This window comes from Poecilia reticulata, chromosome 13 (assembly GCF_904066995.2).
Source record: "Poecilia reticulata chromosome 13, P_reticulata-male-v2, whole genome shotgun sequence".
In the NCBI taxonomy this organism is placed as follows: domain Eukaryota; kingdom Metazoa; phylum Chordata; class Actinopteri; order Cyprinodontiformes; family Poeciliidae; genus Poecilia; species Poecilia reticulata.
The window spans coordinates 17093131-17225774 of NC_088842.1; the positions used below are offsets into that span (position 1 = coordinate 17093131).

General features: G+C 40.0%; 8 protein-coding genes and 1 long non-coding RNA gene across 14 annotated transcripts in view; 5 read left to right on the top strand and 4 right to left on the bottom strand.

The window, feature by feature from the left end:
* Positions 1 to 15965, top strand: part of cul3b (cullin 3b) — a 16127-nt gene extending 162 nt beyond the window's left edge. Inside the window, exons 1-16 of one of the 2 annotated variants that reach the window (XM_008425454.3) lie at positions 1 to 115; positions 2818 to 3015; positions 6962 to 7075; positions 8425 to 8585; positions 8971 to 9085; positions 9253 to 9481; positions 10080 to 10225; positions 10429 to 10605; positions 10918 to 11088; positions 11390 to 11497; positions 11749 to 11873; positions 12388 to 12484; positions 13366 to 13500; positions 13644 to 13830; positions 14293 to 14438; positions 14768 to 15965. The exon at positions 1 to 115 is cut by the window's left edge and continues 162 nt beyond it. In XM_008425454.3, the coding sequence (XP_008423676.1) occupies positions 53 to 115; positions 2818 to 3015; positions 6962 to 7075; positions 8425 to 8585; positions 8971 to 9085; positions 9253 to 9481; positions 10080 to 10225; positions 10429 to 10605; positions 10918 to 11088; positions 11390 to 11497; positions 11749 to 11873; positions 12388 to 12484; positions 13366 to 13500; positions 13644 to 13830; positions 14293 to 14438; positions 14768 to 14899 (2304 nt within the window). In that variant the 5' untranslated portion in view covers positions 1 to 52 and the 3' untranslated portion in view covers positions 14900 to 15965. Of the gene's footprint in view, positions 116 to 2817; positions 3016 to 4546; positions 4773 to 6961; positions 7076 to 8424; positions 8586 to 8970; positions 9086 to 9252; positions 9482 to 10079; positions 10226 to 10428; positions 10606 to 10917; positions 11089 to 11389; positions 11498 to 11748; positions 11874 to 12387; positions 12485 to 13365; positions 13501 to 13643; positions 13831 to 14292; positions 14439 to 14767 lie in introns of those variants that run through there. The other variant, XM_008425455.3, reaches the window with a different exon arrangement.
* Positions 15966 to 16456: 491 nt separating this feature from the next.
* fam124b (family with sequence similarity 124B) lies at positions 16457 to 23239 on the top strand. The gene is made up of 8 exons (XM_008425442.3): positions 16457 to 16908; positions 17004 to 17164; positions 18854 to 18885; positions 19212 to 19421; positions 19603 to 19998; positions 20143 to 20339; positions 20872 to 21034; positions 21517 to 23239. The coding sequence occupies exons 2-8, from the start codon at positions 17112 to 17114 to the stop codon at positions 22089 to 22091; spliced, it is 1626 nt and encodes a 541-aa protein (XP_008423664.2). The 5' UTR covers positions 16457 to 16908; positions 17004 to 17111; the 3' UTR covers positions 22092 to 23239.
* An 8216-nt stretch (positions 23240 to 31455) lies between these two features.
* Positions 31456 to 50041, bottom strand: mmp28 (matrix metallopeptidase 28). Its single transcript, XM_008425443.3, has 8 exons — positions 49101 to 50041; positions 46125 to 46201; positions 45533 to 45720; positions 37808 to 38029; positions 36647 to 36892; positions 33196 to 33339; positions 32919 to 33086; positions 31456 to 31891 (listed from the first exon to the last, which is right to left on the bottom strand). The coding sequence occupies exons 1-8, from the start codon at positions 49239 to 49241 to the stop codon at positions 31497 to 31499; spliced, it is 1581 nt and encodes a 526-aa protein (XP_008423665.1). The 5' UTR covers positions 49242 to 50041; the 3' UTR covers positions 31456 to 31496.
* On the top strand, positions 37908 to 73739 carry LOC145554510 (uncharacterized). Its single transcript, XR_014090471.1, has 2 exons — positions 37908 to 37997; positions 73547 to 73739. It is a non-coding gene; the product is annotated as an uncharacterized LOC145554510 (long non-coding RNA).
* On the bottom strand, positions 50134 to 56699 carry taf15 (TAF15 RNA polymerase II, TATA box binding protein (TBP)-associated factor). Of its 2 annotated transcripts, XM_008425447.2 has the most exons (16): positions 56541 to 56699; positions 55856 to 55880; positions 55607 to 55640; positions 55428 to 55518; positions 55246 to 55303; positions 54891 to 55159; positions 54607 to 54799; positions 52780 to 52814; positions 52206 to 52238; positions 51992 to 52101; positions 51735 to 51864; positions 51570 to 51662; positions 51417 to 51489; positions 51252 to 51340; positions 50989 to 51127; positions 50134 to 50499 (listed from the first exon to the last, which is right to left on the bottom strand). In XM_008425447.2, exons 1-16 carry the CDS (start codon positions 56548 to 56550, stop codon positions 50460 to 50462), a joined length of 1422 nt encoding a protein of 473 aa, XP_008423669.1. In that variant the 5' UTR covers positions 56551 to 56699; the 3' UTR covers positions 50134 to 50459. The 2 variants fall into 2 exon arrangements, with proteins under 2 accessions (XP_008423669.1, XP_017163714.1); XM_017308225.2 differs by lacking the exons at positions 52780 to 52814; positions 55607 to 55640; positions 55856 to 55880; positions 56541 to 56699 and having other exon boundaries at positions 55428 to 55517.
* porb (P450 (cytochrome) oxidoreductase b) lies at positions 62225 to 82228 on the bottom strand. Of its 3 annotated transcripts, none has more exons than XM_008425450.3 (16): positions 82074 to 82228; positions 78288 to 78471; positions 72103 to 72151; positions 71667 to 71795; positions 71328 to 71480; positions 69185 to 69309; positions 68196 to 68285; positions 67949 to 68047; positions 67611 to 67727; positions 67391 to 67509; positions 65888 to 66069; positions 65622 to 65771; positions 65286 to 65547; positions 64050 to 64195; positions 63657 to 63742; positions 62225 to 63546 (listed from the first exon to the last, which is right to left on the bottom strand). In XM_008425450.3, exons 2-16 carry the CDS (start codon positions 78455 to 78457, stop codon positions 63402 to 63404), a joined length of 2022 nt encoding a protein of 673 aa, XP_008423672.2. In that variant the 5' UTR covers positions 78458 to 78471; positions 82074 to 82228; the 3' UTR covers positions 62225 to 63401. The 3 variants fall into 3 exon arrangements, with proteins under 3 accessions (XP_008423672.2, XP_008423674.2, XP_008423675.2); XM_008425452.3 differs by lacking the exon at positions 82074 to 82228 and adding an exon at positions 81976 to 81995; XM_008425453.3 differs by lacking the exons at positions 78288 to 78471; positions 82074 to 82228 and adding an exon at positions 75085 to 75660.
* Positions 82229 to 84859: 2631 nt separating this feature from the next.
* On the bottom strand, positions 84860 to 88569 carry LOC103474456 (transmembrane protein 120A-A). Of its 2 annotated transcripts, XM_008425439.3 has the most exons (12): positions 88281 to 88569; positions 87950 to 88068; positions 87676 to 87792; positions 87503 to 87562; positions 87257 to 87352; positions 87064 to 87153; positions 86910 to 86975; positions 86752 to 86813; positions 86573 to 86665; positions 86360 to 86424; positions 85715 to 85783; positions 84860 to 85423 (listed from the first exon to the last, which is right to left on the bottom strand). In XM_008425439.3, exons 1-12 carry the CDS (start codon positions 88344 to 88346, stop codon positions 85310 to 85312), a joined length of 1017 nt encoding a protein of 338 aa, XP_008423661.1. In that variant the 5' UTR covers positions 88347 to 88569; the 3' UTR covers positions 84860 to 85309. The 2 variants fall into 2 exon arrangements, with proteins under 2 accessions (XP_008423661.1, XP_081470744.1); XM_081614618.1 differs by lacking the exon at positions 88281 to 88569 and having other exon boundaries at positions 84861 to 85423; positions 87950 to 88182.
* Positions 88570 to 90194: 1625 nt separating this feature from the next.
* gdpd1 (glycerophosphodiester phosphodiesterase domain containing 1) lies at positions 90195 to 100822 on the top strand. Its single transcript, XM_008425438.3, has 11 exons — positions 90195 to 90392; positions 91035 to 91184; positions 91777 to 91819; positions 91995 to 92130; positions 93655 to 93700; positions 93902 to 94023; positions 94310 to 94399; positions 95481 to 95614; positions 96825 to 96884; positions 97949 to 98000; positions 98302 to 100822. The coding sequence occupies exons 2-11, from the start codon at positions 91049 to 91051 to the stop codon at positions 98434 to 98436; spliced, it is 954 nt and encodes a 317-aa protein (XP_008423660.1). The 5' UTR covers positions 90195 to 90392; positions 91035 to 91048; the 3' UTR covers positions 98437 to 100822.
* A 1176-nt stretch (positions 100823 to 101998) lies between these two features.
* ypel2b (yippee-like 2b) lies at positions 101999 to 118916 on the top strand. Its single transcript, XM_008425437.3, has 5 exons — positions 101999 to 102210; positions 110173 to 110404; positions 111513 to 111556; positions 111678 to 111786; positions 115838 to 118916. Exons 2-5 carry the CDS (start codon positions 110288 to 110290, stop codon positions 115925 to 115927), a joined length of 360 nt encoding a protein of 119 aa, XP_008423659.2. The 5' UTR covers positions 101999 to 102210; positions 110173 to 110287; the 3' UTR covers positions 115928 to 118916.
* The last annotated feature ends 13728 nt before the right edge of the window (positions 118917 to 132644 follow it).

Consider the following 132644-nt stretch of genomic DNA (forward strand, 5'->3'; position numbering starts at 1 on the left):
CCTCCCCGGAGAACACTTTCATGTGAATACAGAGTCTACAGACGAGGCAATTATGTCCAATCTCAGCAAAGGCGGCACCAAGAAGGACACCAAAATGAGGATAAGGGCCTTTCCTGTAAGTGCACACCGCAGCAGGTGCTCTGGCTGTCAGTCGGGCGCTCACTCAATCCCCGTGGTCTCAACTGCTGGCTAAGCGATAGTAGGCCAAACAGCTGAGTGGCATATTCGAGTTGGCTGTCCGTAAACAAAGTGCAGTCACCATATGTACCGTCGCCTGTGGTTGTTGTCGCGTAGTTGGGTGCCCAGTTTAGTACAACACCACCACATTTTCAGCGGTTAAGTGTCCGTTTTATTTTTCTAAACGAATAATTAAATGCAACTCCCCCGATGGAAGCTAGCTAATACTGTCTGTCCACGTAGCCGTGGCTAACATTTCCCCCCCGCTCTTCTTGACACTTGTTTTTAACGCCTATTGTTTGCAAAGATACAACATTCATGCATTTAGGCTAAGCGTGCCATAATATTACTATCTAAATGTTTAAAAGAACGATGTGTCGGTCACATGTAAGAACGATTAGCTGCGTTTCTACAGCTACCACTGGATGCTAATGACAACCAAATCCGCTAACCTAAATCCAGTTTCATTGGCATTTTATGTCTTTCTGTTATTTCATGACTGAAATTGTAATATAGGGATTCTGTTCTCGTCCTCCTAACGTTGCCTTTTTCTGCAAATCACCTTAACATCTAATTTTCAAGCTGATCTCATTCTGCATAAGCTTGTCGACAGGCTATGGGAGTATTTAGCTTCTGCATCCATATTGCTGCTGAACTGGTTGTTTATTACTTTAGTTTATTATAGTTCAGTTACTTAAGGTGTTGTGATTGTGACATTGGCTTCATTGTTTGCTTGTGTCAATGCAACCGACTACACACGCTGAGTGTTGCCCTGTCTAGACAGGACCTCGCAAGCTTCATGACATGCATGTGTTTGTGCCTGTTAAGTCAGAAGCACACATTGTTTTTGCTCTTGCATTATTGTTTATTTATTATTAGTTATCTATTTATGCACTGAGTGACCTGGGGGGAAAGTATGCTCTAATCTAATCAGTCACTACATTGCAGCTGACCCACAAAATACCTGTAGGATGAACTTTTGGTTGTAATCTATGTTACCAACCAGAATTTGGCTTGTTGAATTAAACCCACTCACTGTCACTTTGCCTTAATCTTCTTCTACTTTGTACCTGCAAACAAGCTGTTTTTACACAACAACGTACTGTAGCCATGGCATAAATGATTAGTTTTCTTGGAAAAGTATTTTTGATGCAACATCTGACCACAGTTGATTGTGACTTATTGCTATTTTATAATTACCAATGGTGAATGGTTTACGCCCTACCTTTTTTAAAATTATTGTTATAAAAGAACACCATGAAAATGCAGTACATTATATCGATACACATGCATTACAAGAAGAGAAAGAGAGTAGCCCAAGTTTGATCAGGTTTTCACATTCAGCCATAACAGTACCTGCTGGTAGGAAAGAAGATTGCCATTTCTTGGTCTTCACTGCAGACACTTTATATTGACAGACTGAAGGGGAAAAAGTTGGAAGTGCCCTCCACAGCACTTTTTCTAAACGTCTACTGCTGCCTCTACCTGAATCCTTCTCGAAGTCATATCCTCCACTTTAGCCAAGATGCTAATTTTGGTTTTCTTGGTCAAAAACAGTTTACTGTCAATAGTAAAAATCCTTCAGTCAGATTGAAAACAGTTTTGTAATTCCTAAAACAAGATGCTAAAACCTGTTGTTTCCTTAAAAGGTCCTTCCAGTAATGGAGTAATGGAACTTTTTTTTTTTGCAAAATTTGAATTAAAAGACAGCATTGTTAAGAACAACCACCAAATAGTTGTAAGTGACCACTAGTTAAAGCAGCACCGTTAATTACTGTCAATGCAGGTTGAGGGAAATGCTTCATAAAGTCAGTTAGCATGTGTTTAACGTCCAGGGTGTTGTAAAAATGATTCATCACAACAGGTTATAAACTCAGCAGGTCCATTGTGATTCCCCTTCCCATTAAGAAGGCTTGGAATGATTCTGTGGTCTGCAATTTAATTAAGTGTTTGCTAGCTCACTATTAAAGCCAGTAGTGTATAGAAAATAAAGTAGTGCGGAGAAAAAGGAGCTCTGTGGTGATCCAATAGAAGGCAGCGATTGACTGATGAAAAACGGCTCTTGATTCACACACTGGTATCTGTACGTTTAAAAAGGGAAAGGAAGACCAACAACCATCTCTTATCTATTGCAACAGAATGCCAAGCATATCTTAGGATATCCTACAAAACTTTGTGGCATAACTTGACTCAGTGCACGTTCAAAATAGAAAAAAAGCACAGGGCTAGGCTTGTAGTTTAGCTTAATTGTTACTATGGTGTTTTATTGCAATATAAATGTGCAGATTTGGCATAAATTGTAATAATTTAAGTTGAGCTGGGGTCAATTATCAATGAATATCACCCAAATTCCCTTGCTCTAAAAAATGTTTAAGTCCTCTGTCAAAGCAATAATTCAATCTTCTGCTACTTCTGGTTCCTGTTCAGCCTTTGTATACCACAGAATTATCAAATAATTCAAATTAGGGCTTTATACACAAGCAGGAACTGGATGATAACTTAAAAACCTCTTCCTGCCATGTAATCTTTTTTATTTAATACAGAGATGTGTAAATAAATAACCAGAACTGATACAGCAGTGAAGAAGGTAATCTTTACTTGACTCTTTTTTGTTGTTGTTGGCTTGTTTTATTCTTACAGATGACGATGGATGAGAAGTATGTCAACAATATCTGGGACCTACTAAAAAATGCAATCCAGGAAATCCAGAGGAAAAACAACAGCGGCCTGAGCTTTGAGGAACTTTACAGGAATGCCTACACAATGGTGCTCCACAAACATGGAGAGAAACTGTACACAGGCCTGCGGGAAGTTGTCACTGAACATCTCATCAACAAAGTAAGAGCACAGATAACTGCACAAACAGGCCTACACAACTCCAGAAGGAGTCTAAAGGTCAAGTGATGGCAGATTGAATAAAGCATTTCTAAGTGCATCTGGCTGTGTTTTGAAAACAGGATTCATTTTGGGAACGTTTACAGTTTTTTGCTTTACACCCTCAGTAATGGCTTCTGCGTGACAGAAGTCATGAAGCAGCCGTGGTGTTGCTTGGTTGGCCTGAACCTTCTTGGCGGATCTTTCAACACTATTTCCTTCTGATTGGTCAAGTGTTTTTCTGTGTCTTTATTATCCAATATTTAATCTCAAGACCAGTCAACATTTATTTTATTTCAATTTGCTAAATGACATATTGTCTTATCAGTACTTGATGTAGATTTCTGTTTGCTTGAGAATGAGTTGGCTGAGGCTAGAGACCAATTACTACTCAACAATAATATAGCAATACAATATCAGCCTCTGAATATTTCAGAGGTTTTTATACACGTGGCACAAAAATGCACACCAAATCATGTAGAAATATGAATACTTATGTTGGTAACAACACACCAATACAACTGAAATATAGCTTGAAATATAGTGCTTCATGCACTGACACCTCTTTACAACGGGGAAGGACGCAGTTTCACACTTCTAGTTTTCACTTGTTTTCTGCACCCGTTAACTGACAGTTTGGACATTTATTTTGAGGTCTGTGTGATGTTAATTTTGTGACCCTAATCTGGCTTCAGGGGTTCTTACAGCTCAGAGCTTTGTCACTGCATCTTTTAGCTTCTGCTTCATCGTACCGTATTTTCCGCACAATAAGGCTCACCTAAAAACCTTCAATTTCCTCAAAAGCCGGTGCGCCTTATATATGGACCAATATTGAGCCACAACACTACGGTGAGCAGCCGCCGACTTCATTTTCCCCCATAGAAGAAGAAGTGCGCGGTGCATGCTGGGATAGTTGTCAGAACGCTGGTTTGTTAATAAAGTTTGATAATACATTTAAAGCCAGGGGGGCGGAGGGGCGGGGGAAGAGAGACAGAGACTGTGGCGCCAGCGTGTCGGTTGGTCTGTGTTACCCAGAAAGCAGTTGGGCACAATATCGCAACACCAACACCGTGAGTGAAACAACAACTGGGGCAGCCTACTATATAAAGTACTCGGGAACCACTTCTTTACAATGTGGATGTGTAATAATAGAGTACGGAACAAATTGGCAACCCAAACTGTACCGTCTATTCTATGCGCCTTATATATGAAAAAAGTTTTAAAATAGGCCATTCATTGAAGGTGCGCCTTATAATTCGGTGGGCCTTATAGTGTGGAAAATACGGTACTCTTTAAAACTCAGCAGCAGGTCATATTTTGTTTATATAACATGGTTTTACGGCAGATATGCAGTATCACCTGTCAGGGGATTCACTTTAGGACTAAATTTGCTTCTTTAGGTGTACGTTATTGTCACAGAACAAAGATGGCGGTAGCTCTCAGTAGCATCTTTTAAACATTTCAAAAGTAAATTTTACAGTTTGTTACGCAAACCTTGTTCAAATGCAGGACATGCACAACAGTTTCCTCTTTCCTATGACTGATTAGGCAGTTTCCATGTTTTTGAGGGTGGGATGCAGAGAAATCTTCAGTTGTGTTTTAAGCCATGTAATCTGTAGGATACTTGGAGGCCCAGTTATAATTTTGTTAACAGTACATTTTACAGATTTGAGTTTAGGGATGGCCCATCAAGATTCTTTAAGATGCAGAGCAGCTTTCAGGTACGATGTCTTTAAGTTTAGAAAACAAACACCATGCATTTACTAGAAAATAGCCCTTCATTTCAGCAAGACTACTTGATCTACATTAATCTGATTGTGCCCTGTTTACTCAGTCGTGAATGATCTATGACTCTGCAGCCTCCCTGACCAGCATTTCTGCAGTACAGCTTTAATATGTTGCTCCAACTTGTGGTCAATTGGCACAAGAAAACTACTATGGTGTTCAGACAGTATGTCACCTTAAACAAATGGCTTTATTACTTTTTTGAAAGATGCATGCTTCAGTAAACTTGCATCTCTTCAGGATGATTTTATAATCCTTTCCTAAAATGCTTCTTTGCTTATAGTTGCACATTCCCTACGGTTTTCATATGACCCCTTAATAATTTGACATGAACATGTATTTGTGTAGTTGTCAATAATCATGAGGACGAAAGTAGCAGAAAAGTTATTTTCCTCCTTTACAATCTTAGCACTCTGCTTTGAAACTGCATGACTAGTGTCTTTACTGTGCTCAATGCAGATTTCAACACTGACGGCTGTCTGTGAACACAGAGAAGGTGATGGCACAGCGATCAGTACAGTCTCTTTCACAGTGACTGCCATCGTACGTGATGGAAAAACAATAAAATAATGTGCACAGCCTGTTTTGCAGTTTTAAATAAAAAACTGGCCTTGCAAAATGTGCCTGCATGGCTCACTTGTAGTGCATCTGACAGAGTTACAGACAGTATTCGTATCAAGCATGTAAAGGAGTTGAGTTCATTTCAGGAACTTTTAGAAATAAGAATTTAGAAAATTCTTGCAATTGGGATATCCCTAGCTGGAGTATAATTAAGGCTCTTGTTAAATAGCAGTGTAAGTTAAACTTTTCCAGCTGTGTATTAATGATTACATTTCAGCTTGAGAGTTATTTAATCAGACTGTAGTGTGGAATCAACTGAAGATTTTTATAAGAAGTTTCAAATCTGGAAAATAATGTAAAACTTTTTTTGGTGCAATAGTATCTAGGAATTGTAGGTGACAACTTACAGCTCCTTTTTTTGTTGCTGTATTAGCAACACATTTGATCTTGTTTTGCCACTTCACTAGGACTCCTCAGCACACCATTATTCCAACAGCAGCATGTGTAATATCAATATTTCAAAAGGCTGTTTGGAAGACTGTGTCTGTCTGCTATTATATTTAAAGCTTTGCATGCCTGTTGAAACATAATTTCTTTCTATGATAGTGTTTTGATCAGATTCAGGAATACCTCTCTGCCTGTTGGGTGCAGTCTGACTGCAGGAGATGCCCAGATCTCACACAGATGATGATACTAAACTAACTTAAAGTCAGTCTGTTGGAAGCATCACAACGATACAAGACTCTGGAAAATCTGGATTTATTATTGCTGATGTTGCAGTATTTTACAATAGTACAAGCTTCTGACAATTCTCCAATAATTTGAAACCTTACACTTAACATAATCCATATTTTTCTTTAAAGCACATCTTCTACTGATATTTTTACTCTTTGAAAGTTATGTGACCTCAGGGACTGAAAAACAGATTTACTGCTCATTAATATCTGTACAGACCCCAGTAGACTCCGTTGCTTATTAATTACCAATGGAGATGCATCACATCCTTGTAGTTATTCATTTTTAATAAATTAATTGAATTAAAGCTTGGACAAATTATAACTTGTAAGACAAACTCCCTATAACCTCAGCCTTTTTAGCCTGCAAAATAACAAATTTCTCTGTCTCCCTCCAAGATCTGATTAAAATCCATACAAAGAAAAATGTTGATCATTTATGTGCTGAAATTGATGTGACAGTGGGTAGCAGAGGTGATAATTCATCATCTCTGGCCTAAAGGGGAGGAAAAAAGGGAAGGTCAGTGTGCCCTGAAGTTTTTTCTCTTCGGAGGCCCTGAGTTTCCATTTGCTGAGTCACGCTGCAGTGTCACCAGTATCAGCCTGCCATCTACCTGACTGCAAGAAAAGCGGTTGTCTGTAAACGGCCAGGAAGGGGGGCAATAACAGACTGCCCTGCAAACAAATCACAGCCGTCAGACTGTTTCAGGTCTTTTTTTCACTCTTAGATATTACATGTGAAAGGGTTATTTTGTTCTCCTGTCACAGAGACAACAGAAACATTCTTTAGTACAAACTATGTGAACATTTGTTTTGTTTTTTTCTCTAAGGTACGAGAAGATGTCCTAAACTCTCTAAACAATAACTTCCTCCAGACGCTAAATCAAGCGTGGAACGACCACCAGACTGCGATGGTGATGATCAGAGACATCCTGATGTACATGGTGGGTTGACATGTTGAATAGTTCTTGTTTTTAATCAACACAACAGTTGAACTGTGTAAAGAACATCTTAGGGCAGTGGTATCCAAAGTCAGTTCTTAGGGGCCAGGACTCTCTCCCTGGTTCAACACCCCTGGATCAGATAATGGCTCGTTGGCAGCAGGAGGTAGCAACTACCATATGACCATATAAAATGGGTCACCATATGACCCATTTTATATGGTCATATGGTGACCCATGCCTAAAATAAGGTACGACAGCCTACATTTTAGGTCATATTTCTTTCATGTGTATGCATTTACATATACACTTTTGTATATATATTGACATTTTCATATATTTCTTGTTTAGCTTGTATGTTGTTTTTATTCTGTCCACTATCTGCCATGACAGCTTAAATTTCACACTTGTGCGACTAATATAGGATCAGCTTATCTTCATTTTTCTCTTAAATATGAACAGGATCACATAACTTGCCAGATCTACTGGCTGTGTTGAAGACAGTCATGGGGGTGTCCTTGATGTCAGACCCACTAACCTGATGCTGTGAAATGTTTACTGTCTGTATATAATGATGATGTTGAAATGTCCTTCTGAAATCCTTTACAGTTTCTTTGGTTCTACTGAATGTCGCACTCTGGTAAACTAAGCCAGCAGTAGCATCATTAAGGTGGACTGATTGCTCAAACTCACTGAAGACACACAAAATGTTGCTGTAGTTAAACTAGAACCACTATATTGCAGAAATGGCAGCAGAATTGTTAATGAAATAAAAAAAAACTAATGTACCAAGTTCAGTAATCTTTGCACAATTGGAAGCAGTTCTTATTGACTGTATTCAAAGTAATATTGTTGTTAAGTTTGGATACAATGGTAGACCTTACTGCTGGCTCATTGAGACCAACACACAATGACAATGTAATGCACATCAGGTTTAAAAGTCTAAAGTTATAGTTTGGATTTTCTTAATTTAATAATAAACAAGCAACTTCATTAAACAAAAGTCAGATTGGCATCAAAATAATAACACTTCATCACAAAGGTACTCAGGGGTCAGTGCTCCACTTGGCAACTACTATTAGCAGTTTGTAAATGTTCAATTCAAATCTGTTGATACAAATAGTGACAGTTTTAATTTAGCCAAGTTGTATAACAAATCATAACCCTAACCCTTCCCTACAGGCATTTAAAATGTAACAGAAGAACTGTCAGACATTTACTGTATATTAGAGACATTTAATGTCAGGTTGCAGATTTTTCCAGGAGAAAATTGTTGTTGCAACATGACCATCTTCAGTAAACTGCAAAATTCCCACAAGTCCAAGACTTTCTGTTTTGTTTTTGTGCCAAAGGATCGAGTTTATGTGCAGCAAAACAATGTAGAAAACGTCTACAACCTGGGGCTCATCATCTTTAGGGACCAGGTGGTTCGATATGGCTGCATCAGAGACCACCTTCGACAAACCCTGCTGGACATGATCGCGCGGGAGAGGAAGGGGGAAGTGGTGGACAGGTAGACGAGCAACACACATTAAAGATTGCTACCAAATTAATAATTCAGCATGTAGATAATGGCATAAAGGTGCGTCTAATTAAGGGTGGCATAATTGTGATCAAAGAGGGATTATGTTCATTTGGAGGAAGAAATAAAAGGAGCTGTTAAAACATCCATGGCCTTTCTGCCTTTTGGGGGAAAATCTTTAAAGCTTCTGACATTTTCAAATATTTATCTTCCTGAACCTCCTGCTGTGCGACTACATGGATTTTTCAAAGTAAAGGATGAATATTGAAAAATTGACTAGGGGCTGTTGGTGAAATGAACACTCTCACCCTCTTTAAAATATTTTAGTTTTTTTCTTTCATGTTGCTTCATTTGGCTTGCTTCTCCTCTTCTTCAGGGGGGCCATTAGAAATGCCTGCCAAATGTTAATGATCCTCGGCCTTGAAGGAAGATCTGTTTATGAAGAAGACTTTGAAGCACCGTTCTTGGAAATGTCTGCAGAATTTTTCCAGGTTTGGATGAAAACTCACTCTTCATAACTTATTGATTGTTTGAATTTAGATCAGCTTTTACCTTTGCTGCATCTTCTCCTTTGGGGAGTCACTTTGTACAGATGACTCTCGGCGCATTTGTGAACCACTGCTGATATATACTCTATAAATCGCTTGTTTTCACTTAGCTGGAGAGCCAAAAGTTCCTTTCAGAAAACAGTGCGAGTGTGTACATAAAGAAGGTAGAGGCCAGAATTAATGAGGAGATTGAGCGGGTAATGCACTGCCTGGACAAGTCGACAGAGGAGCCCATCGTCAAGGTGGTGGAACGGGAGCTCATCTCCAAGCACATGAAGACCATCGTAGAGATGGAGAACTCGGGCCTGGTCCATATGCTGAAGAATGGCAAGACAGACGGTATGGTTTCACGCATGTAGTATACTTATTATTTGTGAGATTAAAATCCACTCAAGATTTTCTTTTACCCAGATCTCATTTCACAAAGCAAATAAATAGGAAACCTTCTTCACTCAGTGTTCGTCTCAGTGGTTCTAAAGTTATGTTATTTAGGAAAAATATGGCCTCTTCACTTCCTGTCAGCACCAGCCAAAAGTCCACTTTAACTCATGAACATGAATATTATAATATTAGAACTTTTCAAGATGCATGTGAACCATCTTTTTCAATTTGTCTACAAGTTGCTGATGAACATTAAAGCAAATATTCATAGGTGTGTTTATATTTTAACCCGTATTTATTATGTTGACTCGGTCTGGGTTAGAAGAAAAAAACTTGCATTAATTTCAAACTTCCCTCAGTTCTTTTTTTTATTTTTTTATTTTTAAGTTACTGAACTTGTGTCTTCTTATCATTATTCAATCTTGAATGCCAAAATTTGATATCCATGCTGATGAATATTACATGTTAACACCAGACTGACACTGAAACACCTCAGGAAAGTTGCTGATTCAATCTCAGTCAGTAAAAATATTTTGTTCTTGCAATCTGTCCACAGATTTAGCATGTATGTACAAGCTGTTCAGTCGGGTTCCCAACGGGCTGAAGACCATGTGTGAATGTATGAGCTCATACCTGCGGGAGCAAGGCAAGGCGCTCGTTTCAGAGGAGGGAGAAGGAAAAAATCCAGTAGATTATATTCAGGTATGAATTTAAGTGAGTTGGTTTTAGTTTGCCGAAACAAGAAGCTGTTTAAGATGGGAGAAGGAAAACACACTGCATCTAAGCCATAAATGGATTTTAATTAGCTTTCCTGTTAGTCTCATTCTGTAGTAAGTTTATTAGTCTTTGGTTACTGTGGACTGCTAGTTTATTTCCCTCTGTTTATTACCGCCTTCTCCTTGCAGGGTTTGTTAGACCTGAAGTCGCGTTTTGACCGTTTCCTCCAAGAATCTTTCAATAATGACCGACTCTTCAAGCAAACTATTGCTGGTGACTTCGAGTACTTCCTTAACCTCAACTCCCGCTCACCTGAATACCTCTCGCTCTTCATTGATGACAAACTGAAGAAGGGGGTGAAAGGGGTGAGTTTCTTTGGAAAGCTCCACTTTAACTTTGTCAGAATGTCCCTCAAGCGTTACTGCTAGCCTGGTGTGGCATGGGAACTACACTGAAAAGTCATCACCTCACTTCAGTTTGTCCTTTTTGGTATCGTTCTAAATCGAATTACATAAAAAATTTCCTAGAGTTTTTGTGGGTTTGCTCTGCTTATTTACTTTATTTTTTTATTTTATTTTATTTTTTTTAAATAAAACCAATGCTTGAAGGATTAATATAGGAGATAATTAAATTGTGGTTGTGTAGCGGGTTGCTGACCCTGTTCTGCTTGTATTCAGCTAACGGAGCAGGAGGTGGAGTCCATACTGGACAAGGCCATGGTGTTGTTCCGCTTCATGCAGGAGAAGGACGTGTTTGAACGGTATTACAAGCAGCACCTGGCTCGAAGGTTGCTCACCAACAAGAGCGTCTCAGATGATTCAGAAAAAAACATGATCTCCAAGCTAAAGGTGAGCAGCACCTTTAATGTTCTTAGAAATTGTTTTAAGAGCAATGACGAGAAAAATGAATGACTGACTACCTAAAAGGATCTCGCAAAGAATAATTACTGCTGTGTACAATATATATTCTCAAGATTTGTCTTCAATTAACCAGCTGCTTGAACTAAAAACATTAAGTGCTTCTTTAAGTGAGTAGATGCACACAGTATAATAAATGCAAAATATCTGACTCTTTGTATTTCTGTAGGTATTGACTTGAAATATGCATCTTTATATTTTACTGTAATGTCTGCTTTGTTCTGTCATTCAGACTGAGTGTGGCTGTCAGTTCACCTCTAAACTAGAGGGAATGTTCCGGGACATGAGCATCTCCAACACCACCATGGATGAGTTCAGGCAACATCTCCAGACCACTGGGGTGAGGATGCACCACATGCTGCAGATTAACTGGATTATTTTCTCTCTGCAGTCAGTACTCTGCGGCTTGCAGCTCTGTTGCACTCTTCCGTATTTATCACAGTATCAAACTGATGATTAAAAATTGTAATCTTGCTAGTTTTGCTACAACTTTTGTACCTAGTTTGTGTCAATCTAGTTTTCTCAAAGGCCTGTTTTCAGAGTTTTTTTCTAAAACTGATTGTGTGCAATTTCTGTTTTGTCAAACCTCAGGTTTCTCTTGGAGGGGTTGATCTCACTGTGAGGGTCCTGACCACAGGATACTGGCCTACACAATCAGCAACACCAAAGTGCAATATCCCCCCTTCACCACGTCATGCATTTGAAGTTTTCAGAAGGTTTGTCATTTGTACACTTAACACAATTTAGCTAGACTGTTTTTTTGTGTTTTTTAAGCTATAACTGTTTTATTTGTTGTGCTAGGTTTACCACATGGTTTATCAAACCATCTGGCTTTCTTCTAACTCTACTAAATAGTTTTGTTTGCCTTTTGTTTAATGTCCTCCTTTTAATCAATGTTTGTTTGGTAAACATTTAAGTTTTTGCTGTATTCCATCAAGCAATAATCACGTTTTTCCTGGACGTTCAGAGAAATTACTTTCATCATCAGTTTAATTTGAGAGGAAAAGCTTTATTCCAGTTCTTTGCAGTCTAATCCAGATAACTGCTGAACTGGCATTTTGTTTACTGCTGTTTACTGCCTTGACATCAGGCCAATATCAATGAGTCTCCATTTCACTGTGTGCAGCATTCTCACTTGTGTGCCTCCAATACTGTGCTAGCTCTTTGCTGGTGGCAACCTCTTGACTTGGTATTGGAAGTTAACTAAAGCCTGATTTCCTCTGGTTGCAGGTTTTATCTCGGTAAGCACAGCGGTAGACAACTCACCTTACAGCACCATATGGGTTCTGCAGATTTAAATGCCACCTTCTATGGTCCCATCAAGAAGGTATGTAGGGAGAATCTGTCTGACTTAAAAGATCTTCAAACAGAAAATTTTATCAAAGTATCAAAGGAACGTAAACTCGAAACATTTGTTGGATTTGTTGAATTGTGTTATGTTAAATGTTCTGTCATTTCTTTAGTAGGAGTAATGATATTACAATTCTATGTAAAAATTGTTTGGCTCTTGCAGATTTTTTTGCTCTTTTTTTGCCACAGTTGGATGCTTCATATAATCAAATTTTAATGTTGGAGAAAACACCAAGTCAATACTAAGATAGTTTTCAAATTATCTTATTTATCAAGAAGAAAAAAACTATTCAAATCATTCTGACACTGCATGAAATCATTAATTGTGATTAACTGCATTTTTAGTAACCAAAGTTCAATTTCCCTTGCATGGATCAAGAATGAAAAACGTCACTTAAACAAAACTTGTCTGACAACACAAAGCAGTATGCCAAAAAGCAGCACATTGGTTTAGGGAAGAATTGGTTTGGAAAGTTTTATCTCTTAATACATTAAACAAATCATCACTTGAAATCAATTTTTTTGTGTTGCTGAGCTTAACAGTGTGACATTATCATTTGTTGATCTAAAACATTTAGGTGTGAGAAGAAGCAAAAAGGGGTCAAATGCTACTTTTGTGGAACTGTAATTGTTTATATAAGATTTCATTCTAAAATTTAACGAATACAAATAATAATGGGCAGCTCAATTTTTGCAAATCAAATGTTAAACTGAACGACACTTTCAAGTATTCTCTCATTTCACACATTTGAAGTAGAAAACGTCTTTCCGGTCATAGTTTAGTGGGTTCTTGCTTTTTTTTCTTGTTGATATTTCTGAGTAGTTCTTTTCTATAATGAGCCTGTAATGTATCGACAGGAGGACGGGTCAGAAGTCGGAGTGGGCGGGGCCCAGGTGACAGGCTCCAACACCAGAAAACACATCCTGCAAGTGTCCACCTTTCAGATGACCATTCTAATGCTTTTCAACAACAGGGAGAAGTCCACTTTTGAGGTACGTCACACCCTGCTGTCCTCATCACTTCAACATGCGTCACGCTTACATTTTCATATAATACGCAGAAATACAGTTGTAAAAGTTTCAGGTTCTTCTCCCTGTCGTAGTAGTTTTTTGTAATGAAACTGTTTTCAAAACAGGAAATCCAGCAGGAGACGGATATCCCTGAGAGGGAGCTGGTGCGAGCGCTGCAGTCTCTGGCCTGTGGGAAGCCCACACAGAGAGTTCTCACCAAAGAGCCCAAATCTAAGGAGATTGAAAATGGCCATGTGTTTACAGTCAATGACCAGTTTACCTCTAAACTGCACCGGGTCAAAATTCAGACAGGTACGCAGAGTACCATCTTGCAAACCGTGCTGTTTGCTGTACTTAAAACTAATGCTCAGTGTTGATTTGTTTTTTTTTATTTAACAATTTAACTGAAATTCACCGTTTGTGTTGAGCTGTATCTTGTAGTAATAAAGTGAATTGTCACACTTGCTGGGGTATCGTCATCTTAGCTTTAGGATCGTCTGTTTTTTTGTTTTGTTTTAGATTGCAGTATAAATTTATATTGTCTATTTACTTTTAGGATCTAGGAGAAATATTTTCAACTAGATTCTGTTCTGTAGACACTCTTTGAGGCAGTGATGAACATAAAACCAGTCGCAGATGGTGCAGGAAAAAATGCATTAAGCATAAATCTTTCCTGTAATGTTCTCCAGGCTTTATTAAACATGTAAACATGCAGTAAAGCAGCTGTTCTTTTAGAAGCATTTCATTCAATAACTGTTGTGCTTCTTCTTGTAGTGGCTGCTAAACAGGGAGAGTCTGATCCGGAGAGGAAGGAGACGCGACAGAAAGTTGACGATGACAGAAAGCATGAGATTGAAGCAGCCATTGTTCGCATCATGAAATCTAGAAAGAAGATGCAGCACAATGTCCTAGTAGCAGAGGTAAGTCAGTGGCTTTGAGTCCAAAGAGCAGTGACTGTTCATGTAGAGGCAGAAATATGAAAATACATTGAGTTCACATTCCCTTCAGAAGGTTTAGTAATTGTTGCTGCTTATATTCAAATACTTAAGCAGATCAGCTACCTGATTAGCTTATTAAAGCATTTACATGCCTTTTATTGTAACAATAACAATCTGTTTACATTTTTTCTTTTTTATTTACTTCTTGAAAGTTAACCAACTAATATTACATGTTACAGACTGGAGAATGACGACAGCATAATACGAAATGTAGCTTCTGGTTCTGATTTCTACTTTCCGTGTCTCCACAGGTCACACAGCAGTTGCGAGCGCGATTCCTTCCTAGTCCAGTAGTCATCAAGAAGCGAATTGAAGGACTCATTGAGAGGGAATATTTGGCAAGAACACCGGAGGACCGCAAAGTGTACACTTATGTAGCATAACCAGTAAATCCACTGAAAGCTAGCTTCAAATTGAAACTGAGGGCCTTGTTTTTGTGGACTAAGTGTTTGATGAACTTTGGAAATGCTCTCATCATTCGGGACACACTGGGAAGCTTAACCTTTCTTCCATAAATGTGTTTTAAAAAAAAAAGAGAAAAAAAGAGGGAAAATCATGCAAAAGATGGCGAAGTTTTCTAGCAATATTAGATTTCTTCTGCTGAAAGAAATGAAAAGAGGGGAATATAGTTTTGTAACAAACACACAAAAAAAATCCTGTTTCTTGTGGCCTTTGGAGAGACCTGTCTGTTTGCCAATTAACTACACACAGTGAAGAATAGCAAACACTGGGCTACATGGAGATGGAGAAAACATCTGAACTCACTCCCCTGTTTTAAATGTTGATGTCAATGTGTTATGTTTGTGTTTCGTGGCACAATAATGGCTGTACAGGTTGGACAGTCTTGGCCTTTTCCTCACAGAGGAGTTTTAGATTTAAATAAAAAGATGAACTGTGGTAACTGGTGCAGACCTGCTTTACAACCGCGGCAAAACACATACATTTTGAATATTTCAGAAACTGTGATAGTTGTATAATTTATTTTTGAAAGTTTGACTGTTTTGGGGTTTATTTTACATCCTTAGTAGAGTGCACCTCTCTCGCAGCTGACAAATATTCAATGCCATTTTCAGTAACGTGGCCAAGTCTGTACTGGTGAGTGGAGCGATCAACAACAGCTGGTGCTTTAAAGCATACGTTTACATTGTGGCTCCATCGTTGGAATAAAAGGCCTAAAAGTCAACGAATGCATTGCTTCTCATGGCACTTTTTTTTTTTTTTTTTTTACTTTAGGCCTGTGGTGTGATGAGCCAAAAATTATCTATTCTAATGGAAGGCTTGTTGTGTTGCAGGTTTCCAAGATTTTATTTCCAAATGCATTTTGAACAGGTGGAACTGGTCACGCACCATGCTCCAAATGTGTACAAATTGTAAAATATTAATTGTACTCTGCGAAGGTGGATTGTACAGGGCCTTGTTTTCATCATAATAAATGTAGAGATAAATATATTTTTGTTTGGTTTGATTGCATGAGATTTCTAAAAAAAATAAAAAGTGTATTCGATTTCAGGGAGGATTTGAAATACTTCCCTCATTACCTGTGTAGTTAGTGTAACAAAACACCCATAACTTAAATGCATAAACTTAGAAATGTAATTAGATTTTTGGATTAATTGTACTTTGTGTTCATTTGAGTTTATGATATTGCCACCAGCACAGAACTGAACTGATCAACTGGAACTGGTAGATATGGTGGGCAAAGTGCATTGGCGTTAATGCTTTCAGTATATGGTTTATTGGTATCAGAATTGTACCAGTATGCCATATAAGTGTTACAAATTTACACAATAAGTTATACCGGTTATCTGTATACATTTATACATTGGAATTATTGGAACAAAACTCGTAAAACTGCATGTCAATTTAGAAGCAAAGTTTTTAGATGAGTATTTTTTTTCTCCCGTTTTTTTTTTTTTTTTTTTTATTCCTACAAAGGACTAAATTACTGGAATATATTTCCACCATTCACCAAACAGTGCTGATCTTTTATTTCATGAGGTTATTTACAAATTGACCACTCTCCCAAGATTGCAGATTTAAAGCGCCTTAATATTTCTGGGTGTACATCTAACTTGTCTTTCACAGGTTTTAATGCTCTTAGCAAACAAGTTCTTACATTTCCAGGGTTAAGAGCCTCCCGTCAACACGTCCCCTACTCATTTAAATCTGTCCAGGCCGTCTGCTGTCTCCTTTGTCCTCCCATATTGTGGGACTCATGCCATCTGCTCTCTGTTATCATTATTATAGGCGGCTTTGGATTTAAAGTCGCCCTTCTCCTTGTGCTCCCTTTCGCACAGAATCGACTCCCCAAGCAAACTCCAGACTATTTTCTCTCAACGCTGTAACGAAGGTTCATCCCGGGGTTTCTTCTTCTGTTTTTGTACGGTCTGGAGTAAGTACATTTCTTTTTATTCTAACGGTGTGCGGTTGCCTAGTGACGTCAGTGTCCCAGTAAGATCCCAGTCTCCCTTGTTTCCCCCACTTTAGAAGGCTGTGGAAACTAATCAGGATGTTTTACACTCCTGAGTGGGCTTACTGGAAACACTGCTCAAACTTTAAGCTCGGAGCCCAAATGTAAGGAGAGTGGACCTGACGATGTGGCGAAGAGCCGGGGATGAAAACGTGGACTCCGGAGCTGACACAGCCGAGTGAGTATCAGCTTTAGCTTGCGGCTAAACGCTTAGCCGAACAAATTCGCTTTCTAGCACACAATGGACCTTAATTTGCCCGGAAATCCACATAACTGGCTTCAACTGTAAAAGCCCCAACTATTTAGAGGTTTTTAAGAACTTCTTAGGGCTTTGAGTAAAATTTTTTTTTCTTTGTGTCGTCTTTTCCTATAATTACACTTTTTTCAGGTCCTGCAAGCTAACAACAGATAAAATGTTGTCATGGTGACCGCAGGAGCGGGCTGGGTTCCAAACAGACATAACCACAAGATGGCGATAGATCTTCGTGTTTTGAATAGCTTCGACAGACTTGCAGATGTTTTGGTGTTTCATAAGACATCATTGAGCCATTGATAGACTTTCTGTTAGACTTTATTTGTTATAACAATAACAATAGTTGTAGAAAAAATCTAATGAAGTCATTTTGTTAAAACTTTTTTATTTTATTTTAAGCTTTAGTGAGCTATTCAAAATATGAAAATATTTTCTTCATTACAAAGGGAAACTAAATGTGGTTGCAGAGAGTTATTGTATATTGGGAAGGAAAGTTCTTCTGTAGCAGTCTGTATTACTGGGGCTTTGTTTTTCTAATGCCGTCTCATAAAAAGGAAGGTCACGGGTGTCCATAATTTTACTTGATTTTATGTATAATCTTTCTTTGTGTCATCATCTCCAGAAATTCCACAGTCGTCCCCAAAACAGAACCAGACTTCTTTATCAGATTGTTGAGCCTTTTCAGGTCCCTGATGCTGCAACCCCAACAGACGGTGGCAGCAGCATCTTATAGAAGATATGCAGCATCTTGCTGCAAACCTTGATGGATCTTAGTTTACTCAAGAAGTACAGTACATCCTCTACTTCTTTGCCCATGAAGCATATAAATTATGATCTAACAAGGTTTCTCCTGAAATCTGCCATCATCTCTTTTATTTTGTTCACATTCAAGATGAGAGGATTGCTGCCCACCATGACACAAAGGGGCCCATCAGCTCTCTGTAATCAGCTTCTAGTCCATCTCTGAGATGGACTAGTGGCTTTGATTAATGCAAGTATTTAGAAATCACGAGATACTACACTTACTTTGTATGGTTTTTTATGTTTTGTTTGCAGGTATTAAATATTTATTAGTAATCAAAGTAATGATTTTACTATCCATCCCTCTACCAAACCAAATAATTTCTAATTTTGTGAAATCATTTTTGAGTTCATTTTCAATATCACTTCATTATGCCAAATTATCAAATTTGTCTTATTTTTATTTCATTAGTATTTATTTTAGATGTACTGTAATAAAAAAAAATGCTCATTGTGATATATTGTGCATTAAATGTTTTGTGTTTATTCTTTAACACATAAGATGTGGTCGTCTTATGTGTTTTTTCAAAACTTTCATAGCTCAATAGGCAATATTTAAAACGTATGCAGCCAACAAGGCTTGGGTTGCCAGCGTAGATGTTTTCACTTGCAGGTTTTTAACTTTTTTATTTCCAATATTATCCATTCGTACATAATTCAATGTATTTATTTTACTTAAACCTTATTTAATTTATGTTAATTGTGTTAATATTTTTCCCTTCAAGCTTTGCATTTGTTTTTAACCAATAATATGACGATCCGTCTTTTCTTTCTTCCGCCCAGTAACTCTTCTCATTATTTCACTTGTTTCAGATCTGTCAGCAGCAGAATGTCGTCGTCTGCTAGTAAGTATTCCTTTACTCACATAGGAATAAAAGCATTTCTTAAAGAACATTTTTACTCTTGTAAAGCTGTAAAACATATGTATGTTTGCAGTTTGTCTTTACATAACTTACATTTCTGAATTTTTATTAAAACGACAGGAGATGTGAAAGTATATTTCTTCAGAGTTTATGCTGTTCTCCTAACCCACAGGAAGTTTATTCTTGTCAAAAGCAATACTAAACACATGGTGTTCCGCTGAATCCATGCAAACTCGCAGTATACTGAGATGTGCATTTCTTTTTTTTTTTTTTTTATTCGTGCCTTTCGGGTTTTGTTTTCATCCCAGGTGACCTCATGAGCGGCCGGGTCGGGCGGCAGCGCCAACAGCAACTCTTGCCGATAAACCTGCATCTGCTGGCCAACCCTGGAGATTCGTTGCTTCTGCAGCAGACGCTGGACCGCCTGCTGCGCTGGCTGTGCCCAAGCCTCCGGATCTTCCATGTATCAGAGAGGGCTTCCCCCTTCAGAGCTCACACTTGCCTTCGTCCTGTGGCCGGTGAGTATTTCTGCTGCCCCTCATCTTTTATCGCAAAGGATTCAAATAATTGTTCAGTAGCAAGGAGAAATTAAGGAAATTGAGAATTTGATGGCTGCAACGGACAACCGATATAAAGAAAATTAAGTGGCACATTCTCTAATCTTCTGTTGAAGATCCAGCCTTTGCCTAATTTTTTCAGACTACCCTTCTCTGGCCATCACCTTCTTCCTCCACGAAGCCTACGGAGAGGAGCGGATCCTCAAAGTGCTGGACTTCTTCCAGCGCCCACCCTGGCAGTACCACCACACCGAGAGCTGCGGCAGCCGAACCAGAGGGATCCACATCACTTCCAGCAGTTCCCCCTCCAACGCCCTGCTGCGGCCCTACCTCCTGCCAAGCAGAGACTTTTACAGTCTGGGCCCCGGCATGCCTGTGTGGGGGGTGCGACCCGTGCACTGTGGAGGAGAAATCCTGCGCATAACGCTGTACAGCAGCTACGACAACTACGAGGACGCTGTGAGGTTCTACGAGACGGTTCTGCAGCGGCAAGCCGAGGAGCAGAAGGCTGGTTTCTGCTGGTTCACCCTCCATGCAGGTTGGATTTATGTCCTTTTAACCTTCGTTTAAGTAAGAAATCAAGCTACGGATTTTAAATGGTGTCCCACAACATATACCTCCTCTGTTTTGCTTTGCTTCGTCACATGTGTGCCTGCTGCTCCCTATTGTCCTTGCTGCATAGAGCCCGGTCTCTGCCTCCAGCTGGCCTTGAAACAGCTGTCTCCAGGGGTTGGAGTGGAAGCGTGCAGCTCTGCTGTGCTGCAGTTCAGTGTGGAAGAAGTGGGACAGCTGGTCCCCCTGCTGCCCAACCCCTGCACCCCCATCAGCAATATACGCTGGCAGACTGAAGACCTGGACGGTAACAAAGTTCTCTTTCAAGTGAGTTTAAGAGATTATGTGTTTAAAAGTGTGATGTTTTATAAATTTCATTGTTGTGAGCAGTGCATACACGAGTGTGACTGATGTCGCTAAGACCCTACTGCTCCTGGCTCTGATTGGTTGTCTGATTGGTTGTTTGTGACCAAGCTGTGTATTTCTGCAGATGGCAGTAGAGCCACACTGAGGATATCTGTTTCATATAATATTGTCAGTACATAGACAGTTTTAAGAAATATTTAAAAAGCTTTTTTGGTCCTGTGATTATTCAACTGGATCTGGTTTAGATGTCAAATATGACAATGACACTCCTGTTTTTTTTTACAAAGTAAATCTACCACACATCACAAACTGTGATAGAGAGATTATATTGGATTAAATCAACATGGGCAAATATCATGTTTATTTGATTGTTTCCTAAATAAATCGGACTGAATGAATCTCTTTAAAAATTGGGGAAAAAAAACACATTTAATTACTATGTTACATTTAAAGTCCTGGGGTAAACTACAATCCTTCTCCTCCTGTGCTGCAGGTGAAGGCTCCAGCTCAACCTCATCGACCTCTGACCTGTGCATTCCCTCTCACCTGCCTCAGTTTGCCACCTCAAGGAGTGCAGCTCCGGAGCAGCGGACACGGAAACAGTTTCCTGCCATGCGGCCTCACCGCTTCTCTGACGATGCAAACTCACAGGCAAGGTAGGAAGCTACAGATTGGACTCATTTTGGTTTCCTTCCCACCGTTTATAACAAAGTCAGGTTGATGTGGACCAGCAGGCCACATGCGGCCCCCGGTCAGAGTACTTTCAGCCCTGATTGTGGAAAATTGAGGTCGGGAGGGCCATAAAAAAATCTTTCAGAGGGCCGAAAATGGCCCCTGGGCTGCACTGTGGAAGCTCTAGATCTAAGCCGCTCATTGTAACTCTGAACTGATCATTTTTCTGTATCCTAACGCTGCTTTAAACTTCACAACTTTCTCCCTGACCTCTCTACTGTGATTCTGTTTCACTAATGTTTAACAAACTTCGGAGGCCTTAACAGAACAGCTGCTTACGCATTAAGATTAATTGACTATTGGATTTCGAAGTATCAATGTAAAGGAGGCTGAACACAAATTCATCCCGCATTTTCTCCTGTTATTTGCGACATTTTATGTGGCCCTGCTGATGTGTGTTTGCCAGGAATCAGACCGCGCAGCGAGCCGGTTCTTGAGAAGCTGCTTGGAGGATGTGGAGGAGCAGAAAGTCTGGGGTCAGGCAGCTGCTGCAGCACCCCTCCTGGAAGCTCCTGTTACTCATCCCAACGCAGCAGCCCCGCTCAGCTCTCCACCTCCAACCACCCCGACTCTCCCCTGCGCCCCTCCGTCACCCGCTCTCTCTCCCATCTCCTCCTGGAAGAGGAAGAAGAGGAGACCAACGTCGACACTGGAGTTGCCGTCTCTCCCCTGTTGGACACCGCCATCGCAACCATCACTCGCTCCTCCTCTTGTGACCTCTTGAGGACTTGTAACTCTGAGAGACTGTCAGTGGTTGGGGCTTCACCTGTGGGGCAGCAGGCAAAGGAGTTGACTAAATGTTTGCCACAGACTAACCATCAGGCGCCCTCTGGTGGCTCTAAAGGTGCAAAAGAGGAGAGCAGGACCACTGCAAGTGGACAAAGACCTTCACAGAAGCTGCTGGCAGAGAACAGCACATCGACAGAGCTGTTGTCAGCATACATAAACCATGAGGAGCCGGTCGATGAGTTCTTTATCTGATTTCCCGTCACATAATCTGTCCACAGGGCACAGTGATGCAGTCTGATAAACGAGGGCCTGTTCTGGAGAACAAAACGCAGCAAAGTACCTCGGCAGGCGACCTGCTTCACCCAGAGGTGTCTGAACCCCATTAAGTGGCTTTACTGGTCTTACTGGTTCATGTTTTACAATAACGACACTCTCCAGAGACCCAGCAACTTCGAGATTATGTTAGCAGAAAAGTGTTGACAGTGTTGAGCTTTTACACAGTACTTTACAATAATGTTCGCCTTAAAGTTTTCCTCATCTTCTAATGTTGCTACCATGAACACCAATGCATTTTATTTTAATTTTAAGTGACAGACCAGTATAAAGTAGAGGATAATTGGGAAATGGAAGACAAATTATGATTGGTTTACAATTTTTTTCTTGTCATAAATTTTTTTTAAAAAAGCATCAGCTTTGACCATCATCCCTGTTACTGCTGAATGAAAGAAGTTCCACAGCATGATGCTGCCACCACTGTTTCAAAATAAGAGTTTTCCTCCAGTGTTTCGCATGTGATCAAACCTTCTTCCAGATGTTCACTCTCTTCTTACAGCTTTTGTCTTCCCGCTCTTCCTGTATGGGTTTGTTGCAGTTGTGCCATATTCTTTCCATTTCAGATGATGGAACTCTGTGAGACTTTCAAAGCTTGGAATATCACCAAACCCTTCCTGCATCTCATTTATTTTTGCTGATTTTTTTATGTTTACTAGCAACTCCTAGAGTTTTTACCCAATATCCGTATTTCACTTTTCAGATTTGAATTTGTAAAAAGTAATTAGTGATCCATGTATCCTTTTCCTTCCATTTGATGATTATTCTTTACTTTGTGTTGGTCTTTCACATACAATCCCACTAAAATACATTTTAAGTTTATGGTTGTAGTCAGAAATGTGACAAAATCCAAGTGGGATTCATTCATATTTTTGCAAAGTACTGTATTTAGATTTTCAGACGATGTATGCAATTAACAGATTTCTCTCTAAAATCCAAGTCGGACCGAAGATTTCTTGCTGCATAGGAAGGTTTGTACCTGAATAAAATGATACTTATATAGAATACAAGAACGTTTGTGCTTAATTTTTACCTCTCTGTCAGGCATTACTGGGGCATCATTACTAAAAGGAAGAAAACTTTGTGCCTGCAGCTTATGTGATGATACAGCCTGACTTATAAAGATTCACGGAAATTAAACAAAGCGATGGCTGTGAGTCCACAAGACAGCGGTCAGCTTGAAAAAGCCAGTGATTGGAGTCTGTGGACTTTCAGCTTATTGTTTTGTCTGGTCTGTAAATGCACCAACATCTAACCACTACCAAGCTTAGCTAACAACACTCTTCAGTGTGGTGGTTGTTACTAAAAGAAGACTCAGTGATGGGTATTTAATTTGACAGAGGAAGTATAAAATCTGTAACAAGCTGTTCAAAAGGAAACCATTTTCTATGGAAATGTTTATTCAATATATATGTTGTTACGTCCACCAGGCTCGTTTGATGGGGCAACATTAATGGAGACCACACAAGGATTTAATGTGTAAATGAAAGTAGAATTTATTAAGTTATATGAAAGAAATAACCCTGAAGAAAAAAGAAATGCCTGAAATAAGAAACCAAAATAGATTAGAGCAAAACCTATAAATAACCAGAAATGAGCGAATGCAAAACCTAACAAAACTCAACCAAAAGATACAAACCAAACCAAGTGGGGATCTGAGGAGAGGGAAGGGAAAAGCCTTCCCTCTGCTGTACGCCTAGCAGCTTTAAAGCTGCAGGACGCCAATCAGAGGAACACCCAACACCTGCAGGGCCTGACTGCAGGACCCTGCAAGGAAAAAGAGGGCAGGGCCCACTGATGCCGTAACACCTTCCCCCTTAAAACAGAGGTTCCCACTAGGACCTCTGTAGACATTTTTTCCTGCTAGTCTGGTCCATTAATGGCACGAGACAATGCATCAGCCAGCACATTTTCAGTGCCTCGAATGTGCCGAATTTCAAGGTTGTAAGGCTGTAGAAATAAGGCCCATCGCATCAACCGCTGATTGGGGCTCTGTAAAGAGTGCAGAAAGGTCAAAGGGTTATGATCTGAATATACCACAACAGGAAATGCACCCCCACCCACATACACATCAAAGTGCTGCAGGGCCCAAATAAGGGCCAAGGCCTCTTTCTCAATGGTCGAATAATTAAGTTGATGTTGATTGAACTTCCTAGAAAAGAAACACACTGGATGGTCAATTCCTCCTTCGTCAGTCTGCAACAAAATGGCTCCTGCACCCACTTGACTTGCGTCAACCTGTACCTGGAATGGCCGGTCTAATCTTGGAGCAGACAAGACTGGTGCAGTGCTCAAGAGAAACTTGACATTTTCAAATGCCTTCTGACAAGCTGAGGACCACCTAAACTGGACTTTAGCCTTCAATAGGTCTGTTAATGGAGCCACTACAGTAGAAAAGTTCTCACAAAAGTTTCTATAGTAACCCACCATCCCCAGAAATCTCATCAACTCCTTTTTTGAGGAAGGAGGTGGGAAACCATCAATGGCTTGGACTTTTGCCCATACTGGTTTCACTTGTCCTTGCCCAACAACTTTTCCCAGATAAGTCACTGTAGCTCTTGCAAACTCACATTTAGCTAAGTTCACAGTTAGGCGAGCATCCTGAAGACACTGAAACAACTTCTGGATACGCAGCACGTGTTCATTCCAGGTGTCACTGAAGACCACTACATCATCCAAGTAGACAGCACAACCTTCCAAACCAGCCACTACTTTATTCATCAGCCGTTGGAAAGTGGCAGGTGCATTCCTAAGGCCAAAACTCATTACAGTGCAAGAGTATAATCCTGATGGTACAATAAAGGAAGACACCTCTTGGGCTCGAGCAGACAAGGGTACTTGATAATAACCTTTGAGCAAATCAAATTTACTCACATACTTTGCAGTTCCAACCTGATCGACACAATCTTCCATCCGAGGAAGCGGGTAAGAGTCAGGCTTTGTAATGCTGTTCAGTTTCCTATAATCAGTACAGAATCTAAAAGTACCGTCAGGTTTTTTAACCAACAAACATGGCGAAGACCAACTAGAACAAGATGGTTTAGCCAGGCCATTGTCCAGCAAATACTGAATTTCTGACTCCAAAAACTTACTTTTTTCAGGAGGCACACGATAAAAATGTTGACGGATGGGTTGCGCATCTCCCACATCTATGTCATGCTCAATTAAATTGGTACATGTTGGAATGTCACTGAACAAGGCTTGAAAATCCATAATGGACTGCTTCAACTGCTCACTTCTTTCTGCAGACAAATGACTCAATAATGTCTGTATGTTAGACAACATCTCAGAGTTTTTAAGTCTGGGCTGGAACACTGTGTCATCTGGAGTCTGCACATCCTCATCCAAACCTGTGTTGCAGCTCGAGTCTGCCTTCACAGAAGCAGCAACTGCCTTCACATCTTTTTCTTCCAAAGTAGAACCAAAGTAAGGCTTCAATAAGTTCACATGGCAAAGCTGAGTTGGTCGTTTACGGTCTGGGGTAGAAACCACATAGTCCTGTGGTGACACCCATCTCAACACAGAATACGGACCATAAAACTTTGCTTGGAAAGGTGAACTCTGAATGGGAAGTAAGGCAAGCACCTTATCTCCTGGATGAAACACTCTATTTTCAGCTTTCTGGTCAAACCATCGCTTCATTTTCCTCTGAGCCTTTTTAAGATTCTCAGAAGCTAGTTTGCCAGCCAAGAAAAGTCTGCGACGAAAACCATTGATGTAGTCAAACAGGTTTGATGGTGGCTCAGACCTCTCCAAGTTGGTTTTTAAAATAGCAAGAGGACCACGCACATGATGTCCAAACACTAGTTCATTTGGACTGAACCCTGTGCTCTCTTGTACAACTTCCCGAGCTGCCAGAAGTAGCCAAGGCAGACCTTCTTCCCAGTCTCTACTCAACTCTGTGCAGTATGCCCTCAACAAAGCCTTCAGGGTTTGGTGAAAACGCTCTAGTGCCCCCTGGCTTTGAGCATGATAAGCACTGCTTTGTTGATGGACTACACCTAGTTGTTTCAAAATCTCACCAAACATGCGTGAGGTGAAATTGGTACCTCTGTCAGTCTGAATGGTCTTTGGGATTCCAAACACTGAAATAAAGTTAGACAAAGCTTTGACCACCGACTTTGTTGTAATGGTTTTCAGAGCATATGCTGCAGGATAACGAGTGCTTTTACACATAACCGTCAGTAAATACACTGATCCGGACTTTGAAGGACTCAGTGGGCCAACACAGTCAATGATCAAGTGTTCAAAAGGCTTATCAGCAGCAGGTATTGGAAAAAGTGGAGCTGGTTTCAACGTCTGATTAGATTTTCCAGTTAGTTGACAAGTGTGACAGGTTTTCACAAACGCAGCAACATCTTTTTTCAGTCGCGGCCAATAAAAATGATGTAAAACTCTATTATAAGTTTTATTGACTCCAAAATGACCAGACAATTCTCCATGAGCAGTTTTCAAAACAAGGTTTCTGAACTTGACTGGAACAACAACTTGATAAATTGGACCAACAATATCCCTGTCACTGTAGGGTAACCATTTACGTACCAACAGATCTGCTTGTAGAAAATACCCACATGATGTTTTTGTGTCCTGTTCAGCTGTCTGGACTTGGTCAAACAGAACAGCTAAGGTTGTGTCCTCCTGCTGGGCTGCAATCAACTCACTGAGTGACAAAGGAACAGGAAGAGTTGGCAAACAAGCAGTCTTCTCAACAGAACTAGGCTTACCAGACTCAACCTCCTTATCAGCCAAAGCACGAGTGATGGCACGAGTTACTGCACAAGCTGGAAACGCCTCAGGGAAGTCTTGAGCACATTTGTCTGACACGGAAACAGATGGAGACGCTCGGACCACTAGAGGAGGTGCAACATCTCGCCACACACGTCCACCTGCCAGATTGTTTCCTAAAATGAGAGACACCCCTTCCACAGGCAAAGAAGGACGAACACCTATCGTCACTTCTCCTTGTACCAGTTCTGACTGCAAATAGATCCTATGGAGAGGCACAGAGAAAGTTTCCATCCCAATACCTCTAATTAAGACACTACGACCAGTATCAGAACATGAAGAAAATGGCAAAATAGAATCCAAGATGAAAGATTCAGATGCTCCGGTGTCACGCAGAATCTTTACAGCCACTTTATTAGAACTTCCATTCAGAGTAACAAACCCATGTGTGATGAAAGGAGAGTAATCTTGTCCGACATCCTTCACAAAGTTCTGGGGATCTGAATCGGTCAGCTCTGAAAAAGATTGAAAGTCAAGAGGTGCAGCTAAGACAGTTGGTCTTACACTTTCAACTTTAGGTAGCAGTGTAGACTCCACTGAATGCAACTGTGTAACACTGGCTAAAGCCACAGGTTTTCGATGATCCTGTTTGCCCCTATTTGATTTAGTTTTGATATTCAGAGGACACTCATTTTTCCAGTGTCCCTTCTGGCGACAATAGTTACAAACCAAGTCTGCGTTAGATCTCAGTGTATGATCCAATCCATTTTTACCAGGAAACCGGTCATAATGAAATTCCTTAAGGCTGTGGTCACCTTTCAAATTAGAATCCCTCAAAGCTTTATGGGTCAGAACATACTCGTCTGCTAAGACAGCAGCTTTAGCAGCAGTTTTTACTTTATGTTCATTGATATATATAGCCACCCGTTCTGGAATAATGTTCTTGAACTGTTCCAACACCATCAAGTCACAAAGTGATTCAAAATCATCCACACCTTCAGCTGATAACCAACGAGAAAACTGGGTGTTTAGTTCTCTGACCAGATCCGTGTTTGACTGTTTTTCAGCTTTCCTGCAGCTCCTAAATTGTTGCCTGTAATGCTCAGGAACCAATTCATAAGCTTTCAACACAGCTTTTTTAACAGATGTGTATACCTTTCTTTCAGCTGAAGTTAATGAAACGTATGCTTCTTGGGCCTTACCCACAAGCACACTTTGCAGCAGCATGGAGCAATCTAGATCACTCCAGTCATTGTCCTCTGCCATGTCCTCAAACAAAGAGAAAAACACATCAGGATCTCTTTCATTAAACTTAGGCAACAGCTTCAACATGTTAACCAAGTTATGTCCAGAAAACCCATCACCACCTTGAGACAGATTAACAGATCCACCACTTAACCTGCCCTCAGACCTCAACTTCAGGCGCTCAGCTTCCAAAGATAATTTCTTCACCTCCAACTCATGTGCTAACCTCTTCTCTTCTTGTTCCTGTGCTAGCTGCTTTTCCTGTAAAGCTAGTTTTTTCTCAAGCTCATATGCTAGCCGCTTTTCCTGTAACTCTAATTTTCTCTCCTCAAGCTCATGTGCTAGTCGTAATTTTTCTAACTCCAACTGCATTTCCATCTCAGTTTTATTCGACTGAAACTTTAATTGAGAAGCTTGAGACACTGTTGAGCTCGACAATTCATTTGGAGCACCAGTTAAAGAAACTGAACCGAGGGAAGTTTCATCTGTCACATCAGCATCTGAAAGAGAGACAGGAAAGACATTCAGTTTTACAAGTTCGTCTTTTAAAAAACTTCTTAGCGGAGGTAACCTTAATCCTTTTACATCTTCAAGATCAACTTTAAAGTGTTCAGCTACTTGACGAATCTGCTCCTTTGTAAGCTTTTCCAAGAGTTCTAATGTTGGAGAAGACAAGAACGAACTCACAACGTCCATCCTCAAACCAAACTAACCCAACAACCCCACTTTCAAAAAAAAAAAAACAATACAGGTCAAAATATACCAAATTGTTTAAACAACCACAAGGAAGTGCATGACTGGTACAAACAAATGGCAAACCTCCATTTTCCTACCACTAACTAAGTGCCAAAAACCCTGACTAACCTTAGCCTAGTCTTCAGGCCTTCCTCCAAGAGCCAAGTCACTTTAAGCACCAAGATACCGCTGGCAGCAAATCCCTCCAGGCCAAGACCTCTCAGGCAGCAAACCACGGCGGTGCCCTCAGCCCAGAGTCCAACCCAAAAATAACCAAAAACAACAAACAGGGTAATCTAAAATGAAGTTGCCACAAACAAATACCAGACAGCACTTACCTTTTTTCAAAACACAACCCTCTCTCCCCACCAACAAAAATCCTCATGGACCTCCAGCAACAAACATGAAACATCAAAAATGTCCAAAATCTAGTAAGGTAAAATTCCTTAAACTAGCCAAATAACCTGCAGTACAGGAAAACCAAAGTCAGGGGCATGTAACTGCAACCTGAACTCACCAATGAGGCCAATCAAGCATAATTAGCTCCCACAATGGCAACCATGAAGGGACGAGCCCCCACAATGTTACGTCCACCAGGCTCGTTTGATGGGGCAACATTAATGGAGACCACACAAGGATTTAATGTGTAAATGAAAGTAGAATTTATTAAGTTATATGAAAGAAATAACCCTGAAGAAAAAAGAAATGCCTGAAATAAGAAACCAAAATAGATTAGAGCAAAACCTATAAATAACCAGAAATGAGCGAATGCAAAACCTAACAAAACTCAACCAAAAGATACAAACCAAACCAAGTGGGGATCTGAGGAGAGGGAAGGGAAAAGCCTTCCCTCTGCTGTACGCCTAGCAGCTTTAAAGCTGCAGGACGCCAATCAGAGGAACACCCAACACCTGCAGGGCCTGACTGCAGGACCCTGCAAGGAAAAAGAGGGCAGGGCCCACTGATGCCGTAACAATGTTTAATGCTAATTCAAACACTTTTTTTGTCTTGAGCTCAACTTTTCCAGGTACAAAGAGGAGCATTCTGCTTTAAGACACAGAGCAGGGGTTGTAAACGATAAGCCACTGGTTACAGGACAAACTCTGACCACTGTCGCCTTTGTATTCCCAATATGAATATGATAATATATATAATATAATATATAATGATGCAGGAAAACTAGAAAGAAATATTTGGTTTTGAAAGAGAAATCTAAATCAACGGGGGAAAGCTTTCTTGCTTCTTCAGTGTGAAGTACTTTGAAGTCTTCTGGACTAAATGCTGTACAAGTAGAAGTCATTTACAAAAAACGAAAACTGGCCACACAGCCCTGATTAGTGCATCTCTTAACTCTGTAAATGCTTTTTTTTTTTTTTTTATCTTTTTTTGTTTTGGTTGTCAGAAAAAACCCACAGGAATCCCACTGCTCAAGTGGAATATGAAACATGAGGGGTATGTATACGGATTTCTCAGATCTCTGTTATTTTTTTGCGGGCTGTTTTGTTTTTACTGAAAAAGCTAGTCGAGACACTCCTTTGAGGCAATGCTAAAAAGTTCATATAGCAAAGCTGTACATTTAACAATACAACCTTTATTTAAAAGGAATTTGCTATAACTTAACACATTTATAAATGTTTCAAAGCCTGAAAATAAAGGGTTTTTTTCAGTAAGCAAAAAAAAAAAAAATCTGTTAAGTCTCTAGATATTTCAAAATAACACCCATTGGAACTGTTATTACAAACATATCTGGTTTTGTTTTAAGCTCAGAGTTTCAATAGTTCATCTAGAGAAAGTCGTCAGGTATATCTGAGCGCTCTGTTGTTTAAAGAACATGTATCTTTTATCACGATGTTGGTCCGGTGTTGATGTTCCCGCCTGGTTTATAGAAAGCACCACCCTAGCTTACTGCTCTGTAATACGGTAGCTTGTCAGAGATGATCGGTAGCTTTGTGATCAGGTTGTCAAACTGATTATTTAAAGCGGAATGTACTACAACAAAACATTTGATTTTTTTTTAATGCATCTAAATTCATATTGTTGTATATAATAACCTTATGCCTGCCTACATATATATGTATATATATAAATAAAAATAACCACTTCACTACGCCCTCTCTTATTGCACACAGGCCTATCACATGAAAATAATTAAATCCACCAAGTGTCTACTCTTGTATGTCTGCTGCTTTAAAAAAGAAATCAGGTTCAAACATTTGTTTGCCTACTATTTGTTCCCACACAGTGTAGAAAGCTTTAGGCTTTCTGTTATATATGGGAACATAGAGAACAGTCACAGGTCAAAGTTCACACACATAGCCTGCCACAGGTACTGGTGATTGAAGAGGCTATGACTAAAATATATAGTTTCTCTTAAAAATATACACCAAATAGACTGTTGCACTATCTGTTTGAATTTGGCAGATCAAATCAAATCTGCATTAGTTAGACAATTACACATACCTCGTATTAGTAGCGTTCAGTAGTATAAATACTGTGTATGCTGATGGAGCGCTGTCACTGTCAGGATCTAGTGCCAACATAAGGGCTATTGTTCAAAAAAGTGCAGGACCCTTCCTCTATGTGAATAAATTGCACTTTTAATTTTGCAGCTCCCCCTGGTGGTCAAAAAATATTATTACTCCGAGGTATATTGCTGCAGCCAGTCCAGTTTAAATCCTTAGCCCACAGGCCCTCTCTGGTGACCCGCACCTTCACGGGGTCGAACCTCCAGAACCGCTGATTTTTGAACAGGTAAAGTCGGCCGTCTGGACGGGTCAGCGCCCCGTTGGTGCCCTGCGGCAGGCCGGTCCAGTCTGTCAGCCGGCGGGGATAGTAGGGCTCCTGGCGAAGAGTTTTAAGGTTGAGCACAAAGTAGCGGGAGCCCTTGAAGAGCACCATGTGACCCAGAGGGGTGTAGTAAAAAGCACAGTCCAGGCGGCGAGGCAGACCCAGAACCTTGTTCTGCATGGGGAACCCCGGGTCCAGCACAGTGCCTGTGTAACGCCACATCCGCTTCCCTGCAGGAGAAAACACACTAAGTTCATGATGGTGAGATGTTTTGTTTTTTTTTTGTCATTATGTCACAAAAGAAAATCTTAAAAGTGTGGTGTGCATTTTTTTATTTGTCCCATGTTCTCTGATACACCTAAATAAAATGTAATACAACGACCTGGCCTCAGAAGTCAACTAATTAGTTAGCAGGTCTACTCACGCAGACTGTGTAATGTTTGCTTACATTAGTGAACCAAAAAATGTGGAGCTCAAATGCGCACAGCAGAAAGGTCAGGGAGAAAATGTAAAAACAGGTTAAGGTTAGTAAGCAATAGACCAAACTTTGAATAGCTCAGTGCAATGTTCGATTCACCATCTGAAAACAGAGCCGTCCACCTAAACATGACGTGCTGAGAGAGGAGATTATTAATAAAAGAAGCAAATATCAGGAGGAAGATTCTGCTGACCAAATCTCTCAAATTAATTGTTAGCTACAAGTCTTAGGGGGATACAGAAAACATTTTAATAAAAATGCTCTTCAGATTTTTATTTCTGAAAAGATTTTGTGCTTCTTAGTTTTGGCCCCTCACCCAAAATCCCAATGAAATATCCTGATACTCAAAGGTTGGTGGAGTATGACCGCTTTTACAAGGCACCAACTAGACTTCTGGCCACGGAGGCTGCTTGGCGTACGGTATTAAACAGAAATACAATGTACCACATACGAGCTTGAATTAGACTTTAAGAGAGCTTTAGTTGCTAATAGAAAACCTATTTGCATGCAGCAGATGAGAAGACACTGATGAGACACGTGTTTGGCACGCTGCGGGACACTTATGGAGCTTCAAACGATTCATTAGCCTTCAGCACAAAGAAGACGCTAATTAAAATCCGCGGCTGAAGCTCCAGAGCAGCATGCTCTTTAAATAGCGTTTCACTACATAAATGACCCCATCGGAGTCTATTTTTGGGACGTGTGTCACTACATATGTGGTGGCAGTCAGCGGGTTAGGTGAAGCCTGGGTCCAATTAATGAGCTCAGTGAAGCGGCACCTTTGAAAAAATACCACTTGGAGTCCAGAGGGGAAAAGGCAGCAGCTTCTATCGCCCGAGGGAGGCCAGGCCAGCGCTGGCGGAGGAGGAGCGGGTCGCTCACGCTGCCTTCGGGCGACACCGTCCAGAACCGGCTGCCCCGGAACACCAGCACCGTCTGCTTCTCATCTAGACGCACATAACGGCAAGAAATAAAGCATTTTACATTAAAACAGACACAAAAAAATAAATAAATAAATCCAGTACCGTTTTGCACAATATGTCATCTGGACCTCACCCACAGTGATGGCATCAAAGATCCCCTGGCAGTACAGAGGCAGTCCTGGGTTCTGGTTCTGGAGCTCGGTGAACTCCCACTCCTGCAACGCGGCGTGTAATACCTGTCCGGGCAACCTGACCGGGCGATTACCCAACGGTTTCCCTGAAAGCAGAAGCAAAGCCACCCGTCGGTCAAAGTGAAGGCGTCAGACAGGACCGGAGGAATCCGCCTGATGCCACTTTAATGACTGCGCTGAAATAAATTCTCAGGACTCCTTGGGTTTGTCTCATTTCCCCTCTGTGTTGGACGCAATTAAAAGGGTTTTTATAAATCAGACGCTATGGGAGATTAAACATGCAGTAAATCCAAGTGGGAGACTAGGAGAATGCTAACATTTAAATTGTCCCTTACAGGATGTGGTGAAGTCGATGTAAACCGATGGATCACGTCGGTGCAGCGCAGGAAACAAACACAAGACTTTAGATAACGCACCCAGTGGAATCCTGAACAAACACTGAAAGGTCGTCCATCCACGGATCTTTAGGCTTTAGCACTTTATAATAGACGCATGCCTGCAAATGAAGGCATTAGGAACAAAACGAACAGAACAAGACCACAAGTAAGCAATGGCTGCTTGAGCTTGATTATAGTCATTTTGTCGGCAAAGAGCTGGGCAAATATTTGCGTGAGACTCGGATAAGATCAGCATCCCAATGAGCTGGAGGAAGACTACAGGAAAAATAGATAAATACACACCACAATGGATGGCAGGATAAGGGCTGGAACGCTCTCGTAGACCAAATGTTTTAAAAAACTTTCCCGGTGAAATCATTTTCCAAACAGTTTATTATCCTCCCCCAAAAATGTACTCTTTGTTTTAGATGTTTGGATGTCAAGATGTATATCAAATTGTTGAGGAAGTTTCCGAACTCTTGAAGAATGTTGCGCCATGAGAAGACACAGCCAGCGTTTACAGTTAACTGGATACAGTTGCATGATGTGTTCACTGACCATGGGTTATCTTACTGTTTCTGAGCCCCGAACAGAATCATTTCAAATCTGAACAGACAAGAGACTGAATAACTTTACAATTATGGGCACCTGTAAGAACTAGATGAGTCTTTTATTAACTACGAACATAAGTTATTTCTAATGAGAGGCCCCATCAACATTTTTATAGTCCTATTTTAACAAAATATGTTCAAAGCAACAATTTATTCATCGTATTCCAGGTTAAGGAGACCTTATCAATGCTGACTGATTCATTCTGCCATAAACATGCTTCTCCTGGATCTGCAGGACAGCAGCGAGTCAGAGCAGCAGGAAAGGTTATCTCGCAAACACGATTACATCTGGCTGAAGGTTTTTCTGCAGCGCCAGCAGTCCTGCCTGTATCCGTGTGAGAAGCTGCTTGACATTTACGTGGGAGCAGCTGCAGAAATTACAGCCACAGGGTAGAAATTACGCACAGACGAGTGTGTGCGTGTGTGTGTGGGGTGGAGGGAAATCCAGCTGCAGTTTGCTAAGCTACACCTGAGTGGCAAACAATAAAACTTATTAGGAAGCAAAGAGACAGCAAAATTGTAAGGACTAGTCACTGTATTTTGCTGATTTTTGAATAAGATTGGGCGAGGGACGCTTCTGAATCTAATTCGAGAAGCTGAGAACAAAATGTGTCCAGAGGCCAAGCAGATGGGACTTCTCAGATAAGTAGGAAGGGAGGCATCCAGAGACGGCTGGCCTGCCTGCCTGCCTGCCTGCCTGCCTGCGAGCTTCTCCTGAGCCCAGTCTCAAGTTCAGAGCTGCATTACACAAATGATTGTGAGACTTGTCCTGCAGGCACGAAGGCATTCCTGCAGAGTGCAGCTGCTGTGCACCTGAGGCTCAAAGCAGAGAAAGATCTCACGGATTCAAGAGCAGCGCCTGATCACGGAAGCGACCAAGGAACTGTGTTTGGTGCGAAAAGACGCGATGATGTGTTCTTGTTTTTTTCCCCCCCAAATGTTGCAGCGAATCCATTTTCCAAGAAGGTGGAAAAGAAACAACAATGCAGAACGACGCATGTGGAAACCTGCCGTTGCGCATGCCAGGAGTTACAGCACACTCCCTGGAAACAAAAAAAAAAAAAAAGAAACTGTTGTACAGACACACGCACAGTCATGAGGAGATGCTCCTACAGCCGCCGTCTATCACAACAGAGCTGACAGAAACTCCCAGAGACACAAACAGGCCTCTGAGTGTGTTACATGAAGCTCGCAGCATTAAATCTGTGTAAGAGAGGTCAGAGAGCGAACCCCATCCTGCTACGAAGATAAACTCAGCACAGAGAGGGGATGTTGTGGTTTGGATTAGAAGCTGTTCCCATGTTTGCCAGGAATTCAGAGAAACTTGCAGACTGCAGAAAGTCCTCTGCTCTTCGCATCAGGCCTCTCGGTTGAAGCATCGAAGCTGTGAGGTTGATTACACAAAGGCTCTGAATGTGTACACTTAATCACCATGAGCCAAACAAAAGTCAAATTTCGACCATTTCTCATTTTCAACCCGTTTGCAAAAACAAGCCCAAAGTGAAGTGCCGTAAATATGCCGCTTCGGCTCACACCTGATTGGCTCCTCACTGTATCCACATTACGGAGTCACAATACAACGTGCGGCTTCGATAATATCTGAAAACACAAAAGAGTGCGCCCAAAGTTGAACTTTAAGTCTAACTTAAGCTCAAGTATATTGCTGTGCGTAAAGTTGGGATCGTTGTCACTGGGATCGTTGATGATGAAACACCAAGTTGTGTCCAAGTTTCAACCATCCAGTTTAAGTAGAAGAAGAAGAAGCTTTATTTATATAGCACTTTTTCAGCAACAATGCAGCTTAAAGTGCTTCAAGGTTTTTACATTAAGGTTTTAAAGGAGCTCCTTTAAGATCCCTTTAAAACCAAACAACTTTATAATAAATTCCAGCAATTTGTCTGCAAAAAGTGGACCCTTTCTGTATCCATGGATACACAAAGAGCTTGTTTTTATTGCTAGGAGACATTTGTCATATATTATTTATCTACTTATTTTGGAATATATGTATGTGTGTATAAATGTAGTGAAAACACACACTAAATTCAAACTTTTGTACCATTACTGTACAGCATACAGTCATTGTAAGGATTTATAGTGTACAGTCATTCCTCTCTGAACAAAAAACCCCAAAAAAGGACATTTACATCTAGAATGAATGTACGTAAACCTCTGACTTCTGTATGCAGCCAGTCGCTGTCTGACCTTTTCTTGCCCGGTCTGATCCTGATGTAATGAGTGGCATTACAAAAGGATTATTTTACACCAGGGTCTTCTCAAAGACAGTCTGCTTTCATAACATATGGGTTCCATCCTTTGTTATGTCCTTGAAGCCAGACAGATTTGTCATTCGGACATTAAATCCGCGCCCAGCCCACCGTCGCGTCACAGAGCGAACATGTTCTCACCGTACAGCTGCTGCACTGCAAGGATGTCGTCCCAGCTGAGGACCAGGCGACGGCCCAGCTTCCTGTAGTACGGCGACATCAGAGCGTGCCGCACGGGGGAGTGCTCCAGGCCCAGAGTGTGTCCGATCTCATGGGCGGTCACCATGAACAAGTTGTGGCCCTTGTGTCCATTCAGCGTCCATCTCTCCGCCATGTCGAAGTGGGCTTCCCCTCTGCGAGGCAGGAAGGCGTGAGCCAACGTCCCACCTGAATGTCAGACATGAGACGGTTGCATATTTACCACGTTACAGCTGACTGCTGCACCGGCACAGACCGGTTCGTGTCTGACCGGTGCTGCAAACTGTTATCGTACAATTAGCTTAAGATAAACAAGGGAACAATAGGCTTGATATTTTAATTTATTTTTAATTTGCAGCTTCTTCTGTGTTTGCTGTTCTAATAAATGGAAACTTAATTTTCTTCAAAGTGAGATTTTTCACACACAGACACACAAACACACACGCATGCAAACACACACATATCAACGTATGATTTAGAGAGACCAATTAACCTGCACTGGACTTCCTTGGATTATCCTGAGCATAACGACATAGTTTCCTTACTCTGGTACTTTTTCCTACTACTCTCCAATCATGCATCGTCTGCAGATACTGCTGACATTAACTGTAATCCTCCCAGCAGCTGTTAGACTCTATAACCATCCCTACTCCCACCGAACTCAATAAGTGTTTACATCACGGATATCATCTACTGTTCATGTAACGTAAATAGTCTGTCTTCTTTAATGCATAGGCACACATGCAGATTATTTACAGCTTTAAAAAATTATTCTACTCAGATAGATAGATAGATAGATAGATAGATAGATAGATAGATAGATAGATAGATAGATAGATAGATAGATAGATAGATAGATAGATAGATAGATAGATAGATAGATAGATAGATAGATAGATAGATAGATAGATAGATAGATAGATAGATAGATAGATAGATAGATAGATAGATAGATAGATAGATAGATAGATAGATAGATAGATAGATAGATAGATAGATAGATAGATAGATAGATAGATAGATAGATAGATAGATAGATAACATAATAACAGTAAATTTGAAATCAAAGTGCCATATTTGTTTTGTTCAGGCTGTGACTCCGACCTGGTCCGTCAAAGGCATTACTGGCCCCGTCGTTGTGGTCCCCCTCATAAAAAGCCAGCCGAATGTCTGCGGGGCCCTTGGGGGCCTCCCGGAACACCAGGTCAGACACGTTACTCCAAAGCTGGAAAGCAGTTCGCACGGCCAGCCGGACGGAGCCCAGAGACAGGTGGCGCGGCCAGTTCACTATCTGGTAGGTCAGCTGTCGTTTGTACCACTTCTCAGCTGAAAAACAAGCAACAGACAGATGCAAATGATGGATTGATGCAGGCAGTCATGTTAAACATAATTTGGCAAAATGATGTCAATGTCATTATTATTGAAAATGCAATTGAAAATACATCAACCAGCTCTAGTGGTATGCGTACGTTACCGTGGTGATGGAGATGAATAGTCTGAAAGGAGTTAAATGCTAAGTGAGACCTAGCACTTGTATTACTATTCCACCAGCTGGCTTTCCAGTTTACTGTGCCAAAATATTTTCTCTCCTGAGAGGAAATTACTGTAATATCATTGTGACTGGACGATGAGTGGGATTCAGTAGTTTGGAAATAGCCTTACAACTCTTTCCAGATTCATGTGAAATTGCCTTTTAAAGCTCAATCCTGGTGTATTTCCCTCTTGACACATGCAGGCTTTAGAACAGCAGACAGCCAAAAGGTTCACAGAGCCAGTCAAATTTGCTGATGATCATCTAATCAGATGCCTTTGATTAACAGTGCGTGGCTGCTTCATTTTCTCTTAAATGCAGTTTAGGCAGGTATGGTGTACTTATTTTCCCCCAGGACTGTTTTGACATTAATGGAAATATCACTTTCTTCTGGCTCTATGCCAAATTATTGTAGGTTTAGTCCTTTTTAATGGAAAGGACTTTCTGGAATATGTCAATTGGTAAAAAAATAAAAGTAAAAAAAAAAAAATCTGCATCTAACTGCGCTTACTGTTTCACTTAGTAAGTGATCTACTGAGTGAAACAAACATGTTATAATATAGAAAAATCACCAGAATACAAAACAAATATTATACAAATAATCACTGACTTAAACTAATACAGATAATTTCCTAGGGAAAATGTTCATTTATTTTAGTTTACCTTCTTTTATGCAAACTGATTGAATTCCTTTATTTATCTGGACTTTGTCTCACTCTCTACAACACAATTAACAGAATTTGGAAAGCGACTCTTTATACATGTTTTCTTATTCTTATAAAGTTATATTAGCCATGTTCTATTGAAGCCTTAATACATTCACAGGTTTTAACATATTTATAATAATGTTACGGACATATTCAAGGATTGTGAAAGTTCTTTTCCTTAAGGGCTTTCCTCCCCTCCCAAAGTTTCTCTGTCGTACAACAATCCAGTGTGAATTTTCAGGAAACGTTTCCTGGAGGTTCCCTGACGGTGGCCGCCTGCTGTAGTTCATGTCTTCAATTAAACATTCATTTGTCAGGCTCCTACTTGAAGATAAACAGGCTGTGTGAAAATCACAGGACGTGTCGCCCATGTCAGCTTCCAGCTGAGCCAACGATCAAAGTCCTGGCTCGACCGAACGTTTGACCTCAACGCGAGTCTGCGGTTTCTGCGCTTGGACTTAATTACACGTGTCGCTGGCTTCTCGCATTTGTTCAGTGACAGAAAAATACGGGGTGAAACGAAACCAATCTTTAATTTGCTTGTCGTCTAATCTGTTGCGTCCACACAATTACACGACGTAGCCGTGCGGAGTCAGAGCCGATACAAGAGCAAACACTCATTAGGTAACATGAGTGTTTCAGGAGATGCAGCTGCTGGTTTACTCAGCGGAAGGAGGGAAGCATCTTCACAGACTGGTTAACAAGCCGTTGCACCTGTTCAACGGCTTGTTAACCAGAAATAGGAGATCAGTCAAACAGGTGGCGGCAACTCGCCGCGTTGCGGCATCTGGATGTGGAGGAGTCAGCTTGCTAAGGTTTGAGCCAAGCATCAGAATGAGGAATTTAAGAATGAGATCAATCTGCACCAAAACTGCAAACAATGTTTCTGACGCTTTGTTGAATCTCTGCCTCGAAGACCTAAGGCAGCTCTGAAGGTCGAAGAAGGCCCAACACAGTACGGTTAACCCTTTAATACCTGCATCATGCATTTCACCCCACAGTCCCAAGATTATCCTATTGGGAGTTTTTTTTTTGTTAAATCCAATCAACACTGTAACAAAGCTTTCAGCGGAAAGTCAGAGAGTGAGACATCACCTGAATGTAACAGCATGTAAACCCTGCAGCAAGGCGAACTGAACAAAAGGCAGTTTCAATTAAATATGCTGCAAATTTGCACTTCTGATCGTAGCAGGCATTAAGGATTCGCACACACTTCCTGAAGCGGTAGTTTGTCTATGAATTGGCATCCTGAATCACGCATGTTTACGCTTGTCAAAATATGTTTAAATGCAGGTGGGAAACTATGGCTTATGCAAACAGAGTCCTAAGCCCTGCAGAAAGCTTTGTTTGAGCCACATTTAATGTCATTTGCACATTTTCTGAAACAATGCGCAGCAGAAAGGGGATGCAGGTGACCAGCAAGAGTTAAATGAGTATTGCACTCTGCAAATTACAGAGAGGCCCAAACAACACCCCGGAGACTGGAAAATATCTGGATATCTAGAGCCATTAAGGCATGGGTTTGGCAGTGACATCAGTTTGTGTTTCCTTGTGAGTAAACACACAAACAGAGGCTTGAGTCTTAGCAGCAACATGACTGCAACATGTTTTGGATTGCAGATATTTTGAGTCTTAAAACTATTCAATAGGAGAACTGGGAAGTACCCAGGGACAGGTCTGTAAAAGTGATGCTAGATGTTAAAAGAAGGGAATTGTTTCTTTAGAGGTGCTATTGTGGCCCACGTGTTCTCCAGTAAAAGACGTTCAAAGAGGAAAAACTCCACATTTTCAGTCTCTTTTCTAAGCTCTCAAAAGAGCGACTTGCATTCAGGCTGCAGCCAGGCGGCATGTGCCGGCCTGCATCCTGAGCTTGGACTCCTCACCATCCCAGACCTCCACAGCACAACGGGTCCCCCGAGAACTTTGGACGAGCCAGGAAGTCCGACACACAAAACATTCCAAGACTTCCCTTATGGAAGCAATTACCACGGTGCCCCCTATGGCTGAGGTGCAGAAGGGAGCGAGATCGTCCGATAGCTGAAGTTATTGTTGTTATTGTGATGGAGCAGAGGGAGTTTGGCTTGCAAGCAGCGTTAAGAAACAAGATTTCTCTGACTGCAAGGCCAAACTGTTACGACTCCGAGGTCACATCAGGAGGGTGTTTTGTCTGGGCACCGAGAGTTGATCAAATGTGAGAACTCCAGCAACACTTCAGTAAGAGACCGTTGCGTATTTAGGCAAAAAAATGACAAAAAGTTGTTTCTAAAGTGTAGCTGGAGTCTTCATGTTACCCGATTTTTATCCCTTTTTGTGCACATTTGACGGTTGTGCTGAAAACATTTGCTTTTTAATGCAACATTTGATAAACCAAGTTTCTTGTCGTTAATAGATTTGTCCAGTTAGATGGAGTCCTGCTGCAGGAGACGCTCACAAGTGCTGGAGGGGTCATCTTAACAGACGAGAAAACAGAATGATCAAAATATGCATTTATTACCGCTGATATAATCAACGCAAAACACGATACCTATTTGATAGTGAAATATAAAGGGATGACCCGGGACTTTTGCACAGGACTACATATCGTTCAGTCCACATCGTTAAGGACACACCTCTGAATAACATACACACACCTACTGTGCTTTCATCGCTCGTAAGCCAGGTGGAATGTGAGTTCTGTAAATATTCAACATTCCTCAGGCTGAGGTTGGCTCTTTAATTTCCTGGAAGCTCGGAGCCAGCAGCCATGTTCCTTCTTGACAAGATCACACCAGCAGAGAGGATCCGCCTCATCTTAGTGTTAATGCAGCGGTCAGCTTCATCTGACAGTGTCTGCAGCAGAAGACACATCCTTCTTGTTCAAATATCGACTTCAAATACCAAAAGCAAATGTATTTTCTTGGTATTTTTGTCATCAACAGTATATATGTGATTATTTCCCATAGTTGTACATGTTTGCAGACATATCGTGCAGACAAAGTGAGAGTGTGAAAAGGCACCATGTTCAGAGGCTTATAAAAAACCTTAAATCAGAAAGTTTAATTTTCTAAGATTAGGATCAAGTGTTCTCCAAAAAAATTGCTCTTTGATAACATATATTATAGTATTTTTGAGTCACAAACAAGCAGTACACAGACTTATCTTTCTGGCTCAAGCTGTGAAAAATGGTGTCTTCAAAAACTCCATTATTTAAACAAATTTTTTGCAAAAAGTGAGACTTTTAGCTGCTTCCATTCACTTTTTTTTTTTACCATCAAATCAGTTACTGAGATGAATAGGATTTAAATATACATCAGAGTGAAACTGTCATAACGACCAGAGCATAAATTTCATCCGAGTAAGAATACAAATCTTGAATGCTGTCAGAACTGATTTTTATAATAATTTAGTCATAAGTGCCATGGACTTCCTTATTCTCAATGGACAAATCAACATAGGAATTTTCACCCTATGCCCTCATATTTGAACTGCAGACTCTGTTATCAGTTCTCTAATGATACACATTTATTACATATTGAATCTCATAATTCAGGGCTTTAATTGTAACCATATCACTCTGCGGAAACGCTGGCCTGTTTTTTTATATACATTTCTCACCGTGCAATATGACATTTCTATTGTGATACTGCATGATGATGATCTTGACTCTTAGCGTAAGCCAAGATCAGTGAATAAAAACGCTGTCTCTGAGAGGTTTAACCTGAAGGTGTGAAGGAATCTGCGATGCATTATGTCTCAGGCTAAAACAGAAACACTTTGATGGCGTCCAAAACAGCGCGAGATACGAGCCTATTCCACCTGTATGATGTGGGCCCTCTGATGGGCGACCAGTTTAGCAAACAACACAATCCAGTCTCTGAGTTATGGACGTGTTTACCAGAGGGAACACTTCAGGTACTGACATGAAGAAGCAGCAGCAAACATCGGCTGCCACTGCAGCGACTGCATTCCCCAAACATTAACTAACGCTACCAGGGACACGGAGGTATGCAGAGGCTTTGCACCTCATCGGGACGGAGGCGCGAGCAGCCAGAGAGGGACGTAGGTTAGAAAGTGACGTTTTGCTTCTGGGATGCTGAAAATTTGAATTCACAGACAGACCTTCTCCAGCTACAGATTGAGCCAGATAGTGAGTGGGGGAGCCTGAGAATAAAACTGCAGCAGTTATTTCTTGAGTTTGTGTTCAGCTATCGCATTTTGCATCAGCTGGAAATAAATTACACCCTTTACTACCACATGGAGATTTTCTCTAAATCACCCCAAACTGAGAGAGTGGGAGAGCCTGAGCTCAATTACTAAAAAAAAAAAAAAAAAGAAGAAGTTTGGCAGAGCTCGGCTGCACTCTTTAGACATCGATAAACACAGCAGCAGGAAATTGTGATAATCTGTCATTGGTCACAGAGAGAGAAGGCAGTTAGAGAGCGCAGCTTACAATATCAGTGAGGAGCGTTCATCCACTCATCATACAGAATAATGTACAATTAACCTGGGGCTTTTAAAGACACATTTGAAATGCTCTCTGCAGCGCGGAACCACTGTGAAACGGAAAAAACCTTCAGTCATTCCTAAAATAATGTGTGCAGAAGTTTATATTTATTGTGGATTTTGTGTATTCCAAACAAGGCAGGGATTACTGTCAGCAGTTATGGCTCAGGTATTCATATTCACTCCCAGTAATTAGTGGATAAATGCCCCGTTCAAAGGTGCAATTTAACCAAAACACACAATGTGGACAACAACAAGCTTCTGGGATCATTTAGCGACTCCTCTTGTCATTACTGGTGGAGGTTATTTAAATTAGGTGGTTTCTTGACAGACTTTTAATCGCAGCCCAACATTTGAGTTGAGGTTGGTGCCGACCTTGAAGCAAAATGTTAGTCTTTCATTATATCCACCTCAAAGCCGGCTTAACGTGTGTTTGGAATTGTTTTCCAGTTGCGGTTCATTCGAGGTGAAGTTATAGGTAGTCCTCCATCTTTATTCTCCCATCTGTTCAAGCAATGCAGCAGTCCCACTGCTAGCGTTGCAGCATGATACTGCCACTACCATGCAGTATCATGCAAGGCAGTGCATGATACTGCACCACTTTGGACTGAAAGTCTCAGCTTGACTCATCCAAACACACATTTTTTTTGTATTTTAGCTGCATATTTATCTCGTCTGCCCATAAAATCTTCCTTCAGAAAACATTTTTTTCTCATCCGTGTGGAAGGCTGCGAACTTGCATGGAACTTGAAAGCGTCAATTTCAGAGGAAGTGAACCTTTATGTAAGTGAACCTGACATAATGGTTCACTGATATCAGCCTTTATGTCAGTGATGAAGAAAATGTTGATAGTGGTCTGGTGTTTTAGTTGTTTTCAGGTTATTGGTCTCCCCCGTTAACATTATCATTCATTTTCCTTTCATCTGTAGATGCAACAAAATGAACATTTAGATGTCTAAATGGATGAATTCAGCTTTTGGAATAACTTTCCCAAAGTATCCCCTTTGACCCTGCTTAAAGCAAATAAAATACTGAAAGTCCGGTCTTTGCCAGAAAGCAACTGTTTCAAATTAACTTCACCCTTACTGAAAAGAAGAGAGATCCCACACACAAGCAGACTTTTACCAGAACGGCTCTGAAGGTAAAAACGTGTAAGTTGTCGATGTGCAACTTGCTAAGGAAAATTAAGCAAAGATATTACTGGAGGTATTTCACCCTGGAACTAAGAATGTACTGCTGCTGTTTGAAAAACCTTGCATTTCTCAAAAATCACAGAAACACTGATCAAACAGGGTTAATGACTCCTTGAAGGAAGCAATCTTTAGACTTTCCCAGGATAGAGAAAATGGCTGAACAACTCTGTTTCCAAAACAAGGTGAGACAGCAGATTAAATGTAAATAAAAGCAGGGTTTCACTTTTTTTTTCTGAAGAGTTCCATGTTGCAGATTTGAAGTTAAGAACAAGCTTTGATGGTTGTGACAGAATCAGATCTGTTGTCTTAACAAATCTGTGAAAATTACTTATGTGTAATATTTGATGAAACATTCAAATTCTATTTAAAAAAAAGTTGCTAAACTCTATGCACAATCTTCACTGCTAAACACTTTTTTTTTAATCAAATCAGTTATCATGAGAGTCAGGAGATGTTGCAGCACTTTCAACAGCATGAAACAATTTTTCAGGTCCTTTCTTGTCCCGGTCTTATCTTGTTTTGAGACCTCAATTGAGCATATAGTTTAAAAGAAAAGTTTGACAGATTAAGATGAATATTAGCATTAAGTGAATAACTGCTGTGTTTTGCTGAAAATATTTTACAAACAACAAATCATCTGAAGTGGCATGATCGCTGCTAAACGCCAGAAGCTTTTCAGTCGGTATCAGACATTCCAGCACAATGTCTTTATTTACAACCCTCAGCTCTGCTTGGTGCTTTATTAAGGTGGGACCTCCCAGTTAACTGTTGGTCTGTTTAAGACCAAAAAAGGACACACACACTCACACAACACCTCCAGAAAACAGCTCTTTATCTTCTCAGATATTCTACATAAACATGCGTCTAATTCTTCACCAGCGTCACATCTCGAAGGTCTGAAGGTTTCACGAATTACCTTGGTTTGCAGAGCGCCTCCTGCGGTGCTGCAGTTGTCTTTTCCCAGTAAAGATGACATTCACCCTCTGGGCCCAGACCTGCTGGCTGCCCTCGTCTGACACCCCACAGCGGGGCTCTGACATCTGCCTCAGGGTGGCGCTGTCAAGTTGCCCTGTGATGGGGAGACGGGAGAGCCACTGGTACTCTCTGCAGAGAGAGGAAACCACTTCTCAGTGTTGGAAATGCAATCAGGAGGCCCATCAGTGTGCAAGTCACAAAGCAAATCTATCTTAGCTGTCGTGGTGGGCAAAGCTTTCTACTCTGCTCTCGGTTAGCAGCACAGAGAGGTTTGTAACATTCCTGAATGGATCAGAGAGAGTTCGGGACATGATTCCAGTGCAGACATGGGGGGGGGGGGGGGGGGGGGGGGGGGGGGAGTGTTTTATGGCCCTGTGGTGTCGTACAGCCCTGAGGCCGGTCCCCCACTCCAGGCTAACCCTCACCCTGATGAGGAGCGCCGAACACGAGCAGAGGCTCCAACGAAATGACAAACTCTCAGGTCTACTCTGATTCCTGCACTCGTTAAGAGACCCAACTTTAACGTCACTCACCTGACGGCTGATCGCACTTCAACTGCATTGTGAATCTGATGCTCATGATGAAGATACCCATACTTCTCCAGAAAATCCTGCAACGGCAGAAACAATTATTCTGTTTGCCAATTATATGTTTGTAATTATTCATGATGTTTTTAGTTTTTACTTAAAGTAAATCAATAAGAATATACTTGATAGGCATGTGATCGATATCAATACATAATATGTGCGATAGAATATCCAATACTTTCACTGGACTCCAGTCCAGAACAGCAGAGCATTCTGGGAGACATAGGCAGAGGAATGGTTTAGCTGCCTAAATATTTCACAAAGAAAACACGATTTGAAGTGGCATCAATCCTGTCTCTAGCCATATAGAGAAGTCGGTTGGTGTCATCAACTAACTCACTCTTGCTCTGGTTACCTAGCAACAACCTGTTGAGTAACTTGCCGGCAGCAGTTAAGAGCACCGTTTCTCATAATTGCTTCAAAACAACGACATGGAGTGAAAACTGGATAAAACAGGAAAGGCCATGATACCAGTCCGGCTGTGTTTCAGATTTTAAAACAAAAAAACTAATCAATAATTATTGATATCGATTGATATGAAACTTTTGTACCGCAATACGTTTTTCAGCCCTAAACAGCACACATTTTTTTGTTGTTGATGTTGTTGATCTACAGTATACTATTTGATACCTTCATAAAAGGGGCCACCCGTACACCTAAAAACCCCTGAGGTGTCCCTGAAATCCAGAGGTATTATTTGGAAAGTATTTCCTCCAAACATGGAACTCAAGAGCAGCTCCAGAGTTTGACACAAAAGGAAACATGTTTCAAATGACGCCACGGGGGAACAAGACAACAGATGTTGCATGCGGGTTTATGATTGACCATAATTTGATAGCTATAGGTGCATGCAGGAGATTTCGTGTTCAGACAACGGCAGCCACGGCAGTGATTACAGATGTACAGGAGCTGGAGGAGGAAATGAGAATCAGGGAATGTGACACATAAACCAGGAGTGTGAAAGCTTCTTTGTTCCACATGAGACACAAAAATGTCAGGAGGTTTTGCTCAGAGATGAGAGTGAGATTAGGTCTGTGTCTATAAGCAGAGTGATGCAAATTAATCAATCTGCTATGTCACTTTATTACACTCACCGTCAATCCTGGGACGTAAGATTGATGTTGATGAAAAGCAACATCTGAAACTTTGTCTGTAGCAGAAGTGCGTTTAAACTGAGAAGCAGTGTGTGTCTTATGACTTAATGATTTTATTGGTATAATTTACTTACTATTTGTCTTGTTATAACTACAAACTTCAATGGATTTTTATTAGATTTTCTGTGATCGACCAACACAAACTGGTGCACAACTGTTGGGTAAATAATGCAAAGTTGTATTTATATGCATACATATACAAATATCAGTGTATCCGTCTGTATTCAACTTTTTCACATCTGCATTTTGCTGCAATTCAAGTAACAAGTCTGTAGGGGTATCATTTGTGTATATAATTTTTTAAGTCTTGCCACAGGTTCTCAATAGGATTTAGGTCTGGACTTTGAGCCATTCAGCCAGTATATGCTTCAGTCTCGGTTTTTCTGTTGTAGCTCTGACTGTGTTTATGGCATTTGTCCTGATGGGAGGTGAACTTGCAACTCAGTCGCGAGTCTTTTGCAGACTTTTGCAGGTTTTCTTGCTAACTTGGTGACTTCTAGAGGCAGCTTTTGAGCCAGATTTTATTCATTGGGTTTCAAAGTAGAGAGAAATGAATTAAAATGCAGTCGACACTTTTCAGATTTTTATTTTGAAGCCAGGTATCATTTTCTGTGCTAGTCTATCAAACATTTCGAGAGAACATGTTTGTGATTGCAATGGTTCATAAAATGAAAAACGTTCATGGGGTATGAACAAATTTTGATAAAGTTTTTGTGCGTGTTTATAGTTTATCAATGTCATTCCCTGCGTCTAAATATTGTGTCATAAAAGGCGCTATAAATGGTTTGATTGATTGATTAATTTGTCTATTCACCTACTGGTATATTGCTAATTTTGCAAGAAATCTTGTACATGAACAAAAGTTGTTGCATGCAACAATGCTCTTTGGTACATATGTTTCTAAGGGAGTCTGAATTTTAACTTCATGCCATGTTCTGATGTTGTTCTAGACACTAAAGCTGTAGCATTCACAAATCCCTCTGAGTTGATACTTTACCAGACATTTAATGCAACATTCTAATTTAAAGCAACAAATAAGTATGTAGGAAAGTACGTCATGCTCTCTGTTAGGCATAGTGAAGGATCTGTGATGCTGTGGGCCTGTTTGTCTTCCAAAACTTATGCAAATCTGGATAGAGTCAAACAATTTTCAATTTAAAAAAAGCTGATGCATTCTGACAGTAAGCTAATTATAGGTTGACACCTAGTCTTTCCACTGAAAAGAAATAAAAAAATAAAAACCAAATTGTAAAATAAACAGAAATGGTTCGTCACACACAAAATCAACTGTTTTCCACAATTCCCAGACCTAAATCCTAAAGAAAACCTGTTGAGTCGAAAAAAATTGTCCTATGTCTGAAGAGACAAAGGAAAGTACCAAACCATAATTGTGCCACGTGAAATTTTGTTAAAATACATTGAATTTCTTCAACAAGTCACAAAAATTAGTCCATTGAAGTTTCGAATTTTCTGCATTTTTGAGTCTGTGCAACGTTTGAAAGTTTTTTTTTTTTTTTTACATGTAGTTTCAAATAAATATGGTCAACCTGGTGTTCCTCCAGGACGAAAATCATATTACACTCTTCTGTTAATCATAACTCATGATTTCTGAGGTGAATTCCCATCCCCTCCTTAAGTAGATTTCAAATGTACAAGTTTTTCCCATAAACAAGTTTTTTTTTTTTTCCTATACAACGAGAATTTGCTTTCAGTAGCCAAATTGCAACATTACACGGGTCATCGGGTGAGTGAGAGTTCAGTTCAGTACCTCTGCATCCAGGAGCAGCGGTGATCCCCGGGCGGTGTTGGCGGCCAGCAGCGCTGTCACCGCCAGGACCCAGACCCTCATGTCCCGCCCGGAGGTCGGCGGCTCATGGCGGGATGAGCACACCGTCAGCACAGCGCGCATTTCTGCTCAACGCCCGCCGGTCTCCTCATGGTTAAATATGCTGTCAGTCCCAGAGAGCTCACACAGCTGATCTGCATCCCTGACAGCCGCTCTGAGCGCTGAGGGAGGAGAAGGAGGAGGACGAGCAGGAGGAAGAGCACCGCCCCTCTGATCGCTCAGGGCGAAATACCAGCGGCGCAAACAAACACACCGGTCGGCTGCTTTAAAAACGTGGGCAGACCTCACAATTCTTCATGTAAAAATACATGTAGGTGTGTTTACAGCCTAAATGAAATCTAAAACTTTGAAAGCGTCAAATCTGCCCGTAAAAAGGATTTTAGTACACAAATAGCCTAATATAATTCTTGGTTGGGGCTCCTCCTGCTTCTGCGCAGTTTGACTTGATCACCCTGAGGTGTTCAGCTCAGATTATTTGGTCTGGTAAAACTATTAAGATCATCAGGAGAGAACATATTGTAAAACGTTCTGGTAGATATTTGCACAGACTTGATTCAAATGGTCCAGATCATCAGACGGTGGGAATCTCAAGTGACATCCTGTGCCTCTCCACTTTCTGTCGCCTTGGTTTCAAAATAAAAATCCCAAACTTGACGTAGATCATATCATGAACAAAGTGGGGAGTGGTTCTTAAAGCTGATTTCAGCAGCTGGTCCACACCTTAAAACAATCCAGATCTCTAAAATGGGTTTTGCTTTAAAGCCTTTCAGGTTTCCATGAATATGCTTGAAAACATTAAACAGCTTCTTCTATTCATTTGGTGTAAAACAAACATCAAATTTCTGATTTATACTACCTTCACTGTTTGAATCACTAGTTAATTTAGATGCATTTGAAAAGAGACTGAAAAACAACCAGATTTAATAAGATTTTTTTAAAGGAGTCTGAAAGAACATAGGTAAAACATTTTATTCCATTCATACAAAAAAAAGAGTCTATCTCAAACCATCTGCATCTACAGTCAAAGGGAACAAAAATGTACAGAAATAAAAATAAAAATAAAAAAAATGTGACAACATGCCAACAGTGCCAATCAGCCCCCAAACCTCTTCACATTAGCTCAATGCATCCCTCAATCACAGATGAACAGTAATACTTAGGATGAATAAGCTAAAAAGACTAATGATGAGTTATTACCCCTCCCAAAGTGTTTCTCTACACTAGAACCCCTCCCCACCCTCCAATGGCAAGGACGAGGGCTGGAATGGTGTCTCTCAACTCCTAGTATGGCCGGTCTCTTCTGTCGTCTCGTCGGTCACCCCTGAGGAGAAAGGACAGAGGATGTGCCATGAGCTGAATTCTTAAAAGGCCATTCACTCGTGTCATTGGACAAGCAGCAATTAAATAAAGGGAGACGTGATGTCAAGCTTGCATTCTGAATCTCAAGGATGTTGTACGTCCTTCCACAGACGGTTTTACATCACCTTGTTTCTTCTAAACATAAATTAGAGCGTCCTTTAACAAGGTCATAGAGGGTAAACAAAAAAATACATTGAAATTTAATTTCATGAAATCCATTCACAGTATGATATTACACTGTTTATACAAAAAATACTTTGTGAATGCATTTCCTCAGTTGATGTATATCAGGTGAAAAAGGATGACCAAATTCAGCAATGGCTTTTAAATTTCTTTTGTCTCATCTTCAACCAGGCTATGCCATCTAGTGGCCACACAACAAAACTACATTCAAAAATAAAGGTGCTTTCAAGAGACTGATATCTTCAGTTGAACTTAATCTTTAACATACCTTCCTCCCATTTTGTAGCCGCCTCCGAAACCTCTATCGCCACCTCCAAAGCCCCCACGGTCTCCGCCACGGAAACCCCCGCGGCCCCTGAAGCCTCCACCTCGGTCACCTCCAAATCCTCCTCTGCCGCCACCACGATCTGTACATGGCAAACACAGGATGGTTTTGAACAAAGTAAAACATTTTGCACTAAATAGTCATGTATGTTAAGTAAAACAGTTAAAATGTCTTTATATTTTGAGGAAAAAAAAAACAAAACAAACCTCCTCCTCCAAATCCAGCATCTTCTGGTTTTGGTGCTCCACACTTGTTACACTCCTGCCGCCTTGCAAAGTTCATGTTTCCACAAGAGCTGTTGGTAGAAAATGTTATTTATTATCATCACATTCACCAGTCGTACCCGTTATTTCTGTAATAAAAGAACTAACCTGTTAGGACACGGCCAGTCGCCTCCCTTTATGTCAAAGTTGGGTCCTCCTCCACCGCCACGACCTCTGAATCCTAACCAGACATAAACTCTGCTGGTCAACATTAAACCACCACCAGTGATGCTATTCCTACTCAAGCTGAAGAGCACCCACCTCCTCGTCCACCTCTGAACCCTCCTCTTTGGGTGAACTCAGCTCTGCGAGTGGCAAATGAGACTTTGATGGGTTTGCCATTGAATTCCTTTCCTACAAGTCCAAGCACAGCATGTAAGAAGAAGCTAAACAAGCCAAGACGCTCAAAGTGAGGAATGTCCTTACCATCAAACCAATCAATAGCAGCTTTAGCTGATGGAGGGTCGTCAAAGGACACAGTAGCTTCTCCCTTGGGTCGGCCAGTGGCCTTGTCAGAGTAGATATTGATCATCGGCTGACCGGTCTTCTTATTTACCTAAAAGACATAAAAAGCATGGCCGTAATCAGTGTTTTGCATCATGTAGTTGCAGTTACTGGCTTAATTAGGAGAATCTTTCAAATAATTTTCATAAAAGTGAGAGGCAGCTACACCAACTCTGTACCTTGATGATGCCAATCTGCTTGAAGAAGTCTCCAACTTCTTGAACAGTCGCATCTTCTCCGAGTCCCTGTACGAAAATGGTGTTGTTGTCAGAGTTATCCTGATCCCCACCTGTGGAGAAAATGAAAAGTGTCAGGAATACCCAAACACAGAGAGAAGCTAGACTGGGCAAATACTCATTAAATTAATCAAGATTTAAAAGGAGAAAAGCCCACCTGATTCATCCCTTGAGCCATAATCTCGAGAGCCTATGCAACAGAGAAGCGTATAGAAGAACAACACTTTAGGAACAGAAGTTCTTCAACCCAACGTGTGGAGTTTCACACAAACATCAGCCCTACCAAAGTTTAGTGATAACTTTAACAAAAATCCATGTTTACAGCTGTACTGATGCGAGTTTTCGTACCGTTGCATCACCAATACCATTACCTTGCAACAAGAACAGAATTGCTCGTTTTCTTTGAGCTTATACCAGAAATGAAAACCACCAAAAATGTCTCCCGTTTAGGTTTACCCTTCTTGGTCCTTGGAACACCTTTTCATTTACAATCATCCCCGTCTTCATGCAGTATTACCATTATTTTACAACTCCAAGTTCTTTAACCAAGTTCTTTACCATATCTGAAGTCATTATTGAGAAATAGCATTAGGTGGAGTTCCTTGGGAATCTGGACATGAGAATGGTGGCATTCATTGAGATTTTTTTTCCTTAAACCCCCTTTTCTGTTTTTTTTTCTAACTCAAGTTCTCTCCTCCCCCACCGACACAGTTCTGATGCTCGTCACTTACCACCGAAATTTTTGTAGCCACCACGGTCACCACCTCTGCAGAGGAAAAAATTGAAGATATGATGGCCTTTCCTTTGTTCCAACCGAGAGCTCAAAGCTCCCCTACATCCACACCAGTTTGCACTCCTGCCAGGGTGTGCGACTACAGTGGAAATGTCTCACACGATGAATGAGTTAGTCTTTGGCATTACAGATCAATACACAGATGACCAGGAAGTTCTGACTGAACATCCTGGCAGACGAGTGTAGACAATCACAGGTCAATGGGTCGCCATTTACAAACAATTTGCTCCTTTTGATTGACAAAACCAGATTGGATACCAAAAGCTGGAGAACCAGCTGAATTTGTTTCCAAATGAAAAGCCGGATTGGAGCGAAGGAGTGCAGTAACCAATGAGCAATCTTCAAACGATTTCATTTTTTAAAGATCCTTTAACTGAGGTCCCAGTTTTAGTTCATTCACTCTCAACACCTGTAGTATAAAATGTAGATCCATGTTAACACAGTAAACAGGCTGACCATTGTCAAATACACAATACTTTAATGAATCTGGCTGAATGTGAAGTAGCTGATGATGAGTCTCCAGGTCTATGTAAAGAATACGACTGTTCTACCAAAAGCTTTTACCTGGTCTCCTTAATGCAGCATTACAACAAAGTAATCCTGTAAAATCATCAGGTATTAACAAGTTTAGAATATCAGATTCATGTACAAGAGAATATTTGCCTATTGGCTACATCCCTCTTTGTAGTCTACCAGGTAGCTTCATGCTACACTAAATAAAAAAACTAAAACAAATTAATGATCAGGTAATCTGAGCCAATAGATTTCCTAAGTCTTGATGTGAAACTTTGACATTTCATTAAATGATGAAAGAAACATGAAAGAAGTTCTCAGGATAGAAGCTCAACTCTCCATTGGACTTGTTTTTGTTTTGTCAAAGAAACCGTGTCATTGAGTCTCAGTTGATATCACACATGGTGCCGCTTAAACAAGACAGACTTTTTGGTCTGAAAGACATTTTCACAAAAGCTGGTCAGAAGTCCTACTGCCAGGTTCTGTATGAAGAAAAACTTGCAGCTTGTGGGCTAAAAAAACCCATTAGTGTTCCTCTGCATAATGTACTGCTCCACCCCTTTGTCGCCAAATAAAAATCAAAAGCAAAGCATATGATGGACTGACAGTAAGCATACTATTGGGATCAAACTGGTAGATGGTGAAAGAGGCTACAAATCTGACTTCTTCAATTTGGATTAGAAACAAGTGGACATGAATAAGACTGATTTGTCTCATCAAGTCCCTTAAGATAACATTTTTCAACTTGCCAGGTAAAATATAAATTTTCGGCAATTACGAAAGAAAGAAAAAAAAAAAAGAAGAAAAAACCTTTACAATACTTTATATCAGTATTGTCAACTGGTCAAAACCTCCTGTAACTTAAAATGCAGCATCTTCTTGCTCCTGTCTGGGTTCATATCAGAACCTACTCTTTCATTAAATATGACCTTCACTGATCTGGTTGCCATTATGAACAGGCATCCATCATTTCACCTGGATACATTCAATACAAGCACTTTACTGAATTACCTGAAGCATAAAGCAAATCATTGCGAAATAGCTCATTCGATGGATCATAAATAGACTCATGGAAAATTTAAATAAATATTACCAGAACATGGGGGGGTCTGGAGCACAAAGCTGATGCGATAGTTCAAATCCATCTACATGGATTGTTTTGTAGTTGAAAGGTAATGTGTTAAACAACAACTTGTTACTAATTTACAAATACATAGAGATACCTGGGGGGTAGTGGCACTGTGCAACTTACCCCATACCAGGAGGTCCACCTCTGCCACCACGGTCGTAACCGCCACGGTCATAGCCCCCACGGTCAAAGCCACCACTACGGTCGTAACCGCCACGATCGAAGCCACCGCGGCCTCTGCCCCTGAAGCCGCCACCTCCTTCTGAGCGGTCTCCACCATCGCGGCCAAACCTTCCGCCCTGACCGCCACCTTCACCTGACAGAACAAAAGGGTGACATAGTGTAACCAAAGGAGGTAAAAAATAAAAAAAAACACAACTCTGACTACAACTAAAATATGTCCATACCTTCACTCCATCTTCCATAGCCACTGCCGCCGCCACTTCCACCTCCTTGGCCCTGGCTGCCATCATATCCACCACTGCTCTGTCCACCATAGGTGCTCTGCTGGCCATAGCTGGCACTGCCACTACTAGCTCCTTGCGCCTGTGCTCCGGTGTAGCCACCACTCTGACCGCCGTAGGAGCTCTGCTGGCCATAGCTTCCACCTCCCTGACTCTGTCCACCGTAAGACGCAGCTGCTGGCTGGCCGAAAGAAGCCGATTTGTCGCTATACCTTTGTTTAAAGAAAGGAGGCTAGTAAAACAGGCACCCAAGACTTAAATTAATGTTGCATCTGTAGAGTCAGTCCAATCAACTTACCCAGATGAGTCTTGACCATAGCTACCATAGCTTTGTGGCTGAGATTGACTATAACCTTCTGTCAAAACAAATAGAATAAGTCACATTTCAATTGAATTTTTAAGGTACTTAAGATAGATTAAGGGTTAGAAATACCAAGAGATTCCTATTCTCTCAACACCTTTAACAATGAACTACATTACCTGAAGCTTGCTGCGCTCCTTGTTGACCATAGCCTGGATAATTCTGTCCTCCATAGGTACCACTGGCCCCACCATTTCCTTGTCCATAACCCTGTAATTAAGAGGCACGAGTTAAAATAAATATAGCCAATAAAGTTGATATAAAATGGACTGATGGTCTGCTTTGGAAAATATTTTACCTGTCCGCTCTGCTGACCTCCATATGACCCATAGCTGCAAACAAAATACATTCAAATTCAGCTCATAAAAACGAGAAATTTTCTAAGATATTTCAACTAGTGAAAAAGAAACATGCCAACAGGCTGAAAACAATTATTGCTACAGAAATCCAAAGGAAATATTATGATTATTTATACTGCACAAAATTGCATTGTTTACATTTGGTGCATCTTCCTCTGAAACAATGTTTGGAGTGAGTATATAATTACCTCTGTGCGCCACCGTAGCCCGAATCTGAAATTAGAAAAAAAAAACATTGCTAAATTTACCCACAGCCTTTATTAAATAGCGCATCTTCACGCATTTAATCAAAAATGAGAGTGGAGTTAAAATGGGTCAAAGAAGTAGGCCGGGCCCAGGCAAGCACGCAAGAAAATGGCGCCCTAATCAAGCCCCGGCTCAGACTACTTACTGGAAACAAAATTAATCCTTTTAAGAGTGTCCTGAGTTGGTGGACTTTGTGAAATGGTATATCCCTAATAGTCCCCCTCTACCTTAAGATAGAGTATCACAGAATAATAAAACAGCTTATTTTTTTAAAAATGGAAAAAAAACAACAGTTTCTGTATAAACAATGACGCATTCAAGTTCGCTAGCAACAATCGACTCGTTTCAGGTTGAATACTCGCAATAGGGCCACATACTATTTAAAAACAATTTCAACTAATACCAAGACATTAAGATAAATGAATAATCTTTGATTAAGATAAATCTGATATAAGGAAGACAAAGCCACACATAAGGCTGAATTTGCTTTTTAAACATGGGTTATTTTCCATGTAATAGACGGCGCCGCTGTACGGCCTCGCGGCTCAAAAAGCCGCATTGCAATTTGACCTACTTTTAAGAAAAAAAACAGGCAAAAAAGATATCCAAGAACATATCTGCACTTACCAGTGGCCATTGTGTGCCGATATGTGTACAGCTAATTTAAAAAGAACAGATCTGTTTGCTGTTTTCAGATCGTTAAAAGCAGGAACTGACACAACACAGCTCCACTGAGCCGAGCACGCTGCAGAACTTCCCTTTAGCTGCTCTGACTGCTTCTTTGGCTGTGGTCAATCCACAGACCTCACATTCAAACATGACTAACAATATCGCCCCCTACTGTTTAAAAGCATTAAAGACAAGCCCTACATCACAAGAAAGAGAAAACAAAGATCCTTAATATATACATATATTCTCAGTATAACATAGGCAAGTTCTTACATGTTGTCTGAGGCACCGCGTGGAATACTAATGATATCAGTATTATGAAAATACTGATAAAGAAACACACCCAAACAGTTTAAACACCAGGAAGGTAGTAGGTGTCTCTACACTTGCAATAGTTGTCTACATTTTATGTTACTACAACCACAATTGTGAATTGGGATTTTTATGCAACAGACCAACAGCAAGTAGTGCAGAACTGGAGGAAAAAATAATAGTGTTGAAATTTTGCATACATACAAGTGTAAACTTGTATGCATTCCATTCAGTGAACTCTGTAAAGTGACTTTTTCACTTACAGGTCCTTCTCAAAAAATTAGCATATTGTGATAAAGTTCATTATTTTCCATAATGTAATGATAAAAATTAAACTGTCATATATTTTGGATTCATTGCACACCAACTGTAATATTTCTGGTCTTTTATTGTTTTAATACTGATGATTTTGGCATACAGCTCAAAGTTTTGAGAGTGACACAAATATATTTTCACATGATCTGCTGCCCTCTGGTTTTCATGTGTGTATGTCAGATGTTTTCATCACATACAGAAATACAATTGCAATCATATTATGAGTAACAAAAGCTTTTATTGACAGTTAGAATGAGTTAATGCAGCAAGTCAATATTTGCAGTGTTCAGTCCTCTTCTTCAGAATCTCTGCAATTCTCCTTGGCATGCTCTCAATCAACTTCTGGACCAAATCCTGACTGATAGCAGTCCATTCTTGCACAATCAATGCTTGCATTTTGTCAGAATTCCTGGGTTTTTGTTTGTCCACCCGTCTCTTGATGATTGACCACAAGTTTTCAATGGGATTAAGATCTGGGGGGTTTCCAGGCCATGGACCCAAAATCTCTATGTTTTGTTCCCTGAGCCAGTCAGTTATCACCTTTCTTTATGGCAAGGTGCTCCATCATGCTGGGAAAGGCATTGTTCATCACCAAACTGCTCTTGGACGGTTGGGAGAAGTTGCTCTCGGAGGACATTCTGGAACCATTCTTTATTCATGGCTGTGTTTTTAGGCCAGACTGTGAGAGAGCCGACTCCCTTGGCTGAGAAGCAACCCCACACATGAATGGTTTCAGGATGCTTTACAGTTGGCATGAGACAAGACTGGTGGTAGCTCTCACCTCGTCTTTTCTGAACAAGCTGTTTTCCAGATGTCCCAAACAATCGGAAAGGGGATTCATCAGAGAAAATGACTTTACTCCAGTCCTCAGCAGTCCACTCCCTATACCTTTCGCAGAATATCAGTCTGTCCCTGATGTTATTCCTGGAGAGAAGTGGCTTCTTTGCTGCTCTCCTTTAGACCAGGCCTTGCTCCAAGAGTCTCCGCCTCACAGTGTGTGCAGATGCACTCACACCTGCCTGCTGCCATTCCTGAGCAAGCTCTGCACTGCTGGTAGCCCGATCCCGCAGCTGAAACACTTTTAAGAGACGGACTGGCGCTTGCTGGTCTTTCTTGGGCGCCCTGAAGCCTTTTTGGCAACAATGAAACCTCTCTCCTTGAAGTTCTTGATGATGCCATAGATTGTTGACTGAGGTGCAATCTTTCTAGCAGCGATACTCTTCCCTGTTAGGCCATTTTTGTGCAGTGCAAGGATGACTGCAAGTGTTTCTTTAGAGGATAACCCTGGTTCACAGAAGAGAAACCATAGACATAATATATGAGAGAAACAGTGATGCTTCTTCTTCTTCTTCTTCTTCTTCTTCTTCTTCTTCTTCTTTATTTTTTAACGGCAGCTTGCATCCATTTACGTTGCACTACTGCCCTCTATTGACTCCTACCATCTACACCTCAAATTCTTTTAGGGTTAAGTGTTTTTTAAAAAACGAAAAACATTCTTTTTTCCCTCAATACTATTCAGCTGATCGATCACCTTCATAAATTTCAATTCCCTACTAACACCTCGTTCCGTTTTTAATAATCTTCTTTGGCTTGCATATTTTCTACATTTAATCAAAACATGTTCCACTGTTTCTACATCATCACCCCATCTACATAAACCAGTAAGGTGTTTCCCCACCTTAAAAAGAGTTCCATTTAGGAAACTATGCCCGGTTCTTATTCTATTTATAATTATTCTCCTCCCTCCTGTTTATTCCTCTGATCCTTACTACATCCACTGTATTTTGTATCCTATATAAATGTCTTTTATTTCATTTACCCACCTAGCTTCCCATATCTTCTTGCTTTCTTTCCAAATTATACTTTTGCCTTCAGATTTAGATAACTTTATTTGCATGTTAATATCATCTTTTTTAATCGCCTCCTTAGCCAGCCTGTCTGCTCTTTCATTCCCCATAATACCTACATGAACAGGAGTCCAGAATAATATAACATTTTTATTTTGTTCACATATCCTATGATGAACCGCCATAATCTCATATAAAATATGTTGATGATTTTTTGTACGTCCCTTTCCGATACTCATCAACGAAGATAAGGAGTCACTACAAACTATTATTTTATTCCTATTAGTTTCCTCCACTCATTCTAAAGCTACTAAAATAGCACATAATTCTACCGCGAATACACTCAAATAATCAGATGTTCTTTTTGAAATACTAATCTTTAATTCAGGAATCACTACGGCTATACTGGTTGCTTCACTTTTGGGGTCTTTCGACCCATCAGTATAAATTTGCAAGTAGTCATTATATTTATTCTGCATTTGATTAAAAAATTCTTGGCAAATATCTAATTTGCTTCTTTTCTTAATATTTGTTAGTGTTCTGTCTACATTAATATATTTCCAAGTCCACGTAGGTCTCAAAGGCCACAATACAGTTGGACTAAATTCCTTATAATATATATTACAAATTTTCGCTCTATCATCCCCAACCCACCCAAAGCTATCAATTTGTTTCTTTCCTCTTTCCCAACACTTTTCTAATACTTTCTTAACCGGGTGATCTGCATCATGTCCTTTTAAACTTATCCAATAATTGAGCATTAGCTGCTGTCTTCTAATGCATAATGGCATTTCTCCTGACTCTACTTGTAAAGCACATATTGGCGTTGATTTAACTGCCCCTAAACAAATTCTCATTGTTCTGGCTTGAATAACATCTAACTTTTTTAACCTAGTTTTGGCTGCTGAACCATACACCACGCTCCCATAATCTATTCTTGATGTAATTAGTGACACACATATATTTTTTAGGGAATCAAAACTTGCACCCAATGACAATCCTGCTAAACACCTCATAATGTTTAGAACCTTTTTACTTTTCTCCATAATATGTTCTATGTGATTTCCCCAAGTTAGTTTCTTACCAAAAACTACACCCAAAAACCGAAACCAATCAACCCTTTCTAACTCTTTCCCATATAAATGCAACTTTTTATCAACCCTTATTTTCAATTGAAAATTTAAAGCCCCACTTTACCCCCCACTTAGCCATTTTATCTATACCTTCCTGGAGTTTAACAATAAGATTTTCCTCATTTCTTCCCCTTTTCCATAATGCTTCATCATCAGCAAAAAGTGACTTACCAAAACTGACAGATAATTCTTTTAAAATGTCGTTAATCATAACTGAAAATAATGTTGGACTTACCACACTTCCTTGAGGGGTTCCATTTTCTATTTTACATCATTTCGAAACATGATATCCTATTTTAACTTGAATATTTCTATCTCGTAAAAAATCCCATATCCAATTAAACATATTGCCTCCTATACCTATCTGATGTAATTTAATCATTAACCCTTCCCTCCATAACATATCATATGCTTTTTCCACATCAAAAAACACAACAACAGTTTCCTTATTAATCTGAGCTTGTCTAATATCATCCTCTAAACATAAAATAGGATCTATCGTTCCTCTCCCTCTACGAAAGCCACTCTGATAAGGAGCAATTAAATGTTTTGACTCCAAATATTGTATCAATCTCTCATTCACCTTCCTTTCCATCAGTTTAAACAGATTAGATGTTAAAGCTATTGGTCTGCAATTTCCAGGGTTACTATGATCTTTCCCAAGTTTCTTCAACGGAATAACAATAGCTTCTTTCCACTTACAAGGCAGTCTCCCCTCCTTCCAAATCTTATTGTATAAAATTTATAATTTATTTAAAACTTCCTCACTTACATGTCTTAACATAATATAACACACTTCATCTTTACCTGGAGCACTAATCCTAGTTCTATCCAAAGCTCTTTTCAGCTCTCCAATAGAGAAAAGATAATTCATTAGATCATTATTATTCTTTCTTCTTAAGATTCCATCATTTTTTTTAGTTCTCTCCCTTCCCTCTATTTCATTAACTGATCAATTTTTCCCACTATGTATCTCCACAAATGTTCTCACTAACATATCAGCCTTTTTCTTGTCAGTTACAGCTACTGTCATTTTTATTTAGTATAGGATAACTCCATTCCCTTCTATTTTTTTGATCATCCCCCAAACATCCCCTAGTTTTGTACTACTGCCAATTATGTCACAGAAACCTCTCCAAATTTTTTTTTGGGCTTCTTATTGTTTTCCTGACTTTTGCTTGTGACTTTTTATATTCAATTAAATGTCAAAAATTATGAGACCTTTTGACCAATTTAAATGCTTTATTTCTTTCTCCAACTGCTTTTCTACACTCTTCATTCCACCATGGAACTAACTTTCTCCTATTTTTCCCTGATGTTTTTGGAATAGACTCCTCAGCAGCAGTTAAAATACTCTGACTAATCTCTTGGTTCATACTTTCAATGCTCTGATCATTTTGAACATTTAAAATGTTTCCATCACATAAGTTATAAAATTCCTCCCAATTTGCTTTCTCAAACATCCACTTTTCTCCTATCATTTCAGTACTATGCACCTGGCCCATCCTTATTTTGCTGATTATAATGTAGTGATCACTACCAAACGACTTATTTTTAACTTGCCAATCACATAATGGTAAAAATTTAAAAACATTACTTTCTCTTCCACCCATATTTCAGTTGCAACATACTCCCAAATCTCTTTTCTTCCAATAATTTTATACAGAATACCTTCCTTAATCAAAGACACCCTCCCCCATTTCCTTCTTCTCTATTATATCTAACTGCAATATATCCATTGTTTTGAAATCCAAAAAAGGCCTCAGCCAAGTTTCCTGTATACAAATTATATCAGGTTTTTCTTTTAATTCATAAACTGTTTAAAATCTTGCATTAGAGGCTGTTGCTTGGCATCATTGTTTCAGATGCCCTGCACTTACCGTATTATTGTACTTTACATAAATTTGGCTGAAATTGAAACCAACAAGTTTCACATCTTGATCCAATTTGCAGATGGACAGCAGAGCTTTCCGTGTTCAATATCCAGTTATCACAGCTGACGGAGCCATTTGCCTCCAAGGAAAACATAATCCCAACAAATTAGTCCAATTTTATTCATTAAAAATGCATGCCTCCATACAAATAATTACATTACAAAGTGTAATGGCAAAAAAAGTGACAGCGTCAGATAAAGTGTCTCTTTAAGATTTTAATTTTCTAAAAATGTAAGCATGGATGAAAATAATTATACAACGTCATGGTTTTAATGCAAATGTCTTACATAAGGCAGAGTTTAAAAAAGGCACAGACTGAACTTCAGATGGTCGGCTGACCTCCATCCCCCCCTTCATATGTTCTCAGACTGACAGACAGCGCAAACACAATATAAACTCTTGGTTGATGGTCTATACATGGTGGTACATGTAAAGCAAGACAAAAACATCACAAAAATAGAGTTCTCACATGAAAGTTCAATCCATATTCCTCTGCAGTATCTGATGTATAGAAAGCCATCATTTCAATGGTGATACTTTATTTCAAATGTTTCAGACAGGAGACAAATGGTTTTCTGTAAATGATCACTTTTGAAGTTTCCGTTACAAAAATGATTTCGAGGTATCTGCATTCAGTTCCCTTGTCAAAGTACAAAGACAGACATTAACATACCAATGAAGCGGTTTTACTTTTAGCAGTATTTTACACATTTAAAGTACTTGAAAAGCACTACCAGATCAGCTCAGAGAAACTGAAGTCAGAGCCATTTAATGTGAAATCATCTCCAGCTAAAAGGTGGAAAAACTACAGATTTCTCAAATGGATGATCGAGGATCCATTTGCATCCGACACTCTGGGGTGACTCAAGATTCTTTATAAAGACATTTGATTCCAGCGGGTTACTTCTTCAAATCTTCAAACTTTTAAAGTTGCAGCCAAAATATTTTGTATTTATATAAAGAGACTCTTGACGATCTCTGGGAGCCAAAGAGGTAAATCTCCGTGAGGCATGACAACACGTCAAAATGCAGGAGTTACAGAAACATGTGATGCAGGAAGTGAAGGTGAGAAATGCTGATGTGAACACCAGAAGTGGCTGAGGTAGGGTTTGCCTCATCATCCTCTGCTACCTGTAGCCCTCATGAACCAGGGGAGGAGGGGCATGCGAGCGAGACTTTATCGTTTTCATATTCAGTCCTGAAGAATAAACTGCAAAAACGGGAACTTTAGGACTACCACATCAGAAGTGAAGAGTAAGGCTTTGCGCTGAAGGCTCTTTAGCTCCACACATCCTGCGAGTAGCGTCCCTTGGTCATCAGTTTCTTGACGTAATCTGTGGCCTGGGTGCGCGTCATGCTGCCGTATTCCTCTGCGATCTCGTAGAAAGCCGTCTGCACGTCTTTTGCCATGTTCCTCGCGTCGCTGGAGAATAAAGCAAACCAGGTGTAGATAGATTATTCACAAAAAAGGGGTGCCAAGAAAAAAGAAAAAGCCCCCCATGCTTTAGGTGTTTTTAGATTTTAGGTCATTACCCGCAAACGTAGATATGAGCATTATCTGTGTGGATTAGCTTCCAGATGTGTTCCTTGTTCTTCTTCAGATGATGTTGCACATAAACCTGGAGAAAATGGGAAAAGAAAACATTTTCAAGCTGTGAGTTTATAAACTTTTGATATATGAAAACATAAACACATGTACTACCACATTACACAACAGTGTACTATAAAACTCGGTATAGTACAAGTAGTAAAATAGTAAAGAGCAGAAAATCTATGTTTGCTATTGATAAGTTTTAATAAATTATTATACATGTTTCACTACCCATAAAAACCTAAAGCAACTTTTAACACAGTAATGAAGCAAAACCATCTCAGTTGCAGCAGCTTGGTAACCTCTAGCTGCAGCAGTCATGTAGACAGTCTGACCTTATGATCCTGGTCTCTGGAGAAAGCAACATTAAGCTGCGTTAAGACGCTGTTCTTCTCTGCCTCCTCCAGCTCCTCCTGGTAAATATAATCCTCGTTTTTGTATCTGCAGCCGAAATACATCACCGTCTCTCCTACTTCCTTCCCTGTGGAGCAAAAGCATCCGTGTTACATTTAAAGATACATTTTTGAAAAGGGACAAAGTTGGCAAGGTTGTTATAGAGAGAAGGGACTGGATTTATTTATGTTTGAAAAATGTTTGAAAAAAAAAAAAAAAGACTGAATTATCTTGAGTAACTCATCTTAAAAAACTCGATTATCTACAATCTTATTTTAAGTAATTTCAAAATGCAAGACAGTTAAATACTGCATTCACTGCAGTTGACAGGAGTTTAGAGCTACGCATGAATTAGCTTCAATACCTTCAAACAGCATACAGATCAATTCATAACAGACAGTTTTGATGGGTTTCAGTCGGCTGCTGAAGTCCCCATTTTCAAACTATAAGTTGTTTAAATACAGTTTTTATGTCGAAGGAGCTCTTTGTCCCATTTTTTCAGGATTTGACAAGAAAGTTAACTGACCAGCTATAAATTTCCTCCCAAAGCGCATTTAAAGCCTCATGTTAATAGACTTGTAGTTTTTCCTAAGGATAATAATGCCTTTTGTTTTCCCTCTTTGGGTGCAGTGCCAGCTTTTAAAAACAAATCTAAAACCTGACTTGGTTAAAACATATTTTCTTTAGCATCTATTTATTTGCATATTGTCATATTTTTAATAAGCTTTTATTCCTCCTATATTTTAATTTTAACTTCAGTTATTCAATCAAGTTTTTATCCATTTTTTCACTTGGAGATGTCATTCGAGTTAACCAATCAGATTTTAGGGTTTATTTAATGAAATGACAGTTCAAATTAATTCATGATGGACAATAGCACATAAAGTTAATTAAGATTCTAATAGATTTTCACAGTTATTTACATATTTAAAATAGTATTTTTTAACATATAAATAATCTCATTTATAATAATATTGGTTTATTTACATGTTGTAATGTCGCACTCTTGGCTTTTGATATTTTTGTTGCAAGGCTTCTTTTGGACTGGGGAATTTAAACGAGGACAAAAAAAACAAAATCCCCGTCCTTCACCTGATGTTATCATGAAATCACACCAACAACAACAACAACAACCACCACAGAGACCAACACTTTGAGACGGAGAGATGATTGAGCACCTTGCTGTTTGAGCCAGCCTCTCTCCTGGACGAAGCCCATGAAAGGAGCGATCCCAGTGCCGGGGCCGATCATGATCACTGGGTTGGAGGCCTTGAATGGCAGGCGGAACTGGGACTTGCGGATGTACATGGGCACGGTGGACTTGTGGCCGTTGACGAGTTTGTTCTTCAGCCAGTTGGTTGCGACTCCCTTGTTGACGCGACCCGTCTTGGTATTGTACTCCACCACCACGGCACAGATGTGGATGCTGTTGGGGTGAACCTACAGGGAAGAGATATTTTATTAGGAGCCGTCGAGTCATTTTCAGAATGTCTCATCTGTAAAGGGGTCAGTACTTTAGACGAAGAGGCAATGGAGTAGTAGCGAGCCTGGAGACGAGGCAGCAGCTCACACAGGTGGTCGATAGGAGGCTTTAAGGAAGGCATATCCTCCAGAACGGCCAGGATGTTTCTGCAGGAGTCCAACACCCAGTTCTGGTAGAGAGCCTGCAGACAATGACATGGGAATTAAAGAAAAACCCTTTACTCACCAGCAAAGGCAACGTGACAAAATCTTGGTGGTTTTGGGATTAAAAGTTGCTCTGAATCAACTCGTCACCGACCTTGCCCTCGGGAGACGAGGAAGCCATCTTTCGCATGTTCTCCTGCTCTTTGGGGTCGGAGGCGTACTGCGCCAGCTCGTACAGGACGTTGGTGCGGGGAGGGTTTGTGATGTCCAGGTAGTGAGTGAGGGCGGTGCGGTAGGTGGTGGGACATGGGAACGGATGCTTCTTGTTGGACTCCTCTGGAGACACATCACAAATCTGATTAGCGTTTCCGTCAACAGTCCACAGTTACGGCCGTTAGTTTTGTAGGGACACTGATGTGTTTTGTTGGTTTAACATTTTCATTTTCAGATTCTACTGGTTTCTATGCTACACCGAAGAAGGATTCAAAACATTAAGACGCTTCAGAGGTACACAAATATGTCTAATATATGAATAATTCACTTTTCTACACAGCTTTTTCTGCCGAGGGTCCAAAACTTCAAAAGTCTGATCTGAAACACTATTTATCCTTATGACAAGCTGCTTCATCATGTGAGGCAAATCCAGTCACACAAAGATCACATCAGGATGCAACGTTGTGAGCCAGACTCTGACCAGACGCCCCAAACAATCAGAGAAAATAACTTTACCCCAGTGTTCAGTAGTTGAGCTGTGTACCTCCTACAACATTTCAGCTTGTCCTTGATACCAGCTGTTTAAAACTCTTGAATTATTGTGCCTCCACTTGCTAGTTTACGCTTCGCAAGCTCTGGCCTGCTGGCACCACATTTCTGCAACATTCCTCGTTAACACAGCAGGTCTTGATGCTCAATTCCAATGTTTTACTGAAATCATCATACTACTAATTAAATGCCACCCCAATCAGACTTCTGTGTGAATGGTTTATGTCCTCAAAGAGACCTGAATGCACAGAAGAAAAACGCCGACATCACAGCAATGCATTATTAATGAAAGTAATGATGGATGGAACCATTTATGGATTAATTTTGAAGTTATTTAGTCAATAATATTGCCACAAAATCATAACACAAAAGAAGTTAATAAAAAGAAAGCACATCTAACAGAAATGGCCTTTTGTGGCGCACCGACTGCAACAACGTAGTCAGATATAGAAGTGGTGTGATTGTGATGCAATGCGCTTCACTGACACACATTTTTTCATAATTATAATTTTCAGCCATTGCTTATGTCCATTGTTTATTATTTACTGCGTCTCCCTGCTGCTTCTTCTTCTGTCATGATATGACCATTCATATTACAGACGCTCTGAAAACAACCGGATACGCATCAGATTTAGCAGCAAGTTCATCATCTAAAATAAAACAATTTGAGATGTCACAAAAAAAAAAAAAAAAACACCCCAAAGTTTCTGCAATTATGTCACTAAATCATCAACCTTTTAAACCTTGACTGTATTTTAAAACATCAACATGCAGTTGAGTAACATGCATTCGAAAGGATGACGAACCAAGTCTAGATTATCAGTGAAGGATTTTGTGATAGTGTGAAGGGGAGGGGCTTCTGTGGCCAAGGTTCTCTACGGAGGCAATGAAATACCGTCAAGGTTATTGAGAGAGATAACCACATCAAGGTCCACGCCAAGGATCTCTCCCAACTTGTTCACCAGCTCAGAGTCGTTTGTGGGGAAAACGGCGACGTGGTCTCCTGACTCGTATCTGAAATGGCAGAATGGGATGTTTAGACTTTGAGCGTCAGGCATAAACCTGAAACTATGAAGCCGAGTTTGTCCTGAGAGACAGTTTTCCAGTGGCCTTGCCTGATCTTGGAGCCGGTGATGTCCAGCTCCAGGTGCATAAGGTGTCTGTCGCCAGCTTTGTTTAGTTTACGGTTGACAGTGACTGGAGCCAGGAATGGGTTCTTGGAATCAAAGGGTCTGTAAATTAAATTAAATATTTAAAATAAATAAGGATTTATTTAAAGCAAGACAAAAAAAAGTAGAAGTTTTAACTTTCTTTGTGAGATGTTTTCTGTAACCACGAGGGGGCTCAAGGTTAATTTTTATTAAGCGAGTTTTGCAATAGACAATATATTACTGTAGGTGAAAAGCGACAAATGACTGAGCTCAGGGGACTCTGAGGGCGCGTCTGAACTTACGGCTTTTGGACTTCAAAACTCTTCAGGCGACCAATCTCTCCTGTGTAAACTTTGTTCATGTTGACGTCAGTGTGAACCTTCAGCTCGTACTGCCGAATGCTGCATGGCAGAAAATCGGGAGACTAAACATCAGCTCATCATACACACAGAAAGAAACAAACTCAATACCAAGTGTGAGAAAAGTACAACTCGGGAGAACAATCATGAAAAATGAAATATTACAAAAACAATTTGACCATGAACACACCTGGACTCATCTCCTGACGCCTCCACGCCAAAGTGCTCGCAGACTGCCGGCCAGAACTGCTCTCTCCAAGAGATGAAATCCTCCTCAAGGCTGAAACCAAGAAACACAACAGGAAGTTTAAATGGAAATGTGCCGACCAGGCTTTTATTGGAAAAGAATGTGTCTCGTTTTCAGCACATAAGTGAAGTAATAATTTTCAGCTTTTCTGGACTGACGTTTCTGGATAGATGGATGAACGGTACTCAAAAAGACAGAAAATGTGCAGCAAGTTCCTTGATAGAAATTATAGTTGAGAAAAGAGGAAAATACAAAATTATTCCCAGTTTTTTTAAATTTTTTATGCCAGCCTCCACAGATTAAAATTTATTGAGTTTAAGAATCGTTTCCAAGGGAGTCCTTATCTTCCAGAACTTGATCTGCTGATCAGAATAACTTCAAATATGTTTCAAATCTGTTTTAGCGAGGTCACACACCAGACGATATTCCCCCAAACTGTCTTTGTTTTTGACAGTGAAAATCATATTGTGTCTCTGAAAGTTTAAATGTATTTTACTCAGAATTATTTGTTAGGACTTTTTGATAAATGTGTCCCTTTGATAACAAAGGGACACATTTGTTATCAAATGTGTCCCTTTGATAACAAGGGACACATTGTTATCAAAGGGACTGTAAGGGGGGTCTTACAGTAAAGAAACTGTAAGAAACCCTAACAGTTTCTTTACTGTTAGGGTAAAGAAACCTTTACCCTAACAGTAAAGGTTTCTTTACTGTTAGGGTAAAAGTAAAGAAACCTTTTTGTTTTTATTTTTAAAATGTTGAACTTTGGTCGTTTTCGTGAACTGATATGGAAAATTATGAAAAATCAAAAACATTTCCCACAGCCTCAACAATAAAGGCTGGTTTTTGATCAGTAGTGGCAACTGACACGATTAAAAAGTAATATACTGACTGTACACAAACCAGTCTTGGACATTAACCAGAATACTCACTTGCCATCATCATCACCCAGACCAAGATCGAAGATGCGCTTGGCTCCCAGTTCTTCCAGCCTTTTGTCTACATAGTTTCCCATGGCGTTGTAGTGTTCATAGGTCTTATTGCCCAAAGCAAATACCTGCAGACAGACAGTAAGAGATATTGGAGGATCAGCACATAGTTCTGGCATTTAAGAGCAAATAATCTCTTTAATTTAGAAATTCATAAGCTGTTTAAGTTGTCGATCGAGTGAAAATGCTCTTGAAATCGTTGAACAAAAATGATACACAAGTGAGTGATCCTCAGAAAAAACTCAGTAGGCTATATTTTTTTCCCCTGAAAGTTAACATTTTAATTTACTTTGATCTAAACACTAACATTTTTAATAAAAGTATGTTTTAAGCAGAATTTAACTACACTTATTATGCGACTTTGTGAGTAACCATATTTCATCTAGTGTGAAGGATGGAAAAAAGATCTGTTTAGATTGTAAACATGCCGACTCAAAGAACCCACAACGATGGAGCCTTTTCCAACAAACTGGTTTCAACCAGCATTATCCCAGCATTAGCTTTCTGCTGGGCCAGAAAGAAAAAAAAGAAAAAAAAAAGAATTTCATGAGGAGTTGGAGGCGATAAAGCAATAAAATGTCAGATTAGTTACACAAGCTGATGATTTTTTACTCGTCTCTTGATATAATCAGATGATCAGAAATCAGCTGATTGGTCCTGTGAAGCATTCACCAGCGCTGCTGGTTCTTTAAAACAGCATTAATGAATGAAGGTGGTGATGTTATAGAATCGGTTTGCAGGGATTCTGGGAAAACTAATATTTCTGAGGTAAAATTGCCTCCATGCACTACAATTTCCCACAAAACCCCCTGAATAAAACAGGGCGAGGATCAAACAATATATGAATGAGACGTTTATAATGACTTAATAACATGGCTCTGACTTGGTGGTGGAAAAGCAAGTCGGTTCTTTTAGAGGACAAGTTCAGAACTGGTTCTTGCACCACAATCTTTTTGGTAGTTATTTAATTTCCCTCTGGGATCAATAAAGTATTTTTGAATTGAATTTGAAAGCCCTCAGTGATTCTGATGGAAATGGATGCAGAGTTTGTATTGAACTACCACCATTTCCTGCAACTACACCCACGTTTCAACCTTAAAGGTGTTAAAAGTGTTAAAAACCACAGATCATTTTCCTTCCACTCGATAACTATGCACTACTTTGTGTTAGTCTGTCACATAAAATGCCAGTAAAATGTATAGAAATTTGTGGCTGTATGGTTTAGGGTTTGAAGATGTTTTCATAGCATTGAACACATTTAAATAATTAGCAAACTATTAAATACTCTGTACTTTACTGTACCACAGCTATGACATTATTCACTAATAATCTCCTCTGTAGAACTTGGAGATCAATATTCATGTTTTTTTAATTTAAATAAAATAAAACCAAAGAGGCTGCATCCTAAGCACAAGTCCTGCTGCAGTTCATAATGTGACTGAGACAAAAAAATACAAACAGTTGTACAAGATGTAAGCACAGCTTCTTGTTCTCATACAAAAACATCAGGAGGATTAGTTTAAACCGCCAAGTGCAAATTTAGGTCTTCTGCATGTTTTTAGTGGAAAAAAACAGAACCTAAGAAAATAAAGTGCCTTTTGCATACTGCCGACATTTTTATTAGCCTAAATTTGTTTAATCAAGAGAGAGTTTGTAACACAACCCAGCATGTAGGTGTGTGGGATTTATCTTTAAAGTCAGTCCAGGCAAGTTAATGGTGAAAAGTCAAAGAAAAAAATATATATATAAAAGCACAAAAATGAACTTATTGTATCCACAAATATTACAACCTTCAGAATAAACAAAATCATAAATTAAACCTTCCTGTAAAGTACAGTCTTTGTGTCATAGAAAAGCCTCTCTTGGTATATTGAATCATATGGACCTCATCCTCTTTAAGACACAGAAATAAATATATAATGATGTATTTAAATGATTAATAATTGCAGCAAAAGAACATTAAGACAAGGATGTCAGAGAGGGCCAGTGTTGCGCACAAGCAGCATTTCACTCGGCACATCAGTGCCTCATTCCTGCATCATTACTAGCTTATTTTTTTTTAAAAACCCTAATGATAATGACTCACAGTGTAGTTCAGGCCAGAAAGGTTTTCATCATCATTCTCCTGCAGCCAGTCATAAAAGTCCTGGGCGTTATCAGTGGGATCTCCTTCTCCGTATGTGGCCATGCAGAATATAGCGAGAGAGTTCTCAATCTCAGCCAGACGGCCCAGTTCCCCCTGAAACGAGGCGAAGTGCAGACATTAAACACAGCACAGATAAAAAAAATTAAAAAAAAACTTGACCGATTCCGTTCATCTGGAAAAGAACTGAGAGGAAGTTCTTTCCGACGTAAATTTTTAATTTAGCACGTCATTTTATGTGACCCCTGCAGTGCAGTGAGTGGATTCTCTGATGCGGGTTACCATGCTGTACTCCTCCGGATCGGCAGCCATTCCTTTCATGCCGTAGCGCTGGGCATCTTTGGCGAGCCTGTTGGCAAACTCCTCAGCTGTCCCCGTCTGAGAGCCGTAGAAAACTATGATGTTCTTCCCCTGAGCGCAAATTGACAAAAAGGATGTTTACATTTTGCACACGGGAGGGCAGATTATTGCATATATCCCGTCTGGTTGCTAGGCAAAAAAAGAAATATTTACACGTGCTTAAATGTAGCAATGATAACTAAAGGCTCATCTACAACCCTCATGGTATCCAAGTCATTTGTTGCTGAACCACAGGATTCAAAACCAGCCTCATTATTTACAGTCCTGGCTTGGGAACAGAGGACCACAGGAGTCTGAGCAGGAGTTTTGAAATCTGAATCTACATGTGTTAGCAAAACAAAAACATGGAATCACTCACAGTTTTCTTCATTTTCTCGACGAAACTCGTCTCCCGGGTGGTTTGTGTTCTGGAAAAGAAAGACTGTTTGAGTCTGGCTGCCAGAACATTTAAGAGGCGAAATTAATTGTACAGTTTCTTAAACACCTTAGCGAATACAACTGCTGCTGCGCACAAACATGTAGGAATGACCTTTTCAGATTTATTTAGCGATCGGTCCAAGTGACAGTAAACCTCATTTCCGTGTTCTGACCTGCGTGTCGATTCTCAGAGATTTGACCTTTTTACAGGCTAAACCCAGTACATCTGGGGAACACGGAAGCACGTGAAGTTCAGCGAAAATCAATGAAACATTTACTGTGTGACAGATAAGGATTTATCTACAAAGAACAGGTGGGAGAGTAATTACCAGTGAGATAGCACCTGGTACAATGTTACTGTGCTGGTTCAGCTGCTTAGCCATGTTCTAGGTAAGCACCGAGTATTGAAGAGGAAGTGATCTAATCTCAATAGGGCAAATGTCATGGTAATCTAGACATCTACACTTGGGCAAAAATAATCAGTGCATTGATACAGATCAAAACAGCGTGTGCTGGCCGATGGTTGGTAAGGAGGAGCTTAGGAAGCTAAACCTATTAAAAGCTGAATAAAAGGCAAAGTCGCTACAATGAGCATCAAAGAGCAGAGCAGACACCTGCAGATCGCCTCCATTGATAAAAGATTACAAGGAAAGTGACTTTCAGGCTCACAAAAAACACAATGCATTTTGTGATTTTTTTTTTTTTTTTTTACAACAAAAGTGTAGAACAAGATTGCTGTGCTGTCATTGAAGCTTGAAGTACAATAAATTTGAAAACAGAACGTTTTAAAAGGAGAAAAGCTGCGTGCAGTTCAAGCAGCCACTCAAGCCCTCGAGTGCCACTGTCCTGCAACGTTAGGACGCATCGCTGCTCCAAACACCAGAATCAAACGAGCAGCTGAAGAACGCGTCTTTGAAAAGTTGCTGATATGCAGAGGAGGTAGTTTAGTCTTTGGATTCAGGTGTGTTTGAGCAGGGATACATCCAAACAGGACTGCTGATTCATATTATTATTTTAGCAATAGATTATTCGATCAATTATCGATTGTTCAGACAAAAAAAAAAAAAGCCACATTCTTCAGATTTTTCATTTGACCATTAAGCCCATTTTGTACAATATTAAAAATACACAAAAGATGCTAATAAACTATTCAAATCCCTCTTAAGATAAAAACAAACAAAAAAAAAAAACATTGTATCGCCTAAAACATAACAGCATTCCTTTAGAGTACGTTTGACCAGGATGATTGTGCAGCTAAATAAAAAAAAATAAAAAACATGTGAAAAGCTCAACTTTTTCTGTTTGACTTGACATCAATACAATTGTGACGATCCCCTCCTTTCCAGTAGGTGTCTCTAGTCCTGTGTTTTCTGGTTTCTTTTCAGGAAGCGGGTAGATGGGCCATTAATTGTACTCGCCGGCAGATGATAAATACTGACGTGTAGTCAGTCACTGTCTGCTTGTTTGCCCTCCGGACAAGACCGGAACGAGCAGCATTGGTCCACACTTCTCTCTGACTGGCTGGCTTGATCTCCCGGAGCGTGTTCTGGTCATCAAATAAATTATTGTTTCTATAGATCCGCTCGTCTGTCTCCCTTTTTTGTCCTCGCCTTTGAGCTGGGCGTGACAACAATGTAGGGATAATCTGCTGATTAATTTTACAATTAACCAATTAATAAATGGTGCCCGATAGGAGGATTTTACAGCATTCGTACTGGATTAAACTAAAACATTGGAGTTCTTGGTAAAACATTTTTACAGACATGTTTTTTCCCCAAACAGTTTTGGCTTCATCATTTCTCCGAGGGTGCCGTTTTTTCAGTAAATCGCATTTTCCTTTTTTGAAGTTTGTATAGTCCAGGTAATGATTATTCGATTACTAAATTAGTTTCACAATTATGCCATTAACTAATCAATTCAATTAATTGTTTCAGCCCTACATCCAAAGGTTTCCGGATACAGGAGGACTGGAGTTGTAGGCCTCTGGAGCCGAGTATTGACTCCTGATTACAGAAACACCTAATACATCAAAATCATGATTATAAAGTCATAAAATGAATTGACTATTGTGCAGTCATGCTGTCTTGAAAGTTGCCGTTTATGTCCACCTTATTTATGCAGTCTAACGAGAAATGAACAAAAAAAACACAGATTATTAATGAAATCCTTTCCAACGTGGTTTACAGTCAACATTTGCAACCGACAGGAAGTTGTTTTTGTCATTAATGGATGGACAGAGAAACCTCGCTGTAATGACAGCTTTTTTTTTTTTTGTTTCTATATACAGGAAGCTCTGAACTCATAAAAGCTCCTCAACCCCCCAAAAAGAAAACAAAAGACAGAAGACCATTAATGATCGACTCCTCCTCCTACTGGTTATGTTGTTACTTTTGCTGTCTGGACTGCTTTTTAATGTTGGTGCCATGACTGAATGATGCGATTACGTTTTAAAATATGATTGAACACAAGTGCTGCATGCCGTTGAGAAGAAATTGTGCATCCTGTGTGAACAAAGCCTCTGAGGACGAAGTGCAAACCCAGAACAGTGGGGATTTCTCTCACTTTAGCAGTGAGAAACTTTAAGCTGGAATTGTTTCATGAATAAAATAAAATCACGATGGAAATGTGCAAATGACCAGAGCGGGAAATGATTAAGCCCGAGAACACTTGATTATGAGCCGATTCGATTACGTTTGCAGATGAACAGATTTAATCTCCGTCTCTTCTGCAACTTTTCTGAAACCCGTTATGTTTTCTAGGACGCAGTCTTAGGTTAAACTAAGGTTGAACTGCACGCCTAGTGTAGCGTTTCCGTCAGATTCAAGTTTACGAGGTTGGAATTCATCTCAACAGAAGAAATACGAATGAGTCGAACGACCCCTCAACGATGGTTTGAGGCGGTAAAAATAAAAACTTTACTGACCTCTCAGCAGCATCTCTCCTGTCCTCTGGCAGTGAGAAGACACAGCCCATGACATGCAGACATGTAGCTACACACTTGAACTAGCACTGCTCTGTAGGCCAAGCCAACAGCCACAATGTTCAAAGTATAAAAAAAAAAAAAAAACTCCAAAAGCATAAGATGGAAAAGTGAGGTAGGCGGATGGATACAGCAAGGGTCTGAAGCTCAGCCAGCCTTCACATTCACCTCCACCGCAATCTGAACTCTTCCTCTTCCTGCGCCGCTCTCTGAAACCAGTGGCGTCTGAAACGCGTTCACTCAGAGAGCGCGACCGCCGTCAGCCTCTGCCCACCGCCGGGAAACACAATGGTGGGAAACTGACTTTCCCATAAAAACGCAGCCGAGCTGCAGAGCCACAGTTTCTGACTCACGCGAAACACACACACTGAAATGATCAGGAGCTGGAAATGCCTTCCTCCTCATCCCCACCCCTTTCCCTCGGCACTCTGAAAGGTGTTGGGAAGGAAAAGGTCCACAAAATCCATTCTGAAAATTTGACTGGTTATCAGAGAAACTTCTGTGGACCAGTGAGGGGGGAAAGAGCTGCGTGTTGTTTTCCTCTTTTTTTTTTTTTCTTTTTCTCCCCTGCCCCCACCTCATTGGAGGAGAGGGGAATGTCATTGCTATGGCAACCTCGTTTATCATAAAAGGATTGCATTTGTGACATGGGCCAATAGCAGTGCAGCTCCGACCAGACAGAGACTGGAAAGAAGAAGAAAAACGTGGCTCTGGGGAAAGGAGAGTAAAAAAACTAAGGCAGGGAGAAGAAAGGGCTGCTTGTCTTCTGCCTCAACTTTCCACTTTTGGACAAAAGGAATTGGCTCGCTCTCCAGAGAACTTCCAAAACGGGTTCAGGGACGAGGGAAAAAAAAAACCTCAGGAAACAGATGAAAGACTACACCCCCTTGTAGATAATCACTGGCCCTTTAAGGGGAGGGGAGTCCAGCTCCCTGCTTCTCGTCTTGATATTTGTTCCCTTCCTGCATCCGTTCCCTCCAGGGACTCGTAGAGTCGGGTCAAACAAACTTTTAACTCTGGTTAGAAAGGTTTCTAAAGTTCAAGAAATATCAAGCTATAAAAAATAATCATGGAAATAAAGGAGTCTTAGCACTTCACCCTTGTTTCCTTCACAGTACAAAACACTGCAACAGTCTCATAAATGTTTCTTTTTCTTTCCAAAACCACAGCAAGGAATACGCGCTTTTAACAGCTTAACATTTTGGCTTTGTAAAACCAAACACTAGAACATAATTTTTACCCGGATTAAGAAGCAAATTTCCTTTTTGCTGCACTACCTCGAGCTTATATGATCTTTACCAATCAGTTTCCAAAATGATAAACATATAGGCCAGCTTTAGAGTATTGAGCCTTGTCATCTGCCGCTTTATTCATTTTCCACTCAGTTTCAGTTTGAGATCTGTACCTTCCTTGGTTTGATGGGATTGATGGAATGAAAAATAATGTCCAAAATTTCGTATCCATCCATCTATTTATGACAGAGGATCTGGCCAGATGTTTGAAATACCTTCATTGACTTGTAGCGATACGGAGGAGCAGCAGCTCCACTCTGAGCTCCTGTAAACTTTAAAGCCAAGTCCAGTCGTCCAGTGAAATAAACCCAGTTCAGCCACTGATATCCAGGATCTGATTAATGGTTGTCTTCCCAAGCGAACCTTTTTTGACATAAATGCCAAAATAAGGTGTAAAGTAAAATTAGAGGTTTATTGTTTATACTTAGACCATGCCTCACACAAGAGCTATTTCAGCCTGTAACCCTTTACACAGCAATACCAGGAATGTAGCAGCTGCTACAGGCTTTGTTGAGGGTTTTTTTTTCTTTTCAAAGAAACAAAAAAAAAAAACTCTGCGTAAAAGGAGTGTCCAAAAATGTGGCCAGTGTAGGGAGAGTTCAATGTAATAAAGCCAAGCCTCTTTCACTCCCTATTAAGTGATAAAGGAGGGGACAACGGGCGGGAACAGAGGAGGACCCGCAGGCTTGGACAAGAGAGAAAACATCAAGCAAATCAGATGAGTTTGTGTCAAAACAGCCTGAAAGTAAACGAGGAGGCGGAGAGAAGCAAGGGTCACAGCTGGTGAAACATTTACCTAAAGCGTCAAGCTGTGCACACTCACACACATGCTTCAATGCCTTACAGTGCCAGCTTGAAGAAAATGGCCTTTGCACACAAATTTGTTGGGATTGCCCTTAGAAGTGGGCTGACCTAAAAGATACGGCCACTTGCATCAAATAGACTTTGAGTTGTAGATCACCATTTACAGTCTACTCCACTTCTACAACAGTTATAATGAAAATAAATTTAACTCAGTTTTTGTAAAGTGCTTCAGGGCAATACTGTGAATTGCAGCAATATAAATAACCTGAACTGAATTTAACGTTTGATCAAACCCAGAGTGAAGTCCTAATAATCTTTACGATCCAAACACCTTCTGCTGTACCAGCATTTATGTTCAACTATAAAAGTTTTTAACTGTAGTCCGGCAGCAGGATGGAACCGTTTTTAAAATTAAATATGGTTTTTACATATTTGTTAAAACTGTCACCATGTTGATACACTATAATTTCAGACAGAGAATCTGTGAAAAAGAAAAACAAGTTCCTGTGCCCCATCACTGTCAAACATGTTTATTTTTTTTTATAATCTGCAACTTTAAAGAAATGCAGTTTTAAAACTTTAATTCATAAACTATACTATAAAACACAAGTTTCAATGACATAAAAACCATACCTAGACTTTTAATTTAACAAGATAGTAGCTGCAGAGTTACCCCCAGTTTATTATAAGCCTGGCGGGCCACCAGGCTTTACTTATGCCCCCACCAGGCTTAGCATTACTTAAGTCTTTTTTTTTTTTATATGTTTGCATTTTTTAAAAACTTTATAGTTGATGTTTAGATATTAATCTTCCAATAACAAATAAATATCTTTTTTTTTAATTTCCTGTTAACTTTAAACATTTTTTAACTCGTAAACATGGCGGCCCGCTGGATGAATGATTGCTGTAGCACCCAACTGCCAAGCTTAGCAAGTTTTCTGGGGAAACCTTGAGCTGCATATAAAAAAAGTAAATTGCATGATGACGTAGTGAAGATCTTCGACACCGCCTTGAATTAAGCAGAACAGAAAAATAAATACACAAACTCACGGGGTATCAAGCTTCTTAAACTCGGGGATGGGCTCTGGCTGCTTGCGGGACATGAACCAATAAATGACGAGGCCCACAATCAGAGAGAAGAGGAAGAGGTCCAGGTTGCTGAAGAGAGGCTCCTCTTCGCCTGCGGTGTTGGTGGCGGTCTCTGGGTCCATGTCGGCCATCTTGGCGCTCAGCGCTACAATACGAAAGAGAAGGAAAACATTTTCACTAAATGAAGGATTACTGAATACATGCAAAACACTTGATTCCTCTGTAATACCTTTTTATTTGACTATTGTGCAAGAACAAATTTCAGAAGTTCAAAAGAAATTTTTTTTTTAAAAAGCTATACATTTCTGGAAATTAAGCAATCTGTGAATGCAATCTGTGAATGCAATCTGTTCGTTACAGCCTACTTCAGCTTCACGGCTCAACATCCCTGAGGATTCAGGAAATTCCTGAAGGGAACATGATTGCCAACATATGTCGTAAAACACAATGAATGCTTTTATGCATAAACTACTGGATAACGTGCCTTACATTCGGCTCTGCACAACCTATCATTGTAGCCCAGTGTCCTGGATAAGCGAGGAATCTCCTGTCGTGCACCAACGACATCAACTCCTTTCACGCTGAGCAGGAGAGGACATCGTGTTCTTTCAGTTAGGGACGGGAAAACAATGAGTACAGGGTTGGTTTTTTTTGTGGTTTTTTTTCTAACCTCCGTATTTGGCTTGATCACTACTCCAAAAAGTGACACAGCAAAAAGCAAACAAAAAAAACAACAAAAAAAAAAGAAACATGTTAGACAAAGTGCTGGCTCTGCACATGTGCAGATTGTTGCTGATTCACTGAAACATTAAGTAAACCAGTTTATGAGCCGCCTGCTGTTCATTTTAGCAGGAGCAAAAGTCACAGTGGGCTTAGGTTGCGTAATGACGTCTGGTTTGGACAAAAGAAAACTCCTTCCTGTAATTTCTGTATGGAATACGTCATATAGACCGTTCTATGGAGATATTCACCTCAGAAAAAAAAAAATTCTGGATAATATTTTAGCTGTTATCTAATCTGCAGCATTTAATGAACAGCTAATGAACAACAGCAACCCTTTTTTTGCAATCTTCTGATTTACATGTGATAAATGCCATCTGTTCTGTAGTCCTTTAGAGGAAAAATAGGCAAACCTTCATGTTATTAATCAGAGATACACAAGAAAAGACAGAATCTCACCTTTCCCTGAGTGGACCAAACTACACTGTGAGCCAATTCAGTATCAGTCAGGCACTTAAAACCACGGGAAACCGAAGCTATTTAAAAAGGAAATTGTATTTTCCTACATGTCAGAACATATCTGTGATTCATTCAGGGTATGAGAGAGTTGGCAGCCTTTTTACACACAAAATTCAGGTAAGGCTATAGATTCTTTAGGAATACACACCAAGTTCTGTTTTAGTAATGCCAACAATGCTAATTAGTAATACAAGATGTTAAACTTCATAATTACTGTCCTTTAAAAAAAAAAAAAAGATTAAAACCCTGATATACAGCAACTACTCTCTCATATTAGTGGTGCAACATTAGCTCTTGTCTAAAGAGAAATTAGTGGCAACAATAAACATGCTAGCAAAAAAAAAACAACAACATTGAATCCTGTCCTTACAATCCATCTTACAAGTTTTTAAAGAGAACTCGGCTTGTTAAAACTTCACAAAAAATTCAGAAATTGGTTTACAACTTCTAAAGTAATATAGCCAAAAAATATTTATGCATCAGTAGAAATCTGGTAAAATTCAGGTCAAAAATCTTAATTGGCCACCATAACTACTATCAAATTTATAAAAGATATACATGTTTTAATTATAATTACTAATCAGTAGTAATTTTGGTCTGCGGTTGCCACTAATATTGCATTAATTACCGTGTGCTTTGTTGTATGCACTACTTTGCTATAAGACATGTAAAACTTTGCTTGTTATACATGTCTTGTCATGGTTTCTTGTTTGTTTTTTTCCCCTCTTTCTGCAGGTGTAGAAACAGACTTCTAAGAGTTGGCTTGTATTCTCTTTATCCATCTCCCTCTTTCTGTTTTAACTTTTTACCACAAACCCCTCTTCCTTTCTTTTTTTTCCCCTTTTCCATTTCAGTGCCCATAGCATTTTAAAAATCCAAAGCAATTTCAATATAGCCAACTAGATAGAGCAATAATGCTTCACTTGTGACAATAAATTTGTTGGGCTCCACTTTGACATGCAGACAATTCTGAGAGCCACACTGCTGGACAGGACACCCTAAAAGTCAAATAAAACAACATAATGATTAATACAACTATAATAATGCTGTCGATAGCATTTTCTTATTGTGTTGAACTTGAAGCAGAAATATAGACTTACTGGAGTTAGTAGTTGTCAGGTAAATCAGTGTAATAGTTAGAATATGTGGTTTATGCAGTTCTACTCTCAGGTTACTGGTTGTACTAAGCTTATATTAGCAAGTGGGTCTCCTGTCATAGTGACCAGTCAGCAGTTAGCTTGCCAACTGTAGTTTTAAAACGGAGCAACTTTAATAAGAGTGGTGCATGGTCCTAACTTAGTTAATGCAATGGCTGTAAATATTTCTGGACCGTCAATTCTGCCTTTCTTGTAAGCAAGAACAAGTGTAGGAATTTTTCTAACAGCCAGCCAGTTCTCAACAACATGTGGGGAATGAGCAGAGCCGCATTATTACTCTGCAGCCAGAGAAAACTCTGGTCACTGCAACTCTCTCAAAGAACTTTAAACCATGAGATAAAATGAACACCATCACTACAAATAACCAAGTCATGGCAGCTGGACACAAACCTCAAGCATAGTTTAGTTATCTCCTTCTGCTGGATTAATTAGCAGCCCAGTAAAGGCAACCTCGGTACACCACAGCAACAAAGTGCCATAAACCATTAGCTTACTGGTTTTCATTCATGGAGATCATAAAAGACTGAAACCAGTGAGGTTGGTTCAACAAGGATAAGTCAGACCCATTTCAAACACAACTCGGTGTTTTCATTTATGACCTAATCAGGTGAGGGACAAAAAAAGTCAACAATACCCTCCCTCATCAGCTACATACCCTCTGCTGTTGGCTGACACGATCACAAGATCATGAGGTGGAGAGTTTGATTATTTATCACTTACCTCAAATAAAAGGGTTTCTACAGCTTCTGTCAAAGTAATAATAAATATTTAATTATTAGCAAGCAGATGCGGTTTACAGAGCGCCATCCTGCAGCTATAAATATGAGGAGAGAAGCAACTTTTGATTTGTTGCCAATTGTGTAACAGTCCAGACTATGACATCGGTTTAAACCGGCTTTTGTGAGGTCCCACGTGTTTTGAGCTGCGAACCAGTTTAAAAAAAAAAATCCAGTCACTCTTTGTTGCGTTATGTCTTCACCACTGGGAAAAAAATCGCATGTTGGATCTGAAACGAATTGACAAGGACCGGGCTATGACTAAGTCCTGGATTGTGAAGAGTGGCTGTGAAAACTGCACCGAACGCAAGCAAATGCACAACCGAGCTTTACATCCTGACACATAAGCGTAAATTATTCCGCTTTAACCGTGAAGCGAACCGGAGCTGCCAAGAACTAATCCCCGGTTTGCGTAACACTCAGGTCTGAAGCTAACATGTCGCTAAAAAGCTCAAAAAGTTTCTCCGCAATGTGAACCTGTGGCGTTGCGGTGAGTGTTGTCTCTCCCAGCAGATTGCCACAGAGTGAAATTGTCCGTAACAGGCTAGAAAATGTGAGCAAAGGGCGAAGCTTACCTGCTGCTCTCCTCTTTGTGTCAGACTCAGGCTGCACTCAATGCGGAAGGAAACTTTACGCCATGAAGGACCAAACCAACTCCGTCCAATCAGCGGGGGTGAGGGGGGAAGGACGCGTCCAGTCCGAGTCACTCCGTCATACTCATGTTTTCCCGTTAAGGGAAGTTACAGATCTGTTTGTCATGTTTTAGGGTGGACGTTTTGCTTATTGTGCAAGTTTTTATTCCTAGTAATTTGTGATATTTTACTATTTCGGAGCGATCAGCGCGAATCTCTAATCACATGTTATTAAATAACTGTCAAGGTGCAGCAGGCAAAGGGTCATGGTTATGCAACTCAACCAGCTGAACTGAGTTGGAAGGCAGATTCATCAAAAGCGTCCTCCTCCAAGTTAAACACTGTTTATGTTCACAATGTCAAGGACGTGAGGCTGATACAGTCCTGCTGCCTGATGTGAGGCCTTCAGCCTGCAGGCACATCTAGATTTGCTTTACTAAACTAAAATGTAAAATGTACAGCACATGTAACAACTGCCCTGCAACTTTTAGATGTGCCTCTCCTGCACCACACCTGAGTAGAATAATTAGGCCACTAGCAGGCCTCTACACAAGAAGGAGGTAATTAAGCCATTTCATTTCAGTGTTTTGTACCTGTGTCACATCTAAAACCTGCAGGATAGTGGCCCTGGAGGACTGGAGTTTGACTAGTGAAAAGAGACACTCTCTGCAGTGAGATTTTTAGCCTTCAGTTTTTTTTTATAGGTGAAATGTTTCTTTCACAGATCTACTTGTCAGTTCATTCCAGGAATCCTTATGGGGCTTTCTAGGTTTCCTTTTCTTTGAAGCAAAAACTTTGCTTTAACAATTTGACATGAAAAAGTAACCTTGATGTTTTTAAATTGAATTCACTTTCTACTGACACATTAAAATCTAATTAAACCTCCTTCATTTATTTTTACTATTGAGATGTATTACATTTTTTTCAAATGTATTTTATACTGTTGTCCTTTTGACTTAAGTCGACTATAGTGCTATAATCCTGTAAAAAATTATAGGGTAATTTCTTTTGAAAATGACTCTATTAAAAAGCAATAACAACTTTTTCATCTTTGTAATACAACCCATAAAAACCGGTTAGGAGGTCAGAGAATTCATATAAATTAATATACTATACAAAATAAAACTTTGGTATAGATGTGATACAAGAAAAAAAATCACACCTCTAACATTTGTCAAAAAAATGTTAAAAAATTTGGGGGAAACTTCTGACATACTTGAGATTTTGAACTTGAGACGATAAAACATAGTTCAGGTTCCTTACAAAATCCGAAGCAGGTAAACGTCCAGTGAGAATCACTCACCAACTTCGCCTGATCAGACAACCAGAGGAGCACTGCAATACATTTTTGCTGTGTCTACATTGTGCACACATTTATTTTCAATTTCCATTGATTTGACATACAAATAAGCAATATGGAAACATGTTCAGAGTGCAACCAAACACTAACTTAACAGTCATTGATGAAAGGAATGCTTTGTACTTTGCAATATCTCAAAGTACATTTTTGTAAGACTAACAATTACATTCCTGTTTAATCCACTCCTTTATGACTGCTTCTTTCTTTTATTTGCATTTATTCCCACACTGCACATGTGGTTATCCATCTAAGAGTCAAATTCAAGCTTAGATCATAAATTTTTACTACAGAGGATAAATGGAAACTGTATGATATGATGCAATAATCGTCACACCTCTGACCTTTGTCAAAGTTCCTCAGTACAACTCATTCTGCACTTTAGATCAATAATTATGTCAACTAATTACATTTTGACATGTAGAATTTACTGAGATGTTTCTTCTTTATAATACACAAATCTGGAGTTAAAGATGGCGACCCCAAACACAAGACTATGTCAAAAAAAACCTGTCACTGACTGGGAAGTGGATCTCTACCCTCTTCTTATACTGCCACCACCTGATCCCTCTGGCAACTGTTCTTCTTGTGCCAGCGTTTGCAAATCAAATCATTTATTTATTGCTGGTCTTGATGTGTACCAAATTACTTCCTAAATAGACGACTACTCCTTCTGGGCATTTGACTGTAACCAATGCAATTATTCCAAACTAAGCAAACCGGGGCATTGTCTATAGAAAGTACCTCATTGGCAACTCATCAAGGTGGTCACAAAATAACCAAGAACTACATCTGAAGTCTTTGAGACCTCACTTTGAGGTCAGTGTTTTCTAATCCAATAAGCAGAGAAAGCAGGCAAAATGGCGTCCATGGGAGGGTTCCAAGTTCAAAATCACTGCTGAACGAAAAGAATGCAAAGGTCCATCACATTTCACAAAGGTCTCCAAGACTTTTAGGAAATTATTCTGTGATTGGACAAAATTAAAGAGAAACCTCTGAGAAGATGTTGCTACTCATTACATCTAGTGCACAACTAACACAACATTTCAGATAAAGAATATCATAGCAACACATTCTTCAACACACCCTCCCTGAACTCTCTGCCTTTGGGTGCAGAGGTTTTTTGCAACCCTTCACTGCATCCATCTAGGTGCAGTGAGGGATATAATTTTTATCCTCATCCTACCTGACGTTATTTCATCTCATTACAGGGCAGCGCCCCCCCCCCCCTCAGGGTGAAGGGCTGCATCCTCAGGCACCTCATTGTTTGTTTGTGTGTTGTTCTTGGATGGGTTGCACTAAAATGTGAATTTCCGTCTGGGATCAATAAAGTATTCACTTTAGTGAAACATGGTGGAGGTGGTGTGATCCTGTGGGGCTGTTTGATGCTACAGGATCGGAAAAACTTCCAAAAATCACAAAAAGAGAATATCTTCTCAAAATAGTCAATGAAAATCAGATTTTGTATTTAATCAGTTTGTTGTTGTCTGATATTAAGGTTTAAGATTTAACAGAAGAAATCTGTCAGCGGGCTTAAAAGATTCACAGAAAGATGCTTTGGTAAAAACTAAATCCTTTATTAGACAGTCATTTCATTCTTGCATTGTCATTTTCACATATACATAGGTTTCTTATTCGAGTACCTCCAAATTTTAATGCGGCCATAGACGTACTTCCAGCTTTGATTTAACAGCATCAATATTTGTCATCGTCAATATGAAATCATATGAAGTTTTTTTTTATATCCTGGGATGTGACAGGAAGCACGGTCAGAATTCTTTTTGGTAAGACATCATTTCATTCCCATGTGTATTTTTATCCATCACATGCTCTTTGGTTTCTGATTCCTGCTTTTCGACTTGTGACGAACAACTGCGAGGGTAGTGAAGAAATTCCCCATGAACAGAATGAGGAAGCAGGCACCACACACCCGGACCTGACATGACATGAATCAACAAAATAACAGTGAATATTAATATTATAATATATTTCTATAATGCAGAGGATGATGGTGGGAAAATGTCATGCAGCTCTGAATTTTTATAGACCTTTTGTGTTTAGATTGAATTTAAGTATTAACACAGCTTTATTCATTCATTATAGGCTGAGTGTGTGAATGATGAGCACACAAAGGATACGTTTGTTATTAAAGCAGGGAAAGAGTGACACAGCAACACTTATCAGGACGACAGTGATGCAGCAATATCTGGTGTCTGAGTAGACTGACCTGCCATTCCCTGCAGTCTGGGAGCTGAGCCATTCTGAACAGAGACACGCCATTCAAGAGCTGCCAGAACTGAAGACAAAACAAAAAGATGGAAACAGGAGAAGCATGCATTTTAGTGGATTTTCGGTGTATATTTCCGAGTTACCCTCAAGGATTTCTTGTGATCTTATTTTTTTTGTTAGCATTAAATATTTCAGATCATTACTCAAATGTTAATTCTAGATTTTAAAAAGACAACTCATCACAATAAAAAATGAAAAAAAAAATTCAGTTTCCAAATGAAGATTCAATTTATTTTTCAAAAATGGCAAAAGCAAAAAAAAAAAAGCAATTTCCTAATATATATTTGCTCCTGCAATTAATTAAACCTAGTTTAAAAACAGTTTTTTGTATTCTACTATGTTACCACACAGATATTAAATCTCTGATGAATATATTCAGCAGCAACTAGATTTTCACTGCACTGTCTCAAGGCAACAAAATTATTATCACTCTCACCCAGACTCTCAAAAAATCCCCTAATTTTTAATCATTGGTTCTATGACACTGGTACTTTTCACAATTATTGTTCAATTCAAACCATGACAAATCATAACTATCATCTGTCGCTATCCTTGCGCAAACTGGTTCACAGATTCTACTCACATGACCAAAAAACAGGAAGGGCAAGAGAAACGTCAGCCCTTTCCACATCCAGGACTGGAATCCCTCTTAAAAGAGAAGAAACATAAACAACTTAAGATGTTTCTTTTTTTTGTTCCCATACTCAGTACACTTTTATTTTATACATTTAAAACCATATGGTAAGTGTAGCTGCATTAATCTGTATTTTGTGTCCTTGATGTGTTTACATCTCACCAACAGTCAGATCCATGTTGTGTCTTTCTCCCAGCGTGCGAAGTCTGTACAGACATCCGCTCTGATAGTAGTACTGCAGACACTGAACAAAATCTAAAGGAGGTTTCATGACAAAAACAAACTGTGAGCATGTAGAAAATCAGAACCATGTGGTTCTTCTGTAAAAACTTTTAACATACTTTGATATAAGGAATAGGCAAGAAATTGGCCCCTGAACGTCTGGTAAAGGATCCCGTCTGGCCTGCAGATGTAAAAGTTGAGAAATGTGACGTTTGATGAGAACAAATTTAGTTTGAGAATTATTTTGTTGAAGGTTTTGTTTTTATGCTGAACTTACCATGTCAGCATCACACCGGACAGAAAGGCTGAGATGTAGTGGTGAAAAACCCACCATCCTTTGATCCTGATTTAAGATACATCTCATTCAGTTTGAGTTTCAAGTTAAGTCAAAAACGCATCAACACATCTTCACCAGTAGAATTGGGATTAACCTGGATCCATTTGTGATGAGGACGCTTTCTCTGATAGTTAGTGTGCAGTAGAACCAAACCAGCAGGAAGTTGAAGATTGCGTCCAGAAATCTGAAGCAAAACATTATGCATGAACATAAAATGTCCCATCGCTGTAAATATGCTGAAAACGGGTGATTTCACATGTAACATCGTCTGATAATGTTTGCTTCACCTGTAGCTCACGAAGAATAAACATATGAAAGAGAGCAGCAGTAAGATCACTGTGAGGTACAGCTTGAACTTCTCGTATTCATCCTTGTAGGCAAATCTGGGAATGATGCACAACATTATACAACAGAGTAAATGCATAACTTTGTGATCTGATTAAGAAAAATAAAATAGAAAAGAATCTTTACAGGATGAAATTAGAAAAGAAATATGTTGCATTTAACAAGGAAATCTGAACTCTGATGCTTACTTTGACTGCTTGCTCAGAAGAGTCACATTCACATTTCCGAGAACCAGACTGAGGTATAACCTGCGATTTGAAACCAAACCATAGTGTATTTGTTTAGCTTTTGAAAACCACGTTACAGACCACTCTATGTTCAAAGTTTTCAGCTTGAAATATATCAAAATTCTTGTCGTCACCCATTTTTCTTGGGAAGGAAAGCATCCATTTCAGAAAAAGCATGTTCTTGGGTCTTGACTTTCTCTTTTATGTTACCTAAAGTCTTTGCATCATCTGCTGATGATCCCTTTGTGCACCTGATACAGAAAAAAAAGAGTAAATTTTATCATTATCAGCTGCTTTTAGCTGACAGTGTATTTGGTTCACCTTTTATCCCTCTAAGATATCTTCATGACCCTACGTCTTGTATCTACCTTCACATGCATGCAAATTTCAGGGTGTGTGGATAATTACTTATTGACTTGGCTGGACATCTCCTTCAATCTTTTCCTCTGACGGGCGATAGATGACGAACAGCTGCTCTGGAGTTTGGAGATTTCATCCAGTTTCTGTAGATATTTTTTATGTGTCTCCTGGGGAAAACGGCGATAGAAAAGGTTTAAATGTATGAATGACATAACTGTAAAGAAAATGTAAATACATAAATAAGTAAAAAGCATGTGTAATGAGTGGCAAATTAGCATGGCTGCTAGTTGGTGGACTTAAAAATTCATCTTAAAAAACTGAGTGTTATGGATTTTGCAGAATTGGACAAGATACTATCAGCTGACAGGATATTTCTTACCTGAAGCGTCTGAAAATCTTGCTCCAGAGATTTCCATTCCTCCTGAATTGCCAGTGATTGAGGCATTTTGTTTCCCTATGATTAAACCAAGACCCAGCTGAAAAATAGCTGTACCGGCTAATTGTTTATGCGCTACGAAATGCCTAAAGTAACTCTGCTATAGGTGTGAATCATTTCTCCATCTACTCTATGTTACGTAAATTGGACTATGACTTGTACTATCAGTCACTGAATCTGATTGTCGTTATTGCAGACTCTTGTACAATGCGAGGTCAGAAGTGTTACCTTTGCTTCGGTTCAACCTTCAAGTTAGACATTGACCTCATACACATCTAAAACCTTAACACAGTTTGTTGGAGACACAACTGCACATTAGCAACATCTGGTGGACTGGGAGAACCTCAATTCTGCAACTGAGGCTCAAAGTTAAGGTATTGACAACCCAGAGCTTATTTATTATAGTAATAGCCATATTAAATTCAGGCTTTTAATTCTTAAGTATTTTTAAGTATTTAGACTTATTGGAAGTAATTTTGTATTCCTGTTCTCAATTGAACGTTCAGCAAGGAGGTGCTGCTGTTTATGTTAGAGAAACTACTAACACAATCACACTGGCTGACTTGCCACAAATGGTGGTTGAAGAATGGGATGCCACCCCACAGCAGTGTGTGGCTAAAATGTGTGACCAGCATCCAGCTGGGTGAGCTTGCTGTCTCTCCCAGCATGAGAAGGAGGAGCCAGGCTAATTGTCTCTCTGTACTGTTCTACTCTCTCCCTGTTTAAACTGTCAATATGACTTGTTTGTTCAAACCTCAGTCATACAATTGTCCTGTTTCTAGAGTGCAGGTAGACATAAGTGTGCTTTGTGTGACCTTTGCTCTGAGTTGCAGGTTTTCACCTGTAGTTGTGCCTGAACAGCCTGTCCTTTTTAGATTTATTGATCTTCTATGTGATGTGATTTTAATTTATCTTTTTTTTTTTAAACCATTAATACTACATGTTCGTGCATTAGATAAGTGTGTATATTTTTGAATGGCACCGTAATTTACTGTTTGAAATATATTGTAGTTTTTGCCTCTTGAAACAATTAAAGAATCTGTTAGCAGCAGTTTGATAATTGTTTACTATTAAATGTGATTAACTCGCTCTGTTAAAGAAGATGTTGTGAATATACACGTGCTACATGCAACTTTACATGGCATAACGTCTCCACTTCAATTTGCCAGCATGAGGGCAGCAGTAACAGTTAACAAGCAAATGAAAAAAGGAAGTACTTCAGGTCTCTCTGCATTTTGAACTGTCCTGCACTTTAACACTGTTCCAGAAATGTATTACTATTACGATGTAATGACTGAAATCTTCAGTAAATGGATAAGACTTTTAACTTGAAAAACAAACAAGCAAGGTTGATTCTCTGGGGTTCCTAAGGAAGACACAAAACATAAATTTGTATACACAATAATAAGTCTGGTTGGTTCCAGTTTATTCCATTTGTTTTAACACAGGTATTGCTGTTAAATTTCTATTTTTATTTTATTCAGAAAGCTTTCACATTTGTCATAAGTAAAATTAGTAGATGAATAGCATTCAACAAACTTATCTATTATACAGTTTCCAAGTATATAATACGAAAGAACTTGCCTCTCACATTATGGCGAAGGCGCAGACGTGTCGTTTGTGCCTCTACTTGTTTATGACGGAGGCCAGAGCGCAAGAACACATTGACGGAAGCCTCAGTTTTTAATTTAGCTTTACATATTTGAGTATGCCTCGAATTATTATGAAGGTTATACATGTTAAAGCTGTTCAGTGTGAGATAAAACAGCTATGAGCGTGTTTTCTTTGATTATATCATTTATGTCACTCAGCTTTTATTCTGCAATTTCTTAGCGGAAGTGCTTGTTTTATTGCCCGAGGACTTGCAGAGGCGAAAAGCGCATGCGCGTACCATTGACAGCCGCCGGTTGGTGTTGTTCCAGCTGTGTTGTAGACTTAGGGCATATGTAGAGCAGAGGCCAACACATCAGTTTACTTCTACAGACCGCTGACCTGCACCCAGCCGAGGAGGTCAGAGAAACGAACAGAGAGCAATCACAGTGATTGATGACAAAGGTAAGAACCCACCGACAGAGTTTGACCCTATCATCGCTACCATTAGCTCAGTAAAGCTAGTTGGACATCGACATCAGTTGTTCCTGATGTGGTCCATAAGGCTGACTTTATTTTAGGCTTTTTATTATTATTACTATTATTGTTATTATTATTATTATCTTTAAGAGCAATCCGTGCTCAATTATCTTTACTGCGTAAGACCTAATTATGATGCTGTTTGAATGGCATCACTTAACAACGGAGCATCTAATTAATGGTGACCAAATATGTCCTCAGAAAAATTTCATAATTAACTGTTTATAATTTTATGAGATTGACTCTACCAGCTGAGTGTACTTTAAAGATTACACATAAGCTTAATTAAGAGGTCAAATTTATGGTTTTAATCAGGACAAAGAGAGTCAATAATATCTATTAACTGTTTTCCTGTTTTTGAATTTAATCTTCTTCTGAAGCCCTTTACCCCATTTAACACGCTTTAGTAAATACCCAGAAGTGGTTCAGATCTCCCTGTTCCTCAAATTGTCCTTTAGTGCGTCCATCTAATAATCATGTGCTTCTGATGAAGACAGACAGGGTCAGTAAGTCTTTTGAAACCCCTGCCTGGCTGTTGATGCTAACTGGGAACTGTTTGTTTTGCAGTGGACTGATAGGAGATGTGTGCCGCTATCTACATCGTGTCTACAGTGACGGGGTATGTGCTCACCTCGGCCCTGCTGCTCAAATGTCCAACTCTTCTGCACCGGAGGAAGAAGGAGAGGTTCCTCAGCAAGCACATTTCCCATCGTGGAGGTGAGTTCAACCTTTATTGCCCCTTAGTGGGGAAATTCAGGTGTATCAGCAACAAAGTGACAAGTGAATAGAAGCAGGCGGATATACCAATATAGAAATTAAAAGTAAAAAGAAACAAAAAATGAAGTGGGCCCTAAAGTAAGATCAAATGAAAAGAAAAAAATGTACAGGTGGATTTTAAGAAATGCTCAAACTGAGTAAAATAATGAAAAAAGATAAAACAAACTGTTCCTGAAGGGGAAAAAACAGACTGCTTACAATATAATAAAGCTGAAAACTATTATGGACTGCAGTGATAATGTTCATGCTCAATTTGTGATGTAATTTCTACAAACTTAAAGTCATTTTTGTATTATTAAAAAAAAAAAAATTCAGGCCTTGTAAAATATTTTATGAGTAAATATCTGAAAATTGTGGCATGTAGTTGTGTTTGCTCCCCTTTAATATGATGTATGAATAATTTTGGGCTTAACTGAAAGTGTCAACTATGGTGCATTCATGAACCCCCAGAATGAATCCCTATAGATTATCTTAACTCTATAAGACAGAGAAAACATTGCAGCTTCCTTGATGTTTATGCATTGTCTTGCAGGCGCTGGAGAAAACCTGGAGAACACCATGGCAGCTTTCAAACAGTGAGTAGAATGGTCTTTTATATCTGTGTTGGACTCGGGGTGTGAGCGTCTTTATGTTTACTGAACATGCGCTCCATCAGGAACCCTAAGTGTCAATGTTAGGACCAGTTTCCCTGATCTGAACACTTTTATAGACGACCTCACCGCAGTGTGCTCTCTGTGTGGGTTCATGCAGTGCTGTGGATCTCGGCACAGACATGCTGGAGCTGGACTGCCACCTGACGAAGGATGAGCAGGTTGTGGTCTCGCATGATGGTAACTTGACGAGGCTTTGTGGCATCAATGCTAACATCAGCGACCTGACATATACTGTGAGTTGTGCTTCTTTATAAACATGCAAAATCTGTTGTTTGGTTTCTGTGTATGCTATATTTCTCCACCCCCGTAGCTTCCTTAATTGAAGAAACATTTGCCAACATTAAAACATTCTAGCTTTGGTCCGATTTTAAGAAGAATTGGGGTTACAAACAGTGTCTTGTGGTTTTTGAGTGCAGTCCTTTATACGTGAGCTGGATCATGTGCGTAATCAACTGAGGTGCACACAAAGCCACCTGATTGTGTCACATGCTGGTTAACATCATGACCTGTGGGTTGATGGGAATTAGTTGATTAATTCTTTCCTGTAGTAGATTTCTGCTTTGTTTACCTTGTTTATGGACTTCTAGCTAAAACACAAATTTACATCATTTGGAGGTTATATCAATCCTGGTGAAGATGTGTTGGAAGATTTATTTATTTTTTTGCAGCAGCATAATTTCATTTAAAAAATGTTACAAGAATAAAAGCTTTAGTTTCAGTGCACTTATTTAGTAGGGAGGTTTATTTTGTGTCAAGATATAATCGTTTTCAATAAAATAACTTGGCATAGAGGACCTGTCCAGGTCTCTTGCCCAATGACTGCTGGATTTAAGGTGAAAATAGCTAAAAGCTAAAACGAAATCTTCAAAGCTCACTGCTAGAGAACTCGTCTTCACTGAATAAGTGTGTTAAATTTAAAGGTTGTTGTTTTTTTTTTGTTTTTTGGGGGGTTTTTTTTGCTTCTCCAATAAAATCTGAGTTTATTTTAAAGTTGTTGTACATGTCATGTATAAATGTGGAGATTGTTGTGTGTTGTGGATCTGAAGGTCATTTTCTTTAAATGTAAGGCTCTTTAGCTTTGTTGTGAGTGAATGGCTAATGACCAGCTGGTCAGCTCAGTCTTGTTTGTAAAGAAAATACTTCTTTTTTTTTTAATCACTTTAACTTTAGCTTCCGTAACATGTAATGCAGTTTGGTGTCCTTCTCAGTCAGGCTATCACAGATTTTGTGGGTATAGGGGAAAAAAACATTTTCCAATTTAAGTTTTGCAATTAAAAGTTATCTTCAAAACAGATGCTACACTATTACAATGTTTAACTAAGTTTGACTCAAAAATTACAGCAAGGACCTGAAAATAATGTTTTTAATCTCATTGTCTCAACCCGGTATGCTAAGTTCTTGAACAGGAGTGAAGCAGAACCTTTTTTTTTTCTTTTAAGAACTTTGCTTAAAATGGAGGCATTCAAAAAGATTTTAATTAAGTGTGGGGATGAAAAATATTATGAGTGAAAGCCACTTGAATAGCAGACTGCAGTTTATTTTTTATAATGTACATAAAGAATAAATTATATGAGTGCATTTATAAATTATAGACACTCTTCATAGACATGGCAGGCTTGATGTGTCTAAAGAAAGTGATAATTTGTGTTTGTTCATGTTTAGACCCACGTAGGACGCATATCGTCATGACCGTACAGAAACACTGTGACTGCAGTTTTAATTTCTGCAAACGTTTCGCTGCTGTGTGCTTTTTGCAGGAACTTCCCCCATATCTCTGCAAGCTGGGTGTAACTTTTCAAAGGGGTAAGAACTGCAAATCCACCACTAATTTCATAAGTAGCGCTCCAAGTTCTTCTAATTCTCACATTTAGGGTTGTGTCTGACTGCAAACAGTCAACTGTACATATATGCAGCTGCTGAGGAGCGATGATTGCCCTTCCAGCTGACAGTTTTGAGCTCCCGTTGAATCAGATCGTGTTATTTGACTCGTCTTTCTCTGGCCAGAGTGTTTCTGCGAGGGCGGCGAGGACAAAAGTATCCCACTCCTCAGGGACGTCTTTGATGCCTTCCCAAACACTCCCATCAACATCGACATCAAGGTCAACAACGACACACTCATTAAGAAGGTGTGTGCTCTTTTTTTTTTCTCAAGTATTCACACAGCAAAGTAATGCAGTGCTATTTTAAAGTAGATTCTTTATTGATGTAAAGGTTTGAGCAAACTAACGAACTGTGTGTTGTTAGAAGAGTAAAATTATTCATTAATGGTGTAACTAAACAGTCAGAGACTGAAATCACATGTTTTTATTCTAAAAAGAAGGACGAGGAGGACAGGGACAAAGTTGTCTTGTGATTTCTGTAGTGGGAAAAAAATACATATTATGTTTTTAAACATGTAAATTTGTTTTACAGGTTTCTGAGCTGGTCGTTAAGTACGACAGAGAGGATATGACTGTGTGGGGCAACTCCAGGAACCATATTGTCAAAAAATGTTACAAGGAGGTACTGCAATGAAATGGTGTCCTTGTTTTAGTCAACATATATATTTTTTTTTTTTCTTTTTTTGCTTTTATGCACTTAATATGTAGGGTTCATACATAGTCTTAAAAAAATGAGGAAATGTGAAGAATTCGATTTAAGTTTTCGCTGTGTCTTTATAGATATTAAAAACTGTATTTTCAAATTTTCTTTGAATCTGTCCAATCACTCTTCCATCTGATAGTTTGTTTGTAGAAAAAAGGTAACACTTTATTTGAAGGGGGGTGAATAAGACTGACATGACACTGTCATAAACATGACATAACACCTGTCATGAACATGAATAAGCCTTCATGAATATTTATGACTGTTGTCATAAAGCGTCATTCGGTAAATTATGACACTTTTAATACAAAGTTGACATTATTCAAAATGTCTTTGTTATGACAACTTGACATTAACCAAGAAATCATGACTGTTTAAACTTTACCTTTAATAACATAAAGTTACCTAATTTTTAAAGTGCAATCAGAAATACTTTTATAACAAATTTTTATCAGTAATGATTTCTTGGTTAATGTCAAGTTGTCATAACAAAGACATTTTGAATAATTTCAACTTTGTATTAAAAGTGTCATAATTTACCGAATGACGCTTTATGACAACAGTCATAAATATTCATGAAGGCTTGTTCATGTTCATGACAGGTGTTATGTCATGTTTATGACAGTGTCATGTCAGTCTTATTCACCCCCCCCTTCAAATAAAGTGTTACCAAAAAAAATATGCCAGAAATCCTGAAAGTTAACTTTTTTTTTCTTAACCAATACAATAAACCCATTTTAGGGAATTCACCTCTTCTGTGTAAAGCTGCTTGACTGAATATTTGTTTATTTTTATCTAGTTGTCCTTTATTTAGACGTAGTATAAAACTCTGTCCGCATTTCTCACACCACCATAGTTGAACATGAAAGTACTGAAATCATCCCAGCTTCTTTTGAACATACAAGCTCTGATTGTCTTTACTTGTCAATCAGAGTGACTTAAAAGTTTTTGCACTGATGCAATCTGACTGAGATTTTATTCCTTTTTTTTTTTTTTTCAGAATCCCCATATTCCAGTTTTGTTCAGTTTTCCCAGGGTGCTGCACCTTCTTGGGCTCTTCTACACAGGCCTCCTGCCCTTTGTGCCCTTGAAGGAGCAGTTTCTGGAGATCCCCATGCCCTCCCTGCTAACCAAGTGAGTACATGTACGGCACATGAGCTGCAGTGTCTGTAGAGCTTGAGAAAAGAGCTTTGATGAGCTGCATGAGGGGAAACCGTCTGGAAAAACTACAATTTAAAAGACGGGAAGATGGTTCTAAAGAGAAACACTTTGCCTCTCTTGTGACTCAAACCTCATTCAAAAATAACGAGTTTAACCAGTTTTAGTGGGTCATGACAGCATTTCCCCCTGATACAATAATTAAAAAAAATTTTAGCCTTTCTGTCCCATGAGCACAATAAAGAGATATCTACAATGTGCCTAAGTCTTTTCTTTTTTTTTTTTAATTGAATAAAACTGATCGATTAGTTTTAAAAAATTGTTTATTTCTATTAAAAATATGTTTCATTTGGATTTGCCATAGTAAAACCTGTGATTCTAATCCAAAAAGCTACATCAAGCTTTACATCTTTAGAAAAGGTCAACATTTAAAAAAAATACTTTTTAATATTTCAGTCACATTATGTGTCTTTATCAGACATGTTGGTGTGTCATGTTTCTGACTGTAGTGGTGAAACTCCATACGTTGACAAGATCCCAGGACGTGAGCTGAAGTATTGGAGCGTTTTCATTGATTGCGTTTGTTAGTTGGACTTTAAGTTGATTCCTCTGATGGTCAAAACATATTGTGTCTTCGTTAAACTTGGTTTAGGATTGACTTCTCCTTTGTTCCAAGCTGTGAACTCGATGCTTTAATGGAGATTCCAGTGTTTGCTGCTCTTTGTCCCTAATTCTGACCTCGGCGTTATCTTGTGGAGTTTGCATACTAACCGTTGCAGACATCACAAAGACGTTGGGTATCTTAACGTCCCACTTTAAAAAAACAAAAAAACAATGTCAGATAAGTTTATGTGATTCACTTATGTGGTTATTACAGAACCGTTGTAAGGATGACGCTCAGGCAACAGATTTCAGAGGCTCAACTCTGTTAATTGAGGATTTGTGAACAAATGAATGAAAGTGCAAGAGATGATGCAACTGTAAAAGTTGAATTGAGAATATCCTGATCTGTGCTTTTCCTTCAGTCACTAGGTGGATTCAGCTGTTCATCTTTTCCCCCCACGTTAAAAATGAAAGACTGTCAAACTTTTACACAGTTTAAACATTCATCAAGTTTTGCTGACACTTAAAATATTTAACTTTTTGCATTATTTTTATTCTTTTTTTCTTTCTTTTTTTTTAACAGACTAAAAGATCCCAGCAGATTAACACGGAGTCTGCGGTTGATCGCCTGGCTTGCAGACACGTAAGTCTCCAATTCATCTTAATAAACCTTTTTCATATAACTCTGAAGGCCTGATGTCAGCGAGGCGTGCCAGATGAAGCTGCTATTCTTTTAAAAATGGGATACAAACCTGACCATCATCTGCACTACATTGAAAGGATGACGCTCAAAGGTAGAATATAAATAGAGGAAAGAGATGTGGCTCTAGATTTGAAGATCCCCGTACCCTGTAGGTCTTTATTTTCTGTGTCATCACAGAAAAAAGATGCAAAGATGAGGATATAAAATCAAGGAAACATCTGTCTGCCAGACAAGAGCCACACAAGTATCACACAGCTCCCCAGAAGTTAACTGAGTAACTGTTTAAAACAAACTTTTTAGGATCTTTAGCTTTGATCATTTCAGAGATCGACAGGATATAAAAAAGCTTCCTGTTATACCAGGTACAGGCCCCTGACGATAAAACGACTTCCTCCTGCTTACTGAACACTTTATTTTGGATATTTTGATTACATTGCATGTGCTTTTTTGATGGCTTCTCACTTTCTTTTAGCTGTGTAACTTTTTGTGCTATATTTGTTGCCACTTCTTGACTATGACACCCTTAAAAAAGAGGCTTTTAGTCTATTTTATCCTGGTAAAATAAAAATAATACAAAAGTAGTAAAAAAAAATAAAAAAAAAGACGTACAAGCTGACGACCCAGAACATAGCGAGGCTTCTATCTCTGCATTTATTTGATCTTCTCATAATACGATTTCACAGCTGGTTAAAGATTTGGAAACCTCCTCTATCTGAGATTAAAAAACTCATATAGGATTTATAATATTTTAAACTCTTTATTCAGACAGCTTTAATCTGTAAAACAAAAGTCTTAACTAGAATGTGTTGTTCTCTGAAATAACCTCAAAGAGTTTTTGAATTATAGACAGACTTTTCTAATATTTCTGAACCCTGTTGAACATCTTGGAAGAAAAAAAAAGATGAATCAAAAATAAACCTTTTGAATATAAGTTAAATTGCGTTTCTACCTGCGTTGTATAAGCTGCAATGATTTTCTAAAGGATATGTATTTGTGTGTTGCAGTTTGCTGATGAGGAAAGCTCTTTTCCAACATTTAACAGCCAGAGGAATACAGGTACATGAGGCTACACCTGCTTTTCAGTCCTAAAATGCAGTGGATGGTTAGAAACACAAAACAAAATCAAATGAAACTAATGGGTTAAGTTACTGTTTTCTTCTATTTACGTTGAGTTCCAAAGTTAATTGATTATGACGAGGGTTTTTTATTTATTAATTTTTTTTATCTTACATGTTTGGGAGTTGCTGCTTTGGAAATGTTACTGTACTTTAAATGCAGCTGCCAGGAAAATGACGGAGGCGGGTGACGCCTCCTTCCGTTGTTTCTGCGTGGATTAACCGTGCGCGTCTGGTTTCAGGTGTACATTTGGGTGCTGAACGACGAGGAGGATTTCCAAAGGGCATTCGACCTGGGAGCCACGGGAGTGATGACAGATTTTCCCACCAGGCTCAAAGAGTTCATGGATAGGAATGGCATTTCTAAACCCCAGTGACCTCCCTGTCTCCACGGTCATTATCCTTCGAGCTCGCTGACCTGCCAAACGAGCTCCCCACACTCGCCCACTTTTACTGCACGCATTCCTGCAGGCCTACTTCCACATTGTGTTGCACAAGTATGAGACTCGGTTGACTCCCCTTGTGTTGGAGATGTACACTTTTACAGTTGTGGTAACCCCAACTATCTTCTTGGGATCTTTAAATCCCAGGAAGATTTTACTTGAGTTGATACCAGTTGTCAGAGTCGTCGATGTATATTCACCGTGTAGCAACGGCCGTGTTTGAGAATTACAACTGAACCTGGCGTTAAGCATGTTAGTGGTTACAAAAAGCTACCTGGAATGGTTGCATACCTTGAATGCTGGTTATGAGGTTTGTACGTTTAACCCAACAAGTCTCTGATTAATTTGACAAAAACCTAACTTTTCTTACATGATACCTGGATTTGGATAAAACCCTCATAAAATATGAAGGGTGTTTATGTGCCACTGGACTATATAAAAAAAACTGAAGCAGTTGGATCAGTCAGGCTGCCATAAAGCAAGCTTTCATGAACACATGGTTCACATGTAACCATTTACACAGTCAACCAATGTTGTAGCACAAACTATATTTAAAAAAAAACAACAAAAAAAACTGTTTTTAAGCTTCAAAAATATAACTTTGCAAGAAATTGTGTTTTTTTATTTTAAGCATTTAAGTTAATTTATTTCATTCGTTAAATTCAGTGGAACTCAGAGTGATGTCTTTGAAGTGTTCGTTTCTGCTCAACCTGATTGTACACACGTCGGTCCACTGAAAAGTTACGTTCACGTACAGAATAGAACATGGACTCCTTAAACTACTGCATCGCGGCTGATGATGACGTTACTGAAGTGTTGCGGAAGATCAATTCTGCTTCAAAAATGACCATCGGCTCATCTGCAGGGGGTCCCTCGTCTTCCTCTTTCCAAGAGGCAATAGCATTGCCATTGTGTTCCCCTCGGCTCAAAGGGAACATTTATTGTTTCGTTGTTGGAAAATTTTGGGTTAAACTCCAGGTTCCTCGCCTGCCATATGTTGATGAAAACTTTTCTTCCCCTAACATGACTGACGGCTGAAAAAATATTGAAGGGGGGATATCTTTGTTTACGTGATAATCAATGTCTAAACTATTTGTATTACACTTGCTGTATCATTTCCCTTGTTGAATTGCTTTTGTGTGTTTTTTTTCCCCCTAACATTAGACATGCACTGAAAACAGTGTTGGGTGTTGAAGGAAGTCTAGACAGTGGGACAAAATGACCACTAAAATATATTCTGCTAGTTTTATCAGATCTAAATTTTGACTTCATTTTGTGAACATTTATTTTCTTACAACTTATCATGTGGTTTGACTGTTCAGATATTGAACAGTAGGTACAGCGTTAGTTTCTTAGGCTGTAATATCTTGAATCAGGCTATTGTTTGGCCTTTGCAATAAAAAAAAGTTTGCCGACAGCTGAAAGAAAAGTTTACATGCCAGTCAAAAATGTCCTGCTTGTCCTAAAAAAAAAAAGCAGAAGTCCTCAGCTTAAAGGTCCCACTGTTCTGTAGTAACAGGAAACTTGAAAGAGACGAACCCATTGTTATTGTTCTCTGTACTGTAATTGGAGCAGTTTGTTGGTTTCGTTGTATTCTTATATGTAGAAATGTCTGTACTTTTTTTCTCTTCCTTACATCAATGAATATGTTGCTCACCTGTGACTTGAGAGAAGAGTTTTGCACAGTTTATGAATCTTTTATCTTCTCTTGCGTCTTTGAAACAGTGAACATATTTCAATCATATATCTGATTTTAATCTTTAGATGATATGCCAGCCCAATACAGCTAAATTCTGTTTCTGATATTTAACTTCTCTGCTGTTTTTGAAGCTGCGATGTGTTAAAAACTGCGAGACAATGATACCCAGGCACCAAATATTCCTGCACTGATGTTGTAAGGAGGGTGTAATAGGGTTACTACACATACCTATATATATATACCAATGATATTTTCTGATCTCAACATGTGACCACATGTTTGTAATGAATGTAGTTATTATTGAATGTATTATGAGATGTTTGGTATTTTGCTGTGGGAACAGAGTTTCTCTTTTTACTGCTTTCATTGGATTACTTTCTTAGTGTTCCTTGAGTTGCGCAACAATTTTATTTTTTTATTTTTTTGCTGAACCCGATCCACTGTTAGTGACATTGTTGTGCTGTATTTGGTGTCTTTTTATTCTTCATGCTTCAAACAAGCTGCTCTGTTTGAACAGCATCAGTCTGTGGGACGAGGCACCTTGGATTTTTTAAAGCCTTATCCCACAGTCTATATAGCATTTCATTAACTAGAGATAATAAAAAGTGAATTTTTCATCCACATGAATTCTTGCCTGTATTTCTTCATGTATTTATGCTGTTAAATAATTAATTACATTTAGTTAAAATTTTATTTTGGGGGGGCGGGGGGAGATTATTGTGTAAAGGGAAGGCATCTGCTAAACCGACAGGAGGGGGCGCTGTTTACACGAGAACTTGAATGAGTTGAAAACGAAGACGGAAAAGAATAAGAAAGACTGTTTTCTTTCTTTTCTTTTTTTAATAATTAACCGGTACATATAAAATCTTAAGAGAACAAATAAAAGATGTGATTTCACTTAACTACACTTAACTACAAACGCACAATCTGCTTAAATAATTCTCATATATTTAACGCTAAGAAGATTATTGGCTGCCCTCCTCTGCCCTCAGCCAATAAAAGCCATGTTGCTATGCCGTAGCGGTTCACTGATTGGATGATATACCTGTCATTTAATTATCACAACCATCAAAACAAAGAGCCTCGATCCAAGATAGTTAACACAACTGTTTAAGCGTCTACACAAATTTAATGGAACCTAAGATAAAAAGTTTCATGGAAAGTTTAATGCAGTGTGTTTTGCTACATTTATATGATCTGATTGGTTTTAAAAAAAAGCTACAAAAATAGTATTATGGTCAACTCTAGAATATATGTGAATATCCTGTCAATAAAATATGAAGAAATAAATATGTTTTAATATTTACAACTTTCGATATTATTTTAAAAATATCAGGAATAAAATAAAATAAGATTAAATAGCGTCTTATTTCATAACAATATTTGAAATGACAATATACATACATATTTTACATGTTCTCCTTACTGTTGATATATTATTCGGATCAAACCAGGTTCTGGTTTTTGGACTTACTGTAGAAATAGCTGTTCATACTTTAGAAACAAATTATGTTTGCCTGATTCAGTCTAAGACTCTAGAATATATGTGAATATCCTGTGAAAAGCAGGATTGTTTTTTTTTTCAACAAACAAACAAAAAATAATAATAATTCTTGACTTTTTCATAAAAGAAAAAAAAGACTTTTAGTGACTTTGATAATACATTAATAATAGTAGATCATTCATTTTACGTTTTAGTATTCGTCTAAAACTTTGGCAGAAAAAGGTTTTAAATAAAACTACAAACGCGGAATTTGTTCGAGGTGAGTCATCTCGCTCCGGCTGTGCGCCTCGCCAATCTCTGTCCGTCTCTCAGTAAACTCTGCTGGGCACCGCTGCGCGTCAAAACATTGCGTCTCTGCAGGACTTGCCAGGGCCGGAGAGCGGAGGAAATTTGCCTAGGGAAGGAATGCGAAAGAGCTTTTAGGATTGGCACCGCCACCAAGAAAACGAGGAACTGCGACATTTTTTAGGCTACGTGGAGAGACGTGTTTTTACTCCTCTCAAAGGTACGTATAATTTTTCCCACTGTAGTGGTGGTGCATTTTTGTTACGCACTGTTTTTATGTCTCTGCTTGAGGCTTATTCAGGAAACGATTTGGTCATTCACAATTTTCCTCAGTAAGGTGTCTTCTACTGTAGGCAATATTTGCGGTTCAAGTCAAGTTTCGCATATTGCATAAGTATGAGCAGCTGATGCAGTTTCCTCATGGAGGGGATGCTGACATATTCTCTGCCTTGGAGCTACTGTATTTGTCAGTTTGTTGTTGTTGTTTAAAAAAAAAACTCATGCTGATCCCCTGCACGCAGCGCTACCACACTTGCACGTCAGCGGGATCGATGATGGGTGATCATATAATCAGGTCATGTGATTGCTGACGGTAGTCACCTGTCAAAATCCTTGCGGAATGTTTTCAGAGGCAGCAGTGTGTGTGTGTGTGCGTGTGTGTGTGTGTGTGTGTGTGTGTGTGTGTGTGTGTGTGTGTGTGTGTGTGTGTGTGCGTGCGTGCGTGCGAGCACGCGCGCGTGTGTATGCGTGTGTTTATGAGAGAGTGTGTGCGTGTATGCGTGTGCATGTGTGTGTGAGGTGAGGCATCCCCGCCATCTGTGGTGACTGAAGTTCTGCCCCAGATAAAGTGCGCCACTTCCTGTGACCTGATTCACACCAGTAATTACACATTTATACTGTAAACTAACCAGGGCTGCATGTCTTTAATCCGTGTGTAACTCCACAAGATGAGATTTCTCTCTGACATTATCTGTCAGCGCCCACAGCCAGGAGGACATGCTGTATTGTTAACCCCTGTATGGACTTTGTTTACCCGATAAATCTAATATTTTCCACTTACACATTAAATCAGATATGTATTTTACACAAAGGAGCAAAAATATGGATTTAAAGAACATATTTTATTAGTTTTGTATTAGGTTGATTGTGTTATCGACTGACTCTGATAATAAACTTAATCGTTGCCCATGGAGTTATCCTTTCTGAATTCTGTAGCTGTAGATTTAAAAGTGGAAATCACTTACATTGTGTCACAGCATATTAGATTACCGTAGATTAGATTAGATTAGATTAGATATGTTCTCTAAATCAAGGACAGGTACATCATTTATATATATTATTTAAACTAGTGATGCACCAATAAATCTGCCGCTATTTCCTTAATTTAGGGTCACCAGTAATCGGCCAATACTTCCATGTGGAGCCGATCTTATCTACCTCAGCAAAGTTCTAAAACTTATTCATCATGTCTGCACGTTTTCTGTTAACAATAGTCACCCCTCTGTTGCCAACTCAGTGACTTTCTTGTTGTATTTAGTGACATTTCAGACATAAAAAACAAAATAGGTATCAGCCGAAATCAGAATCAACTGGTCAGGCTTTTTAAAGATCGGTAATCAGCGATCGTCCAGAAAACTGCAATCGGTGCACCCCTAATTTAAACCACTCACACAGTATACAAAAAAAGCACATCTGCTTTCAGTTAGAAGGATTTAAGTGTTATAATAACACAGTTTTGGTGTTTAACAGTCTCACAATGTATTTAAATCTAACCTTTTATGCGCAAAACCCCACAACAACCCCACACACTGTTATTAAAGGCAAAGTTAAAGCAAAAATATAAATTAACCAATAAATGTATTTCTTTTGTAGCTTCAAAATCCAAATCTTGCTTTGGCTTTAAATTAGGTTGTCAAGTACCATGTGTGACTCATTTATCTAGTAAGTCAGAAGTTCACATATATATTCGGCATCCTGCGACAGAGGTAGCGTTTCCTTATTTTCTTTCTTTTTTGTGACATAATAAGAAGCTGGAAAAGAGCCGTGTCTAATTTTAGTGCTGATTTCAGTAAGACATGCAGGGAAACTCTAGTATTTCTATCTTATCAGGTTTGAGAACTGCTGCTATATAAATGAATAAACGTGCGTAGATATGGTGAGATGTTTTTTAAGACGTTAAGTTAAATTGAATAAAGTCCTGAGAAGTGTATTTAGGCAGTCGGCAGTGATCTATTTCCATTGCAGCGCATGCAGACAGATTGCCAGCGATCATGTGAGCGAGGGGTCGATGTCAGAGGATCGAAGACGAGCTGAAGGCCCTGAAAGGTGATCTCTTACAGACAGGGCTTGTGTGCACAAACTAAAGTTGCACAAGTCTGTGTCTAACACATCTACTGCTCAGCCACTCCCAAAACGCTGTCAAATTACACAAACACAAGTCATTTCAACAAGTTACGAGCCGTTTTCTTCTGTCTGTCAGAAAGCGTGGAGCCTAAAGCGAGCATCACACCGCAAAATGATGCATAAGGAGGAGTGGAAACAGGAGCGTACCCTTCATCAGTGAGATTTGATACGAGTCGGGAGTGGAGTTGGTGATGTCATGCTGCTGCTGCGTGCTGCCGGTCTGGCTGTAGCCGTGAATTGAAAGCGGGATGAAAAGCACATCATGTGCACAAATTGTGTCAGAACGGCGTAGGATGTGCAGCTTATGGAGGACTCAGCAGATTTGCCCTCAATCTTTTTCTTCTGTTTGTGATCACGGTCAAAAGCAGCAGCATCTGCAGCAGCATCGGTGCATTACGTAACCCTCTTTGTTGCCGTTGTGTGTATGCAGGGTGGGGGGCTCCTTTCTGGTTAGTGGGACTCGTGGCATGTAGCCCTTTCTGTGATGACACCCAGAAATGACCAGAACGGACGGCTCGCTGACCTCAAACAACCTGCCGCAGGACGGATGAATAGACAGAGAGGCAGCAGAGAAAAATAATGAATATGCAAACAGGCTGAGAGGCACAGAGATGGATGAAGTGAAGGCAGAGGCAGGCTGACTGAGAACGATACACACACTGAAATGACTTTGGATATCTTGATTTTTCACCCCGTCTGGATCCCTGCGAGCTGCAGGTCACCTGATCATTTATGCAATTTGTTTTTCTGTCGGAGTTTGTTTCTGTAGTGTCGTGTAGTTCAGGACAGGTCAGGCGGACTGTTTGCGTCAGCACTTTGAAGCACATCGACATGGCAACAAACAGTGCTGCTTTGCAAAAATATGTTTTAACTCACCTAAGGTTGGAGTGTTCTCTTTTTTTTTGGAAACTGATGGGGTTTGTTTGAAAAGGCTTAAACAACATTTTATTCAAGCTAAAACTGGTTAAAGACTTTTTTTTTTCAAACTGCGTGTCTACATTGTTTCTTTAAGATCTTTTACCTAATATTCAACATGCTTTATTTGTGGAAGTCCTTTTACATCATAAACTAGTCGTATGAAAACTTTTAGATGGAAAAACTGTGGTAATCAGAGCCGGCTTACGGTAGAATCAAACTCTGCAATGGCTCAAAGCCCCCAAGAGGAGTTTTGTTTTTTTGTAGATATGACTTTCTGACTAGAGCAACGGTTCTATGCATCCTAAGAAAAACAACAATTTGATAGTATGCTAACAGAGTTTGTTTTGTACAGAGGATCTGAACCCTTGGCTATTGAGAAACGACTGCTTATTAGAGACGTGGGTTCTGTAAAAGTTTTAAACGTTTGAATTTGATGTTACCCAATCACTAATGTTTGTCTGTGACGTAAGTATCGCCTCAACTCGATGAAGCTTACCAGAAATTGCATGCGCTGTAAACAACCCTACGGGGAGTCGGGGCACAACATCTTTGCCAGCAATAAAATATCTGGAAGAAGTTACAAAACCATCTCTCTAGAAACAAGACTCCACCAATCTGCTGCCAGCCGCAGCTTTCAAGTGGCGGGAAATCAAAAAAACTGTCACTGTGGAGAGCGGTCAACCAGCATAGATCGGCATCTCATCTGAGCTGCGGAGTGCTCTGTGCGTTCACCCAGGAGGCCAGGGCAGCTTCATGGAAACTGAAGGCCTTTTGTGACTCCAGCTTTTGGCAACACGAAAATAAATATTGCTTCATTTTACCAAAGATCTTGTGAACAAGTCAGCGAGAGAGTTAAAATATGTTCACATAAAATGAAATTGCAGTCTAGTGAAGCAACAGTTTGGAGAAAGAAAAAGCTTTATAAGAAATGTAACTCTTACAGCCGCCGTGAAACAACAAGGTAGGAGGATCATGGTTTGGGTCTGGCTCCCTTTGTTTGGGTTATCCACTCAATACACAAACTCTGAGACATATTTGATCTTAAAAGTAGGAAACTAACACAACACAATTGAAGATGTGGAGGTTTTTCAAATGGCTCGCCACCCAGGGTGCCTTTCAGTCAGTGGGCAACAAGAGTATTCAGAACAGATTTTATTCATAACTACAGCACACTTTTGAAAAGTTTCAGGACACTGTTGGAGACTAAAACTTGCGGTTGGTATCTGATGTTCTGGATTTCTATTTGGTGATAAGTTTAAGTGCTATTTTCCCTTGATTTTGGAATCTGGATCACTTTTTATGATTCACAGTTCAAGATCAAAGCTACTTATTGAATTTATCAGCACAGAGAATAGAGATTATTTTAAACAGATGTTGATTAGACCCCTTTATCCTATTTGTGAAGATACAAAAAGCATGTTTTCCAGTAGTTTTAGGCTTTAGGACCGCGACAGATTGAGGCGAGCTTGGGAACTCGGCTGAATCATTGTGCGTTGATCACAGGTTCTATAAAGCAGTCTTGGTTAATTTAACCTTTAGTCTAGCAGTGAAAACAAACAAAAACAGTCTTCTAGTGCTCATCCAGGGCACAATTCATGCAAGATTCATCAATGTTGTGAATGTTTAGCTAAAATCAGCTAACTAGAAAAGTAATTTGACCAATTAGGCAATAGTAATTATGCAAGTACAGCATTGTTGTTCATGTGTGTGAAATAGCAGGAGGTTGGGACCAATCATCAACAAGACGTGAGTTTGATCCGAACCGACCCACAGACTGGATGACTTACTTCATGAATCGGGTCATGAGACAGAACCAAACCATTAAGCACGCGTCATTTCTAAGCCTAAAGAAAAGCTGAGTCATTTAGAATGACCGAACCAAAGTGACAGCTTGAATACCAAATAGATATTATAGTATCTTAAAACAAACAATGCAGAGTCGAAGATGTTTTGAATGAAGAAATCATCTTAAATTGATCTAATCAGACGTTCAGAGCTGATTTTCAGCAGGAATGTGGCATGTAAGCAGAGGTTTACATGCTCAAAGCTCTCATACATGGACCAAATCTAGTTAAGTTTATATATATATATATATATATATATATATATATATATATATATATATATATATATATATATACTTATGTGTATATTTGAAAGAATTTTAAGTCATTTTGTGAACGCTTCTCACAAATTCAAGATTTCTGGTTGATCTGGAACGTCATAAGCTAAAACACCATTTCATTTTATAATGGGGGAAAAGAATCACACATTTTAAACCTTAAAATAGGGATGACAAGACATTTTAGTTTGCAGGAGAAAGTCAGCTCTGTCTCTCAACCCTTCTTAAGTTGCTTAATCACTTGCTATCACTTCATCCGTATAGATCCAGAGACTATAAGGTTTCCTCCCAACCTGCTGACACACACTAACTCCTGACTACGGCCATCAGGGAGCTATTTTCTTCTAAAACTCCAGCGTATTTCTACATATGCATGAGCCTCCGGAGGATATGCGATATGCAGCACAGTGATGCAGTCATGGTGGTAAATATTGTCCCTCAAGGGAACATTACACTATCTTGATGCACTGGAGGTCAACATACTCACACATACCAGCTGTAACATCGTCTTGCAGTTGTGATTGATTGCCGCCGCATTTGAAAAAATATTTATACCCCTCAGATATATTCATATTTCACACTTTAATGCATTTTATTGGGATTTAATGTGATGAACTAATTCAAACTGCTACGTAGTTGTGAAGTGGAAAGGAAAAAAACAGAAAAATTATTAGAAATATGTTAATTATATCTGAACTTTGACTGGTCCACTCTCACACATCCTGGCGCTATTATCTTCTCCACCCCAGTCTCGAGTTTTTTTTTTGTTTGTTTTGCATGGTCTGTGTTTAGCTCAAAACAATTCCGACCAGCTTTTCTGCCCCTGCTGAAGAAAGGAATCTCCGAGGCATGATGCTGCCAACACCGTGTTCCTCTTTGGAGTTGGTTGTCATCTGGGGTGTTGTGGAGGTTAAAAATGAAAAGGTTTGTTGTAACGTGACAAAATGTGAAATACGTCAAAGGGTAGTAGGAATACTTTTGCAAAGCATCTTGCATCAAATTATTTAGTTTCACACTAAGTGTAAAAAGTTCAGCGACTCGTCGCAAAGGAAGAAGATTAAATTTAGTTAAGCTAGAACGGCTGAAACTTAGACGGGTAGATTGAGTTGACTGCTCATCTACTTTGTGCAAATGTTCTTTATTCTTACATTCATTGAAACCATCCATCACATCTACTCAGACTCCCTCAGAGCCTAAAGTGAAATCTTTGGATATATCTGCGTCAATTTTATGCAGCTTATACAAAGTGCAAACTGCATATTTTTACATTTAACACATTATATAACTTAATGTACGTGACGGCGTGTTGAGTCATTTTTATCTGATCTCGGAGGACAAGATGCTTACATTTGTCCTGAAATGACTGAAAGGCTAAAGCATGCTCTTGGTTAAACATCAGTCCATATGTGTGTGTGTGTGTGTGTGTGTGTGTGTGTGCGTGTGTAAAGGGTCAGCTATGACAATTGTAACATGTCTTTGTGCCCTGATCCTACGCTGTTGGCATCGAGTCAGAGGAGAGAAAACAAGGGCACGTCTCAGTGCTTTATTTATTTATCTGCTGCAGTCCTTCCCATCAGCCTTTATCAGCCTTCATCAGGCTCTAAAAACAATCATGCTGCAGCGCAGGCCCCCGCTCCTCTTGTTTGTCCTGTGCTCACCGAGGCCTCTGGCTTCCAATCAGTATTTTATGAGCTTTTCCAGATGCTTCTGTAAACGCAGACGGGAGGGAGAGGAGACAGAGTATTGAAATGATGTATGCTCTTTCTTTATTTAGACTTTGTGGAAATATATGTGGACATTTCTGAAAGGGGGAAAAAAAAGATGGATTATATTTGTGATTCATAGACTCAGAGCCAAAGACACCAAGTTATTGTTGCGCTGCTTGATGTGAAGCTCGGCCCACTGCACAGTTTCTCCAACAGGTCCTCAGATTATACGCCTGACCCACGGGACGGCTTCCCATGCCGACTTGTTAATCTTCTAAGCAGCAAGTATGTTAAAGGGTCGATCCCTTTGGATATCATGAAGGGAGCAGAGCACGATCCTTGTAGTTGTGCTGGGATAAGCAGATTATAGCCGCAGCCTTGCAGACTGTAACACAGAGTGTGAAGTAGGAGCGTTGCTTTGCCTTGGTTTGCATCAGGGCTGCATGCTGTAGTTTGCAGTGGCAGCTTTGCACAAAAAGCTGAAATACCTTATGACTTTCTGCCACTAACTGGAGGATATGTTCATAACCGTAGGTTATCAACATACAAAGCAGAGCCGGTCTGTCGATGTCCAAAATGGCCAAAAGGTGATGCAGCGAAAACATGAAACAATTCTTTGATTGGTACTTGAAGAAAATCCAGGGCTGTTGCGTGGGTAAACTCAGTTTGCCGATAAAAACTGCAGAGGGCCTGCAGGGATCCGCAGCGCAGGTGGGAGAATCTGTTGACAGGACAAGTATCAGTTATGCAGTTCACAGATCTGGAAAGAGGCACCATTGGCAATAAATACAGGTTGTCAAAATCCAGTGAGGAGACACAGCTGGCAGGTGAAAGACGGAGTTCTGGTCAGATTAGGACAACACAAACCTTTCGGTTTACTTGTTAAATCAAAAACTTAACACTGCAAACCTCCCTCCACGCTCTATCCTCATCCAGTTTGTAGGTTTTTCTCAAAACTCCAGCTGTGTAGGGCACTGCTTGTGATTCTGTTTTCGTCCAGGTGTCGTTCAGCCGCTCTGCTTTCTCCTCCCAGGTGTTTACCTCCCGACCCACCGCCCACCACGGCCCTCACCTGTGTGTTGCGGTGCTTCCCCTGTGAGCCGACCTGGGCCGGCAGTCCGTTTTTGCACCGCCCGCCAACACCGCCCATGGTCAGGATGACGCGCTCCAAGACGTTCCAGGCGTACCTGCCGAGCTGCCACCGGACGTACAGCTGCATCCACTGTCGAGCTCACCTGGCCAACCACGACGAGCTCATTTCCAAGGTAACCGGGGGAAGCTGTCACACCATCGCTGCCTCTAAGCCACAGAACCATTCAATCATTTTTGTCAAAGAGAACCCATTACTCAAAATTAAAATGTTGCATATTTTTATGCTTCCATTTGGGTCTCCACTGCTTCTAAAAAAACAACCCAACCGTTTTTTTGGTGACTGGAAATGAGCCGTTTCAGAATCCTTCCGATTGTTAAGTCGCATTCGATGGTAACTGCGTCGTTACTTAGCGACCGTAGCTGAGCTCAGCCCGGCACCTAGCAACCCAAGAGGAGCTCCAGCTGACCAAACTTACCATCCAGAAAGCACTTGCTTCATTCTTGTTGGTTGTGCAGGAGGCTCTACTTTCGCTTTTCAAAGATGCACTGTTGTGTAATTGTGCATCTGTTTGCCGCCATTTTCACATGCGAGTGTAAACGCTGAGATGGGAGGGGTCGTGGCCAGCAGCAGTTTATTTGGATTTAAAGTGACAAGAGTCAGTAAAGCAGCTCAAAATGGGCAGAACTGAGCAGATTAAAATCTCACTATCTAAGAATAATTGGTACAAAAAATGTAATAAACATGTTTTGTGTACCTCATAGACCTCTCCTAATCTGTTCAAGAAAGATATTTCTCCCACAGCAGAGAGCTTTCAGAGTACCTTTAGTTAAGATCCCATAAAAATAATTACATTTGGGGGAAAAATATCAAGGACTTAAAAAGCAAATGAGGAATTACAAAACTAAACAGCAGGTTTATCCACCTGTAGACTTGTATTATCCACCGCACCGCCGCTGCACATGGATGGATTATGCTATAAGCTGGAGAGTGAACTGGATTATGGCTGCAGTTGCACGTTTTTATACGCGATTATGAAGCCACGCTCACCTGTGTTCAGAGGCTTTTTTGCTGAGCTGTACTAAATGCAGCAGTTTAATAAGCCTCTTCAACAGCAGCTTTGGATTTTTGCAGCGAACATACGCCTCTGGTGAAACACCTGCCATCACTTATGATCAACTGAATGTTTTTCTGCAAAACGTAAATCCCTTAGACCCTCGTTTTAGGAGCTCTTTCAATTTAAGAGCAGATTTGCTTCATCTTGTCAACTATTGTCTCCGCAGTCGTTCCAGGGCAGCCAGGGCAGAGCTTACCTGTTCAACTCAGTGTGAGTGCCGATCTAAAATCTCATCTGACAACATCTGAAGGATTTACTGAGAACTTCTCATGCTTGCGCTGAGATTTAAAAAACTTTTTCCGCTCTGCCTCTGCTCGTGTCTGCCCCTCAGGGTGAACGTTGGGTGTGGCCCTGCAGAGGAGAGAGTTCTGCTGACAGGCCTGCATGCTGTGGCGGATATCTACTGTGAGAACTGCAAGACCACTCTGGGCTGGAAATATGTGAGTGTCCTTGGCTGTCTCCAAGTCTAAGTTTAGAGGAGGGGGAGCGTTGTTCTGGTAGCATAACCTGATTTTATTTGGACCCTTCATATTTTTGGACTGCACTTCTCAGAGGGTCACCACAGCAGCTCAGCTCCAAGCTGACAGATGGAGGTCAGATGATTCTTCTAGGTACCTTGTGATTAATTTTTTTTTACATACATTTTCTGGAGTTAGGTTGGTTCAGCATGTATTCCACTTCTTGTTTTATTCGCTGTTTCAGTTCATTTCCTGGTTGGTTTAAATTAGTTTATTTTTTTTATTTTGTAGAACCACCTTTCCTCTTTAATCATAACTGTTTCCAGCAGGTTTGCACATCTGGAAACCAAACTTTGTGTCCAATATTTTAAATCTACCAGATTAAATGGAGAGTTTCTATGAACCTTTATTGTCAAGCCACAGATTCTGAATGACTTCAGGTTTGGACTTTGACTGGACCATTCCAGCTCATCGTTCTTTCCACTGAAGCTCTGGCTATATGTTAAGGTTTGTTGTCCATCTCCTGTCTAGTCTTTTGCAGCTTCCCCTTCTCTGCTGAAGAAAACCCTCTCCGCAGCATGGTGCTGCCACCACCGTGTTTCACCTTGCAGAACGTTAATTCAAGATGGTGTGCAGAATAGTTTTCTACACATAGAGCTTTGCGTGTAAACTAAATAGTTCTGATTTTGGTTTGATCTGACCTGATTTGTGGCAAACTGAAAATCTGGCGTTCTTTCAACAACGATTTCTTCTTGACCAGAAGAGATGTGAGGAATGTTTGAATGTTAGTTGTGTTGTCAATAATTTGTCTAAACCGGACAACAGAGAACCACCACTAAGCATCATGTTGCGGTAGCCAGGAACAAGGACGGGGCAGAAAACTTGCTACCTGCAGAGAAGCCAAGGTCCGAAGAAAAAGTTTAAAAGATTTCCAGAAGAAGAATCTGGAAGCTTCGAACAACAAGAGGGTTTAGCTCAGGGGTGTCAAACTCCAGTCCTGAAGGGCCGCTGTCCTGCAGTTTTTAGATGTGCCAGAGGTACAAAACACCTGAATCAAATGGCTTAATTACCTCCTTCTTGTGTAGGTAAGATCTCCAGAGCCTTGCTAATGACCTAATTATTCTATTCAGGTGTGGTGCAGCAGAGGCACATCTAAAAGTTGCAGGACACCGGCCCTCGAGGACTGGAGTTTGACACCCCTGGTTTAGCTTCTTTAGAAGCAAAGCATGTCAAAATGAGCGATTGGTTCAAAACCTTTGCTTAACAATTCTTACAGGGATAAATGCCTAAGTGAAAGCTTGCTTCAGGTAGACTTAAGTTTATTACAGGACCAGTAAACTGACGTAGTTCTCTTTATTATTTAATTATAAATTTTAAGAAAAACCACAGCAACTATTAGCCCAGACAGTTTAGTAACAAACGCAACTACTTCTCTTATTATCGACCAAAATGAATCAACAAAGTCCCATTTAAATTAAAGCAGGTCGACCCGTTAATATTCAGATGCAGGTAGTTCAAGCTTTTGGTTTTAGTACATCTTCGTGAAATTAAGATATAATGCAACACAACAGACTACCTTATAACACCAGATTATTAACTGGTTAAGTCCTGCAGCAGCCTCTATTTAAATATTATTCAACCCTGAACATTGCCGTCTGTATTCAGTGAAGTTTGTGTTAAGCTGCGATGTTAAAACATGTATTTACTGGCTGCGGGAGTTATTTCGGTCTTCTGTGAGTGAGCTGAACAGGATCCACTAATGTTAGCCTTTTTCATACATCAGCAAAGCTAAGTATGTGTAGCTGTCGTCAGCAAACCTTTTTAACATGCAAGAGAGAGTTTAGACTATAGTGCATGCGACTGTTTCCTTAAAGGGTTAAAACACACAGCGTCCTTCTTGTTTGACTCCTGAGAGGGCCTCATTGATCACACACACCAACCTCCTTCTGCAACAGTCACAGAACAAGTCTAAACTCAATTGCACTTTCTTTCTTGTGGCCTAAAAATAAAATTTTTCTTTATGAGCCTGTTAAACACTGGCTGAACCAACAGCCAGTAAAAGTAGCTTCTCTTCTCAGAAGTTTCTATTCCTGTCAGGACCCACCAAAAGTCCCGCAGTCTAAATGCGGTTCCGCAGAAGTTGAAAGAGGCTCGAAGGTTTGACCCACTGCTCTCCTGCGAGCAGAAATTTGAGAATATGCCTCTGCAGCTCAAAAACCAAACCAGTCAAAGACAAAAAAAAAAAAAGGCACACAGGCTCGCTCCGCAACATCTGCATCCTCCTCCTCCGTGACACACCTGTAGGAGACTTACAGAGAGCGAATGTGTTTGGAGGCTGTTAATTGATGTTAATTGAAAGTTCATCAAGATGAACTTTTTCTTAAAATTATGGCAAAATGTTAATAGTCTGTTCTGTTTTCATATTTTCACTTTTTGTTGAACAAAGACGAGCTGTAGAAGCCACTTCACAAGCACAAACTCACACCGCCTATCATTTTGTACTCATCTACCTTTTAATATGAAGCATAAGTCAGTGCAACCAATTGCCTCGAGTACAAAGCAATAAATATTCAATAAGTTTGTGCAGGAAAACTAACACTGCACAATGCACTGAACACATTCTCTCCAAAGTGAAACACGGCGGTGGCAGCATAATGCATTGGGGATGCTTTTCTTCAGCAGAGGCAGGTAAACTGGTCAGAGTTAACGGGGAGGAGGATGGAGCAGTACAATCCTAGAAGAAAACCTGCTAGAAGCTGGAAAAGACTTGACACTGAAACTAGAAATGACACTAAACATCCAGCCAGAGGGACAATGGGCTGGCTTAGGTCCAACCAGATTCATGTGTTAGAATGGCCCAGTCAAAGTCCGCACCTAAATCCCACTGGGAATTAGTGGCCATGCTTAAAAATGGTTGTTCGCCAATCCTCCCCATCAGATCTGTGGGCCCATTTGAAGCTGCATACAAGTTTTTATTTTGAAGACAATGTTTGCATTATATTTCTTCCAGTTTATAGTTACAACGATCACCACTCTATGTTGCTTTTGTCACGTAGGAACACAATAAAATACTTTGACGTTTCTGGTTGTAATTTGACAAAATATGGGAAAATCCACGAGATATGAATCTTTCTGCATTTCTAGTACATTTCTGAGCTGCTCTCCTGGGAGGAATACGTGTTTCAGCCTGCAGAGACGCAGCAGCAGCAGCAGCAGCAGCAGCATTCACAGTGATCTTTTTTTTTAAACCTGCGGGTCTTTGGTTTTGGCAGATTGTTTGGAGTTAGAAACACCCTGTTGTCAACGTGATGTATGACGATTCTCTTCAGTCGGAGCGCTCCTGTGTTTAAGCATGCGTTGTTTTTATGCAAGCATCTCACACAGGCAAAATCTGCTAAAGCTCAGTTAAGGCTACGTTCACACATCAGGTAAATACGACCCAAGTCTGCCCTGTTTTTGCCCAAAAACAATCCATATTCAACTTTTTCACAGCAAGTGAATAGTTCAATTCCAATCTTTTCACCCCAAAACATATAATCTAAGCCACTTCCATGTGTCGTACTAATTCGGATACATATCCGAATGTTTTCAAAGCGTCTGCAGTCTGAGCGGTCATGTCTCGTTTCATCCGACCTTTATGTCGGGGACAGGAGACGTGCATCATAATTCTGCACCAGAAGATGTAAGCAATGACTGAAAACATGATTTTGAAATTATGAATGAAGTCCATGACAAATCACAATCACACCACTCCTATTTCCGACTACGCATTCATTATTACCTCCAAAAACAATAAGTATGCTGCTGTGTGACGTCAGCATTCTTCTTCTGCGGACGTTTGATTGATTTCACCTTTAATTAGTAGTATGAATGACCGTGTGAAAAAACAAAAAAGTATTTCAGCTCAAAACTGATCGTCAAGACCTGCTGTGTGAGCGTAGCCTAAAATTTTCTTACCGTTTCACTGCTAACTGATGTGACTGTACCTTCTGAATGAGACGCCACGTCTCCTTTCCTCTGCCGCTCCCTCCAGGAACATGCTTTCGAGAGCAGTCAGAAGTACAAAGAGGGCAAGTTCATCATCGAGTTGGCCCACATGATCAAGGACAACGGCTGGGACTGAGGGGCGAGCAGCTGAGTGACGACCACGTCGGATGGGAGGGAGGCAGGGGGTCGTGGGGGTGATTGTGTGCGGTGGGTGAGTGTGTGACTTTGGTTTGGCTGATTTACCATTAACCTCTGTAACTTACTGCCCATCCACACACCTCTTGATGTACACACACGCGTGCGGTAACACACACCGAGGTCCCAGACATCCCAGTTTGACAGGAGGACAGACTAATAGGTGACTGGCCAGCGATCGGCAAGACGTTACGTTTTGGTTTTAGTTTTATAAAACACAAGCTCTGAAAAGCAGCTCCGCAAAACGTTCCCTCTGCTGTGTTGATTATTCTACCTTTGTCTGAAAAAAATAGCGCCTGCCAGGCGTCCAGTGGGCTCAGTCCAGTGGCAGCTCGCTTTGGTTTTGGTTGAAGAGCTGATCACTGGGTCCCCAACATGAATGAGACCTAAGATGATTATAGCAACTGATTGGGGCTGTGCCATCTGGGCCTGATGAGGTCCGAATGGGCCTGAACACACGGGCTTCTAAAGGGTTCTGTATGCAGAGATTACCACCCGCTTGGCTGTTCCTTCAAAAAAAAAAAAAAAAACGGTGGAAAATCTAGATCCAAGTGTTGCTGCTTTCATGGCTTCTGACTGGGATCCCTTCAATGCCTCGCCACTGATGCAGGCCAGGACGAAACGAGAAGGTAAACGGATGCAGACGGACAGCCACCTGCTATCTCTGAAAGCTCACAGGAATGTGTCGTCGAAGCAGCGAAAGCAGCTCCTCTGGCTTTTGTTCCTGCTTCAAAAAAACATAAAGAGATGTACTGATCCTCCCGTGTTTGACGTCTTGCGTCTGCGGATGCAGCAATGCGTCCGCTGTTGTCGTTGGGTCGTGTAGAGTTACGTACCGGGACGGCAAATCTGTCTGGGAGTCCCAAAGGTTTGTGAACACTGTGAGCGTCTCTCTGCCGTTGTAGGGCAAAGAGCAAAGGTGATGCGGCTCTGCAGGGTTTGTAGTAATCTGTCATTGATGTGCCCCCTCACCCCCTGCTGTCATGCAAACAGTGAGTAAAGTCACTAGTGCTTGACTAATGTAAAATGAAAAGTATTGACTTTTATTGCAATGGTACATGACCACAAAGGCACTCGGATCTCTGAGTAGAAACTACTGACGTTAGGTTTTCTTTCTGTCTGGGATCAGTGCTGTGAAACTGCTGTTACTCTGATCTGTTGTCCTGACAAAAACACCAGGCAACGTAAATACGCAATGTACTTGACTCGCTCGTACAGCGGCCCTCAGAAGATCACACACACCTCCTAAAATGTCGGGTTTTTGTGATGTGAAACAAATTGCAAAAAATATTTAGAAACGCTTCCAGCTTTAATCTTAAAAACCCTGAACAATTCAACTGGAAAACAAGCAAATGGATTAGGAAAAAATATAAAAAATAATCCCACAGCTTTATTTCTAGACTCAGTTAACCGTAACCTTGAAGAAAATCAGCCCAGGACATAATGCTGCCACCACCATGTTTCACTGTTAGTGTGGTGTTCTTTTGGTGATGCAGTGTTGTTTTTTTGGAGTTTTGATCAACATTTAGGTTTTGATTTCATCTGACTGCAACACATAATAATGCAAAGTTTTAAAATATGTTCTCGTTTAAAATCTGCCTCATAACTGTATTCATCTTGGTTTCAGTGGGTTTTGGAGAAATATTCAGTTTTCTGTGCCATGAACATTTTTAATAGTGTGGATTATTTTGTCCCCTTTTTCTGAGGTCCCATTGATGCTTTCAGAATTTCTGCAAACGCGACTTAATAAATATCAGAAAAATGCAGATTTGTTTTTCAGTTGAATTGTAGATGCTGCATGCTAAAATAAATGTGGAGCAAGTTTTACGATCATTTATTTTTACCTGATTTTTGTTTTTCAATCCCAAATCCCCGGCAATTTGGTAGGAGTGTGTGCTACTTCCAACATCCACTGTACTTCCTTTCTGCTACTCACATGTCTATTGGTCGACTTCACTGGGTTAGATTTGAGCTCCCGTCTCTTTGGTACATCATTTCTAACTTTTCTTTGCTAAGGCCAGGATCCTACTACATCTGCTGCGTACGTATTGTTATCTGATGGAAAGGGAGAACATTTACGACAGCTGGATCCGCGTGCGTGATATAAAACTGACTAGTTTTGTGTCCTCATCACATTTCTCGTGAAAAGAACATTGTGTGTTGGCAGTGAAATCCTGTGCTGGAATACAAAATCTAATCAGTTTCATTTCGTCCGTTTGGGCTGCGTAATCGATTCACGGGCAGATAAGATCTGATCCCGGTTTGGAAACGTAAAGAAACGAGTTCCTCTGTTCTGTTTGTCGCGAACACGAGCGTCCCGTCGACGCTGCTCCAGATGTCGCCCTTTAACTAGTGTTAACTAGTGTAACTCGGCTCCAGCTGAACCCAAACTGTTGAGTCTGATCGGTAACTCGCAGCAGCTGGGGGGTCAAGCTGCACGCTGCGACTATAAATCCAGCACAACCAAAGAACCCACCCATCAACAATAATTTGACCAAACAAAAGATTTAACTTTGCTTGGACAACATGTGGCAAAACAGGAGAGTGTGTATTTAGTTGACAGCCAAGTTTTTTGTGGATGGCCTTTCTCTGTTATATATGTACTGCATTTTGATTTTGTAAAAAGATCTTAATATATGCATATATTCTATTTACTCTATTCATCATGAAGATTTCCGTTCATGTCGACCTCTGTGTTACGGATTGTAAATAGTGTTAATGTATCGTGTTTTATCTATGATCCACATGATGATGAATGAATACGATTTAGGTCACGTCACGCTTTCTCTCGACCGGTACCCCACATTGGCTGTATGATACTACTTTTTTACTGAAAATGTTTCGATTTTAATGTCTTTTGTAAAAGGAGGATGCTCATGTTGACTATATCATTGGATCTTCATCTAATAAAATGCACCTTAATATCTGTATGGGGTATGGTGTTTATTTAGGTGCTTTACTTCTTCATTTTCAATATTGATGGGGGTTTCTTATCACTATTTCATTATGCTGGAGAACCAAAACGCAGACAGGAGGCAGACAGGCCGTAAAGCAATGAAAGTATTAAAAGATAACTTTACAGAATAGGCTGACAAACTTAAGGTGAGTCAAAGGATCCAGGTTGTATCCGAAGAAGAGATTCAGAAAAATAGGACTCTTAAAACACCAAGACAAGGAACTGGGGAATGTACAGCCGTAAAAGGAAAAAGGTAACTTACAAACTAAAACCGTCCACTGAAACATCCATCTCTGGAGATGATATGTCTTGTTTTTCCAGGAAAAAGTCGCCTTACACAATCCCATTCAATCCACTTAAAAACTGACCTACAACATTTTTAGGGGGAAATAAACAGGCTTTCCAAAAATTCTGCATTAAATAATCAACTAAGCGGTCATTTTTCTTTACTTTTCTGCTAATTTTCTATATCTGTTTCCACAAACTGTTACTATATTCGGACCGGAACACAGCAGTGTTTTTATCCTCGACGCTGTTTGCGTCTTTAGCGCCAAAGCCATCAGGGGAACGACGCGTGTGATGTTTCCTGCGAGAACTCGGTCATGCGTGTGTGCGGAGAAGGCTCCAGTGTGTGCTTAAAGAGGCACACCTGTTAGTCATGTACTAATCAAGATCCCCGCTGCGCGTACCTCGTTTCCCTGCCTCCACAGGGCCTAAAATCACAACAAAAGATTCATGATGTGTGCAAATAAAAGTTTATGTTTGGCAAATAACTTTTTAAGTTCACGTTTTTAAACAAAACGACTTGTTTTTAAAAAAGAAATCATTACAATTCCAAAAGTTATTACAATTTTATTTTACTTAACTGAGGTCAGTTTTTTTTCCCATTGCGAAAAAAAATGTAACTTCATACTCTGCAAACCAGACCCTAAACTAAAGTCTGGGTTGAGTTTTTTTCCCCTTCATTAATGACACACACTATATCTATTATGGTAATTCAGGGCGAGTTATTTTTAATTCTAAATGAATATCCTTGTTATTTAAGTGTTATTCTCCTTCAAGATACATTTACCTAACGCCTGAATAAATGCAATGTACATTATGCAGCAAAGGAAATTAGAAGATTGGACATATATCCATAATGGAGATGATACGTTTTGGACGGGCGATGTACCTCGTACACAGGGAAGAAGCTTTTTAGTTATCTAGTTTTGCTAGCAAAGTCGTTAGCTATCAGCTAGCTAATAGCACAACAACAACAGCCTAATGTCTGTATGATAAAATAGTAAATTGATAGATAAGAACAGTTTTCCTCACCTGGCTGTCTCCTCCTGCTCAGTAGTTCTTCAGAGAAAGGCAGACGCAGAGGCCTGACAGTGTCTGTTGTATTTCATTACCTCTCTGCTTAAACCGCGACTCCGAGCTGAAGCAGAAACGATACTTCAACGTTTTCCGTCATCTGACAAGTAGCAAGTCTACTCCACTTTATTCACCAAAAACGTTTTTTTTATAATTCACCAAAAACTGTTTTATAATCTGTAACGTTCACTATGTTGAGCTCCAGTTAGCCGCCTCATCTCACTGCGCGAAAGGCAACTGCGTCATGTGTCACGGGCAAAAGGTCAAAGGTAACAAGGTGACCGGAGGGCTTATTATGTTGTACAAAAAAAATAATAAATCATTTTAGTACATGTTATTATGTGTCAGAAGAGGGCTTAGAAAATAATAATACAAAAAAAATAAAAAAAATAAAAAATTGACCAAAAGGGCACTTGGGGGCAAGGAGCGAAAAGGGCAGGTGCTCAAGCCCCCCCAGCCCTCCTCTCTGCACGTGCCTGGTCTGTAGTCATCAACTCTGTAGAACTTTGAAGACCTTTGCACACTTACCCAGCTCAGCTTTCATTGACCTCACTTCTTGATTTGACTGACCTGACAATTTGTTTCCAAGTTGCTGTAGTTCCCAATTGCTTTCACTTCGTTATAACCCCACTATTCCAGCAACTGGTGGAATATTTAGTTGCAAGATCATTCCACAACTGGACTCACTGCTGGATTTCACACGTTTGTGGACACGGAAGTGACACCTGTGTTCAATGATTTAGAGGGGTGAATAAAAAGCAAAAAAGTATTCAACACCTCCACCAGACTTCAACAAACGTCTTAAATTGAACTGCAGTAAAACTCCAGTAGCGGAAAAAAAGAACAAAAAACAAAAAAAAAACAACGTAGAAGTAATTGGAACGTTACTTTCTAACTAATCATAACTTCCATAAAAACTGTTTAGCATGAGGTATGTGTGTACTGATGCAGAGGTGCTGAAATTTTTACATTAAATACAATCGCAACGCACCCTGCGACAGACTGGCGACCTGTCCAGGGTGTACCCCGCCTCTCGCCCGGAACATCAGCTGGAGATGGGCACCAGCAACCCTCCCGACCCCACTGAGGGACAAGGGTGCAAGAAAATGGATGGATGGATGGACAATCGCAACGCTACCAGATTTAGTACATTCATCAAACATGACCTGTTGACTAAAAACTAAAAGATTGGCTTAGTGGGCACTGTACACAAAAATGCAGCTCTTTATGCTAGTACTTTAAACATTCAGGCTAACAGGCTGTGAGATTTAATCTTTTATGCTAAAACTCATTGGCATACATAAAATCAACTACTGAAAAGTCATAGTAGAGTTCAGGAAAATGTTTTCTGTATGACATTCTTACAGAAAACCAGTTCTTGCAGTTCTGCACAGTAGCGCAGGGCTGCACAGTGGTGAAGTTGGTAGAGCTGTTGCCTTGCAGCAAGAAGATTCTGGGTTCTGGGTGCATGGAGTTTGCATGATCTCCCTGTGCATGCGGGGTTTTTATCGGGTTTCCTCCCACAGTCCAAAAACATGACTCTCAGGTTAATTGGTTTCTCTAAATTCTCCCTTGGTGTGTGTGTGTGTGTGTGTGTGTGTGTGTGTGTGTGTGTGTGTGTGTGTGTGTGTGTGTGTGTGTGTGTGTGTGTGTGTGTGTGTGTGTGTGTGTGTGTGCATGGCGACCTGTCCACCAGGGTGACCCCGCCTCTCGCCCGGAACGTTAGCTGGAGATGGGCACCAGCAACCCCCCGACCCCATTAAGAGACAAGGGTGTAAGAAAATGGATGGATGGATGGATGGATGGCTGGATTACAATTACTAATTATTCACATGTTGTATTCAATAATTTACACATGAACATGAAAGGTACAACACAACATGTCAAAGAACATTACTAATAAATTGGAAATACTTAAACTACCCACTTGTTCAATGGAACTTGGTTGAAAAAGCTCATCACCTGCTTGACCATCAGTTGTTTCTGATGAAATGTTTTCTGTATTAAGCTATTTGTGGGAGGAAAACATACAAAACCACATGAAAAAAGCATGAAGACTGTTGATGGAGTCTTCAGTGGAGAGTCAAAACTTGTGCAGGTCACTTGGAAGAGAGCGTCAGGAATAAATAATTCTGTTTTTCTCTACCTCTCTCAGCTCTTTGGATGCTCGTACATACGTGGTGGTTTTCACATGCCCATGTGCTCGAAGCTAAGGTTGAACGAAATGACACGCTGGGAACGCCGTCTTTAGGCCGTAGCTTAGATAGCGGACAACAAAAGAAATTAGAAACTATTGTTAGGTTCCTCATCAAAAAATGTATTGATGAGGAAAACACTGTTGAGCAGATTTAATGGGAAACCAGGTTATTGTGTTTTGCACATTGTAAAGCCTAAATCAGTTACAGCCACATTGGCTGAAGCTTGTCTAAATTGTTGGAAAAAGTTACATTTGTGTTAATATGAATGAGTTTATTTGGAAATGTTTTGATGGGTTGAAACATCTCCTTCACTAGGAAGTGTGAATCACTTCAAAGCTTTTCCTGGTTACCATAGCAACTGTTACACTTCTACCCAACTGATGATGTCACTAGGAACCCAGGCCTTGTGTCATAGATTCTATGACATCAGCTCTGAACCCTTTGAATATCTTGTTACGTGTGTTCTAAAGCCAGATGCGCAGAACTCAACAGATTTATAGAGAAGTGCAATTTTTCACCCAGAGACTGAAACGCAAGATGGAGCCCCGTCGATTCCCCAGGAGGCAAAATACCCCTATGCCTAGAAAGATATTTGACCCAGACCTCCCATGTGATTTTGGATTCAAGAAGAGCGTCAAAATTGAAGATCAGGACCGTACTTTAAGGAACTCGATTTTAAAGTTACCTAAAATTAAAAAAGATATCCATCCTACCCCCATACCGCAACAAAAAGTAGATATTCGGGAGAATTGCATAGATATTCAGGAGAATTCCGCCACAAGTGATTCCAACTCTAGCACAAGCTCAGGTTTCCTTATAAGTTTGGAAGACGGAATTGATATTCAGGCACGCATTAACCTGCGTAATAAATTTAGAAAAGTACAGGAGTTGAAAGAAAGACACGAAGCTGCTCTTCATAAATTACAGGAGAAGAAGCCAAGACCAACGAATGCCTACGCACGGGATGTGCAAAACTGGAGAGACAAGCTGGAGAAAACTCCATCAAAAACGTTGCTGCAAATTGACAGAGATGGGCAAAAACCTTTCAACTTGTCCACGGATGTGGACAAGTTTAGAGCTGACAAGTTGAGAGCTTGTCCAAAACTCATTGTCCTTTCCAATGAGGATTCTGGAAAGGACAAACATGGCAAACAGTTTAAAAAGTCTTCGTCAAGTAGAAATGAACAAAAACTCAACAAACAGGTTAGAGAGAAGGCAGAGGAACGATTGGTAAAGCCAAGGCAAACACACAGAGTTAGTGAAGGCAAACGGTCAGAATATGTACATGACGAGAGGGAGAAAAATGTTCACGAGCAGGTAAAATTTCAAGAGAAATGTAAGAAGATGGCCTATGAAAATATAGAGGATATAAGGAGAAAAGAATATGTCAAAGAAGCTGTTGAGGAGAAAAAGCTTAATCAAGAAATTACTAAGCAGGAGTTTGCCCAAAAGTTACTTGACAAACAGGAGAAAAAAAAGAAAGTCAAAATGCAAAAGTATTTGACTGATGCATGGGATGATCAAGTTGAATACAAACGGCATAAGCAGATTGAAATGGACAAGATCATAAATAAAGGGTCTGATTCCTTGATGGAATCAGAGCAGTCGCATCGAACGTAGGACGTTGAGAAGAAGAAACAGAAGAAGCAGCAGAAACTCAGAACACGGGACAAGACTGAGCAAAACATGAGGGACCAAAAGTTTAATTCTTTAGAGGAATGTAAGCAGATTGTTTATGAAAATCTGGATAATATTAAGAAGAAGGAAGCTGCCAACTTCGCTCTTTTGGAGGAAAAGCGATTTCAAGAGAGGGCTAAGCAGCAGTTAGGCCAAAAGTTACAAGAGGAACAGGAGAGGGACAAGAAAGCCATATTGAAAAAGTCAATGTCTGACACATGGGATGCCAAAATTCAAGCCAATAAACAGAATAAAAAGAAAATAGCGGAACATGAAAGGCAACAAATGGCTGCCACAATGGAGTCAGATAGACTGCATCAAATTGATGAAATTGAGATCAGGAGACAGAAGAAAGAGAAAGACCGGAATTTTTTTTGGAGGCAGGATGAGACTGAGCCAAACATGGAAGACCAAAAGAAGACTGTGGATGACAATTTACAGGATATATTGAGGAAAGAAGCTGCCTACGACTCTGTTTTGCAAAAGAAGCTATGCAACAGCATGGCTAAAGAGAAGGTTGCCAAAATGCTACATGAAGCACATCAGCAGAAGAAGGAAACTCCAAAGCCAAAGACTCTGGCTGATAAAGTATTCACCAGTTATGAAAATAAACAGGAACAGAAGAGGGAAATGGACAGGGCTGAAAGGGAAGGGGTGCTTCCTGGATATCCAGCTGAAGAAATTAAAGCCAGGAGACAGAAGAAGGATCCCCAGCAGAAACTGAAGACACAGGACGAGACTAAAAAACATACGGACAATTTAGTAATAATGCAGTGGGAAATACAGCACAGTGTAACTGAGCAAGAAAGAGATGTTCAGTATGAATCTGGCTTTCTAGACTATGAGAGTGACTGCGACATTCCTGATAAGGACAGAAGTCGTGAAATACGTAAAAAAATTGTGTACGACCAACTGTCACTTACAAAGAAGGAAGAAGCTAAAAAACGGGCTTTTATGGAGGATAAGTTACTGAAAGAAAGGAAACAGCGTGAATATGCAGAGCAAAAGCGTGAAAAACTGGAGAAAGAGAAAAAAGCTGCAGCTATAAAGACTCTGACTAATTCTTGGGATTCCCAGATTCAACTCAAACGGCAGGAGAAAAAGGAACTGTGTGAGATTGAAAGGAAAAACATGCAGACCTTGATGGAATTAGACAGAGTGTGTGGAGGTGAAAACAGTAAGCCAAGCCACCAGACTCTGCCAGGGAGAAGTACCTCCCTGGCAGAGTCTGCAAGAAGATCTGCAAGAAGATCGGTGTGTACTGCTGACAAACATGACGACACAAAAAACAGACCTATACTGAGTAGTCAGAAAGTTAGGAATACCAAGCCTGTCACACTTCCTTTACTCAAATCCACCTCTGTGCACTTTGCTGAGGATTACCAACAGCAAAATAAAAGAGTAAAATTCCCGTCCATTTCCAGTCCCAGATAAATGTCTGTTTCTCAGCTGGCCAAGGAATGTGATGGGAATCCCCCGGAGGAGCTGACCCAAGTGGCTTAGGAGAGGGAAGTTTGTGTCTCCCTACTTAGGCTGCTGCCCCCATGACCTGAAGAAAATGGATGGATGGATGGATGGATAGATAGATAGATAGGTTTTCTCTGGGTGCTCCAGTTTCCCTTCAAAAACGATCGATCGATCGATGGATAGATGGATAGATTTATAGATAGATGGATAGATGGATAGGTTTTCTCTGGGTGCTCCAGTTTTCCTTCAAAAACGATCGATTGATGGATTGATGGATAGATAGATAGATAGATAGATAGATAGATAGATAGATAGATAGATAGATAGATAGATAGATAGATAGATAGATAGATAGATAGATAGATAGATAGATAGATAGATAGATAGATAGATAGATAGATAGATAGATAGATAGATAGATAGATAGATAGATAGATAGATAGGTTTTCTCTGGGTGCTCCAGTTTCCCTTCAAAAACGATCGATTGATTGATACATAGATGGATAGATAGATGGATAGGTTTTCTCTGGGTACTCCAGTTTCCCTACAAAAACGATCGATAGGTTTTCAGCTTCAGAAGGGAGGCCCAGACTTCCCTCTCCCCAGCCACTTCTTCCAGCTCCTCCAGGGGAATCCCAAGGCGTTCCCATGCCAGCCGAGAGACATAGTCCCTCCAGCGTGTCCATGTCTTTCTGATTAGCTTCCCTGTGTATTTAACCCCACCTATTGTCTCTGTCCTTCGTCGGGTCCTCGTCATTAGTTCATCGTTCGTCTGTCCGTTTCCAGTGCCGCATGTCTTTCTGAGTTTGTTCCTGATTCTTTATTAAATACGTAATTTCCTCATTACTACCTGGGTTTACCGGCGTCTTCCTCACCTACAACCACGCACATATGACAGAATGTCCCTTGTATTAGCTACGGCAGATATATGGCCAGGGCCGTACAGAGACCACTACAGGGGCAGGTGCTCAACAACAAAAAAGGGCCCATCTAACCGCCTTCTAGGACAGAATATTAACAGCCTCTCAGCTTTCAGAGTTTAATAAACAATGATAAATTACAAAATTGTGAGACATACAATCAGAGCTAAAGGAAATCTCTACATAGAGCATAACACTATGCATATATAAGATATTTTATTAGTAATTTCTTTCTGCAGGTCTATTTTGTAAATCAGAGCTGGTGGTCTAGCTCTGGTTTACATATTTTGTCTTTACAGAATTACACTATTAAAAATATAAACAAGGGCACAAAGCACCCTTTGTGCCCTTGTAATCTTTTTATAGATTACAGATTAGTAATCTATAAAAAGAGCTTCCTGTTTGCTGCAGTGGCGATGAAGACGGTCCAATCAGGAAAGCAGAGCTGCATCAAACTTTAAGGTGGAACTGCAGAAAAAAGAAAAAAACAAAAGCAAAAATTGAATTGTTAATGTATGTCACCATGAGAAAAGCCTACTGAGTTTTGCTTAAAAAAACTTTTTTAAACATTTAAATCACACATTTGTCTCATGAACAGCAGTCTCATGTCTCATGTCTCAGTGATTTTTTTTGCTAAACAAACTTATTTGTGCATGTCATAAATCCATCCATCCATCCATTTTCTTTCACCCTTGTCCCTCAGTGGGGTCGGTAGGGGTGCTGGTGCCCATCTCCAGCCAACGTTTCAGGCGAGGGGCGGGGTACACCCTGGACAGGTTGCCAGTCTGTCGCAGGGCAACACAGAGACACACAGGACACACAACCATGCACACACACACTCACACCTAGGGGCAATTTGGAGAGGCCAGTTAACCTGACAGTCATGTTTTTGGACTGTGGGAGGAAACCGGAGTACCCGGAGAAAACCCACGCACGCACAGGGAGAACATGCAAACTCCATGCAGAAAGACCCCAGGCCGGGAATCGAACCCAGAACCTTCTTGCTGCAAGGCAACAGCTCTACCAACTGCGCCACTGTGCAGCCCATGTCATAAATCTTTTCTTGATATTCTAAGTTTTTGTTTGACTCAAAGTTTTGCTTGTGATTCTCACATGACGTTGTGACCTCTCATCCCCCTCCTCTTTCGCGCCTTTTCTTCTTTCCATCTTTCATTGTCAGCTGCTTTTCAATCCTGTCCTCTCCTTTCTCGCTATAGATTTGTTTTCAGTCAGCCTCCTGATTTGATTTTCCTGTCCAACTCGGATAACCCGTTACAAAATCACACGGCAGCAGATGGTGGTGCTGCCGTGTGTTTGGACTGAGCCATGTCTCTTAGCAACACTGTCTCTCTTTAGTTCCCTTCCCAAAACCGGAGCAGTGGAGGAGCCAGTGTCATGCACTGTCTGGGTCTTTCTCTGTGATTGACCCGACCGCCTCACAGCGCCGATGTCTATTTTAACGTCTGTCCTTCTTTGATGCCAAAAGTAGGGCAGCGGCTGGCCGTCTGGATTACATGTGTAATGATTACATTTGATGCAGGGCAGCGGGGAATATGACCACCTCTGTCCCATGGGCAAAATGTAATTTCTAACCTAGATTTCACAGATGTTTAAATAGTGTGATGGCAGCGGAGAAAACAAACAAAAAAAACCACCAAATCACATTTGGGTCATGGTGCGTTCAGCATTTTCTTTATCATCCCTTGACCTTATTCTCAGGCTTTTAAAACTAAAACAATTAGAGTTTTTCACTGTTGAGACAGACGAGTAATTTAAAAACACACAGAAGTAAAAGTCAGATGTTTTCCCGAGTCATTCTCCATCACGTAACGCGTGAAGGCTAGCATGCTAATTAGCTTTAGCATGCTAGCTTCACCAAAATCAACTGGCTATTTCAGAAATGTCATAACTTTTGCTGTCTTTGCTGAGGCCTCATTTCTTTAAACGTTTCTATTTAAGTCTTTTTTTTTTTTCAATTAGACTTTTTACCACAGATCAGAATGAAACTCGACTCAAATAATCTCTTTCTGGAGACAAGCCAGAGATTTTCATCTTTAGCCATAACCTTTAAATTGACCAAACAAAAATAAGCTTCACAAAGCAAGATGGCCAGGAACAGTGGAACAGTTTTTAAAGTTGTCGACACTCAGATACGTAACTGTTGTATCATTACTGTTATTTCACTGTGATATTGTTTGATGTCTTTAAATGCAATTGATTGTCAGCAGAATTCCACAGAAACCCCAAAAGACTCCAATAACTTACAGAGTGATCATCCATTATGAAAGCCTAAAACCACAGACTGACACTTCAGGGTGCTGCAGAGGGAAAACACACAATGCAACAATACCAGCTACTAGCCCTGTTATGATGCCTCTGCCCCTGATTAATTGCTTTAATTAACTTTTCCAGATGCATTGTGCAAACAGCCTAATTATTTTCCTTGGGGTCTGTTTACAGCTCACAAGAACACAAACATCCTCTCAGCTTTTCAACTGAGGGTAACTTCTATTTAAAATAACGACGAAAAACGACAGTACAGATACATAGGTTGCAGTAAGCATTGGAAATCAACGAGGAGCCTTTTCCTTTTGAGCGGCGACACCTGCTGTTTTTGTTTACTTGGGCAGAAGTGCCCACAGGCCCTCAGTGGATAGAGAAGGTTGCTTTCTTTTCCTCCTCACGCTGTGACCTCATATCTGTGTCAGCCATTCAATCCGAGGCCAGAGTACAATGAGCCGGCCGGCACAAAAACATTGTTCAAAGAGCTACAGTGAGGCCGGCCTGAGCGATGACACTTGCTGTTCAAAGGGCCGGCTGTCTGGTTAGGATAAATAAAACCCCACCAAACAGCAGGAGCGATCAGACACTTACATCCTGCGTCCACACAGCCAGTTGACAGTCACATTGGAAAGATGACGCTTCGGCTCTTTGGAGATTTTTTTCCCTCTCTGCTTTCTTGTGAATCGGATCATGCAGTGAAAAGTTTTCTTCTCCAAGAAATGCATTAGGATTCTGGCTCCTTTGTTGCACTCTGCAGTGACGATTTGTTTGTTAGTTCTCATGCAAATCCCTCCTCAACCTTCCTGTGACTCAGCTGTTTTTCTGCCGTTTCAATACCTCGCAGCTTTATAATCAGCTGTGAGATGCAGAGGTAAAAGTCCTGTGAGTTTCAGCTCAACGGACAGCAAACCAAAGGAAATCTACAAACATCCAAAGCATCCTCTCACCTCTCTTCCATAACTCCCAGTAAGCCGTGACGTAAGAAATTACTTTTGATTCTTACGGTTCGTTGAAAGAGTCAACATCTGACAGATGACTAAGTATTATCAAAAAAAATATTAAATCCGATACAAATGAAAGGAAAATTTGATGTCTATTTGCTTCACTGTTTCCGTTTTAATGATGTAAAGCCCCCCAGAGAGGCGCGGGTACTGTCCCCAACTCATAGAAAACGTGGGTAATAGTCCCAGTTAAACAACGTTTAACTAAAGTTCTACGGGGTTTAGAGTCCCAGTTGACGGCGTTTCAACTAAAAACCTAGAGGTTGGAGTCGTTGTCAAACGGTGTTTTTGACTAAAGTCCCAGAGGGTTAGAATCCCAGTTAAACGACGTTTAACTGAACTCCTAAAAGTGGTTCGGGTTTTAATGTTTTTATCTTTTTTAAATCTTTTTTTTTTTTCAAAATCTCTTTCTCACTGTTCAGTGTCACATGCTGTTTTTATTTAAATTATGTAAAGCACTTTGAAATGCCTTGCTGCTGAAATGTGCTATACAAATAAAATTTGATTGATTGATTGATCTGTAGAAAAATACACCAGAGTATCGTCTGCATAGCAGCGATGTACATCGTCTCCAAAACATGGTCAAAATGTGCCGAAGTGGAAGCAGATGTAACGGAACAACTCAAGACACTAAAACAGAACCTTGTAGCACAACGTGATCAAAACAAGTGGAGGAAACTCCACATAGGCGGACAAAAAAACTAATTCAAATATGAGGAAAATCAGTCCGAAGCAGAACCCGGTGCATCCACCGACTATTCTATCAAGCCTAACAACAGCGGACCAGAAGAGTCGCCTTCTCGTCAAACGTTTCCTGGATCGCAAAAACAGCTGCAGGAAGAATTTTATGTCAGCTGGAAGGTAAAAGCATGTATTTTTAGAAAGCAGCACTTAAGCCCACCCTGGTGCTGCGGTACGTGATCACGAGGCGGGTACTCTGTTGTGACAAGCCTCTGGAGGTCAGTAGGACGCTTTGGCACAAAGGAAATTGGCAGGTGGGTTTTGTCACAGAAACCTTCTCAATGCATTTTGGCCAATTAGAGGAATAAAATGTTTTGTGGTTTTCTTCTGCTGTGCAGCTTGCACAGTGAAAGGGTTCACTGACCTCCTTTGTTTCACAGTTAAAAACATAATTATAATCTATAGTGAGGGCCAAAAATGTATTTTGTTAAAATTTTCTTCCAAGAAGTCGGATTTTCTCATAAGCCTGACTGTAGATTGAGTTTGATTTAAAGGATAGCAAAATAAATAAATAAATCTTGCTGCTTTGGAGCAGAAAATGCACCATTTAGGTCTGGATCAAAACTTAAACCTGGATAACTCAACGCTTTGGCAAAAATGAGTCAGATTACGCTACTGTGTTTGTGTTTTAGCCCCCTGACTCAAGTCTTTTGTATTTCTCTGTTGCAACAGAAGTAGAGTATTCCCACAACATGATGCTGCCACCACCATGTTTTAGCCACACAGGATTGCATGTAGGCCAAAACGCAACATTTTGGTTCCATTTGAATAAAACTATATTCCTCAGGTTTGCTGTGTCCTACTCCCTATGGCTCATGGAAAACTGCAAACAGGAACTCTTTTGGCCTCCCCCAACAATGAATTATGTTTTGGCACCTGCAGGCCCACAAGAGTAGCCATGGGGCCTGTTGGCTGCTTCACTGATAATTAATCCCGATGTCCGTCCTGTCAGTTTAGATGGACAACCGTGATTTAGCAGCTTTGCAGTTGTGTCACACCATTTATAGAATGATGAACTAAACTATGCTCTTTGAGTTTCCATAAACTACTTCTTCACAACTTCCTCTCTGATCTGCCCAGCATGTTTCTTGGTCTTTATAATGCCATTTGTTGCTTCATGAGCCCCTGGGGAACAAAAAAACATCCGACACCTTGACGTAAAAGGTGGGTTATACTATTAACATTGAACAATCAGGCGAGTTGTGAAGGCAATGCAACATATGCAACATTTTTGAAAGCTTTGTGTTGGTCTGTCAAATAAAATCTTAATAAAATCCAATAAAATACATTGAAGCTTGCGGTGAAAAAGTTTCAAGGAATCTGGATACTTTTTTTTTTTCCAGCATTCTTTATTGAATCTGTGTCGAGACTCTCGCTGCTGCCAGGAGACCTGCTGTAAGGACGCCGAGCTCCGGACTGCAGAGGCTATAAATAGTTGAGGCTCTGCCTTCCTTACAGGCAACACCCAGCATATTCTGCCTGCGACAGGACAGCAGCACAGAGGGAAACGTCACCGCTCCGCTCTGCACACTCTACCTCCCCTCAGCAGATAAAGGAAAAAATAATTTCAAAAAAATGTTGGATTGAAGAACAGGTCCTTATATTTGGAAGAATGTGGAGCAACCGTTAATTGGTGAGAGGATTTTTAAAACTAGCTTGCTCACTCAAAGATAGTTTTCCTCACCAACACCAACTCCTCCTGCTTGCTTTTTGTGGCACTTCTTGCAGAGTCCTTGCTTCTCACTTAATGTTTTTTTTTCACTAAAGTTAGAAATTAAACAATTGTCTTACCGACTTGTTTCTTCAGTGAAACATTTGAAAAAAAATACTAGGGTTTCCTCTTTTCACGTTTACAGTTCGTCTGGAAAGTAGTCACAGGGTTTTGTTTTACAGCCTTATCCTAAATTGTATTAAGTTACTCTTTCCTCAAAAATGCTACCAACAAATACCCCATTGTTTTTTTTTTTTTGCAGATGTATTAAAAATAGAAAGCATTTACGTAAATATTGAAGCCTTTGCCATGAAGCTCTAACCATTTCTGCTCCTCTGAATGTCC

Excerpts from the sequence above, each read along its gene's own strand:
- taf15 (XM_008425447.2), bottom strand. Across the intron at positions 51,490-51,569 it reads GTTCAGAGGTGGACGAGGAG|GATTCAGAGGTCGTGGCGGT; the intron begins GTGGGTGCTCTT and ends ATGTCTGGTTAG. Across the intron at positions 51,341-51,416 it reads GACTGGCCGTGTCCTAACAG|CTCTTGTGGAAACATGAACT; the intron begins GTTAGTTCTTTT and ends TTCTACCAACAG.
- LOC103474456 (XM_081614618.1), bottom strand. The coding sequence starts at position 88,179 with ATGCTAATTTGCCACTCATTACACATGCTTTTTACTTATTTATGTATT. Across the intron at positions 86,976-87,063 it reads CTCATCACAAATGGATCCAG|GATCAAAGGATGGTGGGTTT; the intron begins GTTAATCCCAAT and ends ATCTTAAATCAG. Across the intron at positions 85,784-86,359 it reads CCTTCCTGTTTTTTGGTCAT|TTCTGGCAGCTCTTGAATGG; the intron begins GTGAGTAGAATC and ends TTTTGTCTTCAG.
- porb (XM_008425450.3), bottom strand. The coding sequence starts at position 78,457 with ATGGCCGACATGGACCCAGAGACCGCCACCAACACCGCAGGCGAAGAG. Across the intron at positions 66,070-67,390 it reads CTCTCTCAATAACCTTGACG|AGGAGTCCAACAAGAAGCAT; the intron begins GTATTTCATTGC and ends ATGTGTCTCCAG. Across the intron at positions 65,548-65,621 it reads CCATTGCCTCTTCGTCTAAA|GTTCACCCCAACAGCATCCA; the intron begins GTACTGACCCCT and ends TCTTCCCTGTAG.
- gdpd1 (XM_008425438.3), top strand. The coding sequence starts at position 91,049 with ATGTGTGCCGCTATCTACATCGTGTCTACAGTGACGGGGTATGTGCTC. Across the intron at positions 93,701-93,901 it reads GGGTGTAACTTTTCAAAGGG|AGTGTTTCTGCGAGGGCGGC; the intron begins GTAAGAACTGCA and ends TTCTCTGGCCAG. Across the intron at positions 94,024-94,309 it reads ACGACACACTCATTAAGAAG|GTTTCTGAGCTGGTCGTTAA; the intron begins GTGTGTGCTCTT and ends TTTGTTTTACAG.
- mmp28 (XM_008425443.3), bottom strand. The coding sequence starts at position 49,241 with ATGCGCGCTGTGCTGACGGTGTGCTCATCCCGCCATGAGCCGCCGACC. Across the intron at positions 33,340-36,646 it reads TGCAGTGCAGCAGCTGTACG|GGAAACCGTTGGGTAATCGC; the intron begins GTGAGAACATGT and ends TTCTGCTTTCAG. Across the intron at positions 33,087-33,195 it reads CTTTGATGCCATCACTGTGG|ATGAGAAGCAGACGGTGCTG; the intron begins GTGAGGTCCAGA and ends ATGTGCGTCTAG.
- fam124b (XM_008425442.3), top strand. The coding sequence starts at position 17,112 with ATGTGGCGAAGAGCCGGGGATGAAAACGTGGACTCCGGAGCTGACACA. Across the intron at positions 18,886-19,211 it reads CAGAATGTCGTCGTCTGCTA|GTGACCTCATGAGCGGCCGG; the intron begins GTAAGTATTCCT and ends TTTTCATCCCAG. Across the intron at positions 20,340-20,871 it reads GTAACAAAGTTCTCTTTCAA|GTGAAGGCTCCAGCTCAACC; the intron begins GTGAGTTTAAGA and ends CCTGTGCTGCAG.
- ypel2b (XM_008425437.3), top strand. The coding sequence starts at position 110,288 with ATGGTCAGGATGACGCGCTCCAAGACGTTCCAGGCGTACCTGCCGAGC. Across the intron at positions 111,557-111,677 it reads GCTTACCTGTTCAACTCAGT|GGTGAACGTTGGGTGTGGCC; the intron begins GTGAGTGCCGAT and ends TCTGCCCCTCAG. Across the intron at positions 111,787-115,837 it reads CCACTCTGGGCTGGAAATAT|GAACATGCTTTCGAGAGCAG; the intron begins GTGAGTGTCCTT and ends CGCTCCCTCCAG.